Genomic DNA, 143,492 nt, shown 5'->3' with positions numbered 1-143,492 from the left:
GGATTTCAGAAGCTATTAGGAGCCCAAATGTTGACTTGCACTTACAAAATGTCTCTGGTTAATATTTTTCTACTGACGCTCTCCTTTGCTCCCTGCCTGCCAGAGTTTCTTGTGACCTATTTGAAATATCACTCTCCTAAGTGAAAATGTGTCTCTCTTTTTCAAACTTGCAAAACTCGCAAAAATAAACAGCCCAATTTGGCCAGTTAATAGCCCTCTCCTGGGGCTCCTCTCAGGAACTAAGAGGCCTTTTAAATACAACATTTGTGACTGCATCATTAAAGCTCTGCATGATCCAAGCAGACTAAACCAAAAAGAAAGAAATGCCTTATTTGATCTAAGTTTTCTTTTCTTTTAAATAGTGACACTGGAGACCCATTTATTTTTAATTGCACAATTGCTTTATTAAAAGCCTAAATCCTACAGTCCCTAGTCATTGCTCAGGCAAAACTGTTATCATTGAAGGAAGGACCTGTAGGAGTCAATCCTAAAAATAGGCCAGCTGACAAAGTACCTTTCAAAATGAGCTTGTTTTATTTTTGAAGGATTCCCCAAGTCAAAGAGAACTTGCCTTTGCTTTGCTTTTCAGCTCTGCAGCAATTTGGAAAAGGGGTTTAGGAAAACAGTCACTCCAGAAAGCAAAACCACCCCCAGTTTTCCTTTCAGACTGGCTCTGCTGCCTTTTTTACCCTGAAACTCCACCCTCTACAGAGCAACAGTAGTACTTACTGGCATGACATACGCATGAGAGTTCATAGAATCAGAATCTCCTGAGCTGATAGGGACCCACAAGGATCATCAAGTCCAACTCCTGACCCTGCACAGGACAGCCCCAGAATCACAGCATGTTCCTTAAAGCATTGTTCAAATGTTTCTTGAACTCTATGAGGTTTGGTGCAGTGATCATTTCTCTGGGGAGTCTGTTGCAGTGCCCAAACCCCCTCTGGATTGGGGAAGTCCATTTTGAATTCTGCAGCCCCTCTCTGCAGCCCTGCCTTACCTGTGGGGAGTAAATCCAGCTGCTGGGAGCCTGGCAGAGGGCAGGATTGATCCTGTGCTACACAAATGCATTTCTGTGGACTCTGAAGGACAGATCTCTTTGCTTGGTTAAGACAGTGCTGCCTGCAGTAGGAGAGTGAGCAGGCTAGCCAGCCACATATACTGGGTTATATTTCTGGGCTAAACTCCAGATCTTTCAGTTTTATTATCTAATTGCCCAACCAAACTCATTCATCTTTATTTTTCAGTCTTTCCCACATATCTCAGTTAAAATGCAGCTTTGCTATCTGAAGTGCTGCCCAAGCACTCTCCGCTTGGAAAAAATCATGGTTTCTCAGCTTTACTTACTGATGTTTTCTTAGTGTAAAGGATGAATGGCAGAAATCCCAGCCCTGATCAGCAGCAGAGGTCTACATCAGGCTGTGCTGAGATGAAGTGGCTGCGTTATCATGGGCAACTGTAGCAGGGGAAGTAAGAGAAAGAAAATAAGCCTCCACTTAAATGTAGGCTTCATCCCCAGTATGACATGTCATTAGATTGCACTCAGGGCTTTGTGGCATGGCTCGCTGCAATGTCTTTATTGCAAGGTATAAACACCAAGAGTTAGTAAATAAAAACAAAACGGGGAAAAACTGCCCCCCAGAAGTTAATGAGACATCAGGAATGCATCCCTAAACAATGGAGTCCAAAGGAGAAAAAATACTGGTGTCCCATCCTTTTTCTCTGCAGGACACGAGCCCTCCTCTCCATATATTACTGTCATGTAGATGTAATCCATGCCCATCATGCTAAGCAGAGGCTCCTGATTAGTGTAGCCCTGCCCCTGGGAGTGGCTTATCTTGCAAATATACTGTCTTTGCTGTGCTCCTTGCCTTTATTTCCTTAGGGAATGCACATACTGGCAGGTTCAGTGGGTATTCAGATATGGTAAATTGCTACAAAGCAGAAAACCTTCCCCCAGACTTAACAGTATTCCTGTTTGCTCTCCAGGCAGCAAGGACTGGGAAGGGGAAGTGAGGGGAGAGGTGGTAGATGCTGTGGAGCCATGAGACTGCTGTCTTGCCAGCTTGCTTTCGTTTGAGGGAGGAGAGGTGGAAGCCCTCATGTAGCTTTTCTCCCTCTGAGGCCTCTTGCAGACAGAGTCTTCCTGGTGCTGCCTCCCAGCCCCAGCATGAAACCCATGGATTTGGGGGGAAGTGCCTTATAGAAGGCTGGGGCAGAGGCACAGATGCTTTTTGTTCAGTCTGCCCTCCTGGCCATCAACTGCTCCCAGACAGCAGAGCCAGAATAAGCACAGCAGGATCATCCAGGAAGATGTTGGTACTGTGCTGTGCCAAGCTGTGTAATGCAAAGAGCCTGAGAGTAGGACCTGCTCAGCAGGGTAATGAAGGTGTGTTGCAACTCAAGTAGGTGTGTGATGTAAAGAGAAAGCCTAAATTCATGCTGAAGGAAGGAATGAATCTTCTGGAACAAAGCATACCAGTACATCAGGACACGGAGCAGAAGGATAAATGGAGATGGGTTTGGTCAGGAGAAGGGAATGAGCATTGTCAGAAAGGGCTACTACCTATGGTGATGGAGTGCTGAACCCCCAGTGTGCCTGGTAAAAACCCATCAAGCTCCCAGGGTGTGCTGTGCTCTTGCAGGCTTCACTCAGGGACTCTTTCACATGTGGCCACAATTCCATTCATCCTGCACCTCTGGTGGCAGTGGTACTTCTCACTTTAGCTGTACCTGCCAGACTTTCTCCAAACAGACACCAGCTGACTTCATCTTCCCAGATGTTTTTATGATCTATCCCATTCTAGCTTTTACCCCCGACCACGAGCAGAACTTGGAACAATTAACACCTTTTGGTCCTACCATCTTATGGTTTACAAGGCGAAAACTTTAACTTTTTCTTTCAATGTATTGACTGAAAATCAACATTTTATATTAAAGGAAAAAAATAAATTCTCTCAAGTCACAGTGAGTTACAACACCATCTCTCCTGTAATCAAGATATTGCTGAATTATGGTGCTATAAACAAACACTTCTGATATAACTACAAACACTCTGGGACACGTAACACACTGGCAGTATATTTCAAGTGACAAATGCATTTATTGTGGGGAGTGAAGGGAGGAAAACACCTTTCCAGAAGTCAGAGCAAGAAATTAGAGCAAAGAATGACCAGAACTTAAGAATACAGGCACAAAGTAATTCTAACAACCTGGCTGGACTAAAACACTTTGAAGTATGAACAAGATTAGAGCAGTAGCAGTAGTTCAGGAGGTGAGGATACAGGAGTTGGTTATTATCTCCTTTGAACTGGCATAAATCATTATTAATTCCATAGAACTTAATAGAATTACCATGCTGTGAGACTGGTGTAAGGAAGTAGCTCCCAAAGGAGGTTGGGGAAGTGAGCCCACAGCTATCCCATAACCTTTGTAGGCCAGTGTGGAGGCTTCCCTGCTTGCAGGTGGGACTCAAGTAACAATCATGAATCATTAAAGTACATAACTATCTGGGAGATCAAAAAGAGGTGAAAGCAGCTCATGCCAGATGCTGTGGAGGCAAAGAACAGGCTGGGAGCTGCTTGCTAGAGATTTCATCTCTTGCTGTGTTCCAGGTGGCTTCTGGGTCATTTTGGTTAGTGGGATTGGAAGAGAGCCATCATATGCCTCCTGGATGGTCTGCCAGCCCTGGTGTGTGATGAGTTCCAGATCAGGAGATTTCTTTGCCCAAACAGAATGATTTTTGTACACTGTTTTATTATGCCACAATTATCTGGGCTGTTTTGGTAGTCACCTGCTGCCCAAGTTGTTAAATACATGTGAGCTGTCATGTATTGCCTCTCTTGTCAGTAGTGCCTCTCTTGGCTATGAATGGGACCATGGATGGAGTGGGGGAAGTAGGATGGGCTGGGGAGCTGCTCAGTGTCTCCCTAGTCAGCACAAAAGGACATCTGTGGTGTGCAGTGGGAATGGGAGAAGGAAATAGGGATATTGTCTCCCTTAGTAAACCTGGCCCCTAGAAAAGATAATGTATATAACTGTCTATGGTTATGGTGCATACATGAATCTGATCATGATAGAGTGCTTGTGAGCTATCAGTGCTTAAAGCTCGTTATCTGCATCTTATAACTTCTGCATTTATACCAACATGCAGGGTATTAATAGGTTATCTGAAGCTTTCCTGGGATTTTCAGGACAGAAGTAAAAAATTAGCTAGACTGTGACATTTTAAGTGACCTAGCTGACACTATTGGTGACGATGATCAGGCTGCCATTGTTTCTGTAAGGCTAGGTTTCCAAACATGCCTTTACAATAACACTGGGGCTCTCTTGCTTTAGTCTTAAGTGAGTTTTGAGCTGAGAGGAATAAATCTTCAAGTAGTTCCACTGCAGAGTTTGTAAATGAACACAAAAATGCATTGAATGGGAGCTGTTCAGTGTACAGACTTCTGATGAGTTTGACAGCACAGCTCAAAAGTTCCTTGAATAAGTCTGTGATTTCTGGATGCCTGAAAGTTCTGAACTTCTTTGGATTTCAAAGCAAATAGATACATCTTAACAAAAATCATGTCAGCTATCCTTAGAATAATAGCACAGATATTGAAATAAAAAATGTGTGTACTTGTCGCTCCTGGGACACAATGGAAGGGGAAAGCACTATCAGAATTCTTTAAACTCATCTTAACAGTATTGAACCAATTATTCTGTTAAATCTATATTTGTTTTCTGCCTCTCAATAAGAACATCTGATGTCTATCATCTCCACCATTTACAAGTTACCAGTCTGCAAGTGTAAAATTTCCAGCTGGAACATATGATATTAGAGGGAACAAGGGGGAAATATCTGGCTGCCCATGCTCCCCAAACCCCAAATCTACTCCGTTTAGTATTTTGCTCACGGTTCCTGCAGGGGAAAATAAAAGAAATCATCTCTGATCTGAGACCAAGCACTAAACATTTCACCCTGGATAGGAACCTGTTTGGAAAACTTCTAAGCAGATGAAAAGGGAATAGAAAAGAAACTACATTTCTGTTTCTTCACAATGAACAGAACTTAGCAGTGCTGATAAAACCTCTCTGAACCTTCTTCTCTAAATTCTGACACCTGTTTTGGGGACTTGCCTCCAGCTAGCACATGGAGACAGAGCAAGTAGCGGGCCAGAGACCTGCCAGACTCTTTCCTGATGGTGTCAGTGAGGCTGGGCAGTCCAAGGCTGCCAGCAGAGTTGGGTATGCAGACAGTGGGGCCACTGTGGCCTCTGCACAGACCTGGAGATGTGCTCTGCCTCTGAGCCCCATGGTACTGGGAGGCTGTGCAGGAGCCTTGCTGGCCATGCTGCCTGAGTTAACCCCACTTCGAGTTTGAAACTGGCCTGAGGCTCACCTGCAATGACACAAGACCTTTGAGATCACCAGGCAACACCAGCTATTGGGCACTGGGTAGCCACAATGCTCATTTGTCGGTTCCTTGCTGGCCTCTTGGTATTCCACTGGGTTGAGCCGTTGTTGCATGGGTGTCTCTTTACCTGTAACAGAGAATGATCATGCAGACCTCTCCTCTGTGCAGGGCAACAAGTATTCCCTTCCTTTGCTTTCCTGCAGAGCAGAGGCTTAGCTCTGAGTAACCAGGCTGTAAGGTGCAAGAAACAGGCTTCTCACTCTTCTTCCTGGCAGAATAACGAGGTCTTAAGCCTGTAGCCCTGGGAATTGATGTGACCAAATTACAGAAGAGGAGCCTTTCACTTGGCAACATGATGATCATGTAGTACCGCATGTATAGCCAAATCTATACTCCCTGCCATTCAGACAGAAAGCAGCTTGTTTTGGAGCAGCTTCCCTGGGAGGAGGAGGAACAGATGTTTGAACCAGAAGCATATGTGACAGTTGGGAGAGACAGCGTGGAAACGCACAGTTGAAAGGAGAAGTCTGATGGGAGTGTGATGACAGCAGCAGGACTTCAGTGACAAGGAGTGGGAAGGAGAACAAGCAGGGAAGAGTGTTACTTCAAAAGCTGAGCAAAGTGCACAAGAAGATATGTCAGGAAAGTGTCAGAGAAAGGAAGAGAGGAAATGTGAGAGTAGAGACAGGCTTTGGGATCTGTCTGCAAGCATGTGTGACCTGTTGCCTGACAAACAGAGAAAGGAAGGCCTTTTATTTTTCTGCCTCCTTCCACTGAGTTAACTCTTCTTGCAGCCAAGCTGGTTGCCAGCTCTGCTGGAGCTCTTCAGTTAGTGCTCATGAAAGGTAACGCTGCCTGTGCTGCTCCAAAGCACTGTGATTGAGGGGTACTGTATGAAGGTACCCTATCAGGGATGCCCAAGCCCTTCCTCTGCCTTTATAGGGTGGCACAACAAGCCTTGGGACTTCTGGACACTGCAAGAGGAGGAGGAGAAGTGACAATCCCGTAACTGGCTTTGCCTCTATACTTTGTGCTGTTACCACAAGTGTAGGATGCGTGAGCAGAGAGAGAGAAGTGTGTATTTCTCCTGCAGCAGGGAGGGACCTCTCCAGCATTGCCTTACCCTAGTGACATCAATCACAGTCCTGCAGTGTCCGGTTTTACCCTCATTCAGCAGTTGTGCAAGGCAGACAGGGAACATGCTGCTGGAGAGTGAAGACTCGGAGCTGGGGGAGGGGGCACAGTAACTTCTCTTCCTGAGGGATTTACAAAGGCAGTTTTATACAACCTTGTACAACCCACGACAGTGGGCTCACCAGTGACTTCCCAGTGTGCCCTGAGAAATGCAAACTAGTCTGTTCTGCTTTGTGCTCTCTTGTAAGGAGGGGAGAATTTCCTTAAGAGAGGAAGGGATTGCAAGGTAGATGCCAGTCACAACCAGCTAGGCCAGGAGCTGCAATCTGACAATGGAAGTTGCACAACTGGTGACTTTCCCCCTTCATAGGAACATTTGCATTCATTTCTTGGTGTGAAATCCCAGCAAATTAGAGGCAGACAGTATCTCTTATGTGGCTGTGCAATAGAGAAGGCTGAACCAGGGTGATGGAGACAGGTCAGGGCAGCAGGGGGAGAGGACTCACAGCAGGGACCTCTCAGTAGTATGGGCTGTGTAGGGTTGAGGGTCAGCCAGCAATGCCTTCTTTCATTTATTTATTTTAAGGATGAAATGGATGGAGAGGAGCATGAGGGAAAAACAGTGTCAGGATAGAGCAATAGTGCAGGGTGTTGTGTGCTGTTGGAGAAATAGCTTGATAAAGGTATGAAGACCTGAAGGATCTGCTCTTCCTCACCAGGAGAAGCAAAGCAGGCTCACTGCATTGGAAGTTTTGGGCACCATAGAATCAATGCATAAGTGATGGTGAGAGTGTAAAGATGATGAAAGCCTCTCTGGTGCTTGCTGTACTGGTTGACTGGGCTGCAGGACCCTTCTTGGAGCCAGTCTGAGGAGAGCAGCCATGGGCACTTCTTACTGTGTGGCTTGTACTGGCTGTTCTTACTCCAAAGCTGTGGTGTGGGGTCTGGTGGTGAGAGGCAGAGGGGGACCTATAGTCTGCCAGGGTGGCCTCAGACAGAAGGACCACAGAGGAGCAGGTACCTTGGTGTTTTCACCCAGGAGTGATGTACTTTGCAACAGGATAGGCTTGAGTATCCCCCAGATGCTTGGATTTGTGTAGCAGAATCACACCTTTCTTTAATTAACTAGCACAGAATCTTGTGCAAGTTAATCGTAAGAGTCAGAGCCAGACCTGAGTTGCATTTTCTAAAGGTACTAGTGCAGGTACTGAAATTCTCATGAATGACTTGTTTTCCCTGCAGTCTAAACTCAGAACAGCAGAGCAGCCTTTAGCCTCCGGAGAAGGTTTAAAAATCTTCCAGGTCTGTGTTCCTTGTAAAAAATTTAGTTAGCACTGGACACATCTGAGAGTTGCCAGCCCTTGTTCAATGTGACCAGGGTACTGTGTACTGAATTAATCAGGGAACTCCATTCTGCTTCATAGGTGGGAAACAGTACATCACCAAACCCTGGAAAGATGCCGGAGTGTCTCTGGAAAGCAGGTTGCAGGAAAACACAGGTGATTTCTGCCTTAGTCCTCCCAGCCTAGGCTTGCAGAGAAGATTTTCTTAGGACCAGCAGCCTGATTTCCTCAAGCTTTTGCTGCAGCCACACCCCTGGCAGAGCAGAGCCATATATCACCTGGCATTTTATGTGTGCCTAGGAAAATGAGCCTGAATCCCCTTCCTGCATGGAGAGCTGCCAGGCTGGATGCCAACAGACAACCCTCAGCATTTTTTTATTTACTATAAACCTCTTAAATGAAGGCTGGGGAATGTTTTTCATTTACCATGTTACTGTATGGAACCAATCACTATAAATTTAAATGTAGAGCTAGTGGGAGTACACTTACCTTTTATATCATAATTGTGTGAGTGCTGCTGCCTAACTGCTATTAGGATTATTCAGAGCTTCTCAGATTTCACGGTAAAACATTAGGCTGTGAGAGGTACTGGAAGGGTGTGATTATCCAAAGAGGGTAAGTAGTAGTGGGGGTTGTTAGCCAGAATTGCTACAAGAGTGATGAAATGCTTAGTAACTGGAAGTAGAGGAACTTGAGGAGCATAATCTACCATTCAGAAATACAGTGCTCTGTGTGTGGAGAAATCCCACCTGATTTCTATCTGGATCTACACAACCTATCTACACCAGATAGGCTTGACAAGTTTGACTGAAATTGTCAACAGGTGTGATTCAAATCCTATTCTGAGTGTAGGTGTCAGCCCTGTGCTCCCCTGAAGAAACCCTAACACAGTGTACAAGTCCCGCTGACACTCGAGCCATGCTACAGAATCCTGCCGGTGTGCCCACACTGGCTTGGGGCATCGAAAAATCACCTGTTCCTTTGATGGGGTCAACAGGCCTGGCCATGCTGGCAGAGCTCTGCTTTGAGCTGTGTCTGGAAGGCACAGTTGACTTGGTAGAAGGGGTGACCTGTCCCGCTTGCTGCCCTTGCTGTGGGCACAGCCTCCCCTCCTGAGCAATTCCAGGAGCTAGGAGAGCAGCAGAGGGTCAGATGGGAGATAGCTTGGCTAGAGAGGAGCAGGATGCAGGCTGGGGGAGCTCGGATCACTGGAGCTGACTGGTGACTGGGGAGTCACTGCTCTCAGCAGAGCCAAGGAATGACATGGTGCTCGGAGGGTGCTTCACTACCCAGCCATGAGCCCTGGACATACCACAGCATTACCTCTGCAGGGACAAGGCATTGCCAACTTTTTCTAGGAGGCAGGGAGAAAAGAGCAGTTCTGTGTATGCACTCCTCTACTGCCTTGATTCCTCACCTGTGACAGAGATTTTAATTTTGCATCCCATATGATTTTCCTGTTGTAACACACGCCTCTGGGTTGTCACTGTAACAATGCCTTTTCTTGGCAGGGAAGGCAAATCTGAAAGGAAGCCCTTGAGCACTCTACTGTGCGAGTTTCTCAAATTATGGCTGTGTTTCTCCTCCTTGTTCTGCCCGTTGTCAAATATTTTTCATGCTGGGAATAAATCTGAGTGCAAAACAATCATGTTCAGCATATGATAACCAGACACCATTGTAAGTACACAGGCAGCCACATGGAAAGCAAATGAGCTGGTGGAAGGACAGAAAGAATACAAGACAACCCAGACACCATAGTTACCATGTTCACAGTAAGATCAAATAACTCTGCTGTTTACATGTAATTACATTTTTCTTTTCCTCAGAAAAGTAGGATTCTGGAAAACATTTTTAGTTTCTAAATTTTTATCTTCCCAGTTTGTGTAGTGGTGGGAAAAATCCATCTCCCAACAACAAACTTACTATGGGCCAATTAAAATTAAGTAACTGAAAGCTGAATTCTGTCCTGAATTTCATCTGTGAAATTCTAGTGAATTCAGTGGGCTTTTGTAACCGGAGGTCAGGATTTGGACATTAGTTTAGAAATCAAAGAACAGCAGGGGCTGTGCAGGGTCTAAGATATTTGGATATTCTTAAATGGCACACTAGGCTGCTGCTGATATCCTGAAAGTGTGTTGTCACTGATGATACTGGGAAGGAAGTTTGGCAGATTTTTTATTTTATTTTCAGTATGTTTGTCTTTCTTTTGTCATCATTGAAGCTGTTTTTCTTTGAAAAGCATTTACTTTTAGTTGGGGAAAGCAGAAAGCTGAAAAATTTGGAGGAATTTTATCAAACATTTTCTTGATATGAGAAGTAATTAATAAAAACATTGATTATAGACATACAACACACCCCCCAATCTCAATAGACAATGTCTTTTAAACCTAAAATGGGTTAAAAAACCTAAAAGAAAATTTAAATAGCACAGTTTTTGGGGGAAATTCATCTTCCTTTAACGTGATTCTTAGTGTATCTTGTATACATATATATGTCTCTAAAAAGAATGTGCATAAATGAAATAATTTAAAAAACATTTGCACTGTAAATATATTTTCTATTCATTCACTGTAATGTTCCTACACTCCTAAGCAAAACAGGAATCAAATATGTTAACAAAACATGGTGTCCAATGAATGTAAAGCAAGAAGAATTAGGGAGCACTTGGCAGAAATCTACACCCTTTATTATTAAATTTCTCCCCAAAACAATTGTTCCTTCAACATCATCACACATCAATGTAAGCACTTGTTGGTAACAACCTGAGTTAGATACCTTGTCACAGTTTATGACTTTCCTGTGCTTTTCAGTGATGTAAAGATATTCAAGTCACAACTGCACATTGCAAAACTTCCCTTCCTCTCCTTCATTGCTTCATTATCCTATTGACCTCTTTATCTTCCTGCTGATCTGCCAAAACACCTGCACAGTCCAGTATCAAGTTTGAGCCTCATATGCTTCAGTTTTTGCTCTAGCATCTCAGCTCAGTTCCATTCTCACTGCTGGGCACTGCTTGGGAGGCACCTGAACTTTTGATCTTTCACAAAATTTCACGCCCAGACTCTGGTCCCTCAGGCCTTGCTGGCAGTTTGGTCTGTGCCAGCAAAAAGGTGTATGCAGGGGAACTGCCCAGGATGGACCCAGCTGCCCTTGGGGGTTTGCATTTCCAGGACTTGAGGTAGCTACTTTAAAATCAGCCTGGTGTGCTGCAGTAGCTGCTGTCGTAACAGTGTAGATGTATACAAGTGCAGTAAAGAAAATATTTCTGCCTTATTGATAGTTTAATTGGTGGCATTTAGTTAATTGTGTATGTTGTCTCTTAGTGGAAATAAACCTAGAATTATGCAACTAATTGTTTTTCCAAAAGCAGGGAGTCACTCAAGGCTGCTGCAGCAGGAGGGCCTACCTAAGTAAGCCAGCAACTTCCAGTTGTTCAAACTGCTGTTTGCTGTCTGTTGCTATGGTGAAATGATGGCACAAAACTGATACCAAAAAGGAAACAATATTTTCTGAACATATTTATAAGAGGAAGAAGAAGGAAAAAAAAGTACAGGGGACAGAGAGGTCATGGGGAAGAGTGGGGGGAGCTTAAGGGGCTTTGAGTGCTTTCCTGAGACAGGTTTTCTGTTGAAAACAGAAAAAAAAAGTTGAGCCTTCCTTTTTTAACTGAACGTCCACTCGATCCTTTGAAGGCAAGACTGTGCAGTGTAACCCCAATGGATTTTTTACAACCAATTAAATGCTCCCCTAAATTGTAAACACTTATAACTTCAATTCACAATTTTTCCTTTGCTTCTCCTACATCTACATGCATATGGGCAATAAATTATTTTCCTAGCTTTACAGTTAGTTTTGGAGATCTTAAGTCCCAGCAGTGTAGTAAAGGTCTACTGTGCAGTGTAGTAAAGATCTAGAAAAGCTGCTTTCTTCTCCACCTTTGCAGCACTTATGCTGTTTATATCTTTTCTGACAATTAGATTTTTAACCCTTCCTAAAGCTCTGCTGTGCTAGCAGTGTGTTTCCCCACCTGGCTGGAATCACCCAATGTTCCCTGTGTTTTCCTACACATAGACCTTCAGCCTACTTAAGATGCCAGCTGGAGAAGCTGGACTGTGCAAAGCAACCCTGCAGCTGATTGCAAGGCAGTCTAACTGGGTGGGGAACAGACCAAGCACTTGGTTCACAGTCCCTGTGGAGAGAACACATCTTTCCTTCTCTCTAGCCAAGGATTTTGTACTTTACTCCCTGGATTTTGTACCTTACTCCCTGTCTCACTGTGACACTGAAGAGAGGCAGCCTATCTTCATAAGTTACAAACTATGGTCAGACTCAAAACTTCATTCAGGCACATGTTGTGAGATAGAGTAGCACCAAGATTATAAATCTTGAAGAACATTCTCCTCTTTCATTCATCTGAATGCAAGTGGTTTTGGTACATCATTTCCTCGGTATGCTGTGCACTGCCATGGTCCTGTTTTGAAGTGTGGACAGTGGCAGGATGGCCAAAGAGGAAAGCATGCACACAGGAGTTCAGATACTGCTGATGCAGGTGCTGGGTGTGGGGAGCGGGTATTCATGGCTTTGGGAGCAGTTATTTTGTGATCTGAAAGAAACTCTCCTTCTAGCAGTGCTTCAGGAGTGTGAAATAAGTATCCAGTGCAGCTTTCTTGTTCCAGTGCCAGACGTTCTGATTGCTTCATTTAGTGTCACATTCTTATGTCTGAACTACACCTTAGCTGTATCATCACTGACTTCTTTCTAAGGTAGAGTCATGCCTCCATGGCCTCTATCCAGCCCTTTGCTGGACTGCTGTTGGGTTGTAATTGCATTGGATTCTTAATAGAGTTTCTTGGTCTGCTGTCACAGTGTGATTTCAAGAACTTGTGTTGCATTGAATGTGGTCTTGATTACTTGCCAAGTAAAGTGCAAGGGAAACACTTAAAATCTTCTCCTTTAAAATTGCATCTAGATTCCACCTCCTCTGAAGGCTATAGGCAACTTGCAGGGATTGTTTCCAGTTGTCCTGTCTTTCTACTTTTAGTTTTTGGCTTGGTGGGGTAGGTAGATAAATGTGTTTGGTTTTTTTTTTCCATTCATTAAATGCTTGTGGTTGTTTTTGTTTTTGTTGATTTTTGTTTGTTTGTGTGGTTTTTTTGGTTTTGTTTTTTTTTGTGTATTTTTGTGTAGTTCTGTGCATGTGAAGCAGAAGAAGAAAGGCCCCTCTGAAGCTAAGTGTTTCTCATTGCTCTCATGCCAGGTCGCTTAAGGTTTACAAGGTTTGGGATAGTGCATCTTTAAAAAGAAAATACATGAAAGCAAATGACCCTGTGGTAGCTAAGCATGGAAGGAGACACCTGCAGAAAGTGTGTTGTGGCAGGAGAGATGCGTTAGATGAGAGGGTAGAGATGAGCCAGTAATGTAAGGAGGCAGTATGCAGGGGGCACACAATTTCCAGGAATCTGGAAGTGTAGGAGGTGCTGTACTGCGGTGGCAAGTCTCATGGAGCAGAGGTGCAGGGGCAAATTGTTTGCCTTCCATTCCCTGGGCATCCTGGCAGCATGTGCTGGGAAAGAGCTCGGGCCAAGGTGTGAAGAGAAGCAAAAACAGGGAGAGGAGAAAGGAAAGGAAGGAAAAAGCCCCAAGAGGAATGTGGACAATATGATAAGACACAGGGGGAGCCCACCTGTGAAGGTAGCCGTGAGTTTCTGTTTATCTTGCCTGTGGTTATACTGCAATGAGGTTTTGAACAGCTGCCTAGTATGTCTGTCAATTATTTTAACTTACTTTACTATTTCTCACCTCAGTCCCCATGAAACGCATTTGACAATAATTAATTTTGTGTGTGCAACTGAAAGTGTATCCTACTCCTGCAGAAGTGTCAGCTTAATGGGATATGGCTACAGGGGATAACAGGTTGTGCCAATCCATTAGGGAATTTGGGGAGTCACCTGGTCATTTAGACTAATATTTTAATTGTTGGAACATAAGATTTCTCATAGTTGAATTTGGAACAGATTAACCTCTGTCTCTCTGAACTTGCATGCTGTCAAGCTCCTTAAACACTATTGCTAATTTTATTTTCTACTTTTAGCATGTATTTAAGATAATTCTTTTTGTTTCATAGGTTAAAGAGGAAATATTCTAACTGGCTGAGATCCCAGTGAGCAATTACAAATATTTTATTATAGTTACAGGACTTGGAATTCAGCCTCAGGCTGTGGGCATCAGAAAATCCATGTGTGGAAATCCCAAGTGTTGTAAGATTGGGAGTGTTTTGTGTGGAGGGATTCCTTCTCATTTTACTAAAGTTAAACTCATGGTTTAAAAATAAAATAAAAAACCCGGACTTGTAAATGAAACCTCTGCAATCAGCTTTTGACTATACAAGTTAGAGAAGGGTTAATTGAGTCTCCATTCTGTGCATGTTAGCACAGAAGGTCAGTGATGGGAGAAGCCAAGTCCACACTGAAGGCTTTTGAGACAGCCCCCTAACTAGACTAATGAATATGCTGGTGAGATGAACAGGTCATTTAACACTTTTCATGTCGCTATTGTCCATCCAACCTTAAATATGAAGTCTGTCACTCTGATAGGCTGGTTCTGCTTAAAAAGGTTTCCTGGCTTTGTTAGATTCCTAGGAGGGATTTCCCCCCATCCTTACTACTAATTGCTGGCAGAACCTTACAGATTTATTTATATCAGCCTTTTCATTCAGGTCAAGTCTTTGCTAAAGAATTTTGCCAGTGTGTACCAGTGTTGAAGAGATGCAATGAAGACAGAAGTGGAAGCAGAAAATGCAGTTATAATTATCCTGTTGGAACTGCAGCTCAGTGACCACAATGGAATGACTGGCTGAGATCAGGATGGTTTGATACCTCTGAGGATGTGCTGGGATTGCTGTGCCCATGCTAGGACAGTTTCACAGAGCTGCTGAGAGGGAGCTCAGTTGTCTGTGAACCTTCCAAGTGTGCTGCGGTCCAAGCCTTGGGAAGGACTGTGAGGAGGGCTAGTGGAGGATGCCTTGTGCTGGCACCTGCCTTGTATGTAAACCCTCCTGACAGAGGGGATGCCCCTGATGTGGTGTTTCTGCCAGAGCTGTGAGCACATCTTTAGTATGCTGACATTGGATATCCAGGCTGCTTGAAGCAACATCTCATGGGAACCAAGTTGCATACCTGAGAGAGCTGAATATTTTTCAAAAATATTTTCCTGAACTTCCTCACCCTGTGAACAGCAAGGATGTTTCTTCTTGGGACGCTTCTATTTTTTTCTATGACCCATGGCATACTGTGGCCTAGAAGGCCTCAGAAAATTATCTCAGGAGGACTGCAGACAGCTTTCCTGTGAGATTTCTTGAAGGCTTCTGTACTCCTTGCCTTGAATAAGCTCCCCAGTGCCATGGTCAGGAGGACAACAATATAGGTACTTCTGATTTAACACCACAGTCATGAGTTCAACATATTCCAAAGGTGAGCAAAGAGCAAATGGACTGATGCTGTACTGGTATCCAATACCTCGTTGCAGCTGTTTGCCTCTGCAAACTTTCTTGGCTTTCTGATACCTGCATCAGCTGATAGATAAAAAAGGTGAAAATTCAGGTATCAGCACTGAAAAATAAAGGCTGATGGGGTGAAATAGCACATATCCAAGCATGTATGCTACAGACCAGAGGAGTTTATGTGGCAATTCCCAGAAATGCTGCCAAATCTGAGTCCAAGAAGCCCCTCAGTAAGGGAACTGCTTTGACAATGCACTGTGTATTTGAGCTGTCTCTCCAAAATAGGAAACAGGCAAAATTTATTCTTCCTGGAAACTATGATGTATGCTTGAGAAGATTTTCAGCACAATAGATCATTTTGGGGATATCATTTTATTGAAGACCCAAGTAATTTTTCTGTGACTGGTGTACTTCCAATTCATTGAGATGCTTTAAAATTTCAGTGTGGTAAGTCACACCAGCCTCTTCCTAGCTACTAGTAGGTGATGCTGCCCGTGAAGAAGATATCCAACACAACAAGCAAAACATGCTCTGACCAATATTGGACAAGCCCAGTAAATACATCACATTAAATCTTCAGCTAAAATCATCAAAAGTGTGGTGCAGTTCAAGTAGCAAAAGCTCAAGCACAGGTTAATGTCAGGCTAACTTCCCACATCAAGATAATCTGGATTCATACTGGGAAGCTTGTAAAGGTCTTGCAGACTAATCTTTAACACACAGTTGTTGTCCTCCATCATTCTCCCATGGCATTCATGGTCTCACTGACAAGAATGAGATGGTGGAGGACAGCTGTCAGAAGGCCAGTCCCACCAAGCTGTCACTAATGTTCAGATAAGATGTGGATGTTGGCTGAATATGTGAACTTACTCTAGACTTCAGGCAACTACAGGGAGCAGAAGAAGGCAATTTCATTTGTGGATGATTTTCCTGAATTTAAAGTATATTTATGTAGTCTATTTATTTGTTGTAGGGGTCCTCAATGACCCCAGATTTTTTCACAGCCCCCTGTTCCATCTTCTCCATTGGAAGAGAAGATACTGCTTCATCTTGGCAGGTAACAGCATGGACTCAGCTGTTTGTATCTCTGCTGTTTCTTGGACAGCACCAATATGATGTACATGGGTCAGAAGCCTTCAGTGTTTGGTGACTCTGCCTGGAACAGGTCTTTGTTATCCATCTTCTCAGCAATAAGCTACTGCAAGTATTGGGAGCTGTCTGCTTGTTATGGGACCTTGACCAACATTTTAGGCCTCAGTCCTTACATTCAAGATACTGACTGACCTGGGTCCCTGCTGTAGGACGTAGGGAATGGCTGACAGTTGCTTAAAAATGTAGCATGTGTTTGCAAAATAAATCCTGCCTGGTGGGTATCAGGTCAGGACTTTCTGAAGGGAAGGAAGAGAACTATGTGTTGAGCTCTCCTAGCATCAGTGCAAACATTGTTGCCTGCTGTTCCAAAAGCCAGGCATCCTGAAGTTTCTTTTAGTTGTGGTTTTCTTCTCATGCTTTCTATAGTTAAATACATGGTAATATGTAATATTTAAAAAAAAAAAAAAAAAAAACAACAAAAAAAAAGCCCAAAATTCCCTAGAATTTGCCAAATCCACACTTGGGAGTATGTCTGCTGCTGCCTGTATCCGTCTGCACACTCCTTTCTTTGTCTTGGCACTGGTAGTCACCTGACTGGTTCAGCCCATTAATCCAGTAGAAAACTAACCCAGCATAAAAGGAGGTAGAATTTTGGGCTTTGTTTACTTTTTTCTGGGCTAGTGAGCTGCCTTATGGCTCCAAGAGGGGCCAGGAGAAGACAGGTAAGCTGCATGAGGAAATACGACTGGAAGAGGTTGCAGCAAAGGGTTAGATTTGCTCAACCAACTTTCCGGGTTATTTTCTTGGTGCACAGCAGGAAAGGGCCCAGACACAGGGGCCAGGTGCAATGTGTGGGGCTGAAGGCACTGCAGGAGAATTGCAGCAGTGGTAGTCCTGGAGGTGAGTAGAAGCTTTCCCTCTGGGGATTATGTTCACCCATTTGCTACTCAGCCCTCCTCTGCTTTCAAAAGCATGCTGCAAGTGCTAGGATAAAACCTCCAACCCAGCTGTCTCTCAGCTACCAAAATATCTCCTTTGCCCCTTGGCCAGCTGTCAAAACTTTCCTGGCCTTCCTAGAACAAGTATCTTAGGGAATGTTTCCTTTGGTGGATAAGAACTGGGGGGATGCTCTGGAGCTGACAATGGGACAGCATGTTCAATTCCAGGTGCCTCTTCTAAGCCAGCTCCTGAACCATCCTCTTAGTAACGTTCTCTCTACTTGGTGTGCTCTGGAGGGTGAGATTGTGGTTTGAGGAAAAAAGTGCTCCAGAATAAAAAATTGTGCAACTCAAGAGCCAAGAAACAGGCCTTAATTATTCAACTAGTTTGGAACACTTGAAATTATCCCTATAAATAGGTGAAAGGGATGTTTGTCAGCTACAAAGAGATTATCCTGCAGTAATATTTCTTGTCTTATTTTATGATGATGCTACAGAATACAGTCCCTCAGGTAACCTCATTAATGTTTATAAACAAACCCCTTGTTTTATACTTTTGGTTTGAGAAGGTAGAAATAAGGAAAGAGGCTAGTAAGAATGATTTTATCATATGTGCTTTGGAAAGCCCAAGGACACGGCTGTAAGGTCTCTATAAGCATTTGATGTACATGGGCTAACAATTGGATTGGGTACTTGCTAGACTGCCTGAGATGTACCCTAAGGGAAAAACCCAGGCAGGATTTTGGCTAAAATCTTGGGTGAAATTCTGCATGGTTACCAGTGGATCTGTCAGCAGGATGTTGGCACCCTTCTGTGTCTCATCAGTTGTTTCATTTTGATCTCTTTTGGCAAGGGCAACCTGTGGCCATATGTTGTTATAGCCACAAGTGCTTCCACAGGGCAGTATGTGGTAAACTCTGCTGCCTGACAGCGCCTGAGCCCAGGGTGGAGGTTTCTTTTCACTATCTGTTCCTTAAAGACAACTGTTTCTTCTGGCTATCATAACAGGGTGGCAGTTACATAGAACAGCCCATAACAGTATGGGATGGTTTCTGAGTCTTACAGCTCCATTCTTAAAAATAACAGCTCTTTTTTCCAATCCAACCAACAATTGTGGTCAGCCACGAATACCAGTTTAACCATTTGGCAACTTCCCTATAGGAAACAGCTCTTCCCAGAGAGCCAAAGGAGCCCTAGACCCACACTGGGATGGTTTCAGTCAGCAGAACACACTTAACAGATTTCCTTGTATGCAACCAGCCTCTTTAATAACAAGCAAATCCTGGAAAGTTAATACGAAACAAATTGTAGAAGTGTGTAAGAACAAATAATTCAAGTGCGTTATTTGATGAACGAATGGTAAAACTTTGTTCCTCCCCACACAAACACGCAGTTTCTTGCTCTGGAGTTCCTTCTCCATTGTGTCGGGACTGTCAGCAGAGTTTATTTTGGGCTCGGTTCCACTACGTGCAGTAGTAGCCGGCTCCGCAAACAGTGCACTGCAAGTGGAACCGCCCCTTACGGCTTTAGGGCAGAAAGCAGCAATAACGGGCTATTGTCAGCCGGGGGTCCCGCCCGCCCCCGAACTCTGCCGGGGCTGCTCCTCGTCCCCGTGGCACCGCGGCGCTGGCAGCAGGGCCGGATCCCCAGAGAGGCCAGTCCCGGGACTGGCACAGCTAGAGCCCGCCAGTCTCCGCTAGGGGCCGGGGGTCCCCCGGGGGTCCCGCTCTTCCACACGTGGCGGGGGCTCCGCGGGGCATGCGACCCCTCCCGCGCCCCGGTGCACGCTCGCCTGTACTCCCCTATCCCCCCGGCGGGCGCTCTTTTTGAATGAATGACCTCACCCGCGCCGGCCAACCGCCGCGCGGCCTTGCTTAATATTCATGAGGAGCCGCGCCAATGAGCGGGCGAGGAGGTTGTTTTAAACGGCAGAGCCCCGCAGCCAATCAGGCCGCTCTCGTAGGCAGCCAACGCGAGGCTGAGCCGCGCCGAGCCCCGCGTCGTGCCCTGCGCTCCGCTCCTGTCCACACTACCGCGAACAATACAGGTACGTGCAGCCCCGCCGCAACTTTTCGGGGGGCGGCTGCCCCCTCCCCGCGCTGCCCCCGCGCCTTCATTCCTCTGCCCTGCCTGGCGCAGCATGCTTATCTTTTTCTGTCTCCTTTTTTAATTTTTTTTTTATTAATGTTGTGTTCTGTTTCTTCCTTCCTCCGAGTTTTTGATTTTATTATTTTTTTTTTAATTAGAAAAAAAATCGGGAAATTCACCCAAAACTTTGTTTCCCCCCTCTCGCGGGGATCACTGATGCCGGGGCAGATGCTGTGTGCAGCTGGCGGGGCGGTGGGTAGCGGGCGAGGCGCAGCGTTTATCCCCTGTCCTCCTGCCCTGCCCCGCCGGGAGCTCCCCCGGCACCGAGGGGCCACCTGCCCCCGGTGCAGCCCCGTAGCTCGCCCTGGGCTCCTGTGCCGACTAGAGTAATATGGCTGGTGCAGCAACTACACCGGGACTAACTCCTCTTCTCCCCCGCATGGGCAGGGATTTTTCTCTGCCGCCTCCTAATGTCGCACGGCAAAACGCGCGGCGCCCTCGGCTTTCATGTGCCCCCTTCCCAGGGTGGGCTTGGTGGGGCTGGCGGTGGTGGGAAAGTTGTCGGCCGTGCGCAGTGCCGTGCCTGCTGTTTATTCTGCATTAATATGGCTGTCGCTTTAGCATCTGACAGGGATAAACCCTGCGCGCTGCGCCCAGCGGTCCCGGCCAAGCAGTTTTTTTCTCGCCGCCGCCACCGCCAAACTCCACCGATCCCTTCGCTTCTACCTCGGCCGCTCTTCCCCTGCCCGAGAAGGTGTCTCTGGTGGGGCTGCGCCCGCGGCAGAGCCCCGTATCGCCTTTTCCCCGCGCCGCGCCGCCCGTGCTGTGGGCATTAATATGGCTGGCGCTGGAGAGCCCCGACGAAGGGAAGAAAGACGTGTGAGCGGCACAGGGATGGGGAGGGGGGTCGCGGCCAGGAAAATCTCCTTCCCGGCGCTCCGCTGGGGGCTCAAACCTTTCGCTTTCGCCCTGGTTCCTCTCCCCCCACCTTCCCATGTCCTCGGACGGGCACTCGGGGGTCGCCCTGGGGCTCCCCGCACTCTTTTTCTGGTAGCGCGGAGGAGCGTAGCGGCGGCGGTAATGGCTGCACGGGAGCCTTTGTTAGAGAGCGCTGCGCTAGGCGGGGGCTGGGGGGGCCCTCCCGCCCGCGCCCCGGCCCCGACGCCCCCGCCGCCCGCCGGGGGGCCAGCGAGGAGCCCCTTCGCGGCGGGGGCGGCGTTTGGGGGGGGCCGGCGGCCGGGGGTGGCGGGCGCGGGGGGCCGAGCGCGGCGGAGGGGGAGCGTGGCTTTGTTCGGCGGCGGCGGCGGCGGCGCCGGGAGAAGCCATCTTAGCGAGCGGGGCTGGCCCTGGGCGCGGACCGCGGCCACCTCCGCCCCCGCTGCCGCCCGCCCCGGCCGCCCGGGGCCAGCCCGGCACCCCGCGCCCCCGGCCGCTGCCCGGCCCCCCGGCGCCCCCCGGCCGCCGCCCTGCCACATTTCAGGGGCACTTTTTTTCATCAGGAGGCGTTTCACAAAATGGAAGATGAATTATTGGCGTCTGGCGGAGCCGCCGCTGCCCCCGCCGGCCCCGGCCCCGCCGCAGGTGTCCGCGCCGCGGAGCGTGGCCGCCGCTGTGACCTTGGGTGGGGGTTGGGGGGGGGGGGGGGCGCAGATGCGGGAGAGGCGCGGAGCCGGGCCGGGCTGGGCTGGACCGGCCGCCGCGGGCCGCTCGCCCTCAACTTCGGAGTGGGGCAGGCTCCGCGCCCCGGTCCCCGGTACGGCGGGTTTTCCGCCCTGGCGGAGGTAACGGTGTCCCGGCAGCGGCCGAACCGGGCAGGGCGGCTCATGGCCACTTCCGCCTGCACCTGGCGGGTTAATGAGCACAATTAAATATTAACGTTGTGCTAATAAAAATTTAAATTTTAAGTGACTTAGAAGCTGTAAATAGAAAATACTTTTGTGGGCTCATGATTTTGTTTTTATTAAGCGGAGGAAATTTAATACGGAAGTAGGAAAAGAAACGGAGCCCAAAAGTTAGCACCATCATTTCAGCAACTTGCATCTTTGCACTGACCACTGTGCCTCAAACATGTGTCACTTGGTGGAGCAAGAGCAAGCACAGTTCACCTTGCTGGGCTCCACTGGTTCTGTTGTGGTTGAAGTCAGACTTTATTTGCCCTTTTTATATATAAAAGGTTATTGCACCTTTTTGGGGCAGCTGATTTGCTCCATCTTCTTACCTGGGCAGCAGCTGCTCACATGTACATTCAGCTCCTGAAGGGCTAAGTCACTGGCTGGCACTGTGCATGCTGTTCCAGCCCCAGTATAGTAGCCAACTAAAGCAGATACTTTATATTAGTTTATATATAATGCTTAATAGGCAGAAGAATGTATATTTAATAGGCTGTCTCCAGTCTTTGGACATGATGTAAATATATATTAATGTAACACTTAAATCCATGTCTGCACTTAAATGCTTGTCTGCAACTCAAGTATAAAGGGAGAATAATTTAAGTCTGTATTGGGGATGGTAAGAGATCTTGGGGGAAAGAGGTGTTACTGATGGGACATCACATCAGAATGGTGAGGGGTGTATGTGTGTATAAATATATGCATACCATATATGTGTACATGCATAGGTGCATGCATTTATCTATATATCATTCATTTGTTATTTTTTCCTCTGTCCCTACAGAGTCAAGATGGCTAAAGGTGATCCGAAGAAGCCCAAGGGCAAGATGTCTGCCTATGCCTTCTTTGTGCAGACGTGCCGTGAGGAACATAAGAAAAAGAACCCAGAGGTTCCAGTCAACTTTGCAGAGTTTTCCAAGAAGTGCTCAGAGAGGTGGAAGGTACCTTAATTTGTGCCTTCCTGAAGGGATAATGTCTTATAGTACCTGCTAGGATGATGTATGTGGGTGTGAACATGAAGGGAGCCAGTGCTGTTTTGGTCTATATGCTGCTCTTGCCAAGCTCGCCTGGCCATTGGTCAGGTGCTGCTGAAGCCTGTAGCAATATCGAATGCTTTAGCTTCAATGCTCATTTAGATCCTTCTGCTAGAGTCTGGCCTTTCAAGCAACACCCTTCAGCAGCTAATTCCTTCTAGGTGTGTGTCCAGAGGAAGAGTCTGACTGTGCTTGTCTCATTTCTGTTGCTTCCCTGTTGCTGAGTATGTCCATGGTGACTGATTTCCTGTACAGGACCTTCATCCTCAAGGTGGTCCAGTTAGAAAACAAACAAATTCTGAAACTCCCATATCGAGTTGATATGTGTTGGCTTGATTTATATAAAGTTTGCCAGCTATTGAACAGTTGGGTTATCACAAGTTTTGTGTCTCATGTTTTGGTTTTTTAGACCATGTCAAGCAAGGAAAAGGCTAAATTTGATGAAATGGCAAAGGCTGATAAGGTACGATATGATAGAGAAATGAAGGACTATGGACCAGCTAAGGGTGGCAAGAAGAAGAAGGACCCCAATGCCCCAAAACGACCACCGTAAGTAACTTTGAGGCATTAAATGCATAAGTTCTTTGGTTCATTTTCACACCCTGAGTGTAACATGGATTTCTAGGAAAGCAGTACTGTCTTGTAAACCTTCTAGGTGGCTTGTGGTCTTGAGCATGTAGGGCACAAATTGACACAAATTGTCAGTACTTGGTACTCTTAAACTTTGTGATGGAAGATACGGAAGTGGCTGAGTCACAGTGAGACTTCTATATCTAAGATGAAATTGGGTGTGGGGATACAGAACACTTTTTGAAAAAATGCATTGAGTGAAGGCTGGAGGTCTGGGCCTCAGTAAAATCAAAACATGTTTAACCTTATGTTTGATTTTGTAAGTTAAAAAAGAGTTTCTACTCTGTGCTCATGCATCTGTCAGTGTTGTGGGAGAGGGATGGAGGAAGGGGTGCTCCCTGGATATGCTGCTGCAAATGCTGACTGTCCTCTGGTGTTTCTTCCCAAGGTCTGGCTTCTTCCTCTTCTGTTCAGAGTTTCGCCCCAAGATCAAGTCCACAAACCCTGGCATATCCATTGGGGATGTAGCAAAGAAACTGGGTGAAATGTGGAACAACCTCAGTGATGGTGAAAAGCAACCTTACAATAATAAGGCAGCTAAACTGAAGGAGAAGTATGAGAAGGTAAGTGCCTCTTCTATACTAGCTCTTTTGTTGATGTGCTTTTGTAACATAGGCCCAGCTCAGGTGGCCCTAGCATAGTTACAGCCAAGCTTTGGTTGCACGGGTTGGGATGCAGAGTGGGATAGAGATCCACAGGCAGATTTCAGCAAGGAGGAGGGAGACCATTCTCCAGTGATGTGCAGCAGGGGCTGCTTGTGTTGTTTCACAAAGAGATTGCTGTGCTGTTACAGGAGTTTTGTCCCATTATCAGGAAACTTTGAGAAGCTGAGTTCTCGTCCTCAGAGAAATAGCCATGAATGCAGGGTTCAAGACCTTTGTGATTCATGAGTATGCTTAGGTGTTTGCATATGTTTGTACTCCCGTGCTGTCTGTGTCCCCTTGGGGGGGTGCAGCAGAGGAAGGCCAGTCCCTTTACCTTAACGCCCACTGCTGTACCAATGCTGTGTGTGTTTGCTGCTTAGAGCAAATTAAGACATCGCCTTGACTTTGCAGGATGTTGCAGACTACAAGTCTAAAGGAAAGTTTGATGGCGCAAAGGGAGCAGCAACCAAAGCTGCTCGGAAAAAGGTAGAGGAAGAAGATGAAGAGGAGGAGGAGGATGAAGAAGAGGAGGATGAAGATGATGATGATGAATAAAACTGTACAATACTTGTCTCCATGTGAATACCATAGAGTAGGGGAAACACCATAAATGAAGCACCTCTTATTTGAGATGGTGTCTCTTGCCCTTATTAGGCTTAATTAAAAAAAAAATTGGATTCCAATCACATTGTAGTTTCTAAAAGTGCTCTAGAAATTGTAACTGGTTTACATGAAGTGGCCATGGGTGTAGTGAGCACCCTGAAACTGTATCAAAGTTGTACATATTTCCAAACATTTTTAAAATGAAAAGGCGCTCTAGTGTTCTCCTAACTCTGTGCACTTTGCTGTTGGTGTAACAAAGCATTTAAAAATGTTTCAAGCATTTTTTAATTTGTAAGGTGGTGTTACTATATGGTTATTGGCTAGAAAATCCTGGGTTATAAACTGTACATACTATAGTTTGTAAAAACTAGACAGATTCTTGTGGTACATGCTTAGAGTGATGATGCCTTAGAGGAGCAGTGATTACTTGGAAAGGCTGTATGTTCCCCAGGGTGCCATGGCCCAAAGCATGCACTGTGAGGGTAGATCTATTTACACTACAGTGGGCGTCCATTTAGCTTAAAGTTGTCTTTCTGTATATAGTGAAATAGCATTCTGCTGCCATTCTTAGTTGTGGAAGGGGGTTCAGCTGGCATGAGAAGTGTATGGGTTTTTTTAGTTAAGTGCGGTAGTTTTTAAACTGAAACTGTAGACATCTCTTCATCGTCAACTAAGTGAAGAGCCAGTGCAGCAACTGAAGTTCAAAAACACTCTGTACTTAAACAAATTTGCAACGTTCTGGTTTTTTTGTATGTTTAGAATGCTGAAATGTTTTTGAAGCAAAATAAACAGTATTACATTTTTAAAACTTTTGACAACACTCTAAATTTCTGGTTTAAAAGGATCTGAACAACAGCACGAGGTTCATTTTGAAGTCTGTGGCATCCCTCAGGGCTGGTAACTTAGGAAACATTCTGACTCAAGGATTAAAAAATAAAAAAAATTAAAAATGTTGGCCAGCCAAAACTGGCTGAATTGAAAGAGATGGCTGCTCCAGCTAATATGCAATCGTAACTGTTTATGGCTGAGTGGCATAAGATGCTATGCAAGTTTGAACTTTATTACTTGAACTTGGGAGCCTAAATGAACATTCATGACGTAATTGTTTGTTTGTGTGTGTATATAGCAGCATTCAGAGATGCAGAGAAAGGTAGGTGGCTAGGAATGAGGCTGACACCATGGAATAAGTATAAAAGCATAGTTTGGATTTTTTTCAGTTGTGTTGGGTAAATTTATAGCCCAAATGCATTGCTGTACATATTAAAATGTGCCTTTTTCGTCCTGTGTTAAACTGTTTCAGACTTGTGGTTTTTTCTAGCCTCTTGTTTCATGGCAGGAGCCAGGCACCTAAGTCTAACTCCCTGCTGAAGTAGGAACATGGTGCAGGTATTTGGTCTGTGTCCTTTCTCTAATGACACAAGTTTCAGTAGGAATTGGGGGCTGTGAGGTGGGGTGGGGGAGCAACAGGTCTCTTTCCCCTCTGGTCACCAGCTGGCTGTGTCAAAGTCTTGCCTTCTTTCCAGATCCAAGCTGGGGATGTTTTGTGGCACTTGAAAAAGAGAGGTAATACCTGGGCTCTAACTGGCGACTATAACATTGTTTTTCCTTAGCATGGGAACAGCATGAGTTGGGAAAACTAGCCACCCCCATGCTACCCCTGAATTCCTTCCCTGTGCTGGCTCTAGGAGTCAGTGCTTGCTTGGTGGAAAGTAGATGGGGTGAGGATACTTCTTTAATAGCAAGTCAAAGCTGTGGGCTGTTGTGTTCAGCTGGTTTCGGAAGACACAGTAATTCACAGGTGCAAACACTGGGTATGGGCTGCTGCCACCTCTGCATTTGAACCAAGTCTGAGATTAATGGGGTCCAGGCTTACAGATAGTGACTTTAGAATGTGGTTAAAACTACTTAGTTGCCTAATTGGATGGCACTTCTGGCTGCCTCTATGTTCTCAACAACCATGACAACTCATCAGCAACAGCTTGGCAAAACAGTTTAATCTGGTGTTGAGATGGACTAAAAACTGAAAGCAAAATTTTCAGAATGAAGCAAGCTACAAAACTTCAATGAAACATAGCAACATGTAGCAACTTTGGTTTTTAAGGCTAAGTGACAGCTGAATCACACAAATACTTTTATAGTTGCTTAATTATGGAAATTTTTAGTATCTTTGCACAAAAAAATATTTGCCCCTATTTTATTGGCAGTTGCATTTTAAAAGCCTCAATAAAGCTGCATCTGGAAAAGAAACAGATACTTCTGTATTTGCTACCCTTTGTGTCTGTCTTCTGATTCAAGGGAGTAGGCAGCTGGAGATCGCAGTCTGTGGAAATTTGATGGGGAAGTGGTGGAGCATAAAAAAAAAAGTGATGGCATCAGTTCAAGAGCTCTAATGCTGTTTCTATTGTCTAATTGGCAAAATCTCCCCTTAACCACATATGGGACTTAATGTAGATCACTGTTGTGCAAATCAAGTTTGGCTTTGAATTAACTGCTAGTGAGCTGAGCCCTTATTGATAGTATCAGCAAATGAGGACTAGAGCTGACACCTCTTTGTCTTCGTTATGTTGGAAATCCATTTAAGTTGCAGAGCTTGATCAAGGTCTTGGATCTTAGAGTGCACTACCTATTGCAGCTCTGCATGTACCTAAAATATGGCATTCCTTGGGGATGCTGTTCAATACAGAAATAGTGCAGGATTCCAGGGACACACATTTGGATACTGCAGATCCAGTGGTGATATTTCTTCCCTGAGTACTCTGCTGTTGATAAATGCCATAGTGTGAATGCATTTAAATAACATAATTTACCCTCCCCCCACTGTTTTGTGTTCTGACACATCATCTCAAATATTGGGATCTTTTTAATTTCACCCAGTTCCATTAGTTTCATAGAACACCCTCCAAATGCTTTTTCTCTGCTTTGAAATGCTTATGCTGTTTCAGAGGAGACATTTCTGCGTTGTGTGGCTGCACAACTCAAACTTCTAGCTCAACTTTAGTTCCAAGCCAGGCAAAGGAAATAAATCTCTTACTAACTTCGTGATATGTAGAGAAGGGTAAGAATAAAATAGATTGGGCAAAGGGATGGGATGGATGAAGACGTTTTCCTTCTAAAACGTGAGCTGTTGATGCCCCTGTCCCTGCTGAATTTGGCCTGAGGGACCAGGGTTCAGCTAAGAAAAAGGGATGGTACGGATTCTGCAGCTGTTAGAACCCACTTAGTCCTGGGGGTAGGCAGAGGAGAAGGGTTGACTGGATGGGATGGTCCCTCTGGATGCCTAAATGGGTGTCAGCGGTCTGAGAACTTTTGCTCAAGAGAAAGTGCCTGATGGTGATGTGGGGCAGAGGCAGCACCAACCTGTGTCATCATGCAGGTCATTTCCCATGGTTAGTGCTGTTTGGTTTGCATTCAGGATTGTCCAGATTCTTGAGAACACAGTTGCTACCAAAATGCATCACATTGGTCTGAAATCAAACAATCTGGGGGGCAATGGGATGAATGAGGCTGCTGAGCTGCTTTGTGAAGAGCAGAATCTGCCTCTGCTGAAAATGAGTCTGGGAGTCTTAGCATGACCCAGAGAGTCAGAGGCTACAGACCCACTGCTCTGTAGCCTATATATTCCAAAATGCAGTTGAGATATGGTACATAGTGTGAGCCAAATCTGAGCACTTAGTCTGGGTGGAAAGGGCTGTATTAGGGGAGTCCCACCATGGGTGTGGCACTTACTCCTCACAAGCAGTTACAAGGAAAACTACATTGCAGGATGGTTTCCTACTGTTGTGTCAGCATCCTAACACATCTGTGGGGAAAGGAGTGCATTACTTTTCTATAATAAAATTAATTTAAAACCTTAGTACAAATGTATATCTCTGTCTGCTTTGGGGGTGGGACTGAGGATACAAACACAGTCAAAGCATCTCATACCTTCTCCCTTTGAACAGCTCATTTTTAGGTAGTTTTACTCACTTCTAATAAACCCTGCAGGAGCAGCAGCAAGGTACAAGGGCTTCTGTTAGTCCTGGCTCAGCAGGTCGCAGGTGAAAGGCTTTTCACTTCCAGCCTCTAGCACAGTTCTGGCAGCCACCTCGAATTTATGTTTTCCCTATGCTCACTCAGGCTCTTGTTCTAGAAGCACAGGAACATCTCCCAGGTAAGCCCTCTTCTGCTGCAGGTTTTGGGGAGCTTGGACGAAGAGATAGGATGTTTCCAGTGGGGTGAGAGCAGGATGCTGCATTTTTGGCAGTGCTTTCTTATAAGCGACAGACTCCCCTCTATGAATATTCACCCAATCTCACTTTCCTCTAAAAGATAATGGAAGGAACTGTGACAAGTGGCATGTTTATTTTTTTCTAGGGCTAGGACTGCACCACTTTTTAATGCAATAAACTGAATTGTAAATCACAGCAGTGCTTCAAAGCATAGTGTGCTGGGGACCCTGTTACCAAGCAGTTGCTCTCTAAATGTGTCAGCTTGCTCTGTGGAAGGGACTGAATAACCAGCATGCCTGGCAGGAGGGTTTGTGCCCTGTGAAGTGTGGTCCTGTAAAAGAGGCTTGAGAAAGGTGTGAGCAGGGTCAATTTGGTCTCCCATTTTCTTGCAATATATGTTGGTTGAGTTTTGTTCTCTAGCTTTAGAGCTCAGCCTGGGGATCTTCCCTGGGCTTGGCTTCTGAAGTTGTTTAAGACATTACTACCTGTAGGTCCTGGCTAGGATTTCTCCCCAGTAGCAGGGAGAGCAGAATGAAACATGCTGGGTCTTCTGTTGCTTTATTTGCTGCTTTATACAGTAACTTAATTTTTGCAAGCTGCTGGGAGATTTTTCAAACCAAACTCAAAGATCAAGATATCAATAAAACCCTTAAAGAGAACCCTTTCTTCAAAGGACATGTCTGAAAGTAGAATAGAGCCTGACCAAATAGAATCATAGAATCTTTGAATTGTTTGGGTAGGAAGGGACCTTAAAGATCATCTTGTTCAAACCCTCCTGCCATAGGCAGGGGCACCTTCCTCTAGATGAGGTTAGCATTGGACTGTATAATTACTTGCTGTCACTTGTGTTCCATTTGTTGGTGATTGCTACCAGAGTTGTCTAGCAAAAAAATTCACTAGACCACATATTTTGAACATTGCATGTGACTCACAAAAGGCTTTTGGTGGTTTTGAACATAGGACTTGGCCTTGTTTGTTTTCTACTCTTCCCTATGCATCTGTTAAGAGGGAACAAATGGGCCTGACACCTTTTAGTGTTCTGCTTTGGGAGTAGGTAAAGCAAAGCCCTTTGACTTTTCCATTACCCATACTTAAAGGGGGCTTATGAAAAAGAGGGAGAGTGACATTTTACACAGGCAGATAGTGATAGCACAAGGAGGAAATTATTTTAAACTAAAGAGAGTAGGTTTAGATTAGAATTTAGAAGGAAGTGGTGAGGCACTGGCACAGGTTGCCCATGAGAAGCTGTGGATGCTCGACCCTCTCCTGTTCCCTGCCTAGCTCTCTCTCAGTCCAGCACAGCAGCTGTCATAGGCACATCTGACCCAAAGGCTTACTTGAGAGGGTATGATTTGCATTTAAGTTTTAGGAGCAGCCTGGAATAAACTGTATTTACCCAGTAGTCAGGTGCTTTAAGGAAGATCTTCAGCTTTCATGGGCTGTTGCACTGTGCCAGTTCAGACACCCACCATTGCTATTCCCCTGAGATTTTTGTGCTCACAGCAGCACCAGGATAAGGATGGAGGTTACAGGGATGCAGGACCTGCTGCTGGTTGGGAGTGTTGCTCTCCCAGCTGACCCATGTAGGGCTGAACAGTTGTGATGGAGGTGAGAAACAGAAGCAGGAGGCAGCTGAGGGATGCAAGTCTCCAGGTCTTGAGCAGACAGCATCCAGCCCACAGAGTTTCTCCCTGTGTGGGGGACCATATGGTGCTGTATTTCACAGCTGGCCCTGAGCAATGAGGTTCGGCAGTGACTGGATGAAAGGGAAGGGGTGATCTCAGAAATGTTTGTTGCTGTTTGTGCTCAAGTCTCTCATGAAGGTGGTTATTGCCAATGAAACACGTTAAGCTGTACTGGGCACACCTTCTTGTGGCAGGGACACAAACAGGCTGCTGTTGGGGGAGATAAGATATTAGTGAATGTGTAGGTGGGAAGCACTTTCATATATATTCTCATTCTGCCAAACACAAGGTTCCTGCCCATCAGAGGTGCTCTGGTAGGGTCTCTTTTCCATTTACCCCCTTCCAGGCCATGCTTAGTTGGTGGAGCTGTGCCAGAGCAGGTGGCAGAACCCTGTAGCAAGAGCCTCTCCCAGAGCAGAGCAGCAGATCCCTGTGATTTGGAGCAGGATTGCCTCCATCCCCGCAGCCCCAGGGGAGCAAGAATCACCTTCTTGCCATGGGTGCTTGGGAAGCCCCCCAGGGAGGGTTCTGTGGGGGCAGCCCATCCTCACAACAGCTCAGGGTGCCCGTGGTGGGAGAGGGGATCCTGCCAGAGGAGCTGCTGGTTTGCTGGAAGCCTTCTAAATATGGACATGATTATTTTTAACTTTTTGTTTCCTTGCTCTGGAATCCTTTGCACTTTTCCCTTAATCCTGGAGAAAAATCAGCAGTGCCCTGCGTGTATATGTCATGGCTGTGCACAAACTCCCTTTGTGACTTCTTTCTTTCACAGAAGAGAAACACATTCAGGAAAAGCAGGCCCTGACAACAGGAATCAAATGTTTCTAAATATGGACATCCTTTTTTTTGGACTAAAATGTCTTTTTGTACCATGCATATTTCTCCTGTTAATCATTTCCTTTGTTCCTTGCTAACTTGGGTCCTCCAGTATTATAGAAGGAATTATAGCTGCTCTGTTTGTAAACTTTTCATTATGTTCATAAACTGCCTTGTATGTTGCATAGATTTGCTGGGTTTTCTTTTTAATGCGGTTGGAAAGGCCAGCACTCTGGTTTACTCACCCTTGGCTTCCCCCTTTTTTAAAAAAAAATTCATATTTGGCCTAAGCCAGTCTTGAAATATTGGGGATTTTACAGGCCATTGAGCTTTGCCTGGTCCTATTCAATGCTTTTGTGTTGCACTAATTGGCTTGATAAAGAAGGGCCTGGGCTCTGGAGTGCTTCTCCTCCAAGGTGAAATGTGAGATGGAGGGGGAAATATTCAGATGTTCACTAGCAGTTATGCTCAATGGATAATCTGAATGCATCAGAAATGAGCTAGAGCTCAGACAAAGTAGGGGATTAGGAGTCTGAGATGGGTGAGCGGGTGGACATCTGGAAGCCTGCTATTTAGCTCGTCTGCTGTGATGGGCTGTGTCTTCATAATGTGGGTTATAGGCGCTGAAAATGAACAGCATGCTGGGATCACGGTGGCTCTCTGTGGATATATTCCAAAATAACAATTACTGTTGTTATTTTGCAGAGGACGCCACCCTCCCCAGCAGAGGTCTGTGCATTCAAGCTCCCCCTCTGACGCTGGAGGGACATGCTCTGGTCTGATAGCACTGTTTGCATGCCCCACCTCTGCTTGCTGCTCCAAGGTTTTGGGGGAGAAGCCTCATGCTTTCCCGTGGCTGGTAATACACAGCAGATGCTCAGGCCATTACTTTCACAGTGCCCCCTGTGATTTTGGGCAGGGGCAGTTCTGCAGAGCCCAACAGAAAAACAAATGCATGGGGGAGGAGGAGAAAACCTAGCTTGGGGATTCTGAACCCTTTCCATGCACACAGCCCAATTCTCCTGAAGTTGAGCCCATTGTTACAGTGCAGGGCTGCCTCTGCCACCAGCAGCATCTGCTCTAGAGCACTGTCTGCCTGGGGCCAGGTCCACTTGCTCCATCCCTCTCTCTCTCCCAGCCCCTCACCCTCATCCCTGCAGGCACAGGTTCATGACTTGGTCATCAGAGTGCAGATGGAGAAGGGTTTTCTTCATTTGATGATGAAATAGGAGTTGAAAAATCTTTCTGCTTTTTTGAAAACAGTATTGGAGAAAGAATTACAAATATGTTGTGAACAGAAATAACTAAATAGTGGTTTGGTTTGTTTCTTCCCAAAAAGTAATTTCTTTCCCAGCCTCTCTGTATGTATAGCTCCCTTTCTGCTCCTCCATCTCCAGCACTTTGCTCATGTTTGCATCCTTTTCCTGCCTACCCTGCCTTGGCAGCTTCAATTTTGGCCACAGCTTTAATGTACCCAAATGTGGCTGTACACAGCTGGAGCCTCACAGTCCTCCCAGCACATATCCACTGCTGCTGGAGCAGCATTGTGCTTGCCACAGGTGGGAAGCAACACACTGACCCAGCCAGCACTGAGAGGTTTCTTGTTCAGGGGAGCAGTGTAATTACCACACCGCTCTAACAGTGCCATTGCTGCTGGACACAATATCCCAGGGAATTAAAGCAGGACTAAGGAGTGACCCAGATGCAGCCGTGTGGCAGTGTTGCTGAAAGTTCTGACTCAGCAATATGTGGCCAGGTTGTGTGAAAACCCTGCAAAATTCATAATGTGTGGGGGATGTTCTTATTTTACCTGTCAGTTACACACGCACACACTAACCTGACCCATGAGACTCTGGGTACAGCACCAATGGCTGGTGACTCTTGCTGTGCTGCCTTGTTTTCTTTTTCTGGCAAAACTGATTTTTTTTTTTTTTTTTTTTTTTTTTTTTGCTTAGGGGAGCAGAGTTGAGTCCCAGTAGGCACTGGCAGCATTTTTACTTTTTTGTGTACTTCTGTGTCCTACTGGATTTTTTCTGGGTAGAAGCTTAAGGAGTTGCTGCCAAGGGTGATTTCTTGGCACTGGGTGGAGTGTGGGCACACAGGTAAAACAGCTCCTTTGCTAGGACCAGTGTACCAGGGATCCTGCCTCTTGGTCTGTGACAGCAGCACCTTTTGGCTGGGGAAGTGGACTGCTGTGGTCACCCATGGGCCTGGAAGCCAAACCTCTGGAAAGCTGGATTCAAAATACTCTTTTTTGTCCCAGGGTGGGAGGAGATGTATTTTGTCTGAAAAGCAGGGCCAGAAAGGTTTTTTGTGTGCTGGGGGGGACTCCAGGTTAGGAGGCCTGCCTGATTTTACACACACAAAATGCATTTAAGCATCACAGTCCCAATTCTTCCTCCACTGTAATGTAAATTTTCAGAAGTGCTGGCAGCACAAAACATTGAAACTGCTCTATACTAGGGGGAGAGCCTGAGGGGCTGCCCAGGGGTTTTGGGATCTCCCAGGGCAGGGACAGGGCACCCTGCAGCTCCCTGATACTATTCTGAGCTGTCAAAGCCCTTGCTGTGAGGTAGGAGAATCCAGGTTTGGAGGAGGCAGCCCTGAGCCCTGTGTCAATTCCCTGGGTTCAGTGGGGGATGCTCCTGCAAACAGGAGTGCTGGGAGTTTGCATTTCCTTCGGCCTCAGCCCTGAAGGAAGCCTAAAGCCTTGGTCAATAATAAGCTTATAAGACAGTAAATCTTGGTAATGAGAAAAACAGAAGACGGCATCTGCTCAACACAATGGCACTGTGTATGGTGTGGTAAACAGCTATTGAAAGGAGATGCCTGTTATCGAAGGGGTTACAGCTGAACAGCCCAATTTCCATGCAGGATTGGTGGGTTTCATTGCCCCCAGCCCTTTGGAATGGTGCTGAAATCCTGTTGGGTCTGAGCTCGGGCAGAGGTGATCTGTGACCCATGAGGCCGAGTGCTTACCACAGGTACAGCAGCCCCTGCCACAAAACCAGAGCCATTGTACTGCACGCGTGGAACTGAAGATGGGCAAGAGATGGGAGTGCCACAGTGATTGTCTGCTCCTCCTTCTGTGCACATTCCAATGCCTCCTCGCAATGGCTGCACAGGGAGATGTACATATTTTGGAGGGTACTCTTCTACAAATAGGGGTTGGAGTAAAAATGGGAAACAGCTTCTTCTCTTGTCTTTGGAGGTGCCAAAATGAGATGAGCTGATGGGCCACAGGCACCTGGGGATGCATGAATTGTGGAGGGGGCAGCAGGAAAAAAAGAGGCTGAGTCTTCACCTAATACTTTACCTGACGAACCTGGTGCCCATGGGGTGGGAGCTAGCAGTGGTCTTGCTCCTGTTCCAGCTGTGTGAAGCCAGGTCTGCAAAATGGGAGGGAGGAGGAGAAGGGGGGAGTTAAGGGGAAGAAATCTGCATATGGTGCATTTATGAACTGGGTTTTTAATAATTTACATTACCAGTTTAATACTTTGAATACAAATTATTTTGTCCATATGCTGTGCTGACAAACATAAAAATGGAGTAATCAAAGCTGTAATAGCACTACAGCAAAAAGACATAAAATGCCACTAGAAGGCTTAGGATAAATTATTGCATGCACACACCAGCTCTACGGCTCCCTGGTGCCAAAGGATGCATTGCAATTTCTTCCTCAGACTTTGCATTTGGGCTTGAGGACTGATGCAGTACTGGAGTACTGCAAGACAGGCAGCATTTAACAAAGAAGAGGAAAGAAAAAAAGGCTCAGACTTGTTTGATTAACACCACAATTTAAATTCTGCTCTGACATTACATGGGCTGCCAAGACATTATAGCCCTCTTATTTGTAGGGAGCCCCCTTCTTCCTCCAGGAGGGTTATTAGCATGTATTATAAACTGCAGTGCTGGCTTGCCATCTTCAGGCAGCTGCCGCACACTGCACAGCATCCCTGTGTATCCTTGTCCATCCCTGTGCTACTTGGAAGTGGTAGGTCCAGCCTGGGTCCACAAGGGATACTCAAGGGAGGATGTACCAGGTGACCCAGGCAAAGGGCAGCATCAGTCCAGGCAAGACACCTCATCTCTCTTCACACCTGAACTTGTTCCCCTCTTATGCCTGATCTCAGAGGGGCTGGAGGAGGTGAGAGAGGATGAAACAACCCTAGACTCTTGGTGCTGCCTCTTGGCCACTCTTGGACTGCAGTTAAGATACAAGCGAACAGTATCGGAGGCCTTGGGAGCTCGTGGATGATGCAAATGACTTAGTAGTTTGTTTTTAGCAGTCTTTTGGTGGATGTGTGCATGTGTACTGGGCATAGGGTTCTGCAGCAAAAGGAGCAGGTTTGCAGAGCAGAGATGCAAGTTGTGCTCACAGGGAGCAGTTGCATTTGTAAATGTCAGTAGGCCTTGTGTTGTACCTTGTGGCAGAGCCTCTGCTTTTAAATACCAGCTTATTCATTGGTGCCACATCTCCAACACATCCCAGCTACAGGCAATCTTTCACAGAAAGGGCCGTTTAAGGCTCACATTTGCATACACTGAATTTCTCAGCTATCAGGGTTACTCCATGCTGTAATCTATCCTGTGTTTCTAATATGATCAGTGAAAAATGAGGCTTCTTCCCAAATAAATCATCACCAATGCAGGAAATGGTGGTTTTTGCACAAGGCCTGAGGCTACTGCAGTAGCAATGTCTTTTTCCAAAAGGCAGAGAACTCTGGGCAGGCTCATTCTGTGCTGCATGAGCTCACTGCCAGTCGCCCCAAGATCTAAACCCTTTGAATACAAATGAGTTTTTCCTACCTTTGCCTCTCCCAGGATTTGCTGCTGTCTGTCTCCCTGGGATGTTGTGCCAGCAGCTCAAGAGTAGTGCACCCATCAAGAGGGGCTGGGGTTGCCCCTCTTTGTCTCATCCATTATTCTGTGCATTGGTGCACCTCCTTCTCACATGCTAAGGGAAGAGGAGTGGATGCCATTGTTTGGCATCCTGTGTCCTGGCAAGGTGGGTGCTTAGGGCTACAAGAAGTGTGAGAGAGAGAGAGCACCTTCCTCCTGCCTAGCCTGCCAGTTCCTGTGTTCCACCTTGCTCTGCTCCTTGTGTTATTCCAAAGCCTAGTTTTGCCTATGAACAGGGGGTTTTTGGAGGAGCCCCACTCCATCCCCTGGCCCTGGGAAGCAACCACATGACAAAGCAGACCTGTTGTTGCAACCAAAAACTCTCAGTGCAAAGAGGCAACCAAAGCCTCTCCTGCCAGGAGCGATGGGACCTCTCTGGGTGGGGAAAGGTATACCTGTGTGGGTCAGGATGGGGAGAAACAGGTGGGTATCCAGCCTCCACTGGAAGAACTTTTCCCACTGCCAGATCTTCTGGAGAATTAATCACTGATCCTTTTGATCCACAAATAAATTGGATGGATCAAGATCACAATGAGAAATAACCCCATTCTCATCCAGAAGGGATTTTCAGCATAAAAAGACTTTATTTGACTCATAAACTTCAACATTTGTTTCTGCAAGCGAGGTAAATATATCCTCCTCTGAATGTCTAAGCAATGCAATTTTGTTTGAAGCCTCCATTTGTTTAACTCTGAAGGTGACAATAATTCACCTGTTTTCCCTTCCTGTATTTCCTCAAGCAGTAGCATAAGCCAAAATAGAGCGAACTCAGCTCTGGCCGTTTGTCACTTTCCCGGCCTGTCCCTCAAATATGCTCAGACAAGCCTTGTCCTGGAGTTTACATTTGGGCACCTTCTGACCTCTAGCTGCTGGTAAATGGTCCTGCATTCTCCTGTTTAGAGGAAGAAATACAGCATAACTCTATGCAGCCACTGCAGGGCAGGAAGGAAAGAGACATAACTTAATCTAACTCCAGATAAATCATGATTTCACAGTGATCTACCTGCCACAGACAGTTGAGAGTCCCATCTCCTTGGCACGGTAACAACACTTGTCATTCAATGTCCCAAAGAGACCCATTCATGGCCAGAGATCACAGATGACTGAGAAGATGCCTAGAGTTGTAAACACCATCAATTTGGAGAAAACAAACAGTCCTGGGAGCTGATGTCAGATGGGGATGTTTGAAGTCAGCATTTCTCTCTGCAGAGCACCGGATGTGCACATGGGCTGCATGGATCGATCCGCAACATCACAGTTCCCCAGGTCTGGTACCACCTGAAGCTCCAGCAAATCCAGGGAGACAAAGTGCTATTTTTTCTCTTCCCTGGGAGGGAGGGCTTTGGTCCCCACATTTTGGAGGCTGTACCCCCCCATGCAGCCCTGAGCCCCTCTCAGAAGGGGACCAAGGTAGGCGTTAGCTGCTGTGGGGCAGAGGTGTTGTGGGGGGTGGGGTGGGGTTGGGGTGGGGGTGGCCTTGAGGCTGGCCGTGTGGCTGTCTGCACCTCCTGGGGGTGCAGCCCCATTTCTGCCAGATGCCCTTTGCCACCCTCCAACCTGCAGGGCTCTTACCAGAGATGCAGGCTGATTTGGGAGAGGTGTTTGAGTTTTATTTTTAATTCCCCACTTACAGGCAGAGACTCTCAGTGTGCACAAAGAGCTCCTTATCCCAAGTGAGTTTTTGGAAAAGCTCCCCATCTCATCACAGGCAGTGTGTTTGCAGCACAGGTATATCAGTTGGTTTTCTGTCCTTTTTGGTACCCCTTTAATATATTTTCTGGCTTTGGTAGATTCACTTCTGATTTACAGCTGGTGTCACATGAAATCTGACGCGGGTGCTCTCCTGCCCTGCTCCCACCCAGGACTCCCCTGATCCCCCTGCAGCTCTCGGTGTGGCTCTCTGGGTCCCTGCCTGTCCTCAAGGACATGTTCATGTCCAAGCCTAAATGCAATGCAATGCAATGCATGCTCTTGCTGTTTCTTTATCTGTCTGCCTCTTTTTCTTTTTTTTCCCCCTTTTTTAAAGGAAACTGAATCTAAGGCTGCCATGTAATGATGATGGCATTATTGTTAGTAGTTATTTCTATTTCCATAGTTCCAAGAGGTAGAGAACAGAGTCCCACTGGGTTAAATGCAGCACGTTATAACAAAAAGACAGTTTGAGTGCCAAACAACTTGCAATCTTCTTTTTAACGTAAGGAATGTAAAATTAAGATTACTATAACAACATCTTGCCCACTTTGAACACAGATAGGATTTGTTGGTCTTTATAAATATATATGAGTGTGTGTATGTATATATATATATGTAATGTACATATACAAATCCTAAATCTCTTTGGCAACTTTTTCTGGAGTTGAATTTATATTTCATTTCAAGCTCTCTGTATCACAGATTTAATTTGCATCCAGCTTTCCTTCCGCAGCCTTGCCTTTTCCTTCAGGCTCTTTTGTGCACACTGCATATCAGGCTTGAGTGCCCACTGCCTGGGGAGAGCGCTTAGTCCCTGTCTGGGAGCAGGGACAAACTCTGACTGGGGGAGGTAATCCCGTTTACTGGGGGTTTAATTTTAAATGCATACAACGCTGTTAAACCTTAGTACTGACTTAACATCTCCTAATTTGCTTTGTTCAAACAGATTTTAGGAAAGCGGAGTGAACTTGAGACATGCAAATCCTTCCTTTTTATTCACATCTCTCTTCTCAAGTTATTAGTTCAACTTTCAATGAATTTCCTATGAGGTATGAACCGCAGCTCTCATTTCTTCCCCATGACTGAAATAAACCTGGGCCAGAAATACCTGCAGGAAGGGCAGAGCCACAGCCAGAAGTGAAGAGCTGAGGGAAAGGCAGCAGGAGGATGGATGCTCCTACAGCTCAGTGTCACTTAAATTCTCTAGGAAAACAACAGAAATTCGAGCACTGTTTTCACCTTGTTGCAGAGGTAAGTGGAGTTACTGACAGAGAAGAGCTTTAACATGACCAGATCTGAAGAGAGCTGTCTTTACTTATGAGCCTGCAATTGGAATGGAGAGAAAAACCAGGCACCAAATTATGCTAAGAAGATCTGAAGGATACCACTTTCTGCCAAGGAAAGACACACTGGAGGGATACCCTCTTCTCTCTAGAAGCAGGAGGAACTTGCAGCTCATTTGTAGCAGCTTTAAGGCAGTGGAATTGAAAATGCACAGTTGAGGGCTGGTGGATCCACTGTTTTGAGACCAGACTCTAATGGAGATCTGAGAACCAAAACTGAAAACGTCTGTTGGCAGGTCTGGATGGAGAAGCTGGAAAGCAGCCTGGAGTTGCCAGCTGCAGATTTCTGGTGCCTATGACTTAGCAGAATTAAATACAAGGAAATAAATCACAGGAAGTTCTGCCTGCAGGGTCTAGTAGGAAAGCAAAGGATGAGGTGGGTGAGCAACCCCAGTAGGTCTGTGGGGACAGGAGGAGTGGAAAGGTAAAAAATGGATCTGCAGGGCACAAAGAGGCCAAATTTCAAAGCCCACCCAGGCAGACAAAATAGCTATCCTTCAGACAGAACTGCTGTATAAGCAGGAATCAATACACTCCTGTAGAGCCTGCAAAAATGCTGATGGGTGTAAGTCTACAGAGCTGATGCCCAGAGGAGGTTTCTGGATGGAGCTATTGAGGAGATAGGTGGGACAGAGCAAACATGAGTGATACTTCAAACGTATGGTGTTGGTGTGGACCTTACAGTGGCAGGCTGAAGCCACAGGGGCAGCTGAAGATCAGACCAGGCAATGGGGAGTGGGTTGAAGACCAGTGGAAGTTCTCGAGCAATGATGTATTGTAGGACAGAGCAAAGTGATTTTTGTAAGATGGGCATTCAGCTGTTTGATGCACGAAAGTTGTCCCTGGGCCAACCCATAGGCAGAAGAGACATTGCCATCTCCTTGCCCAAAGGAAGGAGTAAAGGCAGGCTCCAGGGGCCCAGCAGGGCAACAGGGCTGTGAAGCAGGCCCAGGAGGAGTCAGCAAGGTCTGTAGGGCTGAACAAACCATCTTCAAGACCATTGGTTAAAATCCACACACAATTTTTTGTCCTATTCTCTGGAATGGGCACCCAGCATGATGAGAGTCTGTTTATGATGGAAGTTAACCCTGGGCTTCCCCAGGTAAGAGCAGCTACTGTGGGCAGTGTGAACACCAGTGCTGTGCACTGGGTAAAGGTTTGTGTGCAGCCTCACCCCAGAGACCTGGTGGCTAGCCTCTTGGAAATGCTGCAGAACTTTGCAGGTATGCTGGATTGTCCAGTGAAATCAGAGCTTTTAGTGGGAGTACAGCAAGAGAAGAGAATAATTTCTGTTTCCCTGAAGGATATGGAGTTTCCCATCTATGGGATGCACACTGCTGATATGTTATCACCAAAGTGATAGCCTGAGGAAAGGGAATCTCTTCACTGGGGAAAAAACTGGTTGTGGAGTCAACTGGCTGCAGCCCCTCTGTTAACTCCCACCACACTGCCACTGTAGATGGCTGCATTTCTGCAGGGGCAGGTAGGTACCACACATCTCCCTTGGCTCCACAGCAGTGCTGTGCCAGCCACCATCACCATCACCTCTCTGCTTTTTATTACTCTTGACCTTTCTGTTCCCATCTGGTGTTCTTAAGCAAGCCTGACACCAAGGCTTTAATCAGTTCTCATGTTCTTCTATTTATGCTCTCACCCATCAGTTTGCACAGGGCTGTCAAATTCTCTGCTTGTAATTGACAGGGGAAACCAATCTATGTCATGAGAGGAAACATCTCTACAGCTGCTGGATCTGAGCAGGCTATTTCCCACAATGAGGATGAAGTAAAACAGGATCTCACTAACAGCCGTGGATGTAGCTGAGCCCTCATTACTGCAGGTGCAGAGATGTTGCTTGGGACATAATTAAGAGCTCAATATTCAGAGTACAATGTGTCACACTGTCCTTCCTACACTGCTGCCTTATAGCAAGGTGCCTATTGCCAAGTGGTCCTGAAGTTTGCTCAAGTCATAGTCCAGGCTGCAGGAGGGGCTTCTCCATGAAAGTGAAAGCTCCTTGTCTTATTTCTTAAGACAGTTGTTTCTCTCCTTGCAGAGGACAAGCATAGGAATTTCAGCCTTAGCATTGGAAAGCAACTGCCAATGGCAATGGCTTGTGCCATTCCCAGCTGGAAAAACAGCTTGGACACGGTGTGGGCAGAATGTTTGCAAGTGGGTGTGCATCTGAATGCAGATGGGGGCTGGGGAGTCAGGGAATGTGAAGGGGAGAGTCTGCTGAGCATCTCAGCAGTTTCCAACTCACACTGTTCCCCCTGCACAGTTAGAGGATAAACTTAGGTCCCTTCTCCACATAGAAGTGGTGGTGAACTGGGTAATACCCTGATATTTCCGAAAGTTTGGCCTGATTACTCCAGTTGATTTCTAACTGGGATGAACCCCAGGGGAGGAGGGGGAAGTAATGAAAGAGAAAGTGAGGTGAGAGAGGCTGCGAGAACTGCACTTAGAAAACTGAGAGCAACTCAGCCAGCATCCCTGTAGGTGCTGATGTGGGAAACTGAGAACTGCTTTTTGTGTGCAGAGCATGTTGGGACAGAAGGGATGGGTTGGAAAGGAAATGGTGAAAGGAGACCTGTAGGGAGCAAGAATGGATTTGTTTTCAGTTTCTAATGGTTGGAAAAGGGACTGGGTGAGGAATCTCAGTGAGAAAAAGTACGAAGTACTCCTTTCTTTCTCCCTCTTTTTCTCCTACCATCCCAAGAGGTTTCTGTGGAAGGGAAAAGCCTGCCCCAAACTCACTTGAGCACACATATTGGGGGATGGTGTGATGAGAATGAGTAGGCCTTTTTCTGCTTGAGTCAAAGGCAGATCTTGAACACGAATGGGGTGGGGGGTCTGGTCTGTCATGAGCAAGCTTTCCTCTCTTTGCATTGCTTTGATTTGTGAGAGTTTCTTATTTGGATACTAAAACAATTCTTTAGGTTTTGTTAGCTATTAAATATATCAATTAAATCCTTCCCTGACGTTTTTTTCCCCACAACAAATCCCACCAGCTGGACCATTTCCATATCTTTCCTTCAGCCATGACTGTCACCTGGGCAGAGTCCCGTGCTTCCTCTCAATTGTCATCTGAACATCTTCCCTGAGCAGCCTACACAGCAACCAGGCTGTCTTTGCTGGGATCAGGCCCTCTTATTTGGCATTTTTTAGGCAGGATTAGGTAAAGACACTGAAAAATGCTACATTCTGTCCTAGTATCTTGAGATCTGCAGCAAGACTGTTTCCAGCCATGGGATGCTGCCCGATGTAGCTGGTGGTGAGAGCTACCACAAAACCCAGCATGTGTCTCCAGGGATGCAGAGCTGGGTTCAAGGCACTGATGATGCTGCAGGGAAAAGCCTGAGTTTCTTTGCACATCTTTATTTGCCAGCAGAGACTGTAAAAATCCCTTGCATAATTCAACTGCTGCCATAACAAATCATCCCACCAGCAAAAGCCTTTTCAGAAAGCATGATTTGATCACAACAAACTTTGACCTAAATGTGCTGCAGGCCTGTATGACAGGTTTTAAACTTTTGCTGTCACTTCCTTCTGAGAGGCAGAGTGAATCTAGGTCAGCCCCCCCCCTTGCTTGTTTGTAATGAGGCTAATTCTGATTTCATTCATGTTGCATCTTCAAGTTTGAGATGGGGGAAAAAATGGGATATTTGAAAAGGTGAGTCAGCCTCAAAATCATTCTTAAATCTCATCTTGGAACAAAGGAAGTGGTTTGACATTGCATCCCAAGGCAACATTGATGGTGTCATTTATTATTCAGGGTGAAAAAGAAATACAGAATTTTCCTTCTTTTCCTTTTTATTTAGATTGCAGCACTAAGCAGTGAGCTGAATTAACAGGCCTGTGTCCATGGCTTTCACAGTGATTAACAGAAAGGACTATTCTGAGCGAGCGGGCAGCGCACACTGTGTCAGGCTGCTGCTCTGGGCACAAAGAGGGGAAGTGGCAGAACACAAGGTTATTAGTTTATCTGGAGTTTCTAGGCAAGCACAATGCCAAAAATAGAGCCACTTGTTTGTTGATCTCCTCTGCAATGGCAGTTCAGGACAAGATGCTGCATTCATCTATTGCTGAAGCAGCCAGTGCTGTTTTTCCCAGGACTGAGATTCTCTTATGGCATGCACAGTACAACTGTGTTGCCTTTGCATATATAGCTGCAAAGTCCAAATGTACGAGAGAAAAGTTTGGGAGAGAGTAACAACTGCTGTATATGTTTGTCTAGAGAACTGCAGGTGGATAATGGCGATTCCTCTATAGGTAATGGTTTGGAAATAACTCTGCCTCCTGGCCACATGCTGGATTTAAGGGCAGAATTGAGATAAGAGTGGGGCAGGGAAGGTGTTTGCCCTTATTTTTATGCTAGGAGTCATTATGCATGGCAGGACTAAATTACTTATTTTAGCCATGTTTGTGGGCTCAGTGAGTCTTAGACTGCGCCAAGGAATGAACCTCCACTATCTGGGCTCTGAATCAGAATCTTAAACAAATAAAATGGACTGTGCTGGAAAGGCATATACTGAAGCTTTCCACTGGCTGAGCACTGCATCCTTGTGGCATTCAACACCTGTAGGCTACTGGTATCAATATAGGAGGCAGCAGAGACCTCTACACTCTCACCCAGTCTGTTCAGGGGTGGAGGAAACCTGCACTGCCCATCACCAGGAGCAGCCATGCAGGAGCTAAAGAGTATGCGGGGAAGGATTTATCAGCCTCATTTCTGCTTCTGCTTATGTGTTTCTCCCGAAGGCCATTGCTTGAGTCAAAATGCCCATGCATTGAGAAATTACAACTTTCATTGCCTGCTGTTTTTGCTAGAAATAAATATGAGTATTTGGTTAGGCTAGTGTGATAGAAGAGGGGTTCAGCTTCATTCAGCATTTTTGTCCAGCATGTGTAGATCTGGGGAACAGAGCAGGTGTTTGGTGGGACATGGGTAAGGGAGACAACTGAGGGTTACTGTCTGGGGACCTCAGTGTCAGGAGTGACTATAAAATTGCCTTTGCAGCTCATTGGGGGTTATTTTCAGTGAGAAAACCACTAACCTGCCACTGTGCCACCTGCCACTAACCAGACACCGTGGTTCTGGTGTCTGCTTTTGCAAGGAGGGAGTTACAGATGCCATCAAAGATGGCTTGCCTGCACCCTGTCTGCAACTGAGACAGGCAGCATGGAAGCTGAGGCTCTGATTTTGTATCTCTCTCCTTTCTTTTCATGTCTCCTCCCTCCTTTGAAGTGGGACACCAAGACACCTTTGAATGAGCTTGTGTTGGAATCCTGAAATTTCCAACCTGGTATTCCTGATCCAGTGCTAACCTATCTGTTCCAGCAGGTGCCCAGGGGGCCATTAATTATTTTTGGTAAGCATGAGGAGTTCCTCAGGTCTGGCTAAAGGGAATGGGTATGTCACTGTCAATAAACACGCTTAGTCAAAATAGCAAGAAAAATTTGCCTTAAATATGCCAAATTCAGTATAGTAGTTTTTGTGGAAAACAGCTATTATCTTTGTATATTTGACAAAAGTTAATTGTTAAATGTCAGCAGTTCTGGTAAAGTGTAATTAAAAATATCTCATTGATACCTCTACCTTCACTTTTTTTTCCCTTGCCACTGCTTCCTAGAGTGCTTGCCTTGTGTTAATTGAAGAAGTGAAGAGTTGATTTAGCAGGAAGGTGGGAGAAAACAGCCTGAAGATCAGTCATCCAAATCACTCCAGTAATGAAAACAGTTGCTCACTACATCTATCATAATTTCTTCTTAGAGTCTTACGGAAGATTAGTTGCTGCAACTATGCAGATGCACACATGCCTAGTAGAGCTCTGCAGACATGCCAATCTAGGGCAGTAACTCCAGGCTGCGGAAAAAGACTGCTTTTTGCAAGTATAAATTACACACCAAAAAAAGTGGTCAGATAAAAACACTTTTTATGTTTTTCCAGTTGCATTCATTTCATGAAATGTTATACCCCGTTTACCTCACATTGTTGTGTGAGCAAAGCTTTTTTAAGTGTGAGGCCAAAATCTTTTTTGGGTAGCTTTGGTGCTATTGCCAAGACATTTGTATGTAAAGTTCAGGTCCTTTGAAGTCACATCATAGTTCTCCACAGCTGAAACACACCTGAGAGCATCTTAATAAATGTTGCAAAACTGACAAAGAACAGAGTGAAGGTGAAAGGTGCTGAAAGGATATATCCATGAGAGTTGACCTTACTCCTGCCTGCAGGTATGTCCTGAACAGAGCAGCTGAAAGTCCATGAACAAAATTAATTGGTTTACACAGAGAAAATATTTTCAAAACTATGCAGAATTCAGTGCAGAGTGTCAAAAGGAAGCCAAAATAAGCTATATATCAAACTAAAATGCTGTCTTCAACAATTCAAGAATGCAGGATTTCGTTAATTTTTTTTTTTTTTTTTTTTTTTTTCCAAAATTGAGTGCTCACCAGTCATGGGGAAAAGGTAAAAAGACATTTAAAGTGGGTTGGCTTAGCAAGGTTCTAAATGCAGAAGCAGAGCTGGCTCTGACCCTAGGCCAGCAGGCCAGGGCAGACCCTGTTTGCTGCTAGTCTCTGCTGTGCCTTACTGCTGCTTGTACTCTGCTGCCAGGGAATGAGCCACCAAAGGCTTTGCTTTTTGCTTTGTTATTGACTCCAGGCAGTTGTAAAACCCCCATGATGGGTTGTGACAGAACCTTAGTGTTTGCTTGGACACTTTGACCTGCACACAGAGGAGTGGCTTTGGGCAGAAGCCAGAGGAGGTGGTGCTGGACAGCCTAAGCATGCCCCTGCCCTCCGTCCGGCCAATGGCTGATGCTGAGCACCTCTGCTATGAACACAGGCCACTATGAGAGAGGTGGGGTTCTTCAGCCTGGAGAAGAGAAAGTTTCAGGGACACCTTATAGCACCAGTCCCTAAAGGGGCTACAAGAGAGCTGGAGAAGGGCATGGAGCAATAGAACAAGAGGGAATGGCTTTAAACTGACAGAGGGAGGGATTTAAATTAGATATAAGAAAGAAATTTTTGACTGTTGAGGATGATGAGGCCCTGGCACAGGTGGCCCAGAGCAACTATGGATGCCCCATCACTTGAAAGGTCAGGTTGGATGGGGCCCTAAGCAACCCGATGTTCCTGAAGATGTCCCTGCCCATGGCATGGGGAATTGGAACTGAATCATCTTTAAGGTCCTTTCCAACTCAAACCATTCCACAGTTCTATAGTATCCCTATTTTCTCTTTTCTGATTTTGTTTTCTAAACAAAGCTGAGAGCTCATGTGGTTGTGTGTAACCACAGTCCGACCACAGTGATTTGGTGTCTTCTTACTCCTGCTGGTGTGGAATGAAGCACAGAAGGTGCCTGGAAGCCCCAGCCATGGGGCTAGGCTGCGGGAGCTGGATATCCTGGCTACGGGAGCTGGTTATCCCGATTGAGGGAGCTGGATATCCCGGCCGAGTGCTGTTTTCCTGCGGCTGAGAAACCTCTGAGCGAGGGGGCTGCTGAGCTTACATAACTGCTGGCGCTTCTGCAATGCACACGTTAAAACGGGTAAAAAGCATTAACAGAAAGCGAATGGTCTTATTCTGGAGTAATTGGTTGAAAAAGTCCCTGTGGGGTTGGGCTTGCCTGAGTGGTGGCTGCCCGGGAGCGGAGCCGCGGAGCAATGGGAAGCAAAGGCACCGGGAAAGGCTTCAGCGACTCGAAGTGCGAAACTTCGCCTTGTAATCTCTTCTTGCCAGGACCTCTGCCCGAGGGCGGGAGCCGGGCGATTGTCCCGGCGGCAGCGGAGGCTGGAGGGGTGTCGGTCCCTCCCGGAAGGCGGGGAGGGGCTGCAGGGCCGGCGGCTCGAGCGGAGACCCCCGCCCGCCCCGCGCTGCCCGGCGCCGCCGCGCGGTGGCGCCATCGGCCCGGAGAGCGACTCAGTGCCCCGCCGCGCACCGGACACCCTCCGCGCGGCCCCCCCGCTCCGCCCCGGGCAGGGCGGTGGCACTGCCGGGGAGGGGGCGGTGGTCTCACCCCAGGACGGGACGGGGCCGGGGGCTGAGAGCTGCCTTCGGGGCGGGAGGAGGGGGGGCCCCGGCAGTGGCGGGCAGAGGTGCATATGGACCGGCTGGGGAGCAACGGGAGCTGCTCAGGCTGCCGGCTGGAGGGGGGCCCGGCGGCGGGAGCCGCCACCGGCCTGGCGGTCGTGCTTATCTTCACCATCGTAGTGGACGTGCTGGGCAACGCGCTGGTCATCCTCTCTGTGCTGCGGAACAAGAAGCTCCGCAACGCCGGTGAGCGCGAGGCGGGCGCGGGGCGGGCGTGAGGGGCGGGCGGAGCGGAGCGACCCCGCACCGCGCCCCGGGCTCGCCGCCCCGGCCCCTCATAGCACCGCTGCTGGCGGGGCAGGAGCCCGCGGGGGGCGGCGAGAGCAGAACCGCAGTCCCGCACCGGGGTGGTGAGGGCACCTCCGCTGGGGAGCCCCGGGTCCGATGTGCCCCGGCCAACGGCTCCGAGCTGCCGGTGAGCTGAAGTAGTGCCCGCCCTCTCTGGTGACCGGGCTGCCGCCGGGTTCCCGGCTCACTCTCTGCCCGTCCCGTCTCTCTGCTGCTGCTGTCCTCCGACTTTTCAAAACTTTTGTCCCCCAGAGGCAGCTGCAAACGGAGGAGCCAGCTCAGGTAATACCCACGTCCCTTCAGCCGACCCGCGCTGGGAGGAGCGGGGCAGAGGCGCAGGTGAGGACGACTCCGAGTGCCGCGTCAGGTGTTGAGCAAGAGTGTTCGGGTTTTTAAGACTAGTCCATTACAACACTGTAAACTTCCTTTTGTGTTCCAGTGTTTCAGTGTTTTAGTATTTTTATTATAAATCTGCTATGCTGAAAGCAGAGTGAAGAATTTACATGTTTTTTTAACTGGTAATTTGGAAGTCTGCTTTGTAGCCTTATGTATTGACGTCCATTAGTAATTAATCTAGGAAAATTGTTAAACTGATATTATTCAGTATTTTTAAGAAGGCTGTATTATTTGAGTGTGTAAATTTATTTCCTTCAAAGTCTTGTTATTTTAGCAAAGAATAGTCCTGGATATCAGTATAATAATAGAAAACTTATACTGGATATAAGTTGCTCTGTAAGGAATTTTAAGTAGTCTGTGTAGTACTGCTAAAATTGTACCATAGAGTGTGCTTTTCAGAGGTCTATATCACAGTCTGCTTTTATAGAGACATAAAATGACCCTCAGTTTTATAGCTTGTAAAATGGCTTTAATGAAATATCTGTAGTGTTTATGATGTGCAAGTTTTTTGAGATGCTGATGTCTCACTGTCTCTCTGAGTCTTCTGTAAATAAGCAGTAACTCAACAGGGTTTAGTAAAAGTACCTAATGGATAAGGCTGACAGGACAATTTCACTCCAGTGCCTCTAACATTTGATTGATTTATTAATGATAGAAAGCACAGAAATGGCCATTGGCTTGGGCAGGCACTGAACACAGTGACCTCAAGTAGTAAGTTGCTTTTTAACTGGTACTTAAAACACTGCTTATAGCAGCCATAGTACTCAGACAAGCTGTACTGCGTTTATGAGAACCTGCAGTATAGTTGCAAAAGGTATTTGCTCTTCTCTTCAGCTTTGCTTTAAAATGTGGGTGCTGCAAGCTCGTAATCAGTGGTTCTGGGGAAGAAAAAGAAGCACCCTGCCCTTCTCCCCAGGAAAACTAGCTGTTTATGTTATCTGGCTGCAAGCAGATTAGAAGTTATTAACTGCTTTTATTACCTTTCAAATCATTGATCACTCAAATGCATTTCATGTTTTAAGACTGCCTCCACTGTGAGTTGAGTTAAAGCTCCCATGAAAGTGAAAAAGAACAGCTTTTTGTTGAAGTGATCACAGAGATATTTTCCAGATCTTAGTCCTTGTCAGTATCCTGTTGTCTGGTCTTTGTACAAGCTGTCGCCATGTACGAATAAAGTCAACACAAGTGCAAACAGTGCTAACCTTCCTGATTTGAGGGAACATGGCTCTTGTTGTGCACAGAACTTGAGTGTGACTAGCATCAGCATGACAGACTTTGAAGCAGTGGTAAGGTGGTAAGTCCCAAGACCCATCCTGTTTTGTTCACCTACCATTGTTCCTCCTTCTGTCACAGCCTAAACTGGGAATGCCTGTGATAAATCACGAAGGGGTTCAGCAGCAAGAGGGTGAGGTGGTCAGGCCACTGGTGGTGGTCTGATTCAGTAAAATGTCAAACTTGCATTGAGGTGTTGCCATCTTGTGTTGCTAAAAAGATCATATGTGCTTAGGGTATTCAGACAATATTGCATCTCTCTGTTTTGGGAAGCCAGCCTCCCTGGACTCAGCACAAAATGTCAGGGATCTAGCTCAGTTCATGCTTCCTCTGACATGTGAGCAGCCACATGAATGAGAGGGGATCATCTGGAACCCAGCAGCCAGATTGAAGTCCTTTGGACAAACTTTATCTGCTCATGTGCAAATATATCCTAAGCCAGTTCAATGAATGAAAAGGGCACCTGTGATGGTTGTGTCAGATCTTGGCAAATCCTGGAAGGACCAAGTCCTCTGTTTCTGGAGCAAGCTCACACAAGGTCATCCAGCTGGAGCTAAAACTGTAATGTCAGGACAAGCTGGATTCAGGCTGGGGTATATAACTGGCACTGCTTCAGTAGCTGCAGTGGGTGATCACTCTTGTGAGGATGGGGCTTTTGGTCCATTCCCCTGGACATTTCTGAAGAACTTGTCACTTCAGCACAGCTACAACAGCATATAGAGTATGACTGTTGGGCAGCATCTCACATCAGCATTTGCCTGGAACTGAGCAAAGAGGAGGTGAGTGGTGCCTGTGAGCAGAGGAAGATGGGATTCACTGAAAGCCCCAGGGGTCTTTTGTAGTATACAGTTCACATCCACAGCTTACTGTTCAGTCAGTCACGCTGGACAACTTCTGGTGTTAGGCTTTCCTGCATCCAGCTACCTGGACACTTGGAAATATTTGTTTGGTCAGAGAGGTTCAAAAAAAGTTCCAGGCTTTGGTCTATATGTCCACAGTGCAGGGCAATGACATGATTGAGGGTTAAGGGTGTGAGGAATAACCCTGCTCCTCTCACAGGAAGGATGTTTATATGTTTTTATGGGAGGGTTGAAATTTTTTGGCAGCTGAAAACTTTGACAAACCTGACCAGCCTGCTTTTGTGCTGGGCACTGGGAGAGTTGGCAAGAGCTTGCTCTTTCAAGAGAAATCACACTCTTTCATATCTTTTTTCATCACACTCTTTTCATATCTCGCACATATCTTTCCATCTCTGAAGGTATAATGTAAGTTGATGTGTCCAGTGCCATTACTGGAAGGCGCTCAGAGTGCTGAGCACAGATTAGGAACAAAGTAAGAAACAATGATAGTGAGCCGTGTATGATGTGGCATGTGCGGCATCAGGACCAGCCAAAGGCTGCTGGTATGGCTGAGTTTACAGCTTTACATTCCGGTTCTGGCCAGCTTTACAAGTGTGAAAATCAGCTCTAAAAGCAGACAATATTTTTCAATGGGTTAGCCTGCTCCCTAGACAGAGGCTCTGGCAGTACCCTTCTCTAGTTCTTCTGAACTCACTGCAAGCTCAGGCTCACAGCCATGCATTCCTGGAAACCCGAGTCTCCCAGAAGTACTGCCTGGAGCTTTGTGTGCAGAGAAAAATTTCTGCTGCCTCACTGGCCTTTTCACTCTTGGGAACCTCATCTCTGGGGATCCAAAACCTCTCTAGGGGTAGGCAGTGCAGGTATAACTCCAATGAGGTCATCGGGCTCAACTGACTTTTAATCCTCTTGGATATACAGTATACACAACTGTTTGCGTAGTGGGAGGGATTTTGTTCTTGAGCTGTCACCCCAGCCTAAGTTGGGTGTCACACAGAAGTCTGTATGTATTACGTCAACATTGTTACCTTTGTCAGCCAAATGAAAACTCTAAGAAGAAATACTAGATCTGTTTGACAAGCCCTCCAGCCAGAAAACTGTGTTGACTAACAGGAGTTGTGTTTCCATCACTGAGCATGGGCCACTCTCTGGCCTGTTGGGAGCATGGGCAGGGTGACCAGCCTGCACTTCCTGGGTCAGCTGTTTGCCCTCTAGAAATATTGGCACTGTGCTAAGTTTTTGTTTGCTTGAGCAGGGTTTTTTATTTATTATTCCAAGACCTCTGGAACTTCCTGGCTGGCCTGGGATACACTTCTGGTTTGTTTTTTTTCAAAGTCAATGTTAGGAATTTGGGTGAGCTCTTTCATAGGCTCTGAGTCCAGGTTTTCTCATTACAGATGTGAAGGATGGTTAGCAGATGGTGTTGGGGATCTTCCCAACTCATTTCTCAGAGAATTTTGCTATAGCTGAGATTTAAGTCATCCTTATTTGCAAAGATAAAAAGAAATGGTTATACTTTCTGCATCCTTTATATCATGATACTTTCACTGTACTTTTTTAGCATCATGCCTAATGTATTGATAGATTGTGCTTTTTTCCCGATAGACCTATTGATTCTAGGTTTTTTAAATATCTTTTAGCTTTCTTTATAAAATGTGTTGAATTCTATAGAATTTGCTCTAATATTATAGTGTATTTCTGCTTTTTTTTACTTCTTTTTTTTTTTTTAAATTTGGCTCTTAAGAAATTCCTACTATAAACCAAGTAATTTTTTTTTTAAATGTACTGTTGCTTTTCTTGGTGGGAAAGAGAGCTCTACTAAGGCATCTTTAAACATCCTTCAATAAGCGTTGTCACACTTACTTATATTTAGGGGTTTTCTCTCAGTTATTTTTGTGTCTGGTTCTTTCTAGTTTTGTGAAACTGACCTTTAGGAGATGTTTTGTACCGTGTTCTGTTTCCTTACCCCAAATGTAGTTGGGAACTGTGATTGGTTTTCTTCCAGCTACTGCAAGATTTCCTTAGAAATCTTAGAAGTCTTAGAAAGCTATCTATTATATGTAAGTGTTGAGATTTTTTAAATTATTTTTTAGCACCACAAACCCTCCAACATCTGCCATAAGCCTGAAATTACATCTCCTCTTGCTGTATATTGTGGGTAGATGCTTCAGGAGCTGCTCATCCATCCCACTGATTCACTTGTCTACAGCAAACTCCTATCAGTGATGCTGATGTACCGAGCCCATGGCCCCCTGAAATGAGCGGGGCCCTGTCACAGGTGGCTGGGCTTTCAGGGGGGGCTCTGCTGAGGGCAACAGGCTGTTTGTTGGTTAAACAGTAAGAAGGTTGTTGGCACTCCTGGGTCTTCCCCACCTCCTGGGTCCTCTGATGTGGAAGGGTGGCACCCAGTACCCCCTTGCCCTTCAGCAGGGATGGGCACCTGTGACATCAGAGGGGAGAGCTGCTGACAAATGTCTCAGCTCTTGAGGGGGACAGTCCATGCCACTGGTTGCTTTTAGCTTTGCTACTGATGCACCAACCGGTTGGTGAAGAATTTGCCATATCAAGCTGACTGCTAGTGTTCCCCGCTGCGCTGCCAGCAACGGGAATGGTACCTGCAGTGTTAAGGCTGCTCCAGAGAAGCCTGGCTGGGGCTGGAGCTCAGCACAGTGAGGGCATGGGCTGTAGAGCTGGTGCAGAGAAGTCTTTGAAGCTGGGGATGGATCTGTCCCTCTGCTGCAGCCCTCTGCTCCTGTGGCTCTGCAGGTGGGTGCTGGAGTGGGGCTGCTGGCTGGAGGAGGTGGGAGAAGCAGGAGTGACAGTGGGATGAAACCTGTGAGAAAGTCGGTTTGGATTAAGGTGAAGTGTGAACTTTAGGTGTAATAGGAGCATAAAGTGGAGAACAGTCTTGACCTGTCTTTTCCTAGAAGATGTCTTGCACAGTGAGACACAGAGACATAGCATTTGTTCAGGCTGTGTTGGAGCCACAGGCACAGCCCCATGGCCAAACTGATTTGGAGAGGTCTCTGACGGCATCATCTTCACATTCACCTGCTCCTGCATTGGTGAGGGTTCAGGCTGGATTCCCATCCAGGCTCTGGCATATCCCTCCTTCCAGCAATGCTGCTCTGAGCTTCTCCTGGGCTGTGTCCAGAGTGCCAAGGAGGAGGCTCAGGCACTGTCTTGCTCCAACTGGCATTTGTGGCTCCATGCTGTGCTGCTCCCATGCTGTGCTTCCAGAGCTCTGGAGGAACTGGCAACTCACCCAGGCATGAGCAGCTCCTAAGTTGCTTTGTAGCACAGTTGCTTCAGAAATATTTCTAAATTGGTCCCTCATGCAGCTCCATTTAGGTTCCCAAGGGGATTCCATCCCATCAACTCTGTGAGGTCAAAGCTTCCAATATTTGGAATTATTTTTTCTTTTTATTTTTTCAGAGGAAAAAGTCTTTATGTAGATGCAAGTATTTTTAGGAACCCTGGATCTCAGGAGCCCCTTTGTGAAGCTCTGTGTAACTCCCAGTACAAATTTTTGCTCCTCCCACTCTCAGTAATTTGCTCCTCCCACTGGAGCAGGACTTGAACACTACGCTGTAAGTCATGGATGTGTGGCTGGGGAATGGAGTTGGAGCACTGTTAGTCACTCAGGAAGTCAGCAGTGCTTAGTGTACATTCATGTGTACCAGTGGTTTGGGAGCCAGATGGTATGTGGTCAAGTGATAAATATAAGTGATAAATTTGAGAGGAATTGTCATGGTTTGACACTGACCCAGTGCTAGGCACTCATGATAATCTTTTGTTCACCCTCCCCTGCTGCAGCTGGGCAGCGGAGAGGGAAAAAAACCCCAAAACTAATGCTTCATGAGTGAGGTAAGGACTGGGAGAAACACTTCAAGGACAAAATATGCTCAACTTATGGTTGCAAAGTGAATTTATTACTAACAGAGTCAGAGGAGGATAATGAGAAGTAAAATAAGCCCTTAAAACACTGCTTCCCCCCAGCCCCTCCTTCCTTCCCACTGACAGTGCAGGGAGGCAGGGCATGAGTGTTGTGGTCAGTTCATCACTGAGATTTTCTTCCACTGCTCCAGGAGAGCAGTCCTTCCCCTGTGAGGCTATGGGATCCCTCCCACAGAGACCATTCTCTGTGAACTTCTCCAGCCTGGGTCCATTCTCATGAGCAGCAGGCCTACCACGCCTGCTGCAATGTGAGCTCCCCCACAGGCAGACTGCTGTCCTCCCAAAACTGCTGCGATGTGGGTCTCTGCTTTCACGGGGTGCAGTCCTTCAAGGACAGGCTGTTCCAGTTGGAAGAAGGAGCCCTCTCCCTCCACTGGATCACAGCCTTTTCCAGATATCCTCCTACTCTGGCTTGGGCAGCTCTCCCGTGGCCTGCGGGTAGATCTCTGCATCCCCCGTGGATCCCCATGGATGGGGGATATGCAGATGGGCATAACTGCTTCAGCATGGTCTTCACCAGAGCCTGCTGAATTCCCCACTCAGCACCAGTAACTGGAGCACCTCCTCTCCTCCTTCTCCACTGACCCTGGTGTCTCCATGTTGTATTCCCTCACATGTTCTCACCTCCTCCTCTGACTAGAAGCAAAACCTGTGACTTTTTGATTTCCTTCTTAAATATGTCATTACAGAGGCATTACCAAACTCTCTCATTGACTCAGTTTCGGTTAGCAGCATGTCCATCTTCAGAGCCATCAGAAATTGGCTCTGCTGGACATGGTGGAAGCTTCCAGGAGCTTTCACAGAAGCCATCTTCGTGGTCCCCCTACTACCAAAAATCAGGCTGTGCAAAACCAATACAGCAAAGAATCAGGTTTCTACTAGAAACAGTAAGTCTGGCATCTCTGAACTGATGAATACTTGTTTTTGCAGTGTTTGACAAAAATTCTGTTGCACATGTAGGTCTCTATACAGTTACCCACAAATTAGTTGAAACAAAAATCCTGTTACTAGGCAGATTTGTGTCTTGTATCATGTAAAATAACACCCTTCCTCCCCAGACGGCCACCCTATGGACAAGAGAGCAAGCCATGTTCAGCACAGTGCTGAGCTCCTGTTCTTCCTTTCTCAATCCCTCCAAGCCCTGTGCCTTTCCCTGTCTCTAGCAAAGGCTCTTCTTTTCTGCCCAAAGACCATTGCTGCCCAAGGACTTGATGTTCTTGAAAGATCTGGAGAGTCAAGTGCTGGCATAGATAATGACAAATAATTAATTGCCTTGTAGACAGTCCTTCAATATGAGCTGGAACATATATCAGGAAGAGGGAAGGTGGGCATATATGTGCAAAGTAACAGTTCCCTGTGATTAATTAAAAGGCTTAGAAAGAAAGCTGTCATGTCATTGCCTATAAATAAAATGGCAATTAATTCAGAGATGGATTTTGTATGCTTTTCTCTTTTTTTCATTTTGTTTGCATTTTGTTTGCCTTTGTCTCTCTGTGCAGGATGTTTAATTCCTTCCAAGTCCCACAGCAGAAAGCAGGGATGGAGGAGGACAGGACAGTCCTTAGGAGAATGCTGTGCCACAGTCCCACAGCAGTCATGTCTGCCACAGCCCCAATCTGATGGGACTGCTTTTTTTGGAAGATGTAAAAGGAAACCTGTGGTGTAGCTTTCTCATGTTTAACTCTCCTCATTCCTGAAAACTGGAATGAGGATTAGTGAGTCCCTGTCTTCTGAGACTATCCCCTTGATGTCTTATGTTGAGAGACCTCAGATCTTGTTTTGTTGAACAATCCCCAGTATCACCTTCAGATGTGATGTTGACAAATGCTGTGGTGTCTGTAGGGGACTGAGTTCCAGCAGCCCAGAGTCTCACCTGCCCTGAATCCCTGCTGTCCTTTGACATGGATGCAATGCTTCTGGGCCTGGGGCAGGAGGATGCACAGAGGGTGAGGGAGGAGGGGGATAAGTGGGAATGCTAATGGACTGGTGAGAATCTGGCTGCAGCAGAAATTGTAATGGGATGTACCAAGCACAGCAAAAGCAAGTTAGAGTGAGCAGTGGGATACTCTGACTGAGCTGCACCCCTTCCCTATCCCAAGAGGAAAGGTGGGGAGAGCTGGAAGCTCTTCCTGTTGCAGACATTCATGTTTTGCAGTAAGGGTAGGCAGGCTCAAGAGACCCTGGTGTTTTCTAGGAGCAAACCCCAACCCTGTGGTACTGAGCAGGCACACAGCCTGCAGTTCCCATGTGCTCTATGAGATATAACTTAAATGGAGTTTAACATATTTCATCTTACTCTTGGTCCATTGTCTGGCCTTCAGATCTCAGCTGTGAGTTTTATTTCTGCAGATACTGCAGTCGAAAATAGACCAAATTGAATCTTAATGGGATGGGTGAAATCCACAGCAGAGTTGCATTTGGATGCATTAGGATATGGAGCCCTGGCCTATGCTGCCCCAGGGAGTGCTACCTGGCAGCCAGGTGGGAGGGAGCAGCCTTCCCAGTGTCCACAGCTGCCTGCATGAACTGGGATGGGGGCACAGGGCTTCTCTGGTGGCTTTAGCTCAGTCCTGCTTGTGAGGAGATTCAGAATGAGCGATTTAGGAAAAGGAGATGTTTACCAAGTGGCTCAGGATTTTCCAGTTACTTCTGCAGAGTAACTAGCTTTCTTTCCTGTGTGTTGCAGGGTGAGGAGACCCTATTCCTTTAGGTGATCACTGCAGCTTAAGCTATCCCTGGACTTGCATACTGTCTTGGGTTACAATGCAAGATAGAACCAGAAATATGTATTTTATTACCATCTGTTAAAACCAGGTGGGGCAGTGATCTTTATCTCTTTTATGACCCATCCTGTAACTGGGGGATATCTTCTGTTAACAGACCAGCTGTTACAACCAGTTGGGGCAGTGTTCTTTTCCACTACCCATAGTCCCTTCATCAGGATATCTTCTGTTAATGGGCCATTGAGTCTCACTGCATGACTGATCATGTAAATCATCCCACTGTGAGGTGCACCACCCAGGGGGAGGAGCCAAGCATTCCTACCTGGATATCATCAGCGACTCAGAACACCATAGTCTTTCTTCACTGGATTCTAAGAGGAAAGACCAGACCCATCTATACTATCACTGTACCTTCAGAAGAGAACTACACCCTTCTATGGGATAATTGCTTCAACAGAACCACACCTTCACTCCAGGAGGAGTGCAGCCACCATTTAATCAGACTGCTACTAACACTCTGCCCACCAGGGTGTCAGGTTGTATTCTGACTCTGTCAGTGTGTTGGTTTATTGTACTACTGCATTTTTCTTTTTACTTTATTTTCCTTAGTAAAGAACTGTTATTCCTATTCCTATATCTTTGCCTGATAGCACTTCGATTTCAAGATTATAGTAATTTGGGGGAGGGAGGTGGTGGCGGGTTACATTTTTTCCATTTCAAGGGAGGTTTCTACCTCCCTTAGCAGACATCTGTCTTCTCAAACCAAGACACATACAAACATGGCATAGGAGGGTTTGTGGAGTGAGTGAATGGCAGGTAGAGAAGACAAGGGGGAGCAGAAGACTGGAGTCCTGGTGCCTGAGTATGGATTTGGGCTGTGTTTTTAGGGTAGAAGTACTGGAGACTGGGAGACAATCTGTGGTCAGGGCTGGTTCTTCTATAACCTACCCAATCCACCTGCTTGTCTCCTGCTTGTATCTGCCGGCCAGTGTCAATGGTGACAGCCATCCAGATCTCACTGTGTCAGTTCTTTGGCCCTCAGTCCCACCTGCAGACTGCTGAAATACCTCTGCCAAGCCTTTTTAGTGGCTTGCATTTGCCCTCCCAGTGCATTTGTCAGCACCAGGCTGACATGGGCCGATGGGGGGTCCCTGGCTCAAAGGAGAGCAGGGTCAGGATCAGAAGGAAGGATCCAGGCTTGTCTGGTAAGGAAAGGGCTGATGGGAACTGTGTTTTTAAGGCACACTGATGGAGGAGGGAGGCATGTGAGTCTTGTGTTCCTGAGGGAACAGTGAGACAGGGATGGCAGCATGGTGGCACTTCCCTTGTCCTGCTGTCAGTTTTTCTTGGCTGGTTTCTAGGAAAATGGATTATACCATATTCAAAATATTCACTACTGGATTTAATAATACTTCAAAAATAACTTAAATGTATTTCTTTCAGAAATGGTATTCCATGGAAATCCTTTCTGTTTATCTGCTGGCATTGCCAAGCACATACTCCAAAGCCAACATCCACGTAAGTCATTGCTTTTTTAAACAAAATGGGAGAACAATAGCCTGTGTCATTAGCCTGGGCCCATGCTGTCTGAGGACAAGAGCTGTGTGTTGTGTCATTCCCTACTTGCAGCTTTTCCCTGAAGTTGTCTGGGTCATAGGTCTGTGTTGGCACTCCCAGAGGTGCCTCAGAGAGCAAAGACCAGACTGGGCAGTCTCCCTCTACTACTACACCTTTACCAGCTGAGTTTGTTCTTCAGCCTCAGTACCTCTAGAAACAGTTCTTCAGTCTCTACATGTCAAGGTCCTCCCTCCTCAAGTTGGAGATGCTCTGGAACTTTCTGAACAGTGTCTCAATTGTTGAGTGCTGGGAAGGTGGTGAGATCTCTCAACACTGACTTTATGGCTTCTCTGCAGAGCTGACATGCGCCAGCCTAAATAACAGCAAACCCCAGGACCTGTGACTGATTGCCTAGCCAAGTGAAGTAGCCCAGCCTAACAGCATCCCCAGGACAGTCCTGTGGCTTCTCTGTGTGTTCAGAGAGGAGGTTGGAACTGAAATTCTGGAGGAGTTTGGCTAGTGGTGCCATGAGGATGTGGTCATAAGGTGTATTAGCTTTACCTCAAGTATAGTAAACACCCTTTCCAATTCCTAGTGGAGAGATTGAAAGCAAGTCATGACAACATAGAATATTCCTGGAAGAGGTTTCCAGTAGCATTTAGTGTAGTATGGAGTTGCCAAAGATAGTATTCCTGTTTTTCTCTCAAGCTCCCCTCTCACCTCTGCTCTTGTGACTCCTGGTGGAAGTCAGATCATGCTCACACTGGCAGGATCTGTTAATATCTGACAGAAAATACCCATCTCTTCTGAGTTTGGTGCCTTTAACTTATTTACAAGTGGTCAGTCTATCTCAGCACCTCAATAAACAGCAGTAGCAAAGATCAGAATTCACAGAATGCTTTAGACTGGAAGAGGTGTTTAAAGGTCATCTAATCCAACCCTCCTTTACGGAGCAAAGACACCTTCAACTAGATCAGGTCACTCAGAGCTCTGTCCAACCTGGCCTTGAATGTTACAGGAATGGGGCACCTACCACCACTCTGGCCAACCCATACCAGTGGCTCACCATCGTCATTGTAAAAAATGTTTTCTTAATATTTAATCTAAATATACCCTCTTTTAATTTAAACCTATTACCCCTTGGTCCTAGTGCAACAGCCCTTGCTAAAATGTCTGTCCCCATCTTTCTTCCAGACGTCTTTAGGTACTAGAAGGTGCTGTAGGGTCTCCCTGGAACCTTCTCCAGACTGAACACACCCAAAGCTTTTCTTTCATAGGAGAGGTGTTCCAAAATGAAGATAAGTTGAAGAGTTAGCTGTCCTCTGCTTTCCATCACTAGTTCTCCCTGTTTTCTTTCTGGCTTTTCCAAAAATATTTGCAGCATCTCTGGAGTTTTCAGTGCTCTGCTTTGCAGGGAGGAATTAGACTGGAATGAAGTATACTGGTGCCTTTATGTAGAAGTACATGTTGTCAAGGCAGAGATTATATCTTGGCTTTTTCAAGGGAAGACTAAAAATGAAAAAAAAATATTTTCTGCTGTACCTCAGATGTGAGCATTAAGTCAGTGGTGAGCTCTGCCATTATGGCTTGTGTCTTAAACAGTCTTTCTTCCAATCAAAAATGATTAGTCAAAATTAATTGGACTAAGTGGAAAACTTGCTGACAAAACACTTCAAGAGTAGGTGTAGCTGATAGGCACCAAAATAGTCAGACCTTACAGTATGGATTGCAAACTCTGCCTCTGCCATGCTCATCCATGGGAGTTTCTGTAGGGAAGACAGAAGTGTGGTGTGAGTACTTGCAGAAAAACACAGGTGTGATGGGAGAAGGAGGGACATGTGTGGAAACAGGATGGATGCTTGTGGTGGGAGAGGCAATTGCCTTGGAAGAGGCAATCCTGTCTGAGGCTGAGAGTTACTACCATGGCCAGCAGTCAGACCAAGGAGGAGCAGCAGGAGTCATGGCTCTGCTGTTCCTGACAATGCACATATTTGCAGCTTCTGCAGATGGTCCAGCTGCATTCCTTTCTGAGATACATTTGGGCCCACAGCAGTTCAACTACCCCTGCCTGCTGAAAGGTGCCTGACTTCATGGCACTACTGACCTAGGTTAGGAGGATCAAACATTTTGGCGAACGTACTGGTCTTCTGGTCCTTCAGTGATAGAATCAGAGAATGCTTTGTTTTGGAAGGGATTCTAAAGATCATCTCATTCCAACCCCACTGGCACTGGTGTTATCCTCATAGGAAAACAGATTTTTTAAGGCAATGCACTCTTGTTCCTCACAGATGCTGATAAGCCAGTTCCTAATGACCTAAGACCTTGCTGGGGACTCAAGAGGGCCCTGTTTTCAGAACAGCTGCAGTGAACAAAACATCCCCTGCCTGGTCTAGACTCTCATGGAAAGGCTATTTCTAACAGCCTTGTTGCCCTCCTTTGGACACAAATCACTTAAACAAATACTTGTACAGCTCTGCTCTAATAGAAAGATAGTTATTTTGCAATCATGCTAAAACAAGACTGTATAAAAGTCTTCTGATTTTGGACCTTTTGTCCTTACTGGTGCCGACTTTAAAGGTGAGATCTCTACTGAAGTGGCCTTGAAGTGGCACAGAAATAGAACAGGGGAAGCTGTTGTAGAAGTTCCCTGCAGTGCTGGCAAAAGGACAGTCTGAAGTTGAAGTGTTCTTAAGTGGCAAAAGAGATGAAAGTAGCTTTGGCTTGGATACAGCCCCTTTCTTAGGCCTCTGCCTGTGATCTGTCTGGCTGTGTGCTTGTCAAAAATGGTTTTCAGTTTCCTGTTGTGGAGGGTGTGAGTAGTTAGAAAGCCCTTGTGCTGGCTTTCTGGGCAGCTATGAACAAACCCCAATGCTATTGATATCCCTCCCTCAAAACTGAGCCTGGTAATGTTTATTCTTATCTTTCACCCTTGTGAAAGGAAGACAGAAGATGTAATTTCTTTATGATGATGACAATCTGCGGACTGTAACAAGAGCCTCCTTTCCAGGGGACTGCTGCCACACCAATACACTTCAGACAGACTATGTGCTGCTTTCTCTGTCCTAGACAAGGAGATTTTTAGGGCTGTGGTACCTGAAAGAAGTTGTGTTTGTGTCCATCTCTCCTGGTTTCAGCTGGGATGGAGTTAATTTTCTTCCTAGTAGCTGGTACAGTTCTGAGCTTTGGATTTAGAATGAGAATAGTTGATAACATACTCATGTTTTAGTTGTTGCTAAGCTTGAGTTAGTGTTTACACTAACTCAAGGACTTTCCAGCTTCTCATGCTGCCCTGCCAGCTAGGGGGACATAAGCTAGAAGGGGATACAACCAGGACAGCTGACCCCAACCGACCAAAGGGATATTCCAGACTGTATGGTGTCATGCTCAGCCTATAAATTATGGGGAAAGCTGGCCACGAGCTGCTGCTCAAGGGCTGGCTGGGCATCAGTTGTCAGGTGGTGAGCAATTGCATTGTGCAATCACTTGTTTTGCATATTCTAATTCTATTATTATTATTATTACTTCCATTTCTGTGCTATTAAACTGTCTTTTTCTTAACACACAAATTTTACCTCTTCCCCTTCCCATTCACTCTCCCATTCCACTGGAAGGAGATTAGTGAGCAGCTGTGTGGTGTTTGGTTATTTGCTGAGGCAAACCATGACACCATCCCATCATCTGGTTTACTTTATTTCTGTCGAAAGTGCTCAGTTTGCATTTTAAGTGCTGCATCAGGGATAACGGTTCTTCCTTGTGAGAAGTAATGGTGGTAGGATGTGAGACCTATAGATCACCTGCCTGTGGAACTATAGTTTCCCCTCACATCATATTGGTTTCTTTGTCTCATTCTTTCTCCCTTCATCTAAAATTATTTTAGATTTTAAGTGCATTTCCAAGCTGTGAAATGCTACTGACGTTCAGAAACTCTCAACCTCCAGCACCAAGAGCACAATTCTTTCGCATTTTCTATCAAAAAGTGTATTATAACTCATCAGTCCAGTAACACCTAAGTTTCCAAATGTTTATGGGTTGTTTAAATATATTAAGTCTATGAATTCAAATGGTAGATATCTGCTAATGTATAAGATCTGTTCCTTATGCCTCTTGTACTTCCCTGCCTTCCTCACAATTCTACTGTATTAATTTTTTCAGGGACTAACAATGTCTGCCTGTAATTATGTTGGGAGTATCTTGAGAAGTAAGAAGCCAGATAAAATTCAAAGCAGGACAAGACAGTCTTCACATGGATTTTGAAAGTGCTGCAAGATAGTGCATTAAAGACATCAAGCACATCTGCTTTTTCCCTTCTGTCTGAGGAGTAAATGACCTGCATTAAAACAGTTTAACAGAACAACAAAACACAGCTAGTTTTAAGCAACAAAAAGACAGAAATAGAGCAAGAGGAGTCCAAAATTAATTTGTGAAGCAGCTTGTTGCCTTCTGAATCATTGTTCAGAAACATAAGCCTTTGCCTATGTGAATGGATTTATATAGGGTTTAAAAGGAAAGGGTGAGATCAAGTCTGATGTTTAGGTTTGCCTGCCATGTGTCTGCATCTCAGTCACCCTCCCCTGTGGCACTCCCATGGAAGTAGGCCAAGAGAGTTTCACTCGGGGAAGCAATATAAAGACAATGAGCTGAGTTTCACATATTTGCTCTCTTCTGCCAGTCTTCTTCCTTAATCTCTGAATATCTCCATGCACAATCTCATCTGTAATTACAGCCTCATTGGAACCTGACAGTGTGATACCTATTAATTACTTTCTTAATATTTATTTATTCATATAGCTTTTATCTATGTTGAAAACCAGATTTTTATTTTCGATTGTTCAAAATCAATTGTTTAAAAACCACACAAAACCAACCCTGTTCTCCCAGGCACTGATACACCAACATGAGTGCATTGTGTATCTTGTCATCTTATCAAAAGTTGCAACTTCTAAAAAAAAGGTAAATTGATTTATCAGTGATTCTAGCAGCTCAGGGAAGGGTTTGTATAAACAGATACTTTAAAGGCTAAAGGGACCAAACAGGGTTGCATGTTTCAGTGTTGTTCTAAGACAATGGAGATACAGCTAGCCAAGTTATTTGAGCTGAACAATGGACTTTTTGCATACTAATTGATAGCCTAATGTTTTTTTGAAATGTGATGGTTAACAAAAATAATGATTGCATCTCTAAGATACCAATACATCAGAGAATCATAGGATTGTTTAGGTTGGAAAAGACCTTCAAGATTCAACTATTAACCCAGCACTGCCATGTTCATCACTAAACCATGTCCTAAATGCCACATCTACATGTCTTTTAAAACCCTGCCAGGATAATGACTTTACTATGTCCCTAGGCAGCGTATTCCAGAGGTTGGCCACCCTTTTGGTAAAGAAATTTTTCATAATATTCAATTTAAACCTCTCCTGAAGCAACTTGAGGCCATTTCCTCTTGTCCGTTGCTTCTTACCTGGGAGAAGAGACCAACTCCACCTGGTACAACCTCCTTTCAGGCAATTGTACAGAGTGATAAGGTCCCCCTTGAGCCTCTTCTTCTCCAGGATAAACATGCCCAGCTCCCTCAGCTGCTTCTCATCAGACTTGTGCTCCAGACCCTTCCCCAGCTCTGTTGTCCTTCTCTGGACACGCTGCAGCCCCTCAATGTCCTTCTTGTGAGGGACCCAAAATTGAACTCAGAATTCAAGGTGGGGCCTCACCAGTGCCCAGCATACAGGGTCAATCACTGCCTCATCATTCTAGCTTATGGCTTTATCTAATTCATGTTTGATTTAGATTCTAATTTTCCACACCAGCGGGCAGCCATCATTCAAAAAAAAAAAGTTGTAAAACAGGAAATGCCTCTTAACATACATGTGACTTCAACTTCTGCTCTGAATAGAGGAAAGGAGTATAATAGGGAGCCGGTGTTTCTCTGCCGAGCTTTATACATACTTGACTGTGATGCTTCTTTTAGAAATATTTCCTTCTCCAAAGAGCCAAGTAAAAACTGTAATCCTGAAAACGATGAACAATTAAGAAACTGCAACATGGAAATTTCAGGAGAGGGAACAGCATATGACCTTTATAAAGTGCTGTAAGCACTGTGGAGAACAAACAACTGTATTTGGTTCCTGGCAACATCTTTAAAAATTCAAATATGAAGTAGTCCAAGAGGAGCTGGTTGTAGAGCTCTGTACAGTATCAGTGGTGTAGTCTGTTTTTTCTCCAACACCTTAAAGCTAGAACTTTGGAAGTAATTCAGTAAAAAAGTACATTTTAATTTCACAGTGGTTAAAAAGGTGTCATTTCTTGACAAAAGTGTATCTGGCCATATTTTAAAGACTTTTTCTCTTCTTCCATGGCTAGTTTTGATTAAGACCTTCTTTGCAACAATGCCAGTAAAACCAAAGCTTTTATATGTCAGAAAATGGAGAAAAGTCCTGCAGATTTATTAGCAAAGCTGGATGTATTTTATTAACACTACCATGGGGAAGTCTGATTCTGATTTATTTGCAGAAATTTCACAGTTTGGCAGTGCTATCTGGCAGACTTCCTCTTGATCTTTAATTGACTGAATATTAGGATTGGCCTGAATAGAAAGCTTTGTTTGAATGGGAACTTCAGCTAGAACCTGTGAACATTTTTGAGAACCTGAGGCACGGAGGTAAATGTTAAAGAGTTTAGAAGAAACCAGTGGTTCCTGATCAATGCAGTTAGTGTTCTAATTCACATATTTGTTAGAAATAGAACTTTTCCAAAAGCTTCTGTCTAAATTTAAATGGACTGTTTATAGCAACAAGCCAGTAATACAATATACTGAGTAAAATGTGCTGACCATGTGAAGCAAACAGGCTTCTTAAGCCATGAATAAATAATTGGTTAAATCAACTTGCACTAAAAATGGTGCCCATTTTAAGAAAATGTAATTCAAAGTGTTTCAGAATTTATAATAATAATTACAGTCTTAATCACCAGGAGGCAATGTTTCTTTCCCTTGGTGGTAGAAGAAACCTTAGTAATGTAGGACTTCTCCTTTTCTAGATATAAGGCTCTAATTTCCCCAGGACAGTTATATCAGACATGTGCCATTGTATGGGATTATTCCCCTCTGCCAAATGGGGAAAGGCAGGGAAAGATTACAAATTTGGCTCTGTATATTGTTTTAGGAAGCGAATGGTTTTGACTCTTAATTTCTGTACTATGGGGAATTGCCATGTCCAGATTTGGGTTTTGGTGTTTAAAATTGGAACAAAAAGTCAAATTTTACTGCAGACTGGAGGTCGATTGCAGCTTGTCAAAACACTCTATTACTGCTGAAAAATGTAAATGTGCATATAAGGTAAAATGGAACTTTTCCATGAGGCAGGTCCTTCTGGCAATGGTGGTACAGGGCATGGGACCAGATGACCCTCAGGTCTGCTTTGATGTGGCTGTTCTCAGGCTCAGTGTTCATCAACCCTTTGGTCTCCATGAGGTATGAGAAAACACAGACCTCTGTGGATTAATTTAATATGGCAAATACTGACCTTATTTACCTGGCTTTCTGAAAACTTTCTGCTTCTAGTGGCACTCAGAAAGTCAAAGCAATTTTTTATAGAGACCTGAAAATGCAGGGCACTGATCCAAAAGGAAAACAAATAAAAATGTAAGCTTTCAACAGCTCTGTGTATTGCAACCCCTTGCATTGGTGCTCTATATGACTTCTGGGGAAGCCTTTTAGTTGTTGTATCAGACATAACTATGTGAATTCATACACTTTAGATGTATGCAAGTATGTTCCAAATCAAGAGGAAGAATTTAAAGTTACTTTATGAGGGGGTACTTTCTGCAGGTTTGTTTTTTTTTTATGGTGCTTGATGCTCTTTATCCTCCTAAAATTTGAAAACAGGACAGTTAATGCTGTGGGATGGGATGAGATGCAGTTTGAAGAATAGAAAAGCACCGGAAACAATTTCTTATAAGGTTACCTACAATCCCCTGCTAAATCCATCCTTCAGAAACATCTTTAAAGGGATGGTGCTGATGTTGCCACAGAAGAAGTGTGAGTGTTCATGCTTGCTTCAGTACACCAGGATCAGACCTGTTAGGAATGTCCTAAGTAGCAAAAAAGGCAAAGGAGGGAATTTACCCTTGAGTCTTGTCAGTACTGGGAGGGGAAGTACCAAGTGGGTTAGTTTTCCTATAACATCAGGTTTCCCACTGCACTCACTTTTCCTATTTTCCTCTGAAAAATAGAAGAAAGCACCAAGGGACTGGGATAGAAATGAAAAAGAGAGGAATGGTGAGGATTCCCTTGTCTGTGGATGTGGATTTATGAGTCTCATAAAATGCTTTTCTGCTTCTTCTAGTAAGAAATAAACATCCAATTCTGCTATCTTTAAGAGAATGATGACTTATGCTCTCAGAGTGAGTGCTCTTTCCAGTTTTCCACATCTTTTCAGTGCCTCAACAATGTCTTGTGGAGATTTCTTTTTCCCAAGAAAGGCTGGACCAGATGATCCTTGGGGACCCTTTACAATCTGTTTTTCTATGATTCTATGATAAAGTGTGTTTGATTCTTGTTATTTTTTCCGTATGTAGTTGTGTGTTGTTCTCCATTAAGGCCTCTGTGATTGTGTCTCTGGGAAATGTGTGTAGATAGGCAATCATTCACATGATACTCTGTGTCAGAGTCAAAATCTGTGTAATTATCTAAATGACTACATACCCTAAGTGCTACAGAGTTGAAGAAATTTGTGACTTCTAACCTGGGCTTTATGAAGTATCTAGTTTTGTGTTTGATATTACATGGGTAATTCACATTATGTCATTCAAGCTTGCAAGATACATCTCTAGAGTATTGGTTCTTGGATGGTTAGTAATGAACATTAATCATAAAGGAATGATATTATTTGAACTTTTGAATTTGTGTCCTTTCAATGTTTATATGACTGTTGCAACAGCTGCAAGTATTGTTGTAAACACATGACCACATTCATGGAAAGAAATCTGTAAATGATCAGAAGACTACTAAAAGTAAGGCTTTCTTCTGGACTTTAAATGGTGTCAGCAGCATAGGTACCTTCCCAGTGTGTTTTCCCTTCTCTTCCTAATACAGAGAAGAGCCAGCATTGCCTTCCTTTACAAACCTCTGTACATGGATAACAATCCAAATTAATCCTGATACTGTCTTTATATACCATTTGCACATTGCAGGAGAATGTGTAAGTGACGGAGGGTAAATGCTTAGAGAAGAAGGTACTGTCTTAGCCTGTAGCTAGTGGGTGTGTGCTGTGGAGACATCACCCCAAAACGTGATGCACTGTGGTGAGGTAAGGCACAAAGCATCTTTCTAATCATGTGCCAAAGAGGCTGGACCCAACACTTCCAAGAAACAGCAAAGTTGGGTTTGTTTTCAGAGGGCTTGTTCCCACGCAGTCTCCAGCATGCTCACCCTGGCTCAGGCTGCATGTAATGGACAGAACATTTCAATTTCCAACTCTGCCTGTAGGGAAATGAAGGAGCATGTGTTTTAAGACCTACTGCTTCTCCTTGCAGAGGTCACACTAGTTCAGTGAGAGCTGTGTTTGGCTTCCCATGACACAGCAATCTGAGGGGAAAAAAATGTGAATCCTGTCTTAAATGGATAATGTGAAATGCAGATGTGTCATTATGCCTTGCCCTGTCTGCAGGGGCAGGACTAAGCCTTGTGCTTCTGCTGACAGAAATCTTGCAGGGTTTTCAAAGTGTCAAAAGTTGAAGGTAGCTGTACTTTTTGGGTCTCTAGAAGGGAGTGTGCAGTGCCTTCACCCCCTGACTTCCCCAGAATTCCATCCATCCTGGTCCCCTTCCTCCCTCCCAATCTCTCTCCTGGTTTTTTAATTGCTTCAGTCCAATCCTGTATGAAAACAGAAGGAATTGGGAGGGGCTGGAATTTTCCTTCTACTGTCACTTCCATTTCAGAATAAATCTGAGTGCGGCTTCTGAGTTTAAAGTGAACTAGCAGCAGTTTTCAGCATTGTCCTGCACATTCTGCTCTTATTCCTGACTTTACTCATTGACATTAGAGAGGGAACTGTCCCGCTGACTGCAGCAAGCAGGCAATACATAAGGAGGAGACACTTTACTCATCAGCTTCCATTGCTTTAATTTGTGATGCCCATATGTAGTCACATCTGTGAGTTTTGCAGGAGGGTGGGAATTCCACTAAGTTGTATTGATGTAGGCATATAGTGCAACCTGTGTTTTCCTCAACCTTTTTCTCTCTTAAAACCCTTTTAAGGGAATACTTTTTATTATTCTTGAGTGTGTTTTCTCCTGCTCTACTTCATGTCCCAAGTTAAAAATCACCATTAAAGGTTTTACAGATAACTGCTTATTTTTATTGCTTCCTGGAGGCAGAGCTCAAAGGTTGAGAGGAAAGATGTGCCAAACTGCAGTTTCCCTGAGAGGATTTCCTTAGTGATAGAGCATTCTGGCTTCAGCCTATTCTTTAGCCAAATTTTCTTTGTCAGCCTTCATTTCAGAATGTGACCAGTTAACACTAGAAGAAAATATGGCCTTCAATTCTTACTCTTAGGTTTTTCCCTGTTGGCTTTCAAACCAATGATGTTTCTGAAATACTGAGATGTGGATATGTTTCTGTGTTTTCTTCCAGGGAGTGAGCAATGGCAGCACTGCAGGTTCTCAAATGAGTGAGAGATGATGTTTTACAGAAGAAATCTTTGTTGATGAAAAATTAAGTAATTGATTTCCTAGATTCTTTTTTGCAGAAAACAATTCTTTTTGTGTTGTGAGGAAGAAGAAAATAGTGGGTTTGACATCTTCAGAAATTAAGGTTTTCAGGTAAAACTTTCTTGAATAAAAACCCCAACCCAACACTTTAGTTTTATAAGGAAAGTAAAAGAGCTTGAAGTCACAGTGAAATATTCTGTTCCCAAATTTCTTCTTGTTTGATGCAGTGGAAATTACATTTTCTGAGGCAATTAAGAACAAACTGTGTTGTAGCAGGAGCCAAGCACTCTTGTTCCATACAAAAGATTGTTTGTACAACCTGTGTGCTGGAGTGTGCCAGGAAGTGTGTGAGGAAAGAGCAGTGACTCTCCAGATGCCATACTTCGCCAATCCTTGAATTTTCAGGTTTTTTGAACTGCAGAGATTATCTTATGTTTTGGATGGAATAATACAGTTCCAGATCCAACACACAGTCTGTCTTCAGTGGCCTGATAAATTGTTCTTAATTTTCTGGACTATGTTAATTTCATTTAGGTAAGGAAAGGCAAAAAAGCAGGCTTTTCAGGGAACTGCCAAAAAGAAGATTAAGTCAGCATCAAATCCATTAGTCAACCAATTTATCTATGTTGGCTAACACCATTTCAGCCTCTTTGTCTTCTTCTATTTTTCTCTTGGGTGAGAATTTAAGTAAGTCACAATTTCACTGCTGTATTGCAGCAGCATTACATGTGATTGCTCTGCATAAAACTAGGTTTACTGCGCTCTTAAATTTTTTTTTAAGCAGATTTCATTTAGTTTTTTCATGGCATCTTTTCTTCTTCTATCAGTTTACCATTTCTTTGAAAACTCATTTCTGGGACTATGCAATCCTAACCACTGTTGCAGGCCACTCAGAACATGCCCGTAGTAGAATTTGCCTCTATCAATTGTGCATGTTTATGTGTCCATCATTGTGTCCATTCAGTGCCAGCTTTGAGTTTCCTTTCAGGACACCCGCTCCAAGCTCCGTGGTGTGCTTGCTTGGGGTTGTCTTGATTTCCTCATTTCAGTTTCCTGTGACAGAGGATTGGAGATTCCTCCCAGACAGACGTTCTGGTGTCAGTTGAAGTCTAACCAGTGATGGAGACTTTTTTCTCCTTTGGAATATTTCTAACGTGTCTGTCTTTTAAGGATTCTTTGCTAATTCCCTGGTGTTACATTTTTCAAATTCTTCCAATAAACTTGTATGCCAGCTATTATCCCTGCCTTTGCTAGTGTTGCTGATGCAGTTAGGGATTTCAGGAAAATTACTGGTTTAGAGGAGACATCTGTTAGTACTTCTTGCCCACAATTAGTTTTCATCTTCTAACCTGTGACATTGAAGGTGAGTTAGTTTCACTTGAAGTCAGCAGCAGGGAGTGTTCCTCTAGTACCATGGTAGGGGAATGACTCCATAGAGTTGGTGGGAGGAGTGTAGCCTATGGAATTTAAAGTTGCATGTGCTACCATTCAGTATTTCTCATCTAAACTCCTCCTGGTGTGGGGGATTGTGGGGAACTTCAGGATTGGTAAACAGGGATGTGCTTCTGCCCATTATATCCAACTTCTTTTGGTTGTTCTTGCATATCACAGACTCCTGAGCCTGCTCTGCACAGAGCTGTATGGAGTGAAATGTTCAGTGTGGGAGGACTGCCCAAGAGCCAGAAGGTGAGCATGTTGGAAATATTTTAATTTCTATTCTGCCTTCTAGTCAATGACATCCTCATACTTATAGACACCAGTGAATCCAAGGGAGGCAGATATTTTGCTGGAAGAACAGGAAGCCAAAACATGCAAAAGCAGCTGTTCGCTCATGCCACATGGCAATTAAATGGAAAAGTCCTTACTTGAAACAAGAAAGTGTCTCATTCGTCCTTATATTCAGTGCTCCAATATAAGACTAGCTCTCACTAAATAAATGCAGAATTATGCAGGGCAATCACCTTCTGTCCTCTAAAGAAATAGAGAACAAAACCTGTCAGCACTGCACTCTCCTGCTGTGGGATAATCTGGAACTGGCTGCTGGTTATGTACTTAATTTGTTTGGTTTGTCAGTGTTTATTAGGGACCTGATTGAAGCAAAATCATCCCGTCCCCTCTGGAAATCATCATCCTTCTAGCAAAATGTACAGCTTGGCTTTTTAGCCCCAAGTATTTCTCTGTAGTTTCTGTGGTGCCTCTACTAAATCAATTCCAGGTGTGCCTTGTGTAGGCCTTGTGAAATCCTGTTCCCCCAGGAATCCTAGCCGATCTCATGGTGTAGTCACCAGTCACAGTCACCAGTCACCAGTATCTGGTGGCGTAGAGAATTTGGGAGTGCTGATAGTTGGTGACAGATATGGCCTTGACCTCTCTGGGAGGAAGGAACATGGAGTCTGTTCCAGGATGGCACTGCTGCTATAGGCCCATCAGCATCCTCCATGTTGAATACTTTCATATTATAATGGAATATTGTAACACCAAGTGAACAGCAGTAAAAATCCAGTCTGGTAAGATTTATTATTTTTATACTGGGGGGTTTAAGCTGATACTGGATTAACATATTCATAGGGTTTTAGGAACTGCTTAGGTATTAACTGCTACCTGTTAATCTGAAAACTTTGCAAGGGTATCATATCTCTTCTATGACTCAGTTTGTCTTTCTAAGAGGTTGAATTTCTATACATGTTTTGAGACTAAATATGAAAGAGGGGAAATGACCCTTAATTTTTACAAGTTCCCATTTGGTTTAACAGCTGCTGTGAGATCTCTCTTGTCTTTTTGGCTGTGTTTGCCACTTTGGCAGTGTGTTTCTGGTTGTCAGAGTCATACAGAGTTCTAATGAAGTGCAACACTTTTTTCTTTTCCCTACAGCTGTTATCATTTGATATAACTCTGCCTTGTGAGAGTTTTATTTGTGAATAAATAATAAAAGGACAGCTACTATCAGAAGGCAGTGCTGGCATGAGAGTTTCTGCTTTGTTGCTAACATAGAAGAAGCCATTGCTGTCCTTTTAAAGGATGTATTATGTGGCTGAATTTGGGAAAGCCTTTCATCTCCTGAGGGAGACAAAGCCAGCCTCTTCCCCTGTTCTGCCCTTTGCTGCTGCCCTGTCTTAATTTGCAGTTAAACTCCACTCCCTCTGTTCCCAGTGCCAAGACACTGACTTCTGGCAATCACTTGAGGTTTGTTTTTGCAGACCAGTAAACACTGTGTTTCTCCATTGTGCCCCCAGATGAGGGCTGTGAGACCTGCTGAGTCAGTGGACATGGCCCATGCTCCTTGGGGTTCATCTTCCTCCACCCCAGGGAGCCAGGGAAATGTGGCAGCTAGAGCATGTGATAGCCTGGGCATGGAGTGACCTTGGGGAGGCTCTTGGGTGGTTCAGACTGGGGAGTTTGCTGCAAGAGCTGGCTGTGTTATTTTGTATAAATCTGTTACTGAAGCTGCAAATCCTGGTTCCTGCTAACTGACATTACAAATAACCCCCTGATTCCTTAGGGTGCATACAGAAGTCAGCTGAGGTATTTGAGTGTTAGATATTTCATGTGGTTGCTGTACCAGGGTGGTCCTGCTGGGTTGAAGGTGACTCCCATACTCTCAATATGTTTCTTGCACTGCCTAAATTAATGTGCAACCAACACTGTCTCCCATGCTTGACAGTGGAATAACACTGCCATGCTGCCAGCTCTGCTTGGGAACCAGAAACTATTTGCTGGACTCCACTCATTAATGTGCAAAGCTCTTTGCAATGCACACTAACCTTGCCTTACATCTCCCTGTCCTCTCTGTGTTTCTGGGCTTTTGGGGTTCCCTTTGAACAAGAATGTGGGAAACATGCTATGAATTTGCATTCTCTACCTGGATATATCTGTGTTACAGTGCTGCAGAGGACTAGAAACCCTCATCTTTTCTAATCCTGCCAAATCAACCCCCTCTTAGAAAAGTATCTTTAATGATATGTGATATTCCCACTATCCTGGAGATTTCATGGTGTATATATGGCATTGGTATTTGTTTCAAATACTTCTCCCTAGAAGACTCTGTATTAAGCCCATGCTTTATTTCTTCCTTAAAACTTCTCTTACTTCATAGTTAGTTCATAAACAAAATTACTTTATTTGGGACAGCAACATGGGGTTTATGGGGTTTCAGCAATTAAATGAAAAACAGCAGGGAATCCTAAGGAGAGAAAATGGAGGGTCATAAATGGCTCTGAAGAGAGTTGAAAGCAGGAATTAATATCTTATCCTTAATGAATGACAGCTCTTCAAAAAATGCTGTTAGATAAAGGAGTATAGGAGTGGAGAAGAGGGTTTTTCAGAAATTGCATAGAGTGAGAGAGGTTTTTCTTCTAGAAATTTAGAAAACTTGACCATTTCTCTTGTTTTTGGAGAGGGTGGCAAATGAAAGTATGACCTCTAAAACAGATAGAAATTCCAGCACTTCAGGAGCAAAAGGCAGTGTGAAAAGTTATAGCTTTTTCCTCTATTTTTCCCCTCCCAGAGGAGAGGTCTCACACTGACTGAAGGTGCTGAGTTATTCCTTTAGTTTTGAGTTTACTCAAGCCAGCACATGACTAAAGTTTTTTGGTTTTTTTTTATGGTAGCAAGTAGGGTGGAAGGTAGCTTGGATTTGAGTAAGGGCAGTGTAGTTAGAGAAATCATAGAATCATTGATTCATTAAGGTTGGAAAAGAACTCTTAAGATCATCAAGTCTGACCATTAACCCAGCACCGCCACGTTCACCACTAAGCTATATCCCTCAGTGCCACATCCTCACAATTTTTGAACACTTGAAAGGATGGTGATTCCACCATTTACCTAGGTAGCTTTGACCTGATGAGACACTTGTGGTTGGGTTCTTTTTCCCCCTTGGACTGAAGATTGATGAGAGAGAGGCAGTTTTCTCTTGTTTGGACTTGGTTGTTTAGTCTTCTTTTATCTATATTACATGTATACAGGGTACTAGGAGCTACGTGCACTAAGATAGAAAGGTGCAAAATGGCTAACAAAGATCTTCTTCAAGGTTTTTTATATGTCTATTTAACCAATTAACAAATGCCAAGTAAATAATTTTTCTTAGTGACCCAATGACCCAACACCTATGTGCTGCACTGCGACGTTCTCTATCCAATCACTTACTACTACCCAAAAACCTCTAGAAGATGAAGAAGAAAGAAGGAAGAAGAGACAACACCCTAAATCCTCCATCTTGCTTCTTAATTTCTAAACAAGCTTAAACCTTAAATTTTAACTTTCTCACCCAGTGACTTAAGAAAACTCTTTAATTTACACATTCACACTCTTAGCTTTTCTATTTAACTTTAACAGTTGTCTCTATGGTGTTATGTGAAATTCAGTGCTTTCCTGGGTGTCAGAGTCGGGCATCACAGATAAAGGTATATATTTTGCACCTCTGACCCCAACAAGCTTGTTCCAAATGAAGAAAAGCTCCTCCTTGTCAGCAATTTTTAAGAGCTGTTGCTGAGGGGGATCAACCTCTCAGCATCCCTTCATCTCTGTTGTTGCTGATGGGTTTTATAGTTGCATCCTCAGCTATACAAACATGTAGGTGGGGAGCAGAGTCTCCTTTACCAACCACCAACTGGCTTGAAAGGTCCACTCAGGGTTAGCATTAAAGGGCTGAATGCAGCCTTCACCTCTTGGGTTCCTGATGGGTATCATGAGGTTCAAGTTAACACATTACCACTTGGAAGTATTGAGGTGTGGATGTTAAATTGTTTCAGAGAGAAGAAATGTCTGGGATTTATTTCTTGCTGAGAAAAGTTTGTCAGGGAGAAAAAGGAAAAGGAGGGGAAAAGTTTTAAGGGGACACTGAAAGCACCATCAATTGATGGTAGTTATACAACTCTAAAAGTAGGCCTGCCTTTATCACTACAGATGAAAAAGTAGGACTCAGGGGCATTCCAGGATTAGGCAATTTAGCTAAATACATGAGAGTTTCTTTGGCTTATGTGGATGGCCTTTTTTTCAGCATCTTTTATTTTTTCTGGAGCTATTTTTTTTTCTTTTTTGATGAGGGCAAGGTTTGCGTAAGAGCAGAATCCAGCAATGTTATTGTATTGGAAGCTGTTGATAGCAAAGTGTCTTCCAGCCACATCAAGTATTATCCACAAGTGTGAGATCAGCCCTTGAATGTGTGTATTGCTGCCTGTAAGTCTGACTACTTACTTGCTTCAGTAATTTTGGTGTCACTGTGCCATGGAGTCTTACTTGCCTTCAAGCCACGTGGATATTATCCACCACTAGACTCCCATTGAGATCAGCATTAGAGCACACCCACTCAAACCATTTGCTCACACAAGCTCATGCTGGAACACATTTACTCGGGACTTTACTGCAAGAACATCTTTTCTCCTTTTATAGACCCACACATTGCACCTCAATGTGTTGTAATTCATTAGGAAAGGAACAGAAGCAGATGCCATCCAGCAATACATTTGGGACTCCCCAGTCCAAGTTTCTCATATTATCAATTGTTTCTTGTTGTTCATCCTGTACCCAGGCTTGACATGAGTTCTGTAAACCCTGTGGAATATCTGTAGTGAAACTTTTGCTGATGTTCTGGAAAACACTGGTTTTTTGACTCCTTTCTGGGAAAATGAGGGCATGAGAGATTTTTTATTTTCCAGTATCATTATATTCTTACTGAACCAAATTTAACTGTTCGCATTTTGGACTTTTGCCTATGTAATTGTATCAGAGTCCCTGAAGTGTTTTCAGGTGAAAGTAACTCTCCACTTCCACTGGGATTAGTAAACAGTTATGAATGAAAAAGGAGGTCCAGAACATATTTTCTTTTACTTTCTTTTCTCCTACTTGCATGCCCTATATCTCTCACAGTCCACATAGTCTTGATGAAGCCATGACATCTTGGGGCTCTTTCTTTGCCTGTCCGTTTTGTAAGGAATATTACTCCTCTTCCTAGCAGATTGTGAAAGCTGGATGAACAGTAATTCAGGTATCTCAGCCTTTTTCATTGCCCTTAGTCATGCTGCTTTCCTGTCCCTCATGGCACCATTTCTCTTCCAGCCTCATCTCCACTGTGTGTGCATACTGTGGCTGTACCTGCTTCATGTCAGGTTCAGATTGAGGCCACAGGAGAAAACAATGTGGGCTCTAAGGAATTCTGTGATCTAAATCTAGCCCATGGGTTTTTTTTGTTTGAAAAAATATGTTAAGGTCTTCAGAAGAAAAGCCAATCAATTGGAGCACAGCACTCTCTGTAAGACATACCAGGACTGTGTTGTAGCCTACAACTAGGCCACCACCTTGGACATAATTTGGATACAAATTACGTTTCTTTTTCCTAAGTATAGTGAAAAATGCTGTGCAGAAGCACAGGTGATTATCACCCTGCCACTGCCCTAACACCCAAGCCTTCATTTAGGTAACCTAGAATTGGTTCAGAGTGAGTTAAACACTAAATGGCCTTCATCAATGGAAACATTTTTGTGTGGTGACTATTTCATTAGTAGCTTCATCATTTCCATATGCAATTCAAAACAATTGTAAGAAAAAAAAACACCTCCTGTTCCCACCAACTAAGCAGGAAGAGCTGGGACTGGAGAGAGACTCATCCCTAGTATGTCAAGGCTGGGAGGTTAAGACAAGTTGGTAACTGTGGCAGGGTAGCATTTGCTCCTTCACAGTGGATGTCTGTGGTTGTAGTGACTGGTGCTGACACTAAGGTTTAGCCAACAAACTGTGCTGGTGAGGCACAAGAAGGAGCAGGAGCAGCTCCCAGGCTCAGCTGTGGTGGTTCAGCAGGGCTCTCCAGGCAGTCAGACAAGATTTTTAACACTAAAATGAGCTGTGGGCTCATATCTGACTGTATGCACTGCCTGATAGCTGCCTAGGAATTGGTTGCTTGCATGCAGCTCCTTTCCAGGAACACATTTTGACCAACACCAATAGGAAAAGAGCATTATTAAGTCTATTAAGCCTGAGTTGACAGCTCTTTTTCTAGAACAGTAACAGATGGCAAATGGTGGGGGTACAGCTGCTGGGACTGGTAGAGGATGGATGTTGGTTTGTCATTTCAGTGGATGCTGGCAATAGTTCATATTTATGTTTATACAGGGTCTTTCCTCTTTGAGAGCACTTTACAAACCAGGTGATAAATAATGGGCCTGGAGTTAGGGTGGGCTGGTAGAGTTCATCCCTGTGCCCATGTGGCCAGTGTGGGAGGGTAAATATAAGAGCATTGGCCTGTGCTTCCTACACAGCCTGGATGTGAATGAGGCAGCTGCTTTACACAATATAGTGCCTCTCAGCAGGGATTCTGGCAGAAAAGGAGGATAAACAGCTGGAATTCAGGGTGTCAGGTGCTAGTTTGGGTACCTGGACTGACCTCTGGCTGTGTGGAGTTTTGTGTAGACTCTTCCCAAAGATATCTGTGTCCCACAAGAAGCTGCCTTAGAGAGTAGGTAGCCACCAGCCATGCTGTCCTTGCAGAGTCAGACATGGCAGCTGGGGCTCTGCAGATCATCTGGCACTGGCAGAGGTGCTGAGGCTTCCTCTCACTCTGTGCAAGTTGAGGGGTGGCCCCAATGGCCTCTTGACTCTGACACCTGCTCTCCATCAGCCTTGCTGGGATGTGCTATGAAGGCAGACAGTGTCTCCAGGCCCATCTTTAGTCCAAGAATTTGGAATTGATACAAGAAGGAATCAAGATTTTATGTGGATTGGCTCACTATCTCACAGTGTTACTGCAGGTGATGAGTTTGGTGGATATAATACTGAAATGACAGAAATCTGGGGCTCATAACCAGAAAGGGCACTTTTTAGTACTTCTTTTGTATTTATTAAGAACTGGCTCAAGACCACCGCTTACTCGTCCTCCATTACTAGCAGATTCAGTTGCCATAATTGCATCCAGGAAAAACATCACACTAGCAAGAGCTAAGTTTAGAAATCCATAAGAATTACAACACTGGCTTTCTCTCATATGAAGGGTCAGAACTTCCAGGAAAACACAGGAAGAAGCCATTAAAAGACACTTAAATTAACATTAAATGGTATTTTAGAAACTTGAAAAATATTGAAGGTAGGTAAAAGGTCAACTTTATATAATTTTTCCTTTCTTTATACCATATTCAGATCACCTCTTCAGGAAGGAGTGCCCGAAGTGAGCAGGATGTGTTAGGATTAATGGGTTAACATTTGGAAACTTGCCAAACACAGTTTCCCTGGGATGGTGTAAAAATGTCTTTTTCTTTATAAAATATTTGAAATTCTGAAGATGAGAAAGTTGCTCTGCATTGGTACCAAAAGAGGGCTGGCCACTTTTTAAGGGTTCAGAGGAAGACGTAATTAAATAATTTTTATTCATTTGAGAGTGAATATCCAGCTACCATTTGTGTAACAGCGAGAAAAATCCTCCACTTTACATTGCTTCCCGTGTAATGGTAGTGATATAAGGAAAGATACCATGCTAACAGGGCTGTTCTCTAATTTCTAGCTCATTTCCAGACTTCTGAGCTCAGCTAAGGCTGTGAATCTGGCTGGTCTTATCCAAATGAAAGTTATGAATCTCTGGGGTGTGAACACAGCCAGCTATTTCCCTTTTCTGCATTCAGTTAGAGTAGCTGAAGGCATGGCTCAAGTATGGTTTTGGCAGTAAGACAATTAGAAAGTCATTACTTAAAAGTCTAAAATCCAGTAATCCAGTCCTTCACCTGGCAATGTAATGTGATAATGTAATGTAATCAATTCTTTAGCTATCAGCCAAGATAATATATGATGCATAACAAATGTAATTGAAGCTCTATGGGGCTGGTCCTTTCTTTTCTTCTCCAGTAACTACTGGAGGTTTTTCTCCTCCTTGTGCAAGCCTTTCTCAGAGGTCCAGAGGGAAGGGCAGCTTTCACAGCTCTGGTGATATACTGATGAGAAGGCTTTATGGAGCCAGTAATGCCAAAGCTACAACAAAGTGCCTGGTCAGAGGAAGGCAGGCAGGAGGAGGAGGAGGCGAGTTTGCTTTGTGGACTGCCTTGGCATTGCTCTGTGCATCTGCAGGGCTGGCACAAGGTAGAGAGCAGCTCTAAGTGCCCACAGTTTTCCCATAGGGAATGATACCAGCGAGCCAGATAATAGTTGATAGCACATAGCATACTGCTGTTTTCTGGCTTTATGGTTGTACTGAGAGATCTCAAAGGACTGTTTTCAGGAGTTAAGTTATTCTAGAGTTTCATGCATTTTTTTGGACTTTCATAATGTCCTTAAATCAGATATTTTTACATTCTAATTAATTCTAATGTAATTACATTACAATCTAATCTTGTATCCTAAGAATGCTGTGGGTTGACAATACCTCCTGCCCTTTTTGTTATTATCCTCTGTATCATTTTATACAGCACAGTTAGGATTTGAGAGCAGATGACAGCCCAACTGCACTGTCTGTTTAGCTGCAGGAAACCACACTTTATCCCCCTCCGAATGCTTATTCCTCTCTTTGAACATACTCCCGTGCCGCGGTGGTGTTGATGGCAGGGGTGCCATGACTACCCTGAAGAAGCTGTCCTGAAAAGGACTGCCCAGGGGCACATGCACGTCCTCTGCCCGGTGAGTGATTTCAGCTCAGCGACAGCGTGCAGGCGATGCGGAGAGAGAGACTAGAGAGCTGTATGGCATTCCACTGAGAAATAGCCTTTATTATAGCAGGGCCCTCAGTGAAGGGAGCCAGTGACAGCAGCTCCCTCAACTGGGGAAAAACCGAGGTATTTTTAGGGAAGGAGAGGGGCGGGGGAAACTTGGATACATGTATTGGGGTGGATTGATAGGGAGGGAAACCAATGGGGTGTAACAAATTAACATGTTCAACTCAAAGGCCTCTGGGAGTGACACTTTTACTCTTCATGAGATAAAGTGTCTTGCCTAGGGAGAAGCTCTCCAGGGGAGAGTCAGGATTTCAAGGCTGGCTGGTTCTTTGGCCTCTGCACTCCTGAAATACACAAATAAAATCTTCAATTAAAATTTATGGATTAATGAATTGAACGACAAATCTTTTTTTGTTTGTTTGTGATTGTTTGTTGGTTTTGGTTTTGCCTGGATCTCAGTGAGAATTTTGCTGATTTTCACTTGTGCTTCCCTGTCAAACACTTTCAGTTGTCAAAATGGGTAAGCATACACTGTTGTGTGGGCACATCAGCTATATCAGTGTTTATCAGAATGGTGGAAAGAGATGACAACAGTCTGGAATTCCTCCTGTGTCATTGTATGTGGTGTCCACACTGCCTTGGAAGCCAGGAGCTTGTAAGGACCAGTGCAATGGGTCACACTTGCCTACAGAGGGATGGTTCTTAATGTACATCAATGGGGTAAATATTGTCTACCCCAGGAATGACCTTTTAGATTTGTGACATAAGAAATGCTTGTCAGAGTGAAGGCTGCAGGCTCGTCATCTCCCAACACCACAGCATGGTCATCCACTTAATTACAGTAGTACATGATCAAAATGATTGCACATGCTCAATGGTATTTTTATGTCATAAAAAGAAGAAAATTGATTTGAAAGCATTTGCTATGAACTGCCACTTAGTCTGCAGAACTGAGCACACACTTCACATCTGCAGGCTGGAGGTTAGTGACATACAAGCAATCACACAGCAAATGGAAGGTAAAACTATCACCCTGAAAATTAAGCCTTCTGATAATGTTTTCATAGTTTTAGTTACTTTCCCATGAAAGTCCTATAAACATAAGTTGTTTATCACATTCCTTCTAAGAAACATCTTTTGATGGATGTTTCGCATGACCAGTGTGCTTGGGAAGGTAGTAACTTAATTATCTAACAATACCTGGTCATTGTTGAGAATCTATATATACTGGAGTCAGAGAATAAAAAGACGCTTTTTTGTTCAGACATTGAAAGTGTTTGTGTGAATCATTTTGTGTCCTTTAGCAAAAAAAAACAAATAGGAAAAAGAGGCTATTGCAGCTAATAAGGAGTCTTGTTGCATGCTTAATAAAGCTTTTCATGACTTCCCTTTTTTTTTTTTGCTTGGAGCAAACTGGACATTTTGTTTCTGTTTTGCAGTGAGCATAAGCTTTGGAAGGTTAAGCAGAGAGTATTAGATTGTGGTAAGTGGTCATCAGAGGCTTGCTTTACAGTCATGGCCTGTTAAATTGTTTATTGAACCTCATATTTATGTCTCTGAAGCTGATGTGTATCTTAAATCCCATTTATCTGGGAGACTTGAGTCTGTTGATTTTTTTCATAAAACCTGAATGAGCAAACATACAGTTTAAGACTCTCTTTATTATAAGCCATGGTTTATAGTGTAATTATTGTATCAAGAAGTCACTGCAAACATACCAGCTGCATCGATAAACTTTCAGCATTTTATTTAATATCTTCATTGATGATCTGGATGAGGGGATTGATTCCACTATCTGTAAATTTGCTGTTTACACCAAGCTGGGAGCATACCTCAATCTGTTGGAGGATAGGAGGACTCTGCAAAAGGACCTGGACAGGCTGGATAGATGGGCCAAGTCTAATAACATAAAGATAAATGAGTCCAAGTGCCAAGTCCTGCACTTTGGCCACAACAACCCCCTGCAGTGCTACAGACTAGGCACAGAGTGGCTGGACAATGCCCAGGTACTGCCCTGGGGGTACTAGACAACCGACTGAACATAAGCCAGCAGTGTGACCAGGTGGCCGAAAAAGCCAATGGCATCTTGGCCTGTATCAGGAATAGTGTGACCAGCAGGACCAGGGAGGTCATTCTTCCCCTGTATTCGGCACTGGTGAGGCTGTACCTTGAGTGCTGTGTCCAGTTCTGTGCCCCTCAGTTTAGAAAGGACATTGAGACACTTGAGGGCATCCAAAGAAGGGCAATGAGGCTGGTGAAGGTCTTGGAACATGAGCCCTGTGAGGAATGGCTGAGGGAGCTTGGGTTGTTTAGCCTGGAGAAAAGGAGACTCGGGTGACCTTATCACTCTCTACAGCTTCCTGAAAGGTGGTTTTACTATTGTGGGGGCCAGTCTCTTCTCCCAGGCAACAACTGAGAGCACAAAAGGACATAGTCTAAAGCCACACCAAGGGAAGTTTAGGTTAGACATTAGAAAGAAATTCTTCACTGAAAGAGTGACTGCAAGCTGGAATAGCTTGCCCAGGGAGGTGGTGGAGTCACTCTCCCTGGAGGTGTTTTAAAAAAGACTGGACATGGCACTCAGTGCCATGGTTTAGTTGACAAGGAGGTGTTAGGTCATAGGTTGGATTAGATGATATTAAAGGTCTTTTCCAACCTAGTTCATTCTGTGATTCTCTGATTCTGTAATTCTATTATTGTGTATCTCAGCACATTTTTATCAATACAAATTTTTAGACCTGCTTTTCTATAGCTTTCAGTTAATCTGGCAGAAGCTAGACTGACACCAGGGTCTGATCTCAATGCTGGGAAGAGGTTATAACAGCAAGGTGACTGGTCATGCTGTGAGCTTTATGGCACTCATCCATTGTGCTCATGGGTCAGCTTCTCACTTGCTGCCTTTGAAGCTGTTGTGTGTGGTTTTGTTTGCCTTAAAATGCTGTGCTAGCCACTGTGTATTTGGGAGCAACTTGAATCCCTGCACAGAGGGTGGGAGGAATCAGCAGCCTGGACAGCAGGCTTACTTGGAGCTAGACTGTTCCAGGTGAGCATAAGTTGATCCACATAACTATGTTTCTGCTTTGGTGCAAGTCCTGTCATTCAGGACAATTCAGTTTCAGCACTGGGTGCACAGGTAACAGTGCTAACTTCAGGTTGCATTGAGCATTTCTATCTTGTTCACCTGAAGGGAAGCAGTTCTATAGTTCTGTAATACTTCATCAAGGAATGTAAAAGAACTTCATATGTATAACAAAGAAACAAGAGCTTTGGGTATTTGGACATTTTTGAGACATTTTGGACATTGAGATGCACAAAAAGTGACAGCTTTCAGAAGAATATTTTATGTCCTTCTCCCCCCCCCCCCCAAACTTTTAACCCTGGTTCTTGGATCAGGATATGTAAACCACAGCCTGTAAAGGACAGCCCACAGCTGCTGTGTGGGAAAAGTAGGGAGAGTCTGAATCTGTGCAACTGGAGCTTGGACACCAGGGGATTTCCAACAGCCTGTTGAGACAGGCAGTGACAGTGACCCTGGTGTTTCTACAGTGATGTTCAGTTAATCTCTGTAGAGAGATACCTGTTTGGACGAAAGTCAGGTGCTGTTTGGGCAGCCTGCCAGTGAAGACTTTTATGTATGTGGTTTATTGAGTTGCAGAATTCATTGAGGTATTTCCATATTTCCTAGAACCAGGACTTGAAAATAAGTCCTCAGATAATCTGTGTTGTTGGATAATCCAGGCAGCATGAGAGGTAGGGCCAGAGAACTGCTGTAGTACAGGAGCAGACTGACAGAGAGGGCAGAAATCGATTTATTGGGAGCAGAGGGGGAACCCAAAGAAGTGCTAGGGCATGAGACGTTCTGGGATAAATTCCCTTTTGCATCAGTTGCACATGACTATAATCCTATAATCTGCTTTGCAGATGGGCTTCAGGTTGTTTGGAGCTGGGTTTTTTTCCCTAAATACAGTGTTTTGTACCTCTATGATCTGTAGCTTTGTGTTGGACTTCTGTAACGTAAAAGAATTTATAATTTCTCTGAAAATGTGGACAAGTCTGTATTACCAGTGTTACATTTGCCTTTCTCCACCATTCCTGCCTCTTCACGCATGACTCCATAACTGGGGGATGGAGCACAGTGGCACATGAGCCAGTTTATACTAAGTAGAAATTTAAAAAGGGATGGAAAATGTCAAAGCTAATAAGGAAATACAGTCACCTGACAACAAAGAGAAAAAGATACATCTGAAAACTGTGTTGCAGAAGCAGATAAATTTAAATTGGAGATAAAGCCCTGCTGGTATTATTTATGGGCCAGACTCCATTGTTTTGTAGTGGGAAAATGTGAAAAAAAAATAGTAATGAAGATCATTGGCAGGAGATTGTTCTTTACCTTTCCTAAAAGCCACATATTATATGGCTTCCCATTCTGCAGTGTCTTTGGGAAGGAGGGTCCAACCTCATCCTACAGAGGGAAGGACACAAGCTGTTGGTGCAGGGCTTAGCACACAGCAAACCAGGGACTGCACGGATAAAGCAATGTTTAACTCAAATTACTCCTATTTTAATAATTAGCCAATAGCCAGTTCCCACACTTTGAAGGGCATGTTCTGCTTTGGTGGCATGCAATGTGCCCCCTCTTTTCAGTACTCAGCCTTTAAAAATGCACTGATTTCCAGGACTGACCTGCAAGTGGCTGTTTTATGGGTCTGACTTGTCCCTTCATCCCACCAGAAGAAAAGGATGAAGTTGAGCACATTCCCACATAAACTGGGAGATGGGTTTGTTTCTGTGAAATACTACTGGGTGAACCTTTCTGGCTGTATTTCCAGGTACCCAGCACCCTGCCTAGGCCACAGGTCTACTGGTAGTTAGGAGAGGTGATACTGCACCATTAAAGGTACAGAGCAGGGGAGGGCAGGTTTGGTCCCTGAGTGTAGCAGATTATTCTTTTCTTAACAAAACTGTCTCATTTTCTCCCTGCAATGAAGTTGTGTCACAATAAGATACCCAGTACTGTGCTCTTGGATTGAGTCCAAACTACGAAGTTCATCTTGTGAATATTATTTCTGTAGATTTTTTTCCTTATATTTTTACTTCCTTTCAAATACTCAGTTTGGTTAAGAAAGACCAGCAGAAATGGCTTCCAACAGCAGACAGTGAAGTGAGACTAGTAATTTTCCCTATGATTTTTCTAAGCTTTGGATTAAATCCATGGATGTGGTGTTTTAAGTAGGGAATATTCAGCTTTTTTCTGCTCTGCCTGGTTCAGAACTGGATGTTGAATGTGTCTCTTTCATGCCCAGCAAAGGCAGAGACTTGCTTTCTGGCTGCCTGTTTATAAATGTGTATCCAAGTAGGACAGGTCTGGTGAAGAGGGAGAGTTGCGGTCCAGTTAGTGGAGTCTGTCTCCAGCATCCTCTGGAAGTCTCCTAAATTGGATTGCTGATAACTCTCCATCTCTGTTTCTCTCTCTTGAAAATTGTTTAAGAAAATATTTCCAAGAGGAAATTCTGGTGCTGGGGGCACATTTTCATTTTGTTGGAAGTGTGTATTTTTGATTGAGTGAATAAAAGTTTTGCTGCAGAAGAGCATTCCCTCTCTGGGGAATGTGCAGCATCACTAAGCCTGGCCACAGTTGGTTCTGCCCTTGACAATGGACATAAATGGAATTAATTATGTGGGGGACCAGGTTCAGTAACTGCATTTTAAAAGGCTCTCAGTAAGTTATTAAATCAGCAAGAAAGCAGCACTGAGGCCCAGCAGACACAGAAGCTGTGTTCTGTGGTAAACCTGTGTATATAAAATTTCTCTCTAAAAAGATTTTAGGACTTCACATGACCTCTGCTAATACTACTTATTTTTATGTGCCAGTCCGTGTCAGGTGCCTCAGCTCCACACTGCCAGGGGCTGTTCTCTAGTCTGGACTTATCGCATCTCGCCAGAGCTTATCTGGCTCTATCACTTGGGCCTGCGACAGGAGTGGGTCACACCCCAGGAGCAGGATGACCCAAGGTGTGACTAGAGCACTCGCTCTACGGCTTTTTGGCTGTCAGTCTGTGCTCTGAGGAGACAAGGATGAGAGGGAGGTCTTTTGCATGGGATAATAGAAGATTTATTGCTCTGGGGAATCTTGGGGGCAAAAGACAGAAAATGCAAGAGTGCAACAGCTGAAATAGGGAGGCGGTTCAAAGGGAGGGTACAAAGCATCAGCTAATCAGAGATTTCCTGGGGAGGGTAACAGGCAGGGTTCATAAAATCATCATCCAATGAGGGAGGTGGGGGGGGAAAGTTGGGTCACATGGACTAATCAAGCGTCGAAGTTTAGGGGATCTCCGAAGAGGAATTCCAAGCATGCGGTGGGCTTAAGACAGATTGACAGGAGACTCAGGGTAGATTGACATCATGGGGTGGAAGGGTCTCATTTGGACCAAACCATCGACTTAGGTAACAACAGAACATACCATTAACAAGAAACACACTGCAACATGGACTGCTTTCCAATCAGCATGAAGTGGCCTAATATTAACTGTTGACTTGTCCTGATAGTTTTTGTTGTCACAAACATAGCCATGACCCAACTGCAATGGCAATTCAGCCATACTTTCCAACAGCCCTTTGGTATCTTTTCCAAGTGCTCAAGCCCGTGACCTGGTAGAATCCAGATGTAAGAGAGTCCTTTCAGGGATACTACACAATAATACCTCTTTTTAGTAATCTTTAAAATATATATTTACTCCACTAGACAGCAGGATATGAGGGTTTGAAGAGAAGGTGCAGGTGTGATCAGTTGGATGGGATGTTGCCTGTATCACACAGGGGCACAGATGTTCACATCTTAAATGTGTTACATAAAACTTATTTTCTATATATTCTCTCTCTTTGTATATACAGATCTGCTGTCTAGTAGTATTTTCCTTCCCTCTACTGTAGATATACCTGAAAGTAGCAGAGTTAAGAAAACAAGCTACTTTTTCTAGTGAGCTCCTGCTGAAATGACAATGTGTCATCATCAAAATGCTTAGTATTGACAGATGTCCTTTTCAACATTATAGCTAGTAATGTAGTTACACCAGCTCCCACAAGACCTTGAGGTCCTTTTGTTAATGCAATCCTCTATGCTGACTAGCAAACTGAACAGGAAGGCTTTTTGCTTCCCTAAAAATACACCAGACTCATGAAATGAGCAGCAAGGACTTTCAGATCACTGGTCACCCGAGTCATTGGAGGCTGCTCCTCAAGGTGGAGCTGGCAGGTGTTGTCCCCCACAATGCAGTATTTTCAATCCAATAAGGCTTACATTATATTATACTTGCAGAGACTCTCTCTCTCTCTGTTGTGGAGCCTAAATGAACAACCTGCAGCGTGTACTCTGCAGAGATGGCTAACTGGAGCTTATTAATCACATTCTCTGCCCAGGACCAGACAGTGAAGAAGTGACTGACCTTCCACATAGAACTGGACAACTTTAACATTAAAAGAACAGGAAAATATATGAAATAAGCACATCAAGCTGGCTGCACCATGGTTCCTTGAAGAACACACAATCATTAGCATGAACAGTGCAGAAATTTTGGTGAACGCATACCTATTTACATGCAAAAGAACAAAAGAGACCTTTCTTGTGCAACTGCTGTCAGTGAAATGAATGAACCACTGAAAACATAACCTGCCTCTCATACTCCTTTGAGTCTTGATGGTCAGAGAGAGTCAGGCTGGCTGATTAACAAGGAGAACAAAATCCTTCTCTCCTACACAACTGAGAGGACCACAAGTACCTGACTTAGCTATAGCCAAGTTAAGGGTAACACTTCTAGTGTAGACTGTTCCTAAAAAGGAATATGCAGGTCAATCATGCCTAGTTACCCTCCATTGCTGTCACTAGTAGAGCAAAGTCTTATTTTCTAGGGTTTCAAATTCCAAGTGGAGAGTAGAGTGAAGCCCATCAGGAGACTTAGATCTAAAGAGGAGTTTTGAGTTACAAGTTGTCCATCTGGACCTACGCTAACCTCTCATGGTCTCTTCTTTTTTGTAGGCAACATCTTTGTTGTCAGCTTGTCTGTTGCAGACCTTGTGGTTGCAGTTTATCCATACCCTCTGATCTTAAGTGCCATCTTCCACAATGGATGGACCATGGGAAATGTCCACTGCCAGATAAGTGGGTTCCTGATGGGCTTAAGTGTCATTGGGTCCATTTTCAACATCACAGCAATTGCAATCAACCGCTACTGCTACATCTGCCACAGCCTTCGGTACGATAAGCTCTTCAACTTGAAGAACACCTGCTGCTATCTTTGCCTGACCTGGATACTCACAGTGGTAGCAATTGTGCCAAACTTCTTTGTTGGCTCCTTGCAGTATGACCCCCGGATTTACTCCTGCACCTTTGCCCAGACAGTGAGCACATCTTACACCATCACGGTGGTGGTGGTTCACTTCATCGTCCCACTCTCCGTTGTGACATTTTGCTACCTACGGATCTGGATTTTGGTGATTCAAGTCAAACACCGGGTGAGACAAGACTGCAAGCAGAAACTCAAGGCAGCTGACATCCGAAACTTCCTGACGATGTTTGTGGTTTTTGTCCTCTTTGCTGTGTGCTGGGGACCATTAAACTTTATTGGCCTTGCTGTTTCAATTAATCCTTCAAAAGTGCAGCCACACATTCCAGAATGGCTTTTTGTCCTGAGCTATTTTATGGCCTATTTTAACAGCTGCCTCAATGCTGTGATCTATGGGCTTCTTAACCAGAATTTTCGGAAGGAATACAAAAGGATATTGCTGACACTGTGGACTCCCAGGCTGCTGTTCATTGATGTGTCCAAGGGCGGGACAGAAGGGATGAAAAGCAAGCATTCTCCAGCCATAACAACCAACAACAACCATGCTGAAATACACCTATGATTTAGGACAGTACTATTTATTCTGGATTACAGTTGTATATATAATATATAAGAACTTTCTACCTGCATTGCACATCTGGTGTTACCCTCATGCAAGAAAGGAGTCTGCAACCTTTCATACTTAGCTTATCACTGTGACATCAAGGCTTTGAGTAAGGATTTTCAGAATGGAAATGACTGATTCTTTTTTTTTTTTAATTTTTTATGTGTCGTCTTTCACTGTGTGCCTAGTTAATCAGTTTGGTTGCTTTTACCACAAGCATGCCCATACTTGAAAAGGGAAGTGTTCAGAGTGCATGGAGAAATGCAGTTATGCTTGAAATGCAACCTTCAAGAGACAGCAAAATTGTCATTTATTACACACAAACCTTTCTCTCCTCCCTCTGAATTCTATTTTTCTAGCATTAAATTAACCCAAACTGTATCAAAGTGTAAACTGCATGACTATTTACATTTTAGATAGGTAACCATATTAGCCAGCAGGTGTAGTATGTATGGGCATGGTATGTGTTTTCCTTTTTCTTTCCTATTAAGGTTTAGAAGCTAGCCTGGGCTAGATGTGAGGCAGGCAGAAGCCAGACCGGCGTGTGTCTGATACATTCTTTTTAATTGAGTATCTACAGACATCAAGTACCCTTGCGCTCTCCTTTCCCAGGCCATGAGTAAGTATATGACATATGACATAATCTAATTGCAGTAAGATACTTGGAGCCTGATTCTAATTTAGACAGTATCCTGGTATGGCCAGCAGTCATTCCTAACATCTTTCCGAAGTCACTGCTACATGAACATCACAACAAAAAATATGAACATAGCAGAGTCCCATCTGTGTAACACAGATTGTGACTTTTACTCTGGAATGTTAACTTTCCAGTAACATTTACACTTGCAGACAAAAGCAGAAGGGGAAGGCAATGTTTGTTCCAAAAATCTCTCCTTTTGCTCATCAGAGAACATGAATTTGCTGACAGGAGAAAAAGTGGAGATTTTTTTCCCATTTTATTCACGTACAGAACTGTAATTAACTCATGGAGTGGGGAGACAAAAGCTACTTAACAATAATTATGCATCAGTTCTGTTAAAGCCTGGACTGTGCTGTTATCTTTGGAAACAATGTCATGAAGTTCTGGGGAGGCCAGTATCACATTAGATGTAAGCACATGGGCAAAGATAAGGCTGTTTCTTTAATGGAGTATGAAAGGGGAAGTGTGTGTGATGGCAGTTGTCTGTAGATATAACTTCGTTTACTTCGTTTCCTTAGCTTCATTGTGAATTCATCTGTTTATGGCTTTAAATATGTGGATCCTACTTTGAAACAATCCCATAAAATCAACAGGTAAGACTCCCCTGGTACAACTCTACCTTGAGGTTAACACACCTACCTTGATGCCGGCATGCTGAGTGGCACAGAAGGGAGAGGGGCAGGTCTGAGCCCTGGAGGTCTAATGAGGACAGCAGACAGCCCTGCCCCTGGTCAAAGGCTGTGGTCTTCTCTCTTTGGTTCTGGTCAAAGCAGGACTAGTTCCCAGCACTGAGCCCTGAAAGACTGAGACCAGACTTTGTAGGCACCTGGAGATAGAGGTTTGTAGGATTTCCCCAAAGCCTTAGCAGGCTGTATGCCTAGTCCTTAGTGAAGATAGTAAGCCTTTTGTGCATGGCTTTCTGAAACCAACTTGCTGCTGAATGCCCCTTCTGCTGATTTTTTTGGGAAAGAGGAATTGAGAGAAATTAAGTCTCTTTCTGAAGTGGGCCAAGGAACCCTGCATGCTGCATTTCCTCCATGAGGACTGAGTGTCTCTGCTGCTGCTTCTGCCATGTGGTGAAGGTCACTGTGGTAGCAAGGGGCCCCTGCATTTTCAGGGTGCCCTGGCACTTAGGAAGTTTCAAACTTGAACATCTCAGCCACTTCAGATGAATGTTGTTTTAAAATATGCTGCAGCAAGCCTCCCATAATAGGAATCAAACTGAGTTCTGTTTTGGCCTCTTAATCTGCCTCAGCATGGCCAAATAAAGGTATTTTGACCCTCAGAAATAACTGTTGTCTCTTCACCTTCCAGAAAAAACATCCTGGTTGAATTCACACCATTCCATGCAAGCAAAATCATTTTGAGTTAAATGTGGATAAGAAAAGCACTGTGGGCACATAACTGCAGGGACTGTTTGTCCCATCACACCAGGGAGATGTCCTGTGTTCCATGACTAGAATAATGTTCCATGACTTCAGAATAATTTGCAATTAGCCATAACAGTGTTAGTTAGAATCACATTAGCAAATAATTTGAAGCATATAATGCCAAGTGAAATATATTGCTTTAAGACAGTTGTGAATAATCTTGTGCAAATTTGCCAAATATCTCAAATACCCCAAAACTGGGGTTTCATCTTATGGATTCTTGTCTTTTTAACTGAATGTTCAGTAAAGGTAATGGGTTTTTTTTATTATTTTATCCTTTAAGCTTGTATTTGCATTATTTCTTAATCAGGCTCCAAAGTTAACAGCCAGCAAGTATTTAAACCAAACTAAGTCCAAAGATCCTGAACAGGTAAGTTGTGAGAGTCCCTTCTACATCCTGTCAGGAATGGGAGCAGCAGGACCATGATAGGGCATCTCCCCAGGACTCACAGAGTCACCACTCAACCAAACTATGCAAAATGATCTGCTCGTCCTCTGCCACGGGGTCTGAGCCCAGCTCCTGCCCAGATCTCTGCAGGGGACAAGCAAAGTACCTGCTGTGCTGGAGTGGGTGTCAGCAGCCCCCTGCAGTCTGGATCCCGCAGGCTAGGGATGGCTCTGTGGTGGGCACGGGGTGGCTCTGGCAGCACAGGGAGCACAGCCCTGGCACAACCTGTTCAGTAGGGGTCTGAATGTCCCAGGGAGGTGTCCAGGGCTGGGCTGATTCAGCCACTGTGGTTGAAGGCTTGAGCCCAGTCCTGCTGGAGCTGAGGTTTGCAATATGAACCATGGAAAGCTGGGAATGTGACCTCAAACAGGAACCTCTGTGCTGTTTGTTAGCACTTTGAATGAGGCAGCACTAAGGATAGGATAGAGTTTTATATGGTCTGATTTTAAAACTACCCAAGCAGCACCTTATTTTTATGTTAGGAAATGGTTAACAGGGTACAGAGAGTTTATTTTCGTTAGCATTTGTTTACAGAAAAAGGGAAGTGTGTTTTAGTTGAGAATTCTGAGCAGTGTCACAATTTCTCTATGGGAATTTAGCTTTAATCCAAATTTGAGATTTCAGTGAAACCCCACAGTTTAAATCACATTCTGCCAATTCCACCTGTTGCATATTTGGCCTTAAGTCTCATTGAGCTCTCACATAAACTAGTTTCAAATCACTTGCTCTGGGTTTGATATGGTGAGTCAAATACCTATTCTAGTCCCAAGCTCTAAAATTGTTGTCGTGGAAACTTATGGAGAGGCAGTATTGCTGTGAAGGAAAATTAATCTCTTGCCACAAAGAAGTATTTTTGGATGTTGCTAATGAATGTTTTTTCATCAATTTAAGAAGAATGTAACCAATATATATATATATACATACATGTGTACTGCATATGCTGTTTCCATTTTAATGTTTAATTAACAATCCTTCAGTATACTTTCCTACTGCCATTTTTGTTCATAAAATAGATTAATTCCCTTTACCTGTTAAAAATGTAATAAATCTGTCATAGGGCTACTTACTGATTTTTTTTTTCTCCACTAGCAGTTACTTTTTAATACATATTTGGAACATCAGCTTGAGTTTTGTTGACTCCGAGGAAGCAGATTGAATTGACAAACATACTTGAATTTGTTGCAGTGAGGGTGGCTGTGACAAACATTTAGGTCCCCTGACTTCAGGGCAGAGGGTGGCGAGAAAATAATTATGAGTGTGAACAATGGAGTGCCTGAAAAAGAAAATTACTTTAATGAGAAATAAAAATAGGGGCAATGCCCAGAAACCATGCACAGTATATGGACAAGCTCTAAAAGCCAGAAACAAGGGAGAAGTAACAATATATAGTCCTGGGGGTGGAGCATTCTAGAAACAATACCATATATGGAACACAAGTCACAAATAGGGGAGTAGAACTTGGACTAGCATAACAGCTCCAAAAGGCTCTTGGGAGGAGATTTCAGCTTGCCCTGAGTTAGATGAATGTTTCCCAGGGCTTAAAACTGAGGCTTATCTTTTTAGGGATGAAATCTGCCTGACCCTGTGTCTTAATCAGGCTGACTCCCATAGAGTTCACACATATCTCAGCAGCCCAGCTTGGACCTGGAGGTGCATGACCCTGGGTATCTGAGACATCTCCTTGGATCCACATGTCTTCTTACACTTGTCTGTGAGTCAGCTGCTTGATGCATTTTGGCTTTTCTCATCAGGGAAGAGCTTTCTCCATACAGCCATTGCTCTTCTCACTGTATGTCCCTTCAAGACTCTTTGTCTTTCTTGTCCCTATCTGTGCCTATTCATATGTCTATCCGTGCGGTGCTGTGGAAGCAGAGTTTTCTTGCTCTTTCCTGGGAAGGACAGCCCAGCTGATCTATGAAGGGGATGGTGTGGGAGCCAGGGTGGTTGCAAAGTCAGGGCACAAGGTGGTGCTGAGTTGTAGGGAAGGGATGGGACAGAGAGGGTCACCTTGGGCTGGGGGCACAGTAAGGGCTGACACACACTCGGTGTCCATCACAGAGCTTTGTGAGGATGCTGTATCCAAGATGTTCTATTTGTGTTATTTTCCCTCTGTCTGTTTTGGGGCAGGTTTTGCTGTACTCATTCAGTTCTTCAGCCAATAGGTTCTGTCCACAGGTTGCACTGATTGTATTCCCATGCTGACTTGACTGGAGCTGTTCTGGGGGAGTCTCTGTGCTGGTTGTAAAGCAGGGAATATGGGAGTATGGAGGCATCCAATTGTAACTGCAACTTGAGCTCCTGTTTCCTAACCAGATATCATATATAGCCATGGTGTTAAGGTACTAGAGGCTGAGTTTATCCAGTAAAACAAAGAACATCCATTAAACCAAAGAATTGCTGAAAAACCATGAAGCAGAAGTGTTGAATGAACAAAGGCCATTCAAAGATATCCCCAGGCAGTATTGTTACCTTTTTCCCTTATATTTTCCAACAGGCACTGGACTGTTGCTTCTACAGCCTGCTGCTTCTACAGTGAAACCTGCAATGCTTGGTGATGTGACACACTGAAAGAAGTGTTTATGATAGTGGCAAATCTCAAAATGTCTCTCTGAGCGGAGCTGACAGAAAACCCTTTCATAGACTTGCACCTGCTGTTTCTTCCATGTGGAACAGAATGAACTGAACTGTCAGAAGTGAGGTAGTGTTATTTATTTACTTACTTGTCACAAAGTATAGTAACTGGTAGATAAGACAGAGATATAAAACACAAGAGGTGTGACAATTTGGTACCAGGATAAAATCTCACTCATAGTGATTACTTAGAAATCAGTATTTTTCCTAATGTATTTACCTCCAAGCTTATAATTTATAACATGAAAACAGTCAGTAAAGAGCTACTGCACATGTATTTAGAATTTTATTGAAAATTATAATTCACTGGATCTAATGCGATATTTCTTACCACAAAAACCCTGAGATAAGAAATGCAGAATAGGTTCTCATCAGAACTCTGTGATGGGATAGGCAAATTTTTTTAATTAGTGATAAGAACCATAAAATTCATATCACACATGAACTACACTTGTGAATGGAAGCTCCATAATATTGTTAACTGAATTTTCATTTTCTAGTGCTTGTTTATAATATTCATTAGTCATGGACTATAAGTACTGTACAGCACAGATAGAATTTACAGTACAGGGTTGGTTTCCAGAGCAAACAAGGTGGGTCTGAGCCACTAACTGAAATATGTTTCTATGTTTTCTTCCAAGCATGGTCTCCTGATAAGGTTTTTAACTCAAATGATTTCTTCTAAGAGACCAGGGAAACTTTATTGTCTTTTAACTTAGGTGCAATGTCTGTACAGTCATGGCTTGCTTAGATTACCTTTTAAATAGTTTTGAGCCATTGAACCACTTTATAAGTCTTTCCAGTTGAAGCAAATAATTTATTTTGTATGTGGACTATTTTATACATAGCACATTTAATAAACTGTTATGTCCTTCCTTTATCATTGTGCTTCTCCTGCAAGCAAAATCTCTGAATTTTTCTGGAAATAGGATGCAAAATTTTTTTCTCAACTGTAAGCAGGTTGGTTTGCCTCAAGGTAGGTTTCCACTGGTTTTGATAAGTGTGTAGGATAGAGGTTTAATGAGGCATCAAAATACAACCATCTCCTGGGTGAAAAGTGACAGCTGTTTTGCAATTAAAAAAAACAACTGGGTGGGTGTGGAAAAAGCTCCAGAACAATATGCAGGAAGTAATTGTAATAGACATTTCTGGTTGAAATGAGAGGAATGTTTGAAGGAATTGTTCTTTAATTGGGACCTGGCCAGAACAATGAAGTTAAGAAAACCCTTAATATAAAAAATGACCTAAGGATTTTTATGGCACAGGGACACACAGGTGGCAGGGAATGGATGTCTGGATGCAGAGAAGCAGGCAATACAGTAAGGAAAACTAAAGAAACCTAGAGAAAACCACAGCACACTTCAGAAACTATTAAATGAACACATGTATTGGTGGTTTAGTAAGATTTTGCTTTTTGGTCTTTTTTCTTTCCTTCCCCAGCTGTGATTTAGTTGTAAATAAAATTAAGTGGTTAATTTTAAGTGCTCCCAAAGGACAATTTTCTTTTGGTTTCTGTCTGGCTCTAGAGAGCCCCAAGCTGTAGGAATGGCAACCTGGGCATAGCTTGGCCAGGCACGGATAGGATGGGACTGATGAGCTGCCACTGGGCAGGGGGGAGCCCCAAGGGCTTAAATCCCCCTGGGGAGAGGCTCTGCTTTCCCAGGCAGTGTACGGCTGGCAGAGGAGGACGCTGTTGTGCTGTGGCTGCTGTGCCAGCCCTGGAGGCACTACAGGGTTCCAGCACCCAGAGGTGGTACAAAACTGGTACCACATCCAGTTCCAGTGGAGATTGGTGAGACTAAACCAGAAGAAACACCTCACTGAGGTAGGAGGGAGCAGTTCTGCCCCAGGAGCAGGGGTGTTGAGGGAGGGAGGATTGCCTCCTTGGCACAATGCTCTTTATGGGAAAGTCAAAAGATGTTCCAGAAAGCAAACGACTTCTGTGGGAAATGGAGCTGCTCTGTCTTGGTAGTCTGTGGCTTTCCCTGCCCTGATGATGGTGATGGAGGAATTAAAGTGGTGACAAAGAATGTTTTTCACACACAGGGCCTGTCCTTCCTGCCTTGCATTGGCTATGCCCCTCCCAGCCCACCTGTCCCCACAGAGCTGCTGTGCTCCTGACTGAGCTGATGACACCAAGCCCCAGTACACCTAGCCCTGCCTGGGGGGTGTGAGAAACTAAGCATTTAGGCAATGACACAGGTTAAACCCGGCCTGGGTTAGTCAGAACAAAGCCGTGCATGAAAGTGCTAGCAGGGCCTTTGTCTGCAAACTTTGAGGGCAATTGATTCCACATAAGACTCTCCTGATGTCTCCTACTCCCTCCTTCCCAGGCTCATCCCTTTCCTGCAGGCCACCACTGAAAAAGAGGAATAGACAGGTGAAGGAAAAAGAGCTGAACTTTGACTTGAAGCTCTTTGGATTCTAGGCTAGATCTTATGTTGCATTCCTCATTGTATAGTAATGTGTATAGGTATGATTATTTATTTATTGACACAGCCTGGGTTTTCCTAGAGAAATCAAGACCAGTCATACATTTCAAATTATTTGCTACAGAAAATTCTGGGTTTCTTCCTCCTGGGTACTTCAGAGCAGTCGGAAAATGCAGCAGGTGCTGCACATGTTTTTCTGCCCTTGGGAAAACTTGTCAAAGTTACGAGTTTATCTTTTTTCTTTTTTCCTTTTTATCTTTTTTATTTTGCTGCCTGAAGCTACTCTGTTACATACAAGCACATGCAGGGCAGTTAGAGGTGAAGTCTTACATAGACCTGAACAACTGAAAATCAATAACTTACAAGCAACAATGAAAAATGTGGGGTTTTGTACATGTGGAAGAAGGCTGGTATTTTTATCTTTACTGAGGCAATGCCATGGAATTATTTGGGTTGGATAGGGACTATAAAGCTCATTTAATCTTAATTCCCCTGCCATGGGCAGGGACACCTTCCACTGGACCAGGTTACTCAAAGCCCCATTCAACCTGTCCTTGAACACTTCCAAGGACAGGGCAACCACAACCTCTCTGGATAACCTGTGACAGGTCCTCATGACCCTCAAAGGGAAGATTTTCTTCCTTATATCTAATCCAAACCTGTCCTCTATCCGTTTGAAGCCATTATTCCTTGTCCTGTCATTCTGTGTCCTTGTAAAATCCATCTCCAGCTCTCTTCCAGCTCCTTTAGGTACTGGAAAGTTCTATAAGGAGCACTTACAGGAGACTCTGAGAATCTCTCTTACAGGAGACTGTATTCCCATCAAGGAATGCAGGGGTTTGCACTTTGTGTATCAGTGAATGAAAAATGTAGAATGAGCTTTGCTTTAGTTGCCATGCACAAGCTTTTCCTTTTTCAACAGGAAATGGTTTGCTTTTTCAAAGAGAAAAGCTTTGCTTTTTCAACAGGAAATGGAAGCCTCTGTTTTTGCCATGTTCATAGGACTGCACACAAAAATAATTAGGAGGTTGGTAATACAGACACTGAAGGATTTCTCTGCTCAGCATATTTTAAAAAGTGTAGTTTGTAGATGAAAAGCAAAGCCAGTCCTGCTGGCTGGTCTGACTGAGTCCTTCTCTGCAGTGGGAATCGACACCACACAGTGCCTTTGTAAGAGCTCAGAAGTGGGGATGCTTCTCCCCTCCTGATCCCATCTAAAGGCTGGAGAGATTTGACCAAGTTTTATTCCAAGAAGGAAATAAAGACTTTGTTTTTAACAGTGGGTCCTTGAGCTGACAGAATGTGTCATTTGAGATGCCACACCTTTCCCTCACTTTGTTTTCTGATGCTGAAATTTTGGAAAACAATGCATAGTCTTTACTGCTCCCACCCCAAGAGGCAGCATCTTGAGGATGCTTGGAGCTGGTTGCTTGCCTTAGAGTCTGTTTGTGGGTATTTTTTAAGGAATTGCTCATACATATAAGTGATCCCTTCAAAGGGACACGGAGCTGGGCTGGAACAGCATAGCTGGGATGGTAATTGCACAATCTCTCCATCTTCATGCTTTGTGAAATATGGTAATTGGGCTTTTGTGCAAGGAACAAATTGCACCTCTCTAACTTCACTGTCCCCTGGGGCTGCAGTAGAGGGTACCTATTACAGCCTGAGATGGATGTGGGATGGCCTCTTTGGAGCAATTTCTGTAGGTCTTCTCAGTTCTGAATGTCAGTCTCTTGATTTGTTCATAACTCAGACTTTTAGTTGTGCAGTTATATATGAAATTTATCTTTGAGCCTTTGAAGTAAAATGAATCCTGAACAACTGTTGAATTCAGAGCTTTCAGCTGAGAGTTATGTCTCAGTGTTTAACAAAACCAATATTAGCTGTTAAACATCTCACCTGCTAATTAAATGGACTATTTCTATGTTATGTGTAAATCCATCCATATCTTCACTTTGCAGCCAAATAGAATTTCATTAGGGCACTTCAGTAAATGTAAAGGGACAGAAACAGCATTTTGGGGTATTTTGGGTTTAGTGAATTATGTCACTCTTGTAGTTATTACTAAATACCTTAATGATATGTCTGGTTGAATTTATTCTAGTTTTGGCAGGGCCATTGGGATGATAAAGAGTTTGGCAAGGAAGAGTAAATTACAGCTGAGTTCAGAAGTGGTGCTTGAAACTTTCAAGTCCATAGTTCCTGTAAGTTTTTACAAGGATGTGTAAAAAGAGCTAGATAACTTTGTATACAAGTCTATTTGTCAGACTGTGTATCAAACACTGACTTAAGCTGTAGTTCCTTTACATGATCAATGTGGAAAGACCCCTGTTTCCCAGCCTCTGTTCTCATATTTTTAGTTAGCAGCTAGCATTGACTTTGGTTTCCTAGGTTTGTGTCAACTTGTAGAGCAGATGCTACATAGTGGTTGAATCAGGAGACTGAGTGGAAGTGACAAGTCAAAACATCTTGCCTCTGTTCTTGCCACTTTCTACTTGTTCTGCAACCTTGAACTAAAGCATGTTTTACGTTTGGTTCTGAGATGTAGATAATTACACTGCAAAACACTGAGGTTGAGACAATTAAGTTATCTAAGGGAATTACACAATGATTAAGCCTTAACTTGCTTTGTGATTTCTTTGTTTCTCATTAATCCTGCTGAAGCAGGACCTTTGAAGTGAAAATCAAAAGTAAATATTATTTTTAAAAATGTAGATGACTGAATAAATCAGCTATGATAAGGCTTTGCAGAGCCCATGGTTTTATATTGGCCTGGGGCAAAACCCAGGGCCCAGGTTCTGTGTAACAGTCCTGTGTCACACTGCTGCAGTGCCTTGATTTATTTTTTTTTTCTGTAACAGAGCAACAGTTGTGAGAACAGTCAAAAGCAGTGGGGGAAAGATCAGATCTGCAGGCCATGTTTGATTTGTTTAGATGTGCAATTATCTGTAACACATTAGAGTCCAGTCAAGCTCATTTATAATTTCCCTTGTGGTACTTGTGGAATTGTTTCAATGCAGAAGTAGGACTGATTTAGTTTATTTGGAATTCATACTAATGTCTACTGTCTAATTCTACTGTCTGCAGGTGTTGTGATAACTGAAATGAGCCAGTTTTCTTGGTGAAAATGATTACTGACAATGAAACATTAGATTTTCTGTAATACACTTGGGCAATACTAATTCTCCCTCCAGTGTTGGGTCATGCATATGTATTTGTGGACTAAACTCCTCCTGTAAGTGTATTAGAGAGGAAACAGTAGGACTGATTATTTTTCTTTGTTTCCCAGCAAAGTGAACAAGACTAATTTCACTGAAAGCTGTAGTTATGCTAATGTAACATTAGTGTAGGAGGAGAACTGGGCCAAATCCAGAGTGATTTGGTTTTATCAGTTAGAAATTAGGACTGTTGGAGGTTTAAGAGGCAATAAAAAGTGAAAGTGAGAAATTATTTAATGACAGAAGTATAAATAGATCTTTGAAAAAATTTGAGCTTGCTCCAGCAGTTCATGTGTAGGCAAAACTAACAGTATCCATGATGTTTGCAGGGTGGGAAAAGGTACCATGTTCAGCTGACATGGGACTAGGGGTTTAGTGTGAGTTGGCAGGCAAAAGCCACTTTAAAAAGCAATGTGGGAATTATAGTCTGTGAGGCTGGGAGTCACTCTGTCCCACTATACCAATTCCTTGTGGTATCAAAAAATTACTTCTGTGCTCTACAAAACTGCATTGTGTCTGTATTGAATATTCTTAAATGCAGTGGAAGACTGTATTTGGAGAGAGAAATTAGAGATACTACATTAATATATATATATATACACACATGTATATATATATATATACACAGACACATACAAACATGCGCAGAGTGCTAGAGTCTCAATTTGAGGAAAAATAGCAGTGGCTGTGTGCACTAGTGAGAGGTATATTCATGTAGAAAATGTCAATTTTAAGCTACAGTGAAAGCCTATCAAAACTGAGGCATAATAGCTTATTTTCTCAACAAGAATATCTCATCACTTAGATTAGAACCATTTAGCTTGGAAAAGACCTTTAAGAGCACCAAATCCAACCAAGCTCTGCCAAGTCCAGAAGTAATCCATGTCCCCAAGTACCCCATCTGTGTGTCTTTTAAATCCCTCCAGGAATGGTGACTCCACCACTTCCCTGTTCCAGTGCTTGACAGTCCTTCCAGTGAAGGAATTTCTCATATCTAATCTAAACATCCCCTGGAGCATCTTGAGGCCATTTCCTCTTCTGGAAATGTTTGTTGTTGGGTTGTTGCTCTTCTGTTGCTTGTTACCTGGGAAAAGAGACTGATACCCATCTGGCTACAACCTCCTTTCAGGCAGTTGTAGAGAGTGATAAGGTCCCCCTTAAGCCTCTTTTTCTCCAGGCCAAACACCCTCAGCTGCTCCTCACCAGCCTTGTGCTCCAGACTCTTCCCCATATCCTTTCCCTTCTCTGGACACATTCCAGCCCTGCAATGTCCTTCTTGTCATGAGGGGCCCAGAACTGAGCACAGGATTCAAGGTGTGGTCTGACCAGTGCCCAGCATGGGTGGATGGTCACTGCCCTGGTCCTGCTGCCACTCTATTGCTGGTACAGGCCAGGTGCCATTGGCCTTTTTGGCCTCCTGTGCACATCTGACTCCTGTTCAGCTGTTCTCTACCAGCACCCGCAGGTCCCTTCCCTCTGGGCACCTTCCAGTCCCTCTGCCCTGACCCTGGAGGCACTGCAGGGGGTTGTTGTGTGTGTATGATCCGACCCTTTGCCTTGTTGAGCCTTACACAATTGGTCTTGGCCCATCAATCCAGCCTGTCAAGATGCCTCTGAAGAGCCTTCCTGCCCTCCCAGCCAGCTTACATGCAAACTGTCTGAGTGTGGTCTTGATCCCCTCTTCCAGGTAATTGATAAAGATAATAAACAGGATTTGTCCAAACAGAATTTGTCACAATTATCTGTAAAATTGCATCCACTGCTTTGGTTTGTCTTCTGTTTGGTTGTTCGGTTTTGTCTTCGGTTTGAGTTTCTACTGCTTCTAAGTCACTTGGGTTGGATTTTGTGTAGATGGGATGAGATGGGATGAAATGCCTTAGTAAATTGCAGACAATTTCACAGCTTCTGTGAAATTAGATATTCAATTATAGTATCTGCTGGCTTTCATTATTCAGAAAGATATCCAGAGCTTTTGTAACCATCCTTTTCTAAATAATTTAACTGATTTTAGGACTACTGTTGGCTGTGTGAAATTCCACCTAAGTGCTCATCCCTGGGACAGCTTCAGGTAAGCAGCTTGTGCTGTGATGTCTTGGTTCTTTGCCAGTGCCTTAGATATCTGTTTTCTGCCCTGTCACTGAGGCATGGTGACTTCAGTGCTCAAATACAGCCCTAAAATGATATATAGAGTTAGGCAGGAATCCTGAGAAATATAAGCCTGATTTAAAAGTGCCTCAGTAGTAGACTAGGTGGGGCATGGATATCGTTGAGCACCTGCTTGGCTCCCACTGCACTGCCTTTGGCTCTGGGTGAGATATCAGAATATCAACATGTCAGTAAAGAAAAATTACTGTGGTGGTATTTCTTTTTGTAAAGGAAAATGCAATCACTTCTTCATTTGACTTATTTCTAATTAGCTGGTGAAATCAGGTGAAATGAATGTATTGTGTTTTAGGCCCCCTATTCTGTTAACAGTGTGGAAGGTATGAGTCAAAAAGAAAAGGTAACACCAATAAAGTCTGCAAAGAGGATGATACACACTGATTACTCTGAGGACTCCCTGGTCACAGGATTTATATGCTCAGTCAGATCAGAGCTCTGCAGTCACTTGTGCTAGTAGCACCATCACGAGTGGCTTGGCCTGTGGGATGCAATTCTGCTGCAGTCCTTTGCAGTGCACAGCAGTGCTTGGGAAAGTCTGTGGAAGAGGCTTTAGTAGCCAGTGAAGCCCTGGTCAGCCTTCACCTGATGTTTATTTTTGGGTATTTTCTTGTTGGAATAAAATGTGTTTGGGAGTCTAGTGGCAGGAAATAGGGCTAAGGAGTCTGACAGAAAGACTGAAACATAGCAGAATTACTGCTCTTGTCTTTTCTTGTTTCTACATCTGTCCCAGGCCACTTGCAGATTGAGGGGATGGTTAGAACATCTGTGACCAGGTGGCTCACTGTTGTAGGACTCCAGCAAAGCTGAGTACAGGAAAAGCTAAAAAATACCAAGCAGGTATTTGCAGTTATGAAGTGAAAAACTGCATTTATTGATTAGTTTTAAAGTGAATCAATCCTAAAAAGAAGAGTACTCTTTTTATTATAACATTATTAAGACTTAAATTGGGCAAACTGCCATTATAGCAATTACTGTACTTTGGTGTACTTAAGGCTGCCTATGAGACCAGGTTGAGAGGTGAAACCATTTGTTATTTCCTCTACTACCCAAATATAAATTATATGTCCTGTAACATTTGGTAAAGCTAGATTTCAGAGAAATCAGAAGCTTAACTATTCATGTCTTATATTAACATCAATATTTCATGGTTAAGAAGAGGCATTTATGTGAGCCTGGTGAGATTTTTACACCTTCTTTACTTTGTGTTGTATTTAGGGAAAGACTTTAATTCTGGAAACAATCAATAGGCTGATGCATAGACTTAATTAATGTGAAGTTGTTCTGCTCAGCTGGAGCTTTTAAACAAGATGATGAGGCCATGCTGTGCTTGATCCTCGCCCTGGTGCAGATCCCTCTTGTGGCCATGGCGTGGGACATGGAGCTCTTGAGAGATGATGGGAAGTCTTGCTGTTAACTTGGTGGGATGCTGGAGCAGGTTCCATCGTGGGTGATGTCAACTCAGCACCTCCATTCTGAGGATTTTGTGCACACAGCTACAAATTATCTAGGTGCCCAGAGGGAAGCTTCATTGAAGTACAGGTCACAGAGCCCAGCAGTCTTACTGAGACTTACCTTGTTCATCTTTGGGCTCTAACCTTGGAGAGTCACAGGTTGTCACATTTGTTCCCATCTGACAAGTGAGATGGAGTTTGTTGTTCTGCCCATGTACAAAGATGCTCATACCCATCTCGGGCCCCCTGGGTAACCCTGAACTTGAGTGCCTCCTGTGAGAAGAGATTTAAATACCTGTAGTAGCCTGTATTCTTCTGCGGGTGAGCACCATAATCAAGTTTAGATAAAAGGAAAGAGGGTTTCAGAAAATCCAGGGGGAATAAAACCTGGTGATTTCTACAGGGGCAAGGTTCATGGAGGTAGTCAGAGAACTTTCACTGCAGGACTTGTTTTGGTGTTTGATCCCTGAAATGAGCATATGTTCCCTCTGGCAAGCCTTGGTCCTACCACAGTGACATGTTGAGGGGAGAGCTTGTGACACAAGAGGGAGATGAACCAAAACACTTGGTCTCTTCCACTGAAACACTCCAGCATTTCTATTACTGCATATATTTTCCTTTTTTTTGAGTTACCTTTCTTGTCTGCACTCTTCTCCCTGTTATATTAAGGAAAAAACCCACCAACTGATTTTGGGCTAATCAGATTATGATCAGGTTACAGCCATTCAAAAAAACAAAATAACGAACAACAAAATGAAACAAATCCTCTTTTTGAGATCTTCCCTTTGTGGCATGGTTCAGCTTTGATTCTGATGTTTTATTAGAGCAGCAGAGTTCACACTGCTGTAATCAGAGGCCAATTGCTATTTCAGTACAAAGCTTGATTCCCAAGAGGCTCATAACTTGTCTGTACAACAAGTAAATAGCTGTTGTCCTGCAAAACTGAGGTATTGTCTTAAAAGTATTCATGCCTTCTCCTTCCTTTTCCTCTCTGTTCACCCCACCCCTTCCTACCGCCAAGGCTTCCCCAATACCTTTGCTTAAATTCAAGCCCCCTTCAAGCAAGCTGTTGATGTTGGCAAAAAAAATGTACAAGAGGTCACCCCGGTCATGGGTCCTGCCTGCATTCCCACCACTCACAACTGCATCCAGACATGTCACACAAGCTATCATAGACAGAAAAAAACTTTTCTCTTAAAACCAGAAAGGCAACTCTAACCCTTTCCAACTCATACAAGGCTGTTCTAATGAGTCTCTTAGCTCCCTGTGAAACTTAGCTGCATGTCAGTGTTAAGGGGTTTTTACACTGTTCTTCATCTTATCTAGCTTTTCCCCTTCTTCAATGTGGTTGTCTTGCTGCTGAGTTTCAATAAAGTTACTATGTCTATCCTTACTCCTGCCTTGGTTAATGCTGACATGTTCTGTTTCCAGGTCAGATAATGCCAGAATTACAAAACAGGAGTATTGAGAGACTGCCAGCTATTCACGAGTCTTCACAGAAGTAAAAATGAAAGCTGTTTATTTCTATCTTTAGCGCACCTTTTATAGGGTTTTACAGGGTCTGCGGGCTAAGCAAGTTACTATTGGCTAATACACACAGGTTTACATTTTTTCTCCTGTACACAAGGATATTGTTTTGCCTTATTCTCTCTCCTGCAGGAAAGTTAAAAGGACTTTAGTCTTTAATATCATGACTTATTCCAGAGGCTGGTTTGTGCAGACAGGCCCTTACTAATATATCATGTCCACCTTCTGTTATTTTCTACACAGGAGAAATGAAGCTCTTGTGCTCTGCCTCCATGTGCTGTGGGAAGACTTGCTTGGAGCAGTATCTTTTCCTGCCTTTGGGAATAGGTGAGGGAACAAAGGGGAATACACACAACTGGAAATGTTTCTGCTGTTTCTGTTGTGTATAGCTGTCCTGTGCACATTTCACTTGGTTTTAAAAGCACCAGTGACATCTAAACAATTTATGGCAAGTGGAAAAAGCAATTCAAACTTGAATTGCTCTAGTGCTGATAATGGCTCCTATCTTTTTGGGCCTCTTGCTGCTGTAAGAGCTGAAGGCTCCTCAAAGGGTTGGAGAAGAACCTCCCAGTGTGCTTTGACTGACTTTTCAGTGATGCTCCTCAATGCTCTACATCATTAATGCTTATAACACTCTGCAGTGTCAGAAATGGCAATAAACATTAAACACAATCATTGGAATGTGCATATGAGCCTGTGCAGCCTGTGCCCTGGCTGCACACTTCACCTGTAAGTTTGGTTAGGTTAGGTGCTTCAAAAAAAAGAAAATATTTGTTCCATCAGTCTGCTTCTGAGTCAATTGAAATGTCTAATAAGTCAAATAATTTTTTAAAAAATTATGCTGCTGCCCCTGAGGTTATATTTTTATGCAATACTGACTGACTACAACAGTGCACTCTGGAGAACCTGCACGTTTTTGTCAATGTTCTATTCATTAGCTGCTACTGCTAACAATACTTTCTTCACATCTTTTTCTTGAGTCACTACACTCTATTATTTGAAATAGGGATTGATTCTTGATGTGTTCTTGCATCAATATCCAGTATCATTAGGCTTGAACTTAGCTGCAAGTCTTGGTCTGTGTTCCATTGATAGCACTAATTGATGTCAGTTTTAATTTTGTGAATCCCCAACTATTTGGATGTATTTATATATACAAATATAAAGAATGCCTGTCTAAAACATCATGTTACTGGTGTTTGTGGGAAGCACTGGGATCTCCTGTGAAGCATCTTAATTAGTTTTCCCTTTCATGTTGACATCCTAAATTCTAGGCTTGAGTTATGTACCAGATTTTTTCTCCCTTGTTTGTCAAAACAGAACAATTTCTTTGGAGCAGAACATAAAGCAAATACTAATTAAAACTGACAAGTCAAATTGATGTCACCTATTTTTAAGAGGAAGAAAAAACTGACTAAGAAAAATCTATTCTGCCCTTGTTGAAGCTGACTGAAACATGATTATTGAAATCTATGGGCACAGAATGAAGCTCCATGTTCTGCTTTTGCTGTTTCTTGAGACAGGATCAGCCATCCATGAGTCATGGGGCAGGACAGCAATCCCAACTCCCAGCTTGCTCTCAAAGCTGCTGTGCTGCACTTGCCGACATCTGGCTTGGTGGTCTCTGCTGGCAGATGGGCTTTGGCCAAATGTGATTCCAGAAGCTGATCTCTACAGATTGCAGATGTGAGTGTTGGCACTGGTAGTCATCAGCCCTTTCTCTCCGAAGTGCTCAAGAGATTGTTGAGAATGAGCTCCTTGGTTTGAGCCTGGCAATCTGTGTTGTGCAGGAGTGTGGCCCATGCCAGCATAAGGCAGAGTGGTGAAAGCAGCCTTATTCAGCTGCTGTTTGGCAGGGGGATAGGACAGGTGCTGCCTACAGAGAACTGGCTGTTGTCACAGATGACAGGAGCGTGGGAGCCCTCTTTGTGTAGCAGGGAATTTGGATGGCTGGTAATTACTTCTTTCCCTCCCTCCCTGGGAGACAGAAGATTTTACAGGCACCTAATTACCATCAAAACTTATGGAGTCTTTTGGTTTAGATCTGGTTTTCTTCCAACACGGAGCACTGCATCATTTCCAGTGCATCCTGGTGGTGTGCTGATAGTGTTCTGCTGCTGAATAGCCCAATAAGAAGTAAGTACCCACATTTATTTGGTGAGGTGCATCTTCTTGATGGTGAGATACATAGATGCTAAAAACAAAACTATTTCCTGTGTGGATAGACATCCACTAGGGTTCAATACAACCATAGTATATATAAAACTTTATAAAAATGGATATATATTAGATATATTCCCATCATATCTTAAAATTGTCTAAAATAACATTCATTGTATGATGATCAGTGCCTTGCATTCCCTCTCGGTCTGTATGCATCTGCTAACGACAGCTACTATTTATATATATTTTTTTTCCCCCATGTTTTGTGAAGATTCTTCCACTGCTCTCCAAAAGCCTGTGTTCTTTCTGATGGCTTTACTCTCTTAACCACCCCTGGGACCCATCAGTCTGTCAATGCAGTTTCAGTGCTCAGCAAGTTACTGAGTGCTGGAACTGTCATTAGGTCAGTGGGCTTTTTTCACGTTCTACTCCCATCCCTGTTTGCTTGGGGTAGTAAAGGCTATTATGAAAGAAAGCCATTGCCTTTTAGTTCCTTCAAATCAAATCCTGTTTTTTTCATTGGAATGGTGGAGTATTATCTAAGAAATACACATTTTTCATGTTTGGCTTTTTATGGTTTAAAAAAACCCACCACCTCTTCTTTCCTCCTGAATCCTTGTAGCTTATTGTGTTGGTTGAAATGGGTTGGCTGGCTGTAGCTTGAGAACAAATTTCAGACAAATATCTGAATATCTTTTAACTAAAATTTGTACTTCTTGTCAAACTTTTAGACTAGAACTCTTGTAAACAAGCTTTACAGAGCTGTTCTTGTTGAGAGCTGGCTCGGTACTATCTGCTGGCAGATGGGCTTTGGCCAACAAAACACGTGAGAGAGGCTCCATGACTCTCCAGGGAAGCAGACTGATGTAATCCATTTCCATGGATGACAATCCAAGGGCAATAAGGAGGCAATCTGCTGAAGGCAAATAATGGTTCCCATTTTTTTGATGTCTGGGCTTCTGTGGGATGAATGGAGTATCTGTATTTTTCAGATGAGAAATGAAGGCCAGATGCAGGGCTGGGCTGGTGCCAGTTGCAGTTTCTTGAGTTTAGGTCTGGAACATGAAATGAGCTGCAGTGAGGCATGTGGAAAATCAAATGTCTCAAATGACAAAGTGGTGATCAGTAACCTGAGTAGAGTGAGACCATGGGAAATACTGGGGACACTGTGATCTGAAATCCTCTTTGTGGAAAGCAACCATCCATTCCAGAGCTGCAGGGAATGTCTCTGCCTGGGACATGAGGCCTGTCTGGCTGTGCAGCAGGCACCATAGCTGCCACCCAGCCCAGATCTAGCAGTCACTGCTCTTCCTACCACCTTAGCTACCTGAGTGAGACACTGTCAGGGCTGTGGAAAAGCAGATGTGAATTACCTGATGTCAGCCAGCATGAATCCACATCTTGCCTCTTGAGATGCAGCAGTGAAATTCAGGAAGAGGTAGGTAGGTATTTAACACCTCCTCCTTTAGAGGATGGCAATGATGCTGCAACTGAGCTTCATGGGGTAAGGTATGGTGGTAAGAGGCACTGGGGAACAAAAGGTAGAGCAAATGGCTCTGAGATCTATATATAGATATCCATGAGCAGATTGATGGGTCTGTAAGGACCTTCCCAATGGTTTATGTTCATAACAGACAAACTGCCCCAGCAGCACCAGGAGAATGGAATACTGAGCACAAAGCTAAGGAGAAAAAAAAATCTACTGCAAATGTAGTCTTTGTGACCTTTAGGGAGCTGATTTGCTCCTAAGTGAAGCCCTATGTGACTTGAACCCATCTCCAGGGAATCACTGTAGTAGAAGTGTACCAGACTTGATGCCACTGATCACCAAAGGATTGGTGACATCAGCTGTAATAGCTGGTAAAGACCTGATCCTTATTTACTGAAATAAGGCAACACTGCAGCCATGCTTTTGTTTTTGAAATAGGTGAGCACAGAGATGTGGGAGTTGTCTGGGTATTTCCAACTTCCCATCCATATTTTCCCAGTTTCAACTATGAGAAGTAAAAGCTTTTCACTGTTTGGTAGCAGCTACCAGTGTGATGTGAGCCAGTATTACTCTAACAATTAATATCACATTAAAACCAACAGGCAGTTTTAAGTAAGAGTGAAATCTCAGGTGAAAGTTATTGTGACAAAAGCTTCATCCTTTCAGCACCATCTGGGTGGGGGCTGCGTAGAGGCTGGATGCCCACACATGACACAGGGCTGCACTCTGGCCTGACCAAGCAAGTGATGAGTGGAGCTGTTGGCAAGGAGAGTCATAGGATTGATGGAGGGAGATGCTGCTGTGTCAGAGGCAGGGCAGGCTGGGCTCTGGCTGCTTTCCCCACAAGTCCCTTCTCACTGCCTCCAGCCCAACCATGGCCTATGGGAGCTGAATACTTCTGCACCACAAACATGTAATGGGAAGCCTGGACGTTATTACAGCAACAGCTTGGCCGCTGCAGATAGCTGTGAGCCCACAGCTCTCCCCAGGGCTGTGGCATTTTCTGGAGAATAACTGAGTTAATCACTTGGCAGGAGAGGGGAGGTCTAGTACAAAGAGGGCTTCATGACAGAGCGTAGCCTGCCATGGTCCAGATGCCTTTAACTCCCCAAGTGCTAGATCTAGTGCTTGTTTTATCCCGAGACTTCTTTTTTCCAGTCTCTTAGCCGATTGTAGTGCAATCCAGTTGATAAGTCACACTGGGATTCAGATACATATGTCTGAAGCAGCACTTACTGAGTGCTTTATTCTGAATGAGTCCTGGTAAGCAGCCCATGTGCTGTAAATTGGCCAGCTAGCAGCATGCTCAGTGTGTGTAAGCTGGCTAGTTTAAGCCTCAACAAAAGCAACTGGAAGATGTTCCTAAGACATATATAGCAGAAACTGTCCTTTTCCCATGAAATTGCAGATAAGAACATTATATTTTGGCTCAATTTCCTAAAATACAAAATCATGAAATGTTGTCACTGCTGATCTCAAGATCAATTTTGAGTAGCTCAGCCCACCTACTGTCAGCCCTCCATTTATGCCAAAGTAGTACCAGCACCTTGGTAAAAATCTCGGTTTATGACTGCGTGAACCAGGGAATCCATTTACCAGATGCAGAAAAGATCTGTTCCAACATCTGTGCAGCATGCCACTCACACAAAGCAGATAGAAAGCACATAGCTTATATAACTGCACTGGGTAAAGTACAGTTAAATTGCCAAAATATACGTCCAGCTTTGCACTTCATGCAATTTTTCAAGGTTAATATTTCTGCTGTTTTTGTATTTGATTGCTAGAGGTAGTGAAGCAAAGATTGACAAGGATTATTAAAACATAAAATATTGCAGATTTATATAATTTGCAAGTAATACTGGAGATATGAGACTACTGAAATGTTGTTTTTTAAAATCATTTCATAACCAGCTTTGCACATGTAGCCCTACTAATAGACAAGATACTAAAAATTTTGTACAGTATCTCATCTTCTTAGAGGTGGGGGGAGGTGTAGTTGCACTGTGGATTGGATGCTGTTATTTTCTAACTAATGTTCAATTACGAATTTTCTGATTCTCTCTTAAAACTGACTTCTGCTTTTCTTGCTCTCTGGTGTTTTACCTGGCAGAAACCTCCAGCTTTCTCTCCTTAACAGTTCAGAGTAGAATACTGTTAATAATGACACCAGGGATATATCTTGCTGAAGACAGATACTGAAAATTCAAAACTTTAAGACACAAGTAGAAACCAGCAATATTTGAATCTAAATTCTGGCATTAGTTTAGATTATGGCTTTATTGCTGATAATCTCTCAGCGTTGTCAAATGGGGAGTCCCTGAGGGTAGTTTTACTTTTGCTCAAGATGAAGTAAGGGACCGATTTGTCTGGAAATGGACAGCTTAAACATTAATACTGATTCCTACAGTGGTTTTTCAAGTGAGAGGCATTTAATATCTTAGTTTTTCTCATGTGTACAAGTGCTACACAGGTGAAATCCAGCTTTCATCTGCTAAACTGAAAAAGCTTCTTTAGCAATCAGTATTGGCAGTTGCTGAGGTCCTCAGTGAGCTACAGCAGAGGTGGTTATTGTCTAAGGAACAGTACTTTGGAGCTGTTCAGAACTTGGGAGCTCCTTCTATGAGGTTCCCTGGCCAGCTGAGAAATCCTGATGACTTAACCTTAGTATAGTTTTTGAAGACTTCTGGACCAGGATCAAGGATGGGTGTTGTTTTGCCCTCAAAATGCCTGAATTATGTCAATGACTTGGATTTAGTTGAAAACTTTGGAAGGAAATAGAACAAAGGATAAAGCAGATGAAAAATAAAGATATGGCTCAGGGTCAGTGAGATGTAGAAATAATCAACATAATGTTTTTGAGATTACTATTAATGCCAGAAAATTGTGTCTAAATGAAGCCTACATTGACCCATGATACTTAACCCCTGAATCACTCAGTAAATCAGGACATTGTTAGCTGATGTGCTGCACAGTGAGGTCAGGGATACATGACTTAGAAGGGAAGGCTTAAAGACAGCCTCATGCCCAAGTTGGGCTCAGCAGAGAAGGATAATGCCCTAGTGATTCGAAAATGAGGTTAATGTAAATCTACAGTCTCATATTTTGTGGTTCTATCTGTTTTATTTTTTTCCCTTGGCTGTTCTATGAGGAATTTAAACATCAGCAAGTGGCTTATATTATGGAAATTTGCAGCACAGACAGACATTTCTTTTGTATGGGTCAGTATTGTCATTTCAGCCAGCTCTGCATTTGAATGTCACAAACATTAGAACCTTTCTTCACTACCTGGAATTTGCAGCATCTCTGCAGAGTACACATGAGCTGCGCCTCAGAGAGAGTTTGTTTAGACTAAACTCTTCTAAAACAATAAAAGGAGTAGAACTTACGACATGAATGCCTTGTTTACATCCACTGCATGTTTGCAGTTAAGGGTCAGACTTGGAAGGAATCGCTTGACTGGGTTAATCATCTTTTAGTCACAGTTCAAAATTCTGGACAAACTTTCTGCAAATTAATTCCCTGTAGTTTCTCCACCACAAGGGGCTGGAAGCTTAGAGTGGCCTGGTCTGCCAGTCTGTTCCTTAAAAATTATCAAAGACATACAATCAAACCCTTGATTCAATTTCCTCCCATTTGGCTCTACTGGTTCTATCCCTAGGCTCAACCAGGGACCAGCAGTGATGGATATGGAGATTAGTGGTGATCAATCTAATTTACTGGTTGGCATATTTCCAGTGAACTCAAATGGACTGTAGGTAATCTAGTTTTCAACTATATTTGTCTTGTGAGTGCAAGTTAAAATTTGCTTTATATCCTTCTTACCAGATGGCCTTACAGCTAAGAGTATCAGAGTAGGAGGAAGGAGATCTGGCTCTAGTTTGTGGCTTTTCTACAACTTTTCAATGGCATGACTCTGTGAAGAATTCTCCCTAACACAGTGACTGAAGACCATTTCTTTATTATTATCTTTTTTTTTTTTTTTTTAATTAGAAGAGCACACACAGTTACAGCAGCTCAACTTGCATGAAGTCATATTCACAGAAGGGCTTGGACTGGATTGTCACTGCCATGGGCAGGGACACCTTCGCCCTAGACCACATTGATCAAAGCCTCCTCCAATTTGACATGGAACACTTTTAGGAATGGGGCATCCAGAGCTTCTCTGGACAACCTGTGCCAGTGCCTCAACACCCTTATAGGGAAGATTTTCTTCCCAATATCTAGTCTGAGTCTTCCCTCTGTCAATTTGAAGTCATTTCCCCCTGTACTGTCACTCCTTGCTCTTGTCCAAAGTCCTTCTCCAGCTCTTTTGTAGCCCCTTTAGGTACTGGAAGTTGCTCAAAGGTGTCCCTGGAGCCTTTTATTCTAAGATGTGTGGCACCACTGCACATGTGCAGCACAGGGTGTCCCTCTAGTTGTAAGGGAGTTCACACTTTCTTTTGCACTTGATTCTGCATCAGATAAGTTTTCTTGTAGTGCTAGTAGGTGATATTTTTTACTATTTTATTATTATTCCTATATTATTTTCTTATTACATATATTCTCAGATAAACCTAAAATTAACCTAGATCATCTCTAATGATCAGGATGCTACCAAGTTCTGTACCTCACTGACTGTGTAATAGACCACACAAAAGTAATTAAATGAAAATAGCAGTGAAAGCTTGTACAGCTGAGGAAATGCTGATGTGTGTCAATAGTAGAGGTGAACATATGCAGATTTTCTTGCCCTTCTTTTTTCACTGCTGCTGTTTCTGTATTTCCAAAGGCAAACCACCAGAAATGAGGCACGAAAGGATGTTTCACTTAAATTTTTATCTTTTCCCCCCAAGCTTTCATGTGGATCTCCAAATTAAGTCTCTAGAATGTATAAATTAAATTTATAAAAAAAATTTCCCTGACAAAATTATGCTAATTTAGATTCTTTGAGTTTTAGGACTCACTTGAATGGGGAAACCCAGGTGCGTTCATTACTTTTTTGAAAACCCCTTTTACTCTTCAGAAGGAAGTATGTTCAGTAATTGTTTGATGCAAAAATATTCCTACTTTTCCCTTATTTGAGTTTATCTTTCCCATTTGCAAAATTCCAGAGCTGTAAACTCCTCTCTCACTTGAATGCATAATTTGTGGAATATATGGAAGGGCAGAGAGGGGAGAGGAGCATTCCAAGGTCGGTGGGGGACACACAGGCTTGAGGTGGAGTGTGGTACAATACCCTCAGGGTGCAGGTGAGCCCAGGGAATGGCAGAAGCTAGGAAAAGCAGCAAAATTGAAAATAGTCAAGATATCAGGAGACTTCCCAGACATGGAAGGGTTGGCTGCATGTTTGGTGGCTTGGGCTGCAAGTCCCTTCCCCTAGTAGGTGCTGGCATGTTCAGGTTGCCCAGAGAGGTGGTAGATGCCCCATCCCTATAAACATTCAAGGCTGGGTTGGACAAGGCTCTGAACAACCTGATCTAGTTGAAGATGTCCTGCTTATGGCAGTGAGATTGAACCAGATGACCTTTAAAGATCCCTTTCAATACAAATAATTCTGTGATTCTGTGGTGCTATGAGTTAGCTCAGTGGAGGGAGGACTAAATCCTGGAGATGCCAGTAAGGTCACCTCTGAAGCCAGTTCTTCCTGAGGCCTTGTGAAACTTTGTGTCTGGCTTTCCAAAACTGCCAGATGGGAATGAGAACCATGAGAGGCTCTTCAATTCCTTGGTTTAGCAAGCCCCTGTCAAGGATGAGTATACCACTCCCATGCATCTATAAAGGTGTTAATGTGGGGCTTGGCTCCATCTGTTAGCAGATGCCTGCATGTGTGTAAGTACTTGGAAGGAATAATCTCCTTTTAATGCTGAAAATGGAATTCTATTGGAAACAAAAGTTGTCATGGAAGTTACTCTTCCTCAGTGCAGTTTCACTCATTCCTCTGCTCTGTGACTTAAGCAGTGAGTCACGCAGCTCCCATGTAGTTCAAGCAGGAGAGCCTACGTGATGACATCTGATTATTGTTTTGTTGAAACTTTTTTCTCCTTCTGTTTTTCAGCAAGCAAAACGAAGGGTTTATTTTGGTGCAGGGAAGATGGGTCAAGCATGAGGGTGGGGGGAGCGGGCTTGTTTGCCTTCTAACATTTTTCACTGTACAGAAAATACTGTCTTTTCCTGGCAGATGCTTCATGTCATCCTGGGTTTTTTTCAAAAAATCACTCATGATCAACAAAACATTGAGCTTCAGCAGTTTCTTTTTGGAAGGAAGTTCTATCAGACAGGAGAAATATGGATTCATTAACTTCTTTGGAGCCTGATGTGCTGGTCTTGCATTAATTGATTTGTGGTGAGGAGGGAAAAAGCCACAGAAGTGATTCTCTGTGAAGAGCTGCTACAGACTTCCTCTGCGCCTGGCAAAATCAGTCTCTGGGTATCTCTGAAGACAGGCATACTGCTAAGCCAATTAGAAAAGCTGGAAATGCCTCTATGATAACATCTTAAAGAACAAAAAAACCCATGGGAAGCTCTTTTGCTCCCTGCTCTCTAAAGAGGTGTTGGGAAGGCTGGTGGGGCTCCCTTCCCAGAGGTGGCCACTGGACTTTGTTCTGGTGCAGCCACTGGGCCATGTTGCTGGGGACCATCCTAGCGCTGCAAGCAGCCATGCAGCTGGGATGGTGCCACAAGGCCGCAGCTCTCTGCATGGCTCACAATGGACTTTATTTACTCAGCTGTTTTTAGCCAGCCATGCTGCAGACAGAAAGGCAAAAGATGCAGCAGCAACTTTTTTTTTGCCAGCATCCCACATGAGGAAAAGGCCCAGAAGGGAGCAGGCAGCCAGCGGAGCTTGCACAGTGCTGGCAGAGACCACGTATCCAACAGAGAGAGAAGCATGGCAAGCAATTCCCTGATGGCGGAGCATGGACAACATCAACCTTTCAGTGCTGCAGAACTCTATAGAAACCACTTCAATTGATAGACCTTGACAACAAATGAACCTACGAACACTGATTCTCTTCTGAGTCACAGAAAAGGAAAAGATGAAGACACACAGACAACATTGCAGCACTCAGGTCAGTGCAAAAGAAGGAGTGGGAGGAGGAGGAGGTGCTCTGGGCCTCAAAGGTGAAATTCTCCTGCAAGCCGTGGTGAGGACAATAATACAGCAAACTTTCCCTGTAATTCATGAAGTGCATGGAGAGGATGCAGCATTCTCCACAGCCCATGAGAAAAGGGCACTCATGCTGGAGCATGTGGATGCTGATAAGCTGTGATCTGATGTGGGGCTTGAACAGAGAAAGAGAAAACTCTTGCTTTCAAAGACAGAGGAAGAAGATCCTTGCTTTTATACTAGAACAGCTCATCCTTAAAACCTGCACCCCATAAATTAAATGGTCCACTGTCATGGTTTTAAAGCATTGGCTAAAAAATCACTAGAAAACTTCCTCATTTTTTGCTGTGAGATATGGATTAGAAGAAGGGCAAAACAGGCTTAAAACTTAAAAAGAATAAAGAAAGTTTGTTAACAAAACTACAAGAATAAGAAACCAGAATAAAACCTCCAGAAACCCTTTTTTCCCCACCACCCAACCACTCCCTTGTTTACATGACAACATAGAGACAAAAAATCCTGGTGGTTAACACAGTCCCAACTTTGCTATAGTCTTTTCATCAGTCTTTGTAGAGAAAAAGAAGTTCTCTTTTGTCAATCTATGGAGTTTTTCACAAGAAAACTGCTATTATTACTTTATCCCCCGCCTCTCTGCTACCACTGTCCACCCCGCAGCGGCCAGGGAGGCTGGGGAGGTAGTTTAGCTTGCCAGAGGAGACCCTAAAAACGAGGCTCTTTCCCTTTTCTGAGATGGCAGTTGCAGCTTTATTTCTTGGGATCTTTCAGAGTGAAGTTGCAGGAGGGAAAGAGGAAGAGGTATTGATAAGCACCCCTTTTTTAAGGCAGGGGAAAGGGGTGTGGGGAATTTACACAACCAATAAGGGGAACTGGGGAGAATAAGATAAGGGAAAGAACTTACAAGTCTACATTTTCGGGGGTACATTCTTTGGGTCATACCATTTTTCCTAACATCATTACAACAGAAAACCATTTTCTCATGGCGTTCTGTTTTCCTGATGCCAGCCACCTGGAAAATTGTGCCATCAGTCCTTTCCTCCTATTTCACACCACTCTGAGGTGTGCTCTTGGGTCATGAGTCAAGAGTTATTCAAAGGCAAAAATTATCTTCATCTGTCTCTGTGATCATCTCTGGAAACAGAATTTTTCTCTGTCTCTTAAGGGTCACAAATCTTCAACAACTCTCACTTCTTTTTCCTTTTCCAGCATCTCATAAGATCACAACTACTTCACCATTTGTTTAGATCCACACTTCTAAATACTCCACTCCCCCCAAAATACATTGACATGAATTAAAGGAGTTGTTTTCAGAATACTATTGTCCATCTCCATAGTTTTAGCAAAATAATATTTCAGCTTATTAAAGCATCTCCTTATTTCTCTCCCCCATCTGAAGCTTAATTCCTTTCTTCACTGTATTTGATAGTTTATGTTGTCTCTTTACATGTTGATCACTCTCTCTCTTCCCCTCTCTCTGGAAAAAAGGATTAATCTGCAAGTCTCATCTGGGTAGAAAAAGGGTTAAAATCTTGCCCAGGCTATGTGGATAGTCCCGTAATCTCTGTCGGAGCAGTGGCTGGGGTTGTCTGCAATGGAAGATTTTTTTCCATGGCTGCTCTGGGGGAGTGTGGCCACTATCTCAGCACACCGCAGGCCAATAGCTTTCCCTCCCCTTACTCAGCAGTCTCTGGTGAAACTCAGCAGCGGCAGAGACTGCAGCCGAGCGAGGGACCAGCCTGGCCCGGCAGGCCCTCTGTACAAGGCTTAGCAAGTCCTCCGAGAAGGGGCTCCTGTGACTTCACAGCCTCCATCCTCTCCGGGACCTGCAGAACTTCAGCCAGTCCTGTTCCCCCAGCAGCCTTGTCCGGCCTGGGGGAAGGAGGCTGAACTGGACCCCTGTTACCTCTTCAAAGCCGGAAACCAAAGAGACAAAGAAATTCCCGGGCTTAGGTCTTAAGGTGGTGTTCACAAGTTGATCTCACTTTTCAATGGTCAAAACTACTATCTATTCTCAGAAATGGACAGTTATTGGCTAGGAGAAAAACTCCCATCAGCCTCTAGCAGCTTTAACTTCCTTAGGTGTTTCTCTTTGTTTCTTAAATGCCAATCCATCACACCCACAAAAAGCAGTTGTGGGAAGACTGTAAGCCATAGGAGGGATTTTCATGTTGCAGCAGGTTTTGGAAGGACTGTTAATTGTGAAAATTAAAACCATCTTGGAGAAGTTCACAGATAACTGTTTCCTGTAGGAAAGACCCCATGGCATAGCAAAAGAGACTCCTCTCCCTAAGCGAACTGAAGATCTTAAGAAGTGGCAAACTGACTACAAATCCTGTATTTTTTCTGCCTGCACTGTCAGTGGGAAGAAAAGAAGGGCTGGAGTGGGGGGAAAGGTGTTCTAAAGGTTTATTTTAGTTCTCATTATCCTCTTCTAATTTTTTTAATACATTATTTTCTTTATACCTTTTAAAGGTTTGAGCCTGTTTTGCCCTTAAAGTGTTTTCTCCTAATCTTTATCTCACCCCATGCATTTTCTTTCCCCCTCCTCTGCTTAACTATAACAGAGGATAATGAGTAAATTATTGTCATAGGTACACTGGTGTTTGGCGAGCGTCAACCCATCACACCTGGTTATACTCAGCTGTGCTTAGTCCAGTAGCTATGCATGAACTATCATGTTGAAGTTAGTGAAAATCCATATTCTGTCATACAGCAAGGAGTGTTAAAATGAGAAACAATCAAAGATTTCATCCTGGTTTTTATTTTTTGTACAGTCATAGAATAGGTAAAGTTGAGAATAGCCTCTAACATCACCAAGTCCAACCATTAACCCAGTGCTGCTGTATTCCCCACTGAATCATGTCCCCAAGTGCCATTTTCTAAACTGACTGCTTGCATAAACAAAAAAAACCCAAATTCACAGCTTTTGTTGAGGGAGTATTGTGTAATATCGAACTATAACTTCTAATAAGTAGTTTATTGCAATTTAAGGTAGATCTCATGGTAGATTTATTTTAAAGCAGGTCTAGTTTGCTTTAGCTCACACAGATGAAACTACAGAAGCAAATTATCAAGGCCTTCCAGCCCCATGTTTCAGGGCAGGGGGTTTTCAGCCACTGGGATGTAAGACAGAGGCTGCAGAGTGGCATGTTCTCAAGGAGGAGCTGGCACAAGCTCTCTGTGCAGGTATGTGGGAGATCAGCTTTGCCTACCCAAACTTTCCAGGTTGTAGGATGTATTTGTAGGAAAGCCTCCTCTTTTCCTCCAGACTCTGATGATGTCTTGTGGAGGATAGCCATGCTTCCAGGCATGGCTGTTGTACTCATCCAAAAGCATCCTCTTGGTCAGTGTGGATGAAGGCTTCGGTACAGGCTACCCTCCATTTCTGACATATTCTATTATCTTTCCCAAAGTAACAGTTAAATGTCACCCTGAAAATTAAGCTTTCTGATAATGTTTTCATAGTTGTAGTTACTTTCCCATGAGACTCTGGTAAACATAAGCTGTTTATCACATTCCTTCTGAGAAACATTTTTTGATGGACATTTTGCATGACCAGTGTGATTGGGAAGATGGTGATTTAGTTATCCAATCCCTGGTCGTTGTCAAGAAACTATAAATACTGGAGTCAGAAAATAAAGTCTCTCTTTCCTGCCATGCCAGTGAGACATGTCAGTGTGAATCATTCCCTGTCTTTTAGTGACAGTTAAAACACATGGTAATGGCACTGGATTTTATATATAAATATATATATATATTATATAAAATATAAATAATATAAATATTATATATATATAAAATATTATATAAAATATATATAAATATACATTTATATAAACATATATTTATATAAATACATATGGATTTTCCTCAAGCTCACCTAGATGACAATTTGCTTTCAGGTGTTTTGTACATTTTACCTTGTTCTTAATATCCACTTTATGCAATCCATCACTTATAAAGAAAAACATAATATATTAATTATTCTGCTGTTTTGGGGGTTCAGAGCCAGACTTTCCTCCTGACCAAAAGGTGCAGTGCCCATAGTTACATTTGTGCTGGGGCATTTTGTCTGTCAGCAGAGGATACTGCTGAGCATGCTGCTAATTGCTCCTGGTTCAGCATCTGAGACTGGTATGTGTAGCATTGAGGAAAAAAGGTAATCCATATGTGTCTGAACTGTGTGACTTAAATGAACTTTGCACAGAGGAGTCTGACAGTCATGCTCATGAAAGCTTGTGTTTGGGTTTTAGGCATGCATGATTTAGAGACAGCTTTGTATGTGTATGAGATTTGCAGGGCTCAGGGTGTTCTCCTGATATTATGGTCATTAAGGTCCTATGAGATTCTGGGATAAACTGTGCTCTTGGGACATTACTGACCCCCTAGACACAGCCTGGTGGCCATGGTGGCCATGTTCAGATCGTGCTCTGGTAGGAAAACCTGCTCTTCTTATTACAGTTGACTCCTTGGATGATGTAGAGTGTGGGCTGTCATTCTAATTAGGAACGGTGAAAAGAAAGACATAGGCTCTCAAGGGAGTCAGAACAGGAGAATTTCTTAGTTTATTGCTTCAGGCCTGTTTTATAGACAGATACGTGGAAAGTACAGAAAGGAAACTCTTATTGGTTAGTTAACTGCTACATCACCATCATTGGTCAGTGGTGTACACCACCTCCTGACTTTCTCCTGCAAGGAAAACAAGAGGACAGACAAACAGCACCTGGCAGTTGTTTTCTGTCTCTAAGAATTGTTTTGAATTCCTCCTTAAAACTTCTCAGGCTACTTTCTCAGGCTGAACTGAACTCCGCGGCCTGCAATAATCACAGGCACTCTGGTTCAGATTTAGCATCCATAGTGGGCTACACACAAGGAGCTTCTAGTGGTGAGTCCCACAATAGAGCTGCTGCTGCTGGATCTTGTGCTCCCAAACCACTTTTCAGCAATTGGCACTGGAGGAGGATGAGCTTGGGCTTTTTTCACCTGAAAGAATGGTATCTCCTTGCTACTGATGCAATCTGTCTCCTATGTTTTCATGAATGAGAGTAGCTATGAAAAATGTTTATTTACACGCCACTGGTTTGGAGGCACTTGATGTTTTAATTAACTTTGAGGGGTTATGGTCAGAATAGTTTACACAGTTATTCCCCATCTGATTGAACCACTCTGGAGTCAGAGCACATTTACCCTAATGCCTTTAGGATACATGAGTGAGTTTGCATTACCAATGTGCATAAAATGAATGTTTCTATTACCCCATAATCATTATCATCACCATTTTACTCCTTGCTAGAGAAGTGACAGTGTGGCTGTCACTTAGTTCTGATTGTGCAAGATGGCAGGAGTAATTGAGGTGTTACATGTGAGGGGCAGGCTGTGGCTCCCTTATACTACTGCTGCTGGCAATCTGTGACTACAGTGCTATTTGCATTTGTCTATTAAAAAAAAAAAAAAAAAAAAATGCTGCTAGAAAGCAATCTTCCCTGAGACCGCATTTTCCTAGCACTCTGGGCTTAGGAGTTCACAGTTCAGCTCTGGCAGGATGTGAGTCTCTAGGATGCCACCCACACCATGGATTTAGGAGTATTATTCTGCTGATTTCTGTTCTAGAAAGGAAAATACTACAGGTAGGAAAATATCTTAGTCCATACAGTTAGTATGTAAGTTTTCTTACCTCACCATGGTGAAAACCTCTCCCAGGCTGGTTTTCTTGGACAGGAGCTCTGCGCCGTTTCCACGCTCATATCCCTTACCCTGTGAGATGTCTGGTAGCTTTTACCTGAAACAATTGTATCCTAAATGTTTCATGATACATTCTGTAGTTTCACTCCTACTGCCAGTTTTCATTATGAGAAGTAACAATAGCAAAATGTTTTCTTTTCTATAGCATACTGTAGCAAGCTGGCACCCCAGGTCTGCAATGTCTGAGCTTAACTGCTCACCCCTTTGCAGATGACACCATGCCCTTGAAAATACTGCTTTGACATCTAAAATGGTGTGTTTGCCACATGGAAAAATCTGTAGAGAAAGTTCAGAGTTCTCAAGCTCTGTCTCTGGGCCTCAGCCTCAAGTCATTAAGAGATGTCAGGTGGTGGAGGAGAGCCCCTTTGGCTTCATGCAAAAGCAAAGAGAAAGTAGAGCTGTGAGGAGGAGAGGCCAGCCAGGAAAGCTTGTAGGGGTTCTTGTGATAATGCTGGGCTGAAATCTGTCTTCACTGCCTCGGCATTGCTCAGCAGGAGCTGTGGGATGGAATCAGATCTGGTACAAACCAGAGCAAAGAGTGGCTGAGTGTGCGTTGGCTGCCTCTGTGAGCTACAAACCTGCTCGATTGAGAGCAGCCAGGATGAATGGCACATCTGAACACAGAGCAGAAATAATTGTATGGGAAGCTTAGTGCTCCCATGCCAGTATGTATAAACATTTATATTATTCCATGAATCTGTCATTATGTGCGTGTGCTTCATCTTTCCAACTTTACTCCTGCCAAAAGTCCTCACTCATGGAAACACTGTTACTAGAGGCAATCAGATGACTGATGTTAGTAAAGGGCTGGGGGAGGTCTTCTAACAGCCTGATTTACAGCAGTATTTCATTCATAATTTCTGCACACTGGGAAACAAAACCCAAACACAAATTCAGCTGGTTTTGGGAGACTTTCTCACTGTAGGGTTCTTACTTCATAAGGACTGAATGAAACCACAGAGCTTTTTCCCATTCACTAATCCATTTATTATTATCAGTGATGCTGGTGAAGTAATTTTTGGGGGCTGAATTGTCTCCTGAGCTACTGGTTTCCATAGTCGCAGCCAGGCTTCTGGCATGGCTCATAGCCCACATGAATGGTTCCCCTGTTGTGGGTTATTATAGCTGTTAGTGCAGGGCAAAAAAGTGATGAAAGAGCAAAGTGCCCTCTGACCTCTGATATCTCAGGAGCATTTATACGCTCAAGAATACTAAAGCTTCTCTCACTGAAGTTTTAATGTGGCTGTATGGGACCCAGTCAGACCCTTGGAGGTAGATCTGAGCACATAAGGGGGAAAGCTAAGATTTTGAGAAGAAAAAACAATCACCATCTTGGGACTGACCTTGAGGCCAGCCAAGCTGGGGAAGCCTGAAGCGGCTGCAGACTGCACAGCACTGCTGGCACAGTCCTGGACTGCCATGCCACAGAGACAGTAGTTTATGCCATGTCCTGATCACATCCAGCCCCATTTGCCTCAGGAGCTGGCCAGGACTGCATCCTGGTGCTTGGGACTGCCAGCTCAGGCTCCTGCCTTATATCCCTGATATCAGCCTATCTGGGAGCTCCTGTTTTGGAGTTTGGCACTGCTGGAACAGCTACAGCTCCTGTTCTTGTCCTGGCTCCCATGGTCACTGGTGAGATATTGGTGTTTAGGAGCTGCCTTGGCTCAGCAGTGGGGAATGAAGAGCCACTGGAAGCAATAATTACATTGCCTATTTTGTGCTTGGTGTTCATTCAATTTGTATACAAGTTATTTGTGGCCAGTCAGCTTTTTCTTCTCTTTCAGCCCTTCTAGGTAGAAATACAGAAATACTCTGGGCATATTCTGTGCTAAGCTTCTAATCTCCCTGCATTTAATTATTTGTTACCCACCACAGAAGGTTCAGAGAGGCCTAATGCTCACAGCAAGCCTGGGAAAATGACAACAAAAGGAGATACCCATTCCAACAAAATTATCATCTCCATAATATGACTTTATACAGAAAGACGAATATTACTGAAGTTAATTTTGCCCTTTTGGAGTGCTGGCTCCTGCTTTAATTGATCAGCCATGGATGGCAACTAATGAGGTGGTTTAAGTTGTTTTTAACAAGAGGAAGATAATTAAACAGGACAAGCCCAAGTTTCCCTCAGAGCTGCCTATTAGACTCCCACCATACTAAAATGGAATTATACAAAATCCTTCCTCCTGCTCCCTCCCACCACCCCAAGACTTCTTTTGAGTTGTTATCAGCAGTGCTGAATTATGGCAAGTTGGGTCAGCCCTTGCTTGAGCTGCAAGAGCTCCTAGACTCTTAGGAGGCTGTGAAAGAAAGTGCTTGTGTGAAAGCTGTTTGGAAGAAAGACGAACCTTCTGCTTGTGCTTCTACGGAAAAGCTGAGTCCTTTCCCAGTGTTGCAGGAAAGGAAAATCTTGGGCCACCAGTCATCCATCCAACTAGTTGTGGTGGGATTGTTGTGTCCCTGCTCTGTGACATGGTGGTTGTATTTTTGTCTTTCTGGGAGGCCCCAGAAATATTTTTTTCATCTTAATAACCCTTTTGTGGGTGAGGTCAGCTAAGTCCTGGCTCATCTTTCTGGGATGTGGAGGAGAAATTACTCAGTGCAATCAGTCTTCCCTTTGTAGCGACTGAACCACATCAAGGGAGCACCTTAAGGTTGGGACTGTGAGGCCAGGCTACAGGGTGACCCCTCTGGGATCCACAAGCCTGACATGATCTGGCCAGAGCACCAGGCTGGCAGCCCTTTTTGCAATACACGTACCATGCCTACAAGAGGGCAGATAGGGTGGTAAATGCAGCCTAGAGGAGGCACAACCAAGCTTACAAGTCAGGTGGGAGAACCAGCTCCTGGTGTCCTCTCCTTGCACCTAGCCTGACAAGGTGGGGAACCAAGAGGGAGAGCAAAAGCATATTTAAAGAACTTTCACATTTCTGTATCCAACAGATTGTAATAGGTGTAATGCTTAAATATGCATTCACTCAAATGCATGTGTGTGAAATTCCATTTTCACTGTTTACTGGGCAAGTGGACGGACAGTACTTATGCTGCAGCTCTATGTTTTTGTGTATTTTGTTCTTTTGGAAAACAACCAAATGTGCTGGACTGCAAGAGGGGGCTATTTGCTTGCAAAATATCTTTTCTGCTATCAAAACTGATTTCAATATTGAACACAGTAGCCTACCACTATTGACAAGTTTGTTTTGTATTTCCATATTCCTCTACACATTCTCTTGTTTGATAAGAACTTTGAAATAGCAGAGGTGAATAGTGCCTCCTGCTTTTGCTTAGTTCAGAACAGAGCAAAGGTTTGCATATTCCATCAAGTGGCTTCCCTTTGAGGCTGACAAATACAGAGACTGTGGTGGATGCTGTCCCCTAGGCCCATGCATGCCTAGCGAGGAGGTGAGGACCAGACCTTTTGTTCTCTTGCAGAGGATTGTTGCATCCTGTTAAGAGCAGTGCTTGAGTAGACACCTGCCTGCCATCCTGGGAATGGCATTTTGAGCATAACAGTCCAGACATATTCTAAATGATGGCATGGGAGCATGAGCAGGTGTTACTGCCTGTCAGCTGAGGTGCAACATCTGACTGAATGATCCTGACTGACTGCAAATACCATCTTTGCTGTGTTTGTGTAAACCTTGAGTTGCAGAAGAGACACTGGAATAAATGCAGGCTGATACTAGAGAGAGAAGGGATCAGCACTTTCCCATATGGCTTTCATGGTCACATGCCTCATCTGTATCATTTCTACACCTTTTCATGCTTAAATATCAGTGTTGTGTTGAAGCATGTGGATCAAAATGAGCACAAATGCTGGCGCCAATTAAAACTCTCATTGGAGATAAAGGGTGTTGGCAGTTCTCCCAAAAGTATCCTTTTCTCTGTTTTCGTGGTTGTGTAGGGCTGCTAATTTCCCTGTGATGAGTCAGTGAAGAATTTATAGAGGTAAGAGAGATTTCATGCTCTAAATATAGCCTCAAGTCAGCCCACAAGGAACAGCCACAGGAGCTGGCTGCTGAGCTAGCAAATACAACTCAGTGCTGCTCCCAGCTCCTCCTTACTGATGGAGCTTGAAGGGAGGTAATGGAGAGTTAGAGCAGGAAAAGAGTCAGCATGTGTAGGCTGGGGCCACAAGACCTGAGATCCTAACATGGTGAGATAAATCAGAAGTGCAGATGAAAGTGGACGACAATGGGAGACCTTTTTTGATAGCTTGTTCCCAGCTTCTCCTTCCAGCAATAGTTCAATTACAGCTTACCCCACCTTTCTTGGCAGTAGCTGTTACCTTCTGTAGTTTAGTTGGAAGAAAGGAATAAGGTGATTCCTTACTAGTTAACACAGTATCTTGTTATACTTGTATATAAGTATACTTGGATCTTGGTTTTTGCAATCCAAAATTTTTACGAAGTGTTTTATTCACAATGATTTCATTGTAGCTGCTTACTCATATCTCCTACATAGAGATGGGTGAGAGAATTGGAAGGGTAAAAGTGAGAAAACTCGTGGGTTGGGATAAAGGCAGTTTAATAAGTAAAGCAAACCAAGGAATTCATTCCCCACTTCCCATGGCAGGCAGGGGCTCAGCCATCCCCAGGACAGCAGGGCTCCATCACCTGTAACAGTGACTTGAGAAGACAAACACCATCACTCCAAACCTCCCCCCTTCCTCCTTCTCCCCAGCTCTATATGCTGGGCATTGTGCCATATGGTCTGGGATATCCCCTGGGTCAGCTGGGGTCAGCTGTCCTGGCTGTGCCCCCTCCCAGCTCTTTGTGGAGCCTCTTGCTGGTGGGGTGGGTGAGGAACAGGAAAGGCCTTGGCTCTGGGTAAGCGCTGCTCAGGACCTGAGCAAAAACATCTCTGTATTATGAACACGGTTTTCAACACAAATCCAAATCACAGCCCCATTCCAGCTACTATGAATAGAATGAACTCTACCACAGCCAAAAACAGCGCAAGAAGACTTCAGGTGATCTGAACACTTTGCAATAGCATCAGCTTTAATGGACTTTTCAAAGTTACCTTGAACTTAGTGCAGGAAAAAAAAAAATGACTGCTTTATACTATCTGAAATACATATGATTACTTTAACCAATTTAGAAATAATTTAGGCAAAACTGGCTGTAAAATAAGCTAGAAATATTTCTGAGTTAGGCGGACCCTAAAAATCAATTTATAGGAGCATTTCTCAAAGCAGAAATTACCTACTTGTGAACAACACCAAAAATTACACAAAGCTTTCTCGCCAATAGGAAAAGATTAAATTGTACATTGAAATAGTACTTTATTCTTCATTAATTCTGCTGCATTTTCATTCCTTCCCTGTGACTGTTCCTCCCAGGCCAGGGCTGGGCAGCTCTTCTCCCCCCACTTGCATAGCTGAGCTCATTTTCCCACATAGGAGTGTTTGTAGGAGTTGTTGTGATCACATGTAGTCTGTAAGCCAAACAGACAATTACACAGGTATTTGCACACATCAGCTCCCTCCACGTCATTTTTGCTATGCAACCACTGGAGGGAGGGTGTTTTGAACTACTTAGTGAAGTACCTGATGTGGGGGACAAAGCCAAACAACTGCTTTTTCCTACTCTCCTGTCCCTGGTGGTGTTAGCTGTGATGTGTGAGCTGTCAACAGCTTTGGTGGTACTTATTTTGCTTTTCTTAATCAATTCGCTTACCCCTTGGCTGCTTAACCACATCCGTCTCAGTGCTTTTCTGAAGATGTCACCTCCAGACTGCTGTTTGCTTGCTGTTACAAGGTCTCAGGGCTCCCCTGCTTGTCAAGAATGTGATGGTTGTCCCCAGGCATTTGGGGTGCAGGGTGTGTAGCCTCAGCCTTTCCCCCTACCAAGTCCATCTGCTGTCAGTTTGCCTGGAGGGCGGCTCTGCTGGTAACATTGTGGTGTGTTGCAGTGTGTTTCTTGTTAATGGTATGTTCTGTTATTACCTAAGTTGATGGTTTGGTCCAAATGAGACCCTCCCACCCCATGTTGTCAATCTACCCTGAGTCTCCTGTCAATCTGTCTTAGGCCCACCGCACGCTCGGAATTCCTCTTCGGAGATCCCCTAAACTTTGACGCTTGATTAGTCCATGTGACCCAACTTTCCACCCCCACCTCCCTCATTGGATGATGATTTTGTGAACCCTGCCTTTTACCCTCCCCAGGAAATCTCTGATTAGCTGATGCTTTGTACCCTCCCTTTGAACCGCCTCCCTATTTCAGCTGTTGCACTCTTGCATTTTCTGTCTTTTGCCCCCAAGATTCCCCAGAGCAATAAATCTTCTATTATCCCATGCAAAAGACCTCCCTCTCATCCTTGTCTCCTCAGAGCACAGACTGACAGCCAAAAAGCCGTAGAGCGAGTGCTCTAGTCACACCTTGGGTCATCCTGCTCCTGGGGTGTGACCCACTCCTGTCGCAGGCCCAAGTGATAGAGCCAGATAAGCTCCAGTGAGATGCAATAGTGCTGTCCATCAAACTAGCATGAATTAGAAGGTTCCTTTTGTAAAATTTTATCAATGCTCTTCAGCAAAGTTGCTGGCCAAGGCTAGCATATTTTTTTTTTCCCTGAGACTTCAAATAATACCCTTCTGATGCTGAAAGGTCCTGAGCTGTGGCTCTGGTAAGAACAACATTTGCTCTGCTTTCACTGACCCCTTCCCAGAGATGTGGCTTACTTCAGTCCCAAGGTCAGAGTCTATTCCCTGCTTGCAGAGCAAATGAAACCAGGGATTCATTAATGTATTTATTTTCAGATGAAGCAAAGCAGGTCAAATAGGAGAACATAGCAAGCTGCGAACGCAGGGTGCCAAGGGATGCTCCACCCCAATGGTGTACTGTGCTCACTCAGGTCTAGTGCCAGGAGACAAATCTAGTGTTGGACCTGTGTCCTGGGGGGCTTTGAGCATCCAGACTTGCAGCTGAAATGATGAGTTTGAATTTTGAGCCTAATGCAGTGTTTTAGCTACCACTTCAGTTGAGAGTAACACCTGTGTCTTGGTTAGACAAAAGGTAAAGGACGGAAAAGCATTTTATTTGTAAGCTTATTTTTCAGGCAGTCTGGTGTTGGCACAAAGACGATGATGGAAACATAGGCAGGGATGTGAGGTAAGTCACTGGGGTTCCTGTTCCAGCAGTGAGGGCAGCCAAGGTCAGCTGAAAACAATGTCAAAGCTCAAAGTGAGAAGCATGCCAACTTCATCCTTCATTGCCCATGCTGCTCATTCCTGCCCTGTGACCCCCAGGCTCCACTGGTAGAGATGTTGGGAGGCTGTGCAGGGCAAGACTGTGCTAAGAGTCTAATGAAAGCCAGTCTGTGGTAAAAAACAGTTTTGATCTAAAGCAGCCCTTCAGTACTGCTTTTCTCAGAATGCAGGAGGGAAGGACAGGAGTAGAGAGTGTGAGAAATGACTCCTCACTTAAAATTTTAAAAGGTTTATTAAACCTTAACAAATACAACAAAGGACTAAATAAGGCAAAAGGGCAGCAATGGGAATGTGTGACTGTCTGCCACAACATCCTCCACAAAATGACTGCTCCTTCTTTTATACCCCTGGTGCTGCGTCAGTCAACCCTGGACCCTCTCCAAGTCTGTCAGTTAACTCTTCTCCACCATCCATTGGTGGACACGACTTTCTTGTACCTTGATTGGAGGTGAGGTGCTGCCATGCCCCGCCTCCCTAGCAGCACGCCTCCCCTCTTCTAGGGGTGTATGTACATGCTCACCCTCCTCATGTCCCTGAGAGCCAAGGCTGTCCATTGGCAACAATACAGAGCAGGGAGAGCGGCCAGTGGGGAGAACAGAGTGTGTCCAAACAACAAACCACAATAACATATAACCATATATCAATGAAACTTCTTTTAACATATACACAGTATTCATCCCTTCATTGCTAGAGTCAATCATCACATTACCTATCTGTAACAAGAGGAACCAGCTCTTTCGTTTAAGTATTGCTTTATGTCAGCTTGGGCCACTCATGAAACTACAGTGTAAGCAAATGCATGTTGCTGTGATGGGAGCTGCCCTGCAAGCTGCCAACACAGGACAGCGACCAAGGAAATGTGCAAGAAATGTCATCTTTGAAAGGATTAGGGAGGCCTGTGGCAGCATTTGTAGGTGTGCTGCTAATGCTCCAGTGTGTGCATGGGCTGGAAATGTAACCTTTGATCCAGCGTTAATAGATTCACTTGCTGCATGTGAAGTCTCCAAGTGCCCCACTCGTGACACGGGCACACAGCAACACATGAAGTCCTCAGTCTGGAGGACTTGAGGGCTGGCCTGTAACTGCAGAGTGGGACCAGGGAGAGCTGTTGTCATACTTGATGTTTATGGCTGAAAACGCAAAAAGGAAGAGGAAATGCATCTCTTTAATTGCATAAAAAATAAACACAGCTTTTCATTACCCCTTTGCATGTTAAAAAGGGTACACAAATTTCTAGGAGTCACAGTTTTATTTTAAGAACAATTCAGAGCAAGAGAAAGAAAAGGTAAAATTCTTCGAATTCCATAAACCAGCCAGGGAACCTGCTTTGTTTTTAGTACATCCTGGCTTCTATTTACTTGGGTTTTTCTTGTATGGTTTGGTGAGTATTCTCAGAGTGTAGATAATAAAAGCAAAGGTCATAGTTATCATCATTCCATGAGAGGACTCTTCCCAGCCTCTGCAGGCTTTGCTGTATTGCACAAATGCTGTCTTAGGCTGTGTTTGCTCTTAGTGTAGAACAAGTTGTTACTTTCTGGGAAATCAAAGAGCTATCCTGCTTCCATGAAAGCATAGAACCTCACTGCGTGCAGGGGTCAGTGCTCAGGAGCACAGCAGGTCCTTACAAACAAGTAAGTTTCTTTATGTCATCCTGGTCTTGTGTGCTAGAAGGTCTGTGGCTCCAGAAGACCCGTGCAACCTGGCAGCCCACCATGCATCATCACTGCATTCAGCATGAACTCCAGGACAGAAGCAGCTTTATACTCTAATTTTCCTTTAAAACACTTTATTATTTAATTGCCTTTTATTTCTTATCTCTCAGACTCAAGCTGGCTGAAGTTTTGTCCCTGAGTTGGAAGAGGCTTGCTATGTACCTGTGGCTTTCATGGTCTTCCTCCCTTCTCCCCTCCTTGGCTGTCCTTAGTAGAGGTCTGGCTCTCCCTGTCACACCACCACCAAATGTCAGCTCTTGGGAAAGGACATCCTGAGGGTTGTGCAGGCAATGAAAAAAGCCAGACTGATCGCACAGGCTGCATTTGATTTCCAGACGAACTCTGATTTGCCTTCTTAACCTTGCCCTCAACAGCTTCCCCTCAAGCTAAGCAGGGCCAGAGGAGCTGTAATGCCACTCTGACATGCTATTGCTTCCCCTGCCCTCCTGGGAGAGGAGGGAAAATAGGGACAAGGAGGGTCCATTGTTTTTCCCCAAATGCTCAGCGATAGTCCTGTTACTTCTCCTACTTTCTTTCCTTTTATTTTATTTTGTATCAATATCCTGATACGTTTCCCTTATAGGGACCAGTGTGAAGGCCTGGATGCTCTCAGAAGGATGTTGCAAATCAACATGGGGGACAGGTGCATACGCATTAGCTTGTGCCAACCAATCCTCAGCATGTAACTTCTAAAAACTTAAGAAGTAAAATAATTACAAATACTGCAACTCAATACTTACTTTTCCTTGCATATTCTCCACCCAATTTTGCATCCAAGTCCTGAATTAAGTCTACTTTACTGGATTGTATCCAGATAGTGCTGCTATGACTTGAAATTTTTTCACTTTCAAGTTATTTAAAAACAGTGGCCTGTTGCTTGAACACAAATATTTTGAAATTACTTTGGAATTTTTATTTTTTTTTTTTTGCAACACTTTCCGTAGATAATATTTTCTTTTCTCCCAAGTAAAGTCACTATTTTATGGCCCACACAGAGTAACTGGAGAAAGTCAGAAAATAAATATTGTCTGTAGCCCAAAGTATAATTAACAAAAAACTATCAAATGATGGCTGGAATATTTTTGTGCTGATGACTGGGATTTTGGGGCTTTTTTGTTTCTTTTTTTTTTGTTATTGCTTCTATTGTGTTTAGAAAGCTGCATCAATGAGTTATTATACTGAGAATAGTCAAGGTCAGGTTGGATAAGGCTCTGAGGTGTTCTAGTTGAAGATGTCCCTGATCATTGCAGGGGGATTGGACTGGGAACTTCAAAGTTCTGTTCCAACCCAAACCATTCTTTTTCTGTGATCTACACTGAACTGTGTAAAATGCAGGTGATACAAGTGGTAGTATTTACTTCAGAAATGGAACCAGACTATTTTCCCAACACTGTCATTTGTTTAGGAACAGATAATTCAATTTTTTTTCCCTATAGTTCTTTGGTAAATATATCATCATTATTATTTGCTTCATAGTCTGCTCTTTGGAGGGAGATAAAACATTTAGCAGCAGATCTCAGTTTTAATGCATGAGAGTCAATTCATTAGAAGAATTCCCTTTTGCTAAATGAGTAAACATTATATGTTTATTGTCTCCTGAAAAATTTGCTCAAGTGATTTAATTGGTAAAAATTTCAGAGAGGGCCAAGCTCAGAAAAAAAAAAATTAAAAAGAAATATGCTGCTGTCTTAGTTTAATACAGTTTGTGTGTCTATATCTTTAAGTCACATTTTCAATGCCTGAGGCCAGTTTTCAAATGTGTGGACTGTTTCCCAGGAGTGCCAAGCTAGTATATCCAGATGCCAAAAACATGTTGACATTAGGCAGGTCAGGTCTGGGACCCTAAATTGACTTGTGTGCCAGCCAAGCGCATACCTGTATCAGAGCAATATTTCACTAATCAGACAGGTCTTTAAATTGGGTGGGTTGATTGAGCAGTAGGTCCCTAGTTCCTGGAAGCCTCTTGGAGAAAAAGAAGAAGCCTGAGCTCCTGACTTGGCTCTCTGTGGGGTCCCTGGAAGTAGCTGGAACCTTTTTGGTGGTGGCTCTTTTTTTCAGGCTCTTTGTTTCAGGTCAGAGGCTGGGATCTGGCTCCCCTCAGCAGTAAAACAGCTGTGCCCAAGTGGTCTGTCAGCAGAGGCAGCAGCATCTCTAGGGTTTGGGGGGCAGGGAGCTGGGGAGGATGGACCCTTCACTGGGCTGAGGGACTTACACCGTGTATGGCTGGTCACATCAGCAAGGCAGGGACTGGTAAGGAGCAAGAAATAGGGGTGATAAACTAACATCATCATTCTTAATTCAAATAGTGAAGGGGCTTCTTCATCTTCCCTGCCATGAGAAAGGCTTCACAACCTCTCCTCAATTCACCGTATTTAGTAATGAATTAGAAATGGAAATAATTTGCTGAGGCTCTCAAGAAGATGAATGATTGTTTCATGTGTTAGCTCTCCTCTTTCAGCCATGCTCTCCCTTTTATTGCTTACTGTTGGAGTGAGATAGGTTAGGAAATCCCACAGCTGAAGGGGAGACCTCAGATGTGGTGTCACAGCATATGGTCCCTGGCTAGCTGGCACAACTTTGCATTTTCATGTATGCAGCTACAGAGCTGTTTCCTTCTGTCTTTTAATCTGGGTAGTTTTCTCAGCTCTGTTCTTTGTATACAGAGATATTTTTGGAATTAAGTTCATGAAATGTTTTTTCCTTGGTGATTGATAGATACATATCTCAAGCTTCTGAGCAAATAAATTCCCTTCTCCTGGTTTCCATGCGCAGCAGTCACCCAGAGGACTCATGCTGCTGCATTAATCTGTATGCAAGCAATCACGTTGGTAATCTGTGCCAATAAAGGGATTTATGGTCTCTGAAAACACAGAGGCTACATTCAATCTTGCTGACAGCACTAGGGTATGCCCCATTTAGTCACTGGAAGACAGCACGGTGTTTTTTCCTTGCTGACTTTAAAGTGATTTCTGTGACCTAAACAAAATGACTATGAGGAGGATTAAAGATTTTTAAAGCCCTTGGTACAGAATCTGTTCTGGAATGCAGAAGGTGTCTCTAACACCTGCATGAAACTAATAACAGTAGTCCATTATGTCCCCAAAACTAATCTTGAATTACAATCTGATACCTGTACTTGCTGTGCTTGTTTATCCTCTTTTGATCTCTGTCTATTATAACTTGCTCTCACAGTTGTCTCTGCCATTCTCAAACCAAACTACATTAGGTAGGTTCCCCAGCCTGTTTTCAGTCATGTCCTTGAGCCTTTTAGCCTGCCAGCTCTTTTTTTCTTTAAATTACAATTATTATTTATTTGTTTTATTTATTTTATTTATTTTATTTATTTTATTTCATTTCTTGGTCACAAATAAACCAAGAGCCACAGACTGTTTCTGAAGGATGAATGGAAGGTAACTGAGCAAAGCAAGGCTCACATCAGCTGTCCTACTGTTGAGTGGAAGGGTCTGCACTGCTACAGCAAAACTGCTAGGCCGGAAGTATCCAAAGGGGAGCAGGATTTGAGACAGAATCTTCTTAAAAAGCTCATTTTTCTAAGCCTCTAAGTGGCTTCAGCCACCTATGGTGACTCTTTGTCCAGCTTTGGGCTTAATAATTCCCTGTATTTCACAGAAGGAGCTCAGCTGCTCATCCTGGATGTGAAGGGCTTCCTTTAGGCCCTGCAGTGTTTGCTGCTGAGTTGGTTCTTCAAGGAGCCCAAACGCTATTTACATTTGGGATATGGCCAAAGAACCTCTCCTTTTAATGCCATGTCCAAATATGTGGTTTCTGGTTTTTTACCTGTCCTGGAAATATAATTTTATCTGAAGTACAAGCTTGCGCAGGAAATATTTTACTTCTCCACACTTGTTAAACTGATATTTAAGCTGTTAAAACTTTGTCTATAGCTATTTCAGGTTCATTAGATCTGGGGTGTGACTTTCAATTGTTGCACTAAGGCCAGGTTACACTACTTTATTACTTGGAAGAAACTGGTAAAGTGTCTCTATGCTCTTTGGCAGATCCCATGAGTAGATGGTAGGATGGTCAAGACTGAAGACATGTCCCAGCTCAGTGGGGTCAGGAGGACCATCTACATGGCACGTGTGTCACTGGGGGTAGCTTCCATCAACAGTGGACTTAATACAGTGTGGAGTGACATTGTGTCCTGCAAATTTAAATTTGATCCAGATGACATTTAGGTGACATTTAAATGAAAATAGTTTACTGCTTTTAAGAGATTGAAGGTATCAGAATGCTCTTGGAGTAACCAAACTGTCTAGAAAGGGGGGAAAAACTGTCTCTAAGGACAAGTCAAAGCAGAAAGAGAGGGCGATTTTTTTTCATTTTCCTCTCTGCAGCAGGGATATGGGAGTCCAGCCTCATGGGAGACTCTTGTAGAGATCTGTTTTTCCATAGAATTTCACCTGTAACCATTTTGTCCAACGCATAAATCCTAACTCCATTGCTGGAGTACCTGCTTCACACACTCCTTGGTGTAAAAACACAACCAAACTGAGCAACAAGAATAAAATCTTTAGAATTTCCTTGATGTCATCCATCCATGCTTGTCCTGGGTTGATTATGATGTTAAATGGTATCCCCATTCGTCCACCTAACCCAGACACAGGTTTTGTATTCTTAAAATTCCATCTCAGAGTAAAAGTGAGTGGAAAAGAAGCACCGAGTCTGTTATCAGAGACTGTACTTGCTCCCCCCCGCATCGGGAGTTTTGACTACAGCACAGAGAGACAACAAGACACAGATCGCCTTGGCTTTCCAACTAGCCGGAGCAGAGAGGTCTTCCTGGACTGTTTTCTTTCCCTTTTTTGAAACGAATCGAACCTGCTCTGGACTGGGGACTTGGGGGAGCACCGGGAGCTTGCACCCGTGGACTACCAGGAGCCCAGCCTGGGCAGCAGCATTTTCCAGCGCCAGAGGGACTGATAACAGAGCGAACACCCACAGGAAAGAGACCCTCTGAAGTTTGTCATCTCTTCTGAACGGCGAGAGGTTTTGTAATTTGATATCGTTCATTTTTGTGCTGGGTAGTGCTGTGCCTGTGAAATAAACAGGTTTTTTCCACTTCTCTCAGAGAAATCTCTTCCCGAACCGGTTGGGGGTGGGAAAAAAAGGGCCATGTGGGTTTGCTTCCCGGGGGGAGCCCCACTGGAGGTTTTCTCCCAAATTTTGCCCTAAACCAGGACAAATACATTCATTGGCGCCCAGCACGTGGCACGAGAGAGTGGAAAAACCCTGTACTGATTGTACTGAAGTGGCAATTACTTTCTATTGGGATAAGATAAAGCAGTCCCTAGCCATCCAGCCATGCTGCTTGAATTAATAATGTCTTTTGGGGTGCAGGCCTTCATGTGTTTCTGGTCGCTAGGCTTTTTTGAGGTTTTAATACCTTTATGGTCCCTTGGTTTATTTTCTTATCCACAACTAGCCCCGGTATTGTCCCTAACACATAGCTTTTACAGTAGAGGGGCACGGATTAGAATAGCTATTGGGCTGGGCCTAGTGATTATGATTTCCAAGAAGTTTATTCAGGTGCTGCAGTCTGTTCCAAATATAAAGGATTCATGGGTATGGTTATGCACCCAGTTTGTTAGAGGAGGAGCAGGGAATGAGGCTTTTCAACCTTTCCTTTCCTTCTTCTCCTCTGAATCGGTTACATCATTATTGGCGAGTGTTCAGTTTCCCCTGAATGTTAAAGAGACCATCTTTCTGGCATTTAATCTGGTAAGTTTCCTCTATACAGTCTCCAGCCTCTCTAGAATGAGGGCTGAGATTTCTAGAGGGACTGATGAAACCCCTGAACCAAGCATGGAAAGTCCTGAGTGGGGTGGAGAATGGGAGGATATGGGCCAAATCCTGAAGGAATTTTCTGACCCTGTAGTTTGGGACTTTCCACATGAACAAATTCTGAATCCAGCTGAGGTGGGGAAATATCTGAAAGAGAAGTGTCAGGATAATTCCAAAGAAAAAAAGATCATTGCAGTAAGCTGGGCCCTGGCATATGTGTACCGTACATTGCTAGATACTGTAGGGCAGCAAACAGAAGGAAGGGGACAGGGAGGTAAATCAACAGCTACCCCAATTACTCAGGCTGCAGCCAACCTCCCAGTTACAAAGCTGGTAGCTAAACCGGACAGCAAGCCTCAACCAATGGCTGTTGCTACTAGCACAAGTAGTGGAAAGTGCACAGATAAAACCGATCGACCAGTGGATGATGATGATGATGATGCAGGAGAAGGACCCTCAACACCTCCTGACACAAAACCAAGAGTCAAAGCAACTGGAACAAGATCAGAAGCTAATATTGAGTCTTTTTCTCTGAAAGATCTTCGTGGCCTGAGGAAGGACTACACTCGACGACCTGATGAATCTATAATTAGTTGGTTAGTCCGTCTGTGGGACGCCGCAGGTGAAGCTACAGTTCTAGATGGCACTGAAGCGAGGCATCTGGGATCCCTGTCACATGATCCGGTTATCGACCAGGGGATGATGAGGGGGGCTAACCCTCGCAGTCTCTGGGCACGGGTCCTTGAAAGTGTAGCCCAAAGATATCTGTGTGTAGATGATCTCTACATGCAGCAAACGCAGTGGAAAACCATCGAACAAGGGATCCAACGCCTGAGAGAAATGGCAGTGGCAGAGAGTGTTTTTTCAGATGACATACCAACTAAGAATCCAGACTTGGTGCCATGTACATCCGTGATGTGGCGAAAATTGGTACGACTTGGGCCACAAGAATATGCATCTGCTTTAGCAATGATGAAATGGGATGAAAGGGAGGAGACCGTGCTGGATATGGCGAAGAAGCTTCGAGCATACGCAGATGCCGTGCATGGCCCCACACATGCAAGAATTGCAGCTGTGGAAACACGTCTGCAGAAATTAGAGGATAAGATAGAGGAGAATCACAAGAAACTTAGAGATGAGATTAAAGAGGACCTTCTCCAAATCTCAGCAGTACAGATCAGAGGTCCTGGCACTCAACACAGATGTTCCCCCGATCGGGAGAGAAGGTATACCCCACGAGCTGAGCTGTGGTTCTTCCTGCGTGATTGCGGAGAGAACATGAGGAGATGGGATGGGAAATCTACTGCAGCTCTGGCACAACGGGTGCGTGAATTGAAGGAGGAGAAGAGTCACAAAGGAAGTTCCACCAAAAGGGAAGCAGCTCCAGTTGCCCGTAGCCAAACTGCCAGGTATGATGATGATGACATGTCCGATCCCCTTGAAGGAACATCCAAGACATATACCAAAGGAAAGAAGGATAACCAGGCTTAGAGGGGCCCTGCCTCTAGCCAGGTAGAGGCTAGGGAAAATCGTGTTTTTTGGACTGTGTGGATTCGTTGGCCTGGCACATCAGAACCACAAAGATATGAGGCCTTGGTTGACACCGGTGCACAGTGCACGCTAATCCCATCAAGACATGTAGGGGCAGAATCTGTTTCTATTGCTGGCGTGACAGGGGGATCACAGGATTTTACCTTGGTGGAAGCAGACGTGAGCCTGACGGGAAATGAGTGGAAGAAACACCCCATTGTGACAGGCCCAGAGGCCCCATGCATTTTGGGCATAGATTACCTCCGAAGTGGGTATTTCAAAGACCCAAAAGGATTCAGGTGGGCATTTGGGATAGCAGCTGTGGAGACAGAGGGTGTCCAGCAACTGAACACCTTGCCTGGACTGTCCGAGAATCCATCTACAGTAGGACTTCTGAAGGTGCAAGAACAACAAGTACCAATTGCCACCTCGACGGTGCACCGCCGACAATATAGAACAACTCGAGATGCTGTGATCCCCATCCACAAGATGATCAGAGAGCTGGAGAGCCAAGGGGTGGTCAGCAAAACCCACTCACCCTTCAACAGCCCCATCTGGCCTGTGCGTAAATCTGAAGGAGAATGGAGATTGACTGTGGACTATCGTGCATTGAATGAAGTGACTCCACCGCTGAGCGCTGCCGTGCCAGACATGCTGGAGCTCCAGTACGAGCTAGAGTCCAAGGCAGCGAAGTGGTATGCCACTATTGACATTGCTAATGCATTTTTCTCCATTCCCCTGGCAGCAGAATGCAGGCCTCAGTTTGCCTTCACCTGGAGGGGAGTGCAGTACACCTGGAACCGACTGCCCCAGGGGTGGAAGCACAGCCCCACCATTTGCCATGGACTGATCCAGGCTGCCCTGGAAAAGGGTGAGGCTCCAGAACATCTACAGTACATAGATGACATCATTGTGTGGGGGAACACAGCAGTGGAAGTGTTTGAGAAAGGAAAGGAAATCATCCAGATCCTCCTGGAAGCTGGTTTTGCCATCAAGAAGAGCAAAGTTAAGGGACCAGCTCATGAGATCCAGTTCCTGGGGGTAAAGTGGCAAGATGGACGGCGTCAGATTCCTACTGATGTCATCAACAAAATCTCTGCAATGTCTCCACCAACCAATAAGAAGGAAACGCAAGCTTTCTTAGGTGCCATAGGGTTTTGGAGAATGCATATTCCTGAATACAGTCAGGTTGTGAGCCCTCTTTACCTGGTCACTTGGAAGAAGAATAATTTCCACTGGGGCCCTGAGCAGCAGCAAGCCTTTGCTCAGATCAAACAGGAGATCGCCCATGCAGTAGCCCTTGGCCCAGTCAGAACAGGACCAGATGTGAAGAACGTGCTCTACTCTGCAGCCGGGAACAATGGCTTGTCCTGGAGCCTTTGGCAGAAAGTGCCTGGGGAGACTCGAGGCCGACCATTAGGATTTTGGAGTAGAAGCTACAGAGGGTCCGAAGCCCACTACACCCCAACAGAAAAAGAAATTTTAGCAGCCTATGAAGGAGTCCAAGCTGCCTCTGAAGTGATTGGCACTGAAGCACAACTCCTCCTAGCACCCCGACTGCCAGTGCTAGGATGGATGTTCAAGGGAAAGGTTCCTTCCACCCATCATGCAACCAGTGCCACATGGAGCAAGTGGATTGCCCTCATCACGCAGCGCGCCCGTATTGGTAAACTGAATCGCCCTGGGATTTTGGAGATAATTACAAACTGGCCTGAAGGTGAAAATTTTGGTCTCACAGATGAAGAACAAGAGGAAGTGACAAGGGCTGAAGAAGCTCCACCATATAACCAGCTGCCCGCAGAAGAAACATGCTACGCTCTTTTCACTGATGGTTCCTGTCGCATCATAGGGATGAACCGGAAGTGGAAAGCAGCTGTATGGAGCCCCACACGACAGGTCGCAGAGGCCACTGAAGGAGAAGGTGGATCAAGTCAACTTGCTGAACTCAAAGCTGTTCAGCTGGCCCTGGACATTGCTGAAAGAGAGAGGTGGCCAAAGCTCTACCTCTACACGGATTCATGGATGGTGGCCAATGCTCTGTGGGGATGGTTGGACAGGTGGAAAGAGGCTAATTGGCAGCGTAGAGGAAAACCAATTTGGGCTGCTAAAGAGTGGAAAGATATTGCTACCAGGGTAGGGAGACTACCAGTGAAAGTCCGCCACGTAGATGCCCATGTCCCCAAGAGTAGAGCTAATGAAGAACACCAAATAATAAGCAGGTAGATCAGGCTGCAAAGATACAAGTGTCAAAAATAGATTTGGATTGGGAACATAAGGGAGAGTTGTTCCTAGCCCGACGGGCTCATGACGCCTCAGGTCATCAGAGTAGAGATGCCACCTATAAGTGGGCACGAGACCGAGGGGTGAATTTAACCGTGGACAGCATTTCTCAGGTTATCCATGACTGTGAGACATGTGCTGTGATCAAACAGGCCAAGCGGTTGAAGCCCCTCTGGTACGGTGGGCGGTGGTCCAGATACAAGTATGGGGAGGCCTGGCAGATCGACTACATCACACTGCCCCAAACCCGCCAAGGCAAGCGGTACGTGCTCACAATGGTAGAAGCCACCACTGGATGGCTGGAAACCTACCCTGTGCCTCATGCCACTGCCCGGAACACCATCCTGGGACTTGAAAAGCAGGTCCTTTGGAGGCATGGCACCCCTGAGAGGATTGAGTCAGACAATGGGACTCATTTCAAGGATAACCTATAAACAGCTGGGCTAGAGAACATGGCATTGAGTGGGTGTACCATATCCCCTACCATGCACCTGCTGCGGGAAAAGTGGAGAGGTACAATGGACTGTTAAAAACTACCTTAAAGGCACTGGGTGGAGGATCTTTTAAAAACTGGGAGCAACATCTAGCAAAGGCCACCTGGTTAGTCAACACCAGAGGTTCTACCAACCGAGCAGGTCCTGCCCAGTCTGAGTCTTTACATGTAGTAGACGGAGACAAAGTCCCAGTGGTACATGTCAGAGGTCTGCTAGGGAAGACAGTTTGGGTCAATTCTACCTCGAGCACAGACAAACACATTCGTGGGGTTGTCTTTGCTCAAGGACCAGGTTGTACATGGTGGATAATGCAGAGAGATGGAACAACACGATGTGTACCTCAGGGAGACCTGATCCTTGGGTAAAAGGTTACTGCCATTGTCTGTACATTAAACCACGCAGACATGAAATAGAAGGAAATGTGTGCTTGTATTTTTTGGGTGGAACGGAGGGGAAGTTTCTATGTATGTAAATGTGTGCAGAGTTGGAATGTTAGTTTTGGCAGTAAGTCGACGATATGGGGATAAGGGGTGGAATGTCCTGGGTTGATTATGATGTTAAATTGTATCCCCATTCGTCCACCTAACCCAGACACAGGTTTTGTATTCTTAAAATTCCATCTCAGAGTAAAAGTGAGTGGAAAAGAAGCACCGAGTCTGTTATCAGAGACTGTACTTGCTCCCCCCCGCATCGGGAGTTTTGACTACAGCACAGAGAGACAACAAGACACAGATCGCCTTGGCTTTCCAACTAGCCGGAGCAGAGAGGTCTTCCTGGACTGTTTTCTTTCCCTTTTTTGAAACGAATCGAACCTGCTCTGGACTGGGGACTCGGGGGAGCACCGGGAGCTTGCACCCGTGGACTACCAGGAGCCCAGCCTGGGCAGCAGCATTTTCCAGCGCCAGAGGGACTGATAACAGAGCGAACACCCACAGGAAAGAGACCCTCTGAAGTTTGTCATCTCTTCTGAACGGCGAGAGGTTTTGTAATTTGATATCGTTCATTTTTGTGCTGGGTAGTGCTGTGCCTGTGAAATAAACAGGTTTTTTCCACTTCTCTCAGAGAAATCTCTTCCCGAACCGGTTGGGGGTGGGAAAAAAAGGGCCATGTGGGTTTGCTTCCCGGGGGGAGCCCCACTGGAGGTTTTCTCCCAAATTTTGCCCTAAACCAGGACAATGCTTCATCCCATGCAGGATGCAGCCTGCAAGCTTTAACTCCTTCTTCAGCACACAATCACTCCTTTCTCATTTTGACCTTTTTATTAAAACTACGAGGAAGCCTTAAGACTCTGGTTGGGACAGAGCCCTCCCATGTCTATAAACAGTTTAAGAAAAATGAAATGCAAAGGTTAGCAAGAGGCTTGCAGAGACATAGTTTAACAGGTGGCCATGTCAGGGTTTCTTATTAAATAAACAGCTAGTCTAGAAATCACCCAAGAGACAAAGAGGTGTTGACATTCTCATTTTCATTGCTGCAATTCAAGTTTTAACTATTTCTTACCACTGAAAAAATATGACTGTCTGCTTTTTGAACATTTGTGACAGCACTCTGTTATTAAGCAGACTTTCTATCCAAGCACTTCCTGGGGGTGAGTGTTCCTCCAGACCTGTGCCTTCCATGTAGGAAACAGCTGAGGAAAAAGATTCCACATGCAGTGTTAATTCAACAGGAATAAAGATCAGATTCTGGAAGATGTCTGACAAAGCCAAGGATCTTAAAGCAGCTGAGCTTTCATACCTCTAGGAAGAGGAATGAAAATGAAACTTGTCAGTACAGGCAGCATATAAACCCAGGGCAGACTACCTGGGACAATGACTTCATCACTGGAGTGGGGGGAGATGTCTATTGAAAATAAAATAAACCACTCCAAAGAGGCAGAGGCATTGCTAATGGCCCAAAGCTAAGGCAGTGATTAACACAGCATTCATTTTATTTGCATTTTATTCCATTCTTTTAAAGATATATGGGGAAGAAAAATTTCTGGGGTCAGAATGAGGAGCAGATTTTCAGTACCATGCTCAGTTGAATGGATGCATAAATGGATGCATAAATTAGCAGTAATGGAAATCAGTTGACTAAACCAAGTAATTGAAATTGTATGCTGAATTTACTTTCTTCCACAGTAGCAGGTCTGAATCCTGCCTCTTTTGGGTTGCTGGTGGAAAATAAAATACATTTTGTTGCTACCAGGACTATGCATAAAGGACATGTCATCTTCCAGATTTGAAGGTGTAGTGCAGGTCTTGCTGCAAAGTTGTCAGGACCTTTTGGAAAAGGTCATTTGCCTGAGGAAGGTGGGGACAGGGAGATGCTGCCATAAGGGAGGTGCCAGGCTGTGTATGGAGAGCTGTGTGTGGAGCATCAGCTCGTGTCCAAGAGACTGTATTTACATGGCTCATCTTTGTTTCTTGCTGAGACAGGATGACATGTCACCCTGCGTTTTCTAAAAAAACTACCATTGTGCTGTCCTGCTGTGATTAAGGACATGAGCCTCCAGGGTAGGCACAAAATTGCTCCAGGCCAAGAATTTCTACTATTAAAAAATTTTAACTAGATTTGACCGGCCACCTTCTTCTTTTGGTAAAACTGGTTCTTCCTTGAAGGCTACTTTGAATTTGCTCTCATGTTCCAGTGGGGTTTTAATGTAAGCCAGGCTTATGTGAGTAAAGGAGGACAGCAGTGAGAGATCAGCAGAGCCTTTACTGACCACAGATATTTTCCCCCAGTGAAACTGAGTAGCAGAGAAGTTTTCCACTAGGTTACAGGCTTTGAGAATCATTGAGTCATGCATTTTTGCACAGTAATTTTCACCGGCACCTACCCCCTGGAGTACCAGAGGGAAGAACACACATCACTTCAGAAGGGATGCACTTAGCTGGAAAGAGAGAGTCAGTAAAATACTGACTGTGTTGATGCCTCAGGATTGGACAATGCTGATTTGTCACAACTTCTGCTGGATTAATTAATCATGAATGTGTTTTTTTTTCTGAAAGCTGAAAGGATGGTGTGTCATGCAGCTCCAGTGGTCTGGAGCTATGGTCAGTTCTGTCCGTCAGCCCTTCTGCAAATGAGAAGGAGCAGTCTTGATTAGGACAGACTTATTATTCCTTCTATGTTAACAGTCACATGAATAGCAAATACAATCCTAGTGGATCAAGAAATTACTGTGAAAGTTGCAGTTCAGACATTTGGATATGGCTGGGAAATTTTTTACCTTTTTTTTCCCCTAGTTTATAAACCTGTAAATGAGACTGTAGTAGGGGTACATGTAGACAACCCTTGTCAGATCATATTCTGCAGAAGCATGTAGGGCAAGATAATGTTTTGCAAGCTGGAAGGAAGTCAGTATCCAGATCCAGACATGAAACAAGCAACCACCCAGATGTCAATGTTGGTTAGGTGAAGGTAGAGAAGAGTGTGCATTGAGTTTATCCTGAAAGAGTTTGCAGGATTCAGCCACAGTTTGATATGAGAACACAGAAAGTGCATAAAATGTCATATTATGACCAATCAGAAGGGTGACTGGTCTCAGTGGGCCTTTGTATCTTCAAGTAAAAGGAAAGGAGGTATCCAAATGGGCTTGGCAAGGACAGAATACATACAGCCCTCTGTCCA

At 44.2% G+C, this 143,492-nt stretch overlaps 3 protein-coding genes across 9 annotated transcripts in view; all 3 read left to right on the top strand.

Moving 5' to 3' along the window:
* HMGB3 (high mobility group box 3) overlaps window positions 1-25,582 on the top strand; it is a 42,559-nt gene extending 16,977 nt beyond the window's left edge. The window contains exons 1-5 of one of the 2 annotated variants that reach the window (XM_005532392.3): window positions 19,360-19,450; window positions 22,165-22,321; window positions 22,824-22,963; window positions 23,433-23,607; window positions 24,100-25,582. In XM_005532392.3, coding sequence (XP_005532449.1) covers window positions 22,172-22,321; window positions 22,824-22,963; window positions 23,433-23,607; window positions 24,100-24,243 — 609 coding nt within the window. In that variant the 5' untranslated portion in view covers window positions 19,360-19,450; window positions 22,165-22,171 and the 3' untranslated portion in view covers window positions 24,244-25,582. Of the gene's footprint in view, window positions 1-19,359; window positions 19,451-22,164; window positions 22,322-22,823; window positions 22,964-23,432; window positions 23,608-24,099 lie in introns of those variants that run through there. The other variant, XM_014260955.2, reaches the window with a different exon arrangement.
* A 21,553-nt stretch (window positions 25,583-47,135) lies between these two features.
* GPR50 (G protein-coupled receptor 50) lies at window positions 47,136-114,320 on the top strand. 6 transcript variants are annotated; one of them, XM_088062793.1, is made up of 7 exons: window positions 47,344-47,443; window positions 47,569-47,655; window positions 87,437-88,966; window positions 89,566-89,640; window positions 93,420-93,623; window positions 101,218-101,274; window positions 104,591-104,632. In XM_088062793.1, the coding sequence occupies exons 1-3, from the start codon at window positions 47,413-47,415 to the stop codon at window positions 88,303-88,305; spliced, it is 987 nt and encodes a 328-aa protein (XP_087918919.1). In that variant the 5' UTR covers window positions 47,344-47,412; the 3' UTR covers window positions 88,306-88,966; window positions 89,566-89,640; window positions 93,420-93,623; window positions 101,218-101,274; window positions 104,591-104,632. The 6 variants fall into 6 exon arrangements, with proteins under 6 accessions (XP_014116414.2, XP_087918919.1, XP_087918914.1 ...); XM_014260939.2 differs by lacking the exon at window positions 47,344-47,443 and adding an exon at window positions 47,136-47,214 and having other exon boundaries at window positions 87,437-89,640; XM_088062788.1 differs by having other exon boundaries at window positions 87,437-89,640.
* An 18,733-nt stretch (window positions 114,321-133,053) lies between these two features.
* LOC148183079 (uncharacterized) lies at window positions 133,054-137,673 on the top strand. Its single transcript, XM_088062885.1, has one exon. It carries the CDS (start codon window positions 135,094-135,096, stop codon window positions 137,062-137,064), a length of 1,971 nt encoding a protein of 656 aa, XP_087919011.1. The 5' UTR covers window positions 133,054-135,093; the 3' UTR covers window positions 137,065-137,673.
* Window positions 137,674-143,492: the final 5,819 nt, after the last annotated feature.

Source organism: Pseudopodoces humilis, chromosome 15, assembly GCF_049639895.1.
Source record: "Pseudopodoces humilis isolate 2021_Gansu_Grassland_sample_001 chromosome 15, ASM4963989v1, whole genome shotgun sequence".
NCBI lineage: Eukaryota > Metazoa > Chordata > Aves > Passeriformes > Paridae > Pseudopodoces > Pseudopodoces humilis.
Note: the sequence above shows the minus strand (reverse complement) of the source record. Positions and strands in the feature narration are given on the sequence as shown.

Coding starts and splice junctions, on each gene's coding strand:
- LOC148183079 (XM_088062885.1), top strand. CDS start 135,094: ATGCTGCTTGAATTAATAATGTCTTTTGGGGTGCAGGCCTTCATGTGT.
- GPR50 (XM_088062791.1), top strand. CDS start 47,413: ATGTGCCCCGGCCAACGGCTCCGAGCTGCCG. Junction 47,444..47,568: donor CCAACGGCTCCGAGCTGCCG/GTGAGCTGAAGT, acceptor TTTGTCCCCCAG/AGGCAGCTGCAAACGGAGGA. Junction 47,656..87,436: donor GGAGCGGGGCAGAGGCGCAG/GTGAGGACGACT, acceptor TCTTTTTTGTAG/GCAACATCTTTGTTGTCAGC.